The sequence below is a fragment of the Lampetra planeri genome, chromosome 49, assembly GCF_965212315.1.
Source record: "Lampetra planeri chromosome 49, kcLamPlan1.2.h2, whole genome shotgun sequence".
NCBI classification, from domain to species: Eukaryota; Metazoa; Chordata; class Hyperoartia; order Petromyzontiformes; family Petromyzontidae; genus Lampetra; species Lampetra planeri.
The window spans coordinates 5,746,018-5,868,541 of NC_136155.1; the positions used below are offsets into that span (position 1 = coordinate 5,746,018).

At 44.9% G+C, this 122,524-nt stretch overlaps 1 protein-coding gene across 1 annotated transcript; it reads right to left on the reverse strand.

Moving 5' to 3' along the window:
• Positions 1–4,155: 4,155 nt before the first annotated feature.
• On the reverse strand, positions 4,156–118,198 carry LOC144734081 (calcyclin-binding protein-like). Its single transcript, XM_078616143.1, has 6 exons — positions 118,091–118,198; positions 108,060–108,255; positions 105,318–105,414; positions 11,451–11,550; positions 9,762–9,856; positions 4,156–4,650 (listed from the first exon to the last, which is right to left on the reverse strand). The coding sequence occupies exons 1-6, from the start codon at positions 118,106–118,108 to the stop codon at positions 4,503–4,505; spliced, it is 654 nt and encodes a 217-aa protein (XP_078472269.1). The 5' UTR covers positions 118,109–118,198; the 3' UTR covers positions 4,156–4,502.
• Positions 118,199–122,524: the final 4,326 nt, after the last annotated feature.

The following is a 122,524-nucleotide window of genomic DNA, read 5'->3' on the forward strand; positions in this document are numbered from 1 at the left end:
GAATTGCAGCTGTAACCACGAATTAATAACGTAAGATTCACCTGTGAATTTGTTGCGCTCATTCTATCGGGGCTCTCCTAGAGCTCCATTTCGTGTAGGCCCTTCTGCCAGCAGTGGAGCGAGCGAGCAATTGCAGTGCTGCGCCTTTTAACTTGTATACATGGCGAGTTGATGCGATGCACAGAGGAGCCCATTCAATCGCCACGTCCAATATGCCTGCATTGCACTTGTAAATCCTGTTCCTGTGGAAACGCCAATATTGATTACACCACAATGCTCACATGGTTTAATTTGATTGTGTACAAAATTTAAGTTTAAAGCCATCCGTAAACAACTATCTAGCAAGATCTGAGAACCAGATTAACCTACAAGTGGGTCTCTTGTTATACATAAGCTTCATAACAGGAGGGGCTACATAGCTCTAGTTAGATGCATTCTAAAAGGCCTCATAAGTGCAAGGCTCGGAATGGACAAATTAAACTGGCCAATGTATCGTTCAAGCATGAGCGGTATGTGTACACCATCATGTTAACAGCTTCACGTGAACTGGCAGTCTAAAACTATGCTACAATTTGAAACCTATTACCGTACTAGATTATTAGATTAACCTGTGATTAACCTAGCTCTGAAGCATATACAATCGTTTGCAAAACAATTAGTTCACTTGCATTAAAAGTGTTAATTTCCCAACGTAAAATGATAATGGATGTTTCCATTGCAAAATTGTAATCGTGAAACAAATCGCTGCTCCCACAATGCAATTAGCGCACAATTTGAGGTCACAATTGAAAGCATGAATTAATTATATAATTTCCTGCCCTTTGTTCAAAAAGATTCCACCAGCAAACTCTCCGCTGGCAATTTGTCATAAATCATGGCCAGCCAGGATCACTCCGCTGCTGGATGAAGGCCTCCCCGAACAGTCACAAATCTTAGACCTGCAACGCAACACTCCTCACAGCACCTGCACCCGGAACAGTTTCATTGCTCCATCTCCGAGGTGGACGTCCTCACAGATGCGTTCCATTCCGTGGCTGCCACACTGTCACTATTCTCGACCATAGGCCACCATCCCCCCTCCTGGCTGCGATGTGTCCTGCTCAGACCCACGTACCACGTACCTCTCTTAACGGTTTGAATTCTGTTTTCGACACGGACAATGTTCTCCAAATCCATGTGTCAGAATTAATTTGTACAAATAAAACGTAGGCGATTCTCACTGGCGAAATTTGACAGTGCATCTTCAGCTGTACTCAATTTCAAACTAAACTATAACGCCGAGCCACATATCTCTTTTTTCAGAAGCGAGCGGGTCACAAAATTAAAGCTACACACCGTGTGGAAATTTATAGTAGCCAAATGCCAGAGGACCCGGAAAAAAATCCACGAGACCACAGGGGAAAACACACAAAGTCCAAATATACAGGCGTCAGGGCCGGGATCGAACCCACGACATCCTGTACACCAGGCGAGGGAGAAAACATCTCGCCATCACGGCGCCCCTTATTATCCGATGGATCGGTACGCGACTAATTGTGCTACTTGAGTCAAACATGTCCCTTTTGACAGCGTGATAAGAATTACCTTCACGCCCTCTCTTCCCTCTCCCAGCCCACTGGACCTGACTTTGTTATCTTTACTCAGCGCTCGTTAAATGTAGCCACGGCACACCGTCTTGTCCACAGTTGAACCCAATCAGGGAGCAGCGCCTTCAAAGTTATCTTCAGGCTGCCCGTAAAAAAAATGTCAAACATTAGACAATTATACACTACGTAACACGATTTTTGTTCCTGGGTAGTAAGTGTTATTTTCTAATTGCTTATGCCTCAAAAGTATAGAAAATGGCTACTATTCCCCACAAACTTTGCTTTTGTGACCAGGACTTTACGTGAAGGAATGCCACAAATGCACACCACGTTTTCCCATTGAAAATAGGTCAATTTCAAAATATCGCTGTCCTGGTCACAAAAGCAAAGTTTGTGGGGAATAATGACCATTTTCTGTACTTTTGAGGCATAAGCAATTAGGAAATAACACTTACTACCCAGGATCTTGTTCCATAGTTACACAGTAATTATCAAATAATTATAAATCAGGCAGGGGAGTTTGATGCCGGGTGGTTACAATCGCGGCAACACATTCCTTTACACGCTTTTACACTTTTTTTTAAAGTGGCGAACTTTGGATGACCTCCGGCGGGGTTGCGGGTGGGGGGGGCCATGACAAAAGCGTTCCAAAAACGATCTCAGCCGCGGTTGCTGGTGAAGACTGCGGGCATTCTGTCGACTTCTCGGTGGGACGCGTGCCGCCGCCGTCGGCATGGCTGCATGCGTGGAGCCACCGCTGGTTCAGAGTATTTGGCCGCTGCTACACATTTCTAAATGTGATAAGCCGCTTCATTGAGCCATCATTTGCAATGGCCAGGTCACTTCTGAAAAAAAGCTATATAGCTCAGTGGGACTTACCTGGTGTAAAAATAAAATCGTTTTTGGTGGAAGGGCCCCCACAGGGGGGCTCTATGGAGGGCCCCTCCTCTAAGAGGGTATTTGGGCCTACTCTTCCACTCTCAGACTTCTGGGTTCGATTTTATCTTCTGGTTATCTTCTGGCGTGGCTTTTGAAACTATGGCCAAGCATCTCGAGTTAGGGTTTTGTACCACCATTCAGTGGGTGACATCGACAGTCAATGAATTTGCATGCCCCTGGCCCACACTTTACCCCCACCACACGTGACCTGCTGATACACGAACTGTAGAGAACCCATTTATACTGCCGGAAGAACAGAGGCGTAGGTGATTTGAAATATTCCCATCCTTTCAGCTTCTGCATCGGAAGAACAAACCGGTGAACAGTGGATCGAAAGTCCAGTTGCGTTAACCACAGCAACCCCACTGTAGCACCCCAATCCAATTCTAGGCCTTTAATAACCGATGACACCTCTGCCAACACCCCTGCACGTGTTCTTTGATACTGGGCAAGCTCTTGAAGAAGATGCGCACATGAAACTTAGTGAAAACTTTATAGAGGGCTTGCAAGGGGGGACACGATGGAATCCCAACTCCAAACTGGCGGCGCTTATCTGCTGCGCGATCGTGGAACTTGCAGAGAGTCTGACCGAAAAAATAATTGCTAGAGCCTTCCACAAGCACCATGCAATGCCAAGCAAAGATAAATGACTCTCAATTGAAACCGAACGAAACAACAACAGCAACAATGAACCCTCAATGTTTACAAACCCGAAGAACGTGGGTAAAATTTCCAGGGGAAAAACCCCCCAGAATGCCAAATTGTTTAAAAAATACGAAACAAGAAAACGAAACCCGCTAAATCGATGCGGCAGTGTCCCGCAGACATCCAGTGGAGATGCTGGAGACGAATGCCCTGTCGGTGGAGATTGCGGATTGTTTAAACTAATTGCAGCACCTGGATGAAGGAGCATGTGGCCTGCAATTGGTTTTGTCTGAGCCGCAAGGGCATGAGGACCCGATGGAAACATTTTCTCTCTCTCCAACTCCACCACTAAAGCTGCCCGACGCTTGCCCGCAACGACAACACCGACTTCTATCAAGGTACTTTACCCTGGGCACGAGCTGTAGGTCGCATCTTCCGTACTCCGATACGAATGATGCCAACCGGGAAGCTTTCACAGTTTACAACTCGACCCCCAGCCACACCGCCACACCTTGCTTGCAGCACAATGTGGAAGAACACTTAGGTTGTGCCCGTCAGCCAGGAGCCGTCTGGAACGTTGTTCTGTCCGATATTAGGAAGTCACTAGAGCTACGCACTTTTAAATCATCATCTAGATTAAAAACTAATTAATTCAAAACGGCTTTTTGCGTTTAGTTTGCTGATCTACTCCCCCGCACCTCCGAATAGAACGGTTGACTACGTATGGTGCGAAAGAAGTTTAACATACATACGTACAGATTCCCACGTGTTCCCACTCACCCGGTGCCACCCTCCCCTTCCCCCAACTCAATACAGATACAGGGCAACTTAGATTTATACTGCGCCCGAAACTTAACAAACATTTGGGAACGCCGTGTGTTTCTTAGCCCAGGGGACCCACCCTCCTGATGACAGCAGTTGGCATTGGTCTGCCATTATGGGTAGGGGTGGGGGGGATATTGTTATTGCCTTACCAATTCAGCAATACGGAAGTAATATTTTTTTTATTTGGCACATTCGGACCGCGACACAGGCACACATGGCCTAGTATGGACATCTGTGAAAAAGAGCTCTGTAGCCCATTGGATTCCTCCAGCATGAATATTCTGATTCTGAATATTTGTCCAATAACGTAACTGCATCGTTAACGTCGACCGCGATGCCGAGGGCACACATCACGCGACTAATAGACCGCGCACATTAATGACACGAGCGGGATTGGGGGATGCTGGCAAGGCGGGTGCGATGGATTAAAACCCAGCGCTCCTCCACTGCGCGTGCTGCGAGCTCGCGTGTGGGGGGGGCGACCTGCCGTCGCAGCCGCCGCCGCCCCTACACGCCCTGGGTCTGCTTCTCGCGGGACTCAACCCACGCCTTGCTGATCGTTCTCTTCATGTCGTCGTCGCCGTCGTCGTACATCTGCTTGAGGATCTTCATGAGTCCCTCGCTGGGGTCAACGTCCTCCTCCATCTTCGGCTTCCTGTCAAGGGGAGGGGAACGCACGCGGAGGAGGAGAGAGCGGCGATCGCCGCGTGAACGAGTGCTAAATAATCGCAAGGGGCGCTGCGGTGGCGAGACGGTAACTACCTCGCCTGGTATGCAGGAGGTCGAGGGTTCGATCCCGACCCTGCCGCCAGCATGTTTGGAGTTTGTATGTTCTACTCGTGGTGGCGTGGATTTTTACGAGGGTCCTCCGGTTTTTCCCTCCACATCTAGAATCAACACGCGTTTAGGAGTATTAATTTCCAGGTGATAAGCCACTTCGTTGAGCGATCACTTGTGATGGGCAGGTCGCTTCTGTATAAGAGCTATTTAGCTCAGGGGGCCCTTACTGGGTAAAATAACCCAAAAAAATTGGTTTGTATTTGTTTGTGGAGAATGTTGGTGGCAACACGGTCCAGCGGAAGCCATCTCACAGCTGGCCGCGGTTGGTTCACGGTTCAAATCTGAGTGTGTTAACCGTACAGTGGACGCTAAAGATCTGAGTGTGTTAACTGTACAGTGGACGCTAAAGATCCCCCGACCCCACCACCACCACCACCCCCCGACGTCACTTGACATGCCTAGGCCATTGTGTGCCATCATCAATTTGAGAAAAAAGAAATCGGTGAACTTATAACCTAAAACGAGGACTTGGCGCAAGTCCCGTAGGGAGGAGACAGAGAGGGCCAGGTGTGTTAGAGGCCACAAAACGCACCGTGTCATGTGGTCTCAAAAAGTGAAAATGTTGTGGAATCACTCTTCAACACACCGGTGGGCTAAAGTAGTGAACTATTTGTCTTTTGTCAATGTGACCCATTTGTTGCTGATTGGCCGTGTCGGGTGGCGGAGGGTTGGCGACACATTTATAAATAACGCGATCTAATTCTAGATATTAAGTTTTCGTGACTGCAAGGATTCATACTTTTTGGGTTTTTTTCGGTAAAGTCACGTAGGTAAAATTTTTTAATAAATTTCTTTTAAATTAAAGTACATTTATTTAAAAAAAATTACCGAAAAAACCAAAGAGTATGAACGCGATCTAACCCCAAAACCGTTATTATTAATAATATTGGTCTCGAAAGCCGACGTGTTAAAACTGTCATGTGGGGGCGTGCAAAGCGTTGGAGAACGTTGGGATGTGGCCGAACGCATGCAGGAGCGCGTCTTAGTCGTGGAGGGGGTTGTGACGAAGGAAGTCCCTAACTGTAGCAGGCGTCGCTCCTCCCAGTGATTCCAGTGGCGCTGCCCACGGGGATTCGACTGCAGAAAGCACTCGCGTGAATGAAACGCCATGACCACGCCCTCCAGCGAGATCAACAACCCTACAGCACTAGTGCAATAAAGCAATTGATCTTACAGCCATTTAGAATGTACAATTTTTTTTTTTACCGTTGTAGGATATTAATGTTTGTCCTACACTCCCCTCCCACCAGCCCCTGCAATATTATTCCGATCCTGCTATTGGTGTCGACTCACGAGATGACAAATGCAAAGCAGATATCAAGGCGTCATCTCTGAGATGCCTTCAAGTCACCTGTAACAAACACATTTGGGGGCAGCACTCTCCCACCTGTTTCGCCACTGGGAGTATGTACGTTGCATGACTGTCAAACCGGTATTCTTCATATTCTTATTGCTAGAATTCGGCCAAATTACACGCAGAATCAAATTGAAAGTGGTCTTTTTTGCGTGCCGTCATTGGTGATCGGGCTGAGATCATGAACTCGCCACACGTGAGAATCCGTTTTAATCACCGGTCGGTTCAAACCTGGATTTCTAACCCAGAACCTCAGTGGTGCCGGTTCAGGGCCTACCTCAAAGCTACTCAGCCACCTCGCATTCAAAGTACTCTTTCGCGTACCGCATTGAAAATTAAAAATAAAGTGTGAAAATCAAGAGACTGTTGAATCATAACAACCACAAAAATCATGCACACGCGTGTGTAAAAATTATACTCGATAAACCACGGCGCGTGCACGTGCACGTGCATGCGCATGCACACGCACGGCAAAACACACGGCCCTCAACTCGCAATGTCGAATGCAAGTGCCTTTTATGTTTCTCCTGTGACCGGGGCCCTCTGTACCAAGACTTTTCGCGTTACATAATTTATGCCCTTCAGAATCACAAAAGGTATTGCCGTTGCAGAAAATACGAGAACTAGTTTGGCATGTTTCTTGCCCTATGGGCACCCTCGTAACGCGCGCGCAATTACTGTGCGCGCTCGCGCGGCCTCCCAACGCCAAAAAAAAAAAACTTTGGCAAACTTGCGCCGCCCGTGAACCCGAGACACCGAGGCGCCGGGCGACGCCGTGAGAGCCGCCCGTCAGCCGCGACCGTTTGAAGGCATTACCCGCGGCGCGAGAGCGTGAAATAGTTGGGTCGGGATCGCCTCCCATCGCCAGACGAAGATGATGATGAACGTTCAAAGCCGCCCAACTTGCCTACTTACGAGACGCCACCAACACCGTCATTTTAAAAGCTCGGCCCCTACAGGAGGGCAGCCGAGGCAACGTCGGCAAGAGCGATGATGCCCCTTCATCATTTTGCTGATCACGCCGCTGTGTTCCCTTAAAGGGCTCCCTGCTGCGCTGCAGCTGCAAGGGCCATGCTTCACTGGGTAACGGTGGTGTGAACGTCCCTGTTCTGTCACTAATGCGCTGCTGCTGCTGCTGCTGCTGTGACTACTACTGCTGCTGGCGAAGTGGCCTCGCGTGCTTGTTACGTCCTCTTAAGGGCATTCCCTTGCCATTGCAACGTCTTGGCGTTGGCTCACTTTGTCACGAAAGAAACGGGAGGTGGCTAGGTGGCTCAAAAGGTCAGAGTGCCGAGACGGAACCGCCGAGAAACCTGGGCTCGAATCCCGGCAGCCACCTCAAGTGTAGAGAGTTGACGGTTTCAGCCTGGCCATAAACGACGACACCAAAACAGAAACCCCATCACAATGAATTTGGATCTGCACTTACATTGGCTGAGTTCCAGCTCTGAGAATAAAAAAAATAATAACTTTGAGTGTCAAGCGACAAACATGACTGTCAGTGGAAGAGGGGTTGTGAAAGTTTCTGTCCTCTATTCTGCAGACCAGAGGTCACTTGAAGGGATTTCAGAGGTAGTTCTGTAGTATCTGCTTCTTTGGGTCATGCTCTAACATGAAGGGCTTTCACACTGCTTTGTGAGGGACCTGAACGGATAAATCCCACGAGATGAGGCCAATATGACGATCGGGATAACATTGTGGGCTGGAAGAAGACATTTAAACGGATAAGTAACGATTTCAGTGAGCAGGACAGCGGATCAATATAGCTTAACTAATTATTATTTATGAGACATGTAATGATTCCCCCTCAACCATCGTTGATTCGATGAATTGTCGCAATTTTGGGTCATGATTCAATAACAAAAAAATCATTATTTAACATTGTGGTGAATGCAGTGGATGCAGGGTTCATGGAAAGTAAGTACAGATAAATATCTGAATCTAAAATAATTGATTCTCACATGCACAACGCGATGCACGTATCACGAGCGCAGGAATCAATTTCAATCTCTGAACCGGTGCGCACCGCTTAATCGCCCACTGAACTGTTTGTCGGCTTAAGTTTACATCTCTTCGTTGCGATCCTCATTCACAGCTGTGCGCGCTCCATATTTCAAAGCGTCTCCTCGCTTTTCCAAGCCGTTTCGCAGGGGGTTCCTAAGGTCACCTGATTAGTAGGTGACCGGAGAAAGTGCAGAGGGGGACCTAAGTAAATGAGAAGGGCCTCTACGGAATTCCTTAATCACTCCATCGGCACCGCCGCGTCTCGCAAAAACCAGCAAGAGAGCAACACCCGCGCCTAACCCCAACGGCAACCTCCGAGCCACCCACCCACTCACCCGTGCGCTGCACACACCCCTCTGCTACTTTCATTGCTTGCAGTGATTTATAGCCTCGGTGCTCCTGAAGCGGCGGGAGACCTAGGAAATGGTTTTAGTTGTATTATTATTTTCAGTCGGCAATGCTAAATAGGGCTCGCGTTCTCGGTAATCCGCGCAATGACTTGTCTCCTCGCGAGTCTGTTTCACGCAAACAGGTGCGAGCGTTAATTAACCGCGCGCATTCCCCTTTTGCGCTGAGATACTGGCTGCGGAGCAGCAGGGGGTAATGAGTGGCGTGTGATCGGATGCACCAGGGATGGAAGTTGGAAGGAGTGTGGCTGAAAGCGGAGGTGAGCATGCTGGGGCAGCGGTGTCTCCCACACAACACGAGCTCGCGTGATCTCCGAAACTAAACAATGTAAATAGTCGACCGTACAAAAATCAGGGCCCCACTTCCACGAAGGCCCCGCGGTATGGCTTCCAGTTACGAAAATAAAGCGGAATGTGAATCGATATATCACGCTGAGCTCGGGGCTAGAGGCCCCAACAAAGCAGCCCGTGAACAATGGCATCAGCCACGGCGGAGATAACGTGACCCTTCTTCCACCCACGGGTCCTCCTCCATGGTTCAACACCCAAGTTCAACTCCAGCGCCGGGTGGCAGCCCCGACACCGCGAAGCACGCCGTGCCCCGCTATCTAAATCGGGAAAGTTACTTAACGAGCTCAAAATTAACCACCCACTGCAAAAACGACAGTGCCCCGCCGCTAAAAACGATGACGTGCACGCGTGACGCATGCGGAACGGTGAGGCGCCGCCGCACGACGCTGCCACACGAAGCTGCCAGGAGTTAATTATTCATACTTCACCCTCCGGGCGGTGCCGTCGTCGTAACGATGAGCGCACTGGACTTGCAATCCAGAGGTCGCCGGTTCGATTTGATCTCCCGGCACAGCGGCTGAAACAACGGCACGCGAGTTTTTCGATTCCCTCCCAGCCGCCTCTGTCCACCCAGCGATGCACACGGCGTTCAACTACGGTCAGTCGATCGGCAGGGCGCGTGCGGTGGGGCAGAGTGTGGGCACTCGCACCCCTCCCAAGGTGTCTGGCCAGCATGGGAAAGAGTAGGCCAAAGTTTCACCTCTGCAGGGGGATCTCTAGAGCTGCCTCGAGTGGAGGCTCTTCCGGCAGCAGTGGCGTGAGCAAGCGATTGCAGGGCTTCGCCTTTGCCCCTCTTGCCACGTTACTTACTCTTTGTCAAGAGTTTTCTTCTCCAAGGACGTGAGGAACTTCCATGTCTCCTCCTTGGTTTTTCGGCACATCACCAGCACGGAATCGGTCTTCACCTGCAACGATCAATGAAGCGATGTAGCGTGAGGTACGTTGTTTAATTAAGCGCTCGTTCCGCTACCGGCTCATCTTCACACACTCGCCGCACAGATTAATTCCACTAAACTGAGCAGCTCCATTCCCAGGAAAAAAAACATGTTCAATAAATAAACCTCATGCTGCCCTGCTGCGAAATGAATTATGTATGTGTGACTCATAGTACAACATTTTTAATTTCTCTAAAGTGCTTACGCTGGTTTCCTTGCAACGAAAACGTCGTGGAATTTCAACACCCGATGACAATTTTGATTATTTATTTCTTATTTACATCAGTTTTTTTTTTGTTTGCCTTGTTTTGCATCACGAATACGTTTACGTACAACTACTAACGCGTGGTCAGGATGATGGCGACCGGCTGCAATGGGCTGTGATGGAGGCAACGCTGTACAACGCTAGGAGAAGCGGAAGACCTCGACCCGACTGGAAGTCAAAGACCAAACGGTAGAGGCGATGGAAACTGTCTCGCTTGAAAGACGCAGCGACGGACAGAGAGAAGTGGAGAGGGACAACTGCAGGGAGATATCAGTGAAGGGACGGTGAAGAGACGGACGCTTGTGTTGCACCCGAAACGTCGTGATTTAATTTAGTTGTTTTCATTAAAAAAAAATTTTTACGTGACTTTACTGAAAAAAAAAGTAAAGACGGTTACGTCTCAACGGCCTCAACGGCACAGGCACGAAGAAGCAGAAGAGTATATTCTATACAGGCAAGCACTTGGGAGAGGGCCATCAACATTAAATGGTAGTGGGGTCACGATGCTGCTCCTAAACTGACTTCGGACCTATGGGGATAATTGTGGAGTGGAACGTTTTGAGAGTGGTCAAAATGGTTTGACAATTATCAAATGTGCCACCAAACTCAGAATCTTTATTTATCCAGGAGACATCCGATGAGCAATGAAGCTTTTTTTTTTACCGATGTTCAGCAGGGTCGAGTCAGAAAGTTACAACAACAAACAATATAAACGGAAGATAGGAGTGCAAATCACTAAACATAAATATACTCAAACTAAACTATTTACCGGTTAAAGCCCACTGAGCTATTAGTTATTTTTCAGCAGCGACCTGGCCACAAATGATAGCTCGATGAAGTGGCTTATCGAGAGGAAATTCAGAGCAGCATCTACCTCGTGTTCTGTGCCGGCCTTCATAGGCGCTTACTCGCCAACATGACTTGCCCCAACAGTTTGTTAAGGCTCTACGTGGGGGGAGGGAGGGTTGGATCTTTGCTTATTTTAATTATTAAAGGGGACACTAACCACACAAAGGCCCAACATTGCCTAAGGGCTGTCTGCCTGCTGCAGTGGGCAGTTGGGGCCACGGGCCCTGCAGAGTGCCCGCCTCTTGTTTACGTTGCTCTGGGACCGGTGTGCCGATAATCCGGGGATCCGCTGAGCTCTGCAGGAGATTTGCCTTTGGTAAAGATCAGTGCACTGCGGCGCTCCACACTACACTGCATTAACCAGGATAGCAGAAGCAGAGAGACGGAGGGGAGAGATTCTTGCGGCGAGAAGGGGGGGGGGGGGGTTGGAGGCGGCGGCAGCAGCGTTACCTTCCAGGAGCTTTTGGCGGGGTCGATGGGATGCAGGAGCTCGATAACGCTCATGCTGTAGCTCTTGCCTTCAAAATCCCTTACAAGCAGGCTGAACGACCTGCAGGCAGGAGACAAGGCGGAGCGCGAATGAAATAACCGGCGCAACATCAAACGTTCACAAGCAGGCAAGCAGCAGCAGCAGCACCGTCGTTGCTTGCAGCAAGAAAAAATATATTTCGTGGTTGTTAGAGGTGGCTCAAAAAGGTCAGAGCGATCAGCTGACACGGATGAGAGCCTGGGTTCGAATCCACGTTTGAGCCGACAGTGATTAAACCAGGTTGTCAAGTGTTGTAGGTTTATGGGCGAAGCCCGCTCACCAATGGCTGTGCAACAACAAATCCCAACGCATTAAATGCGGTTGTGGACTCAATTTCGGTTCGATGAAAAGCTATGAAATTTAAAATATTAGTTTGACTGCCATGTCGCTTTAAGGGAGGTCAACAGTGGATGCCCTACGAAAGCAGCCTCCTCCACTGTGAGAACGTGGAGTTTTCACCACCGTCTCAACAGTCGGGAACAGGAGACGCGCAAGAGCCGCAGGACGACTTGTGATCAGTGAACAGCTGTAATAATCGGGTTTTCCCCTTTTTTCTGGCAACAAAACTGAAACCTTTTCACGAGGATTCATGTCTGCATTAACCTCAATACCTGCAGTCAAATGCAAAAAAAAACACTATAATATATGCATTGTCTTTGAAACTGATTGGTCCACACCAAGGGACGGCTTTCTTATGAGCCTCGACCCAATTGGTTGGTGTACGGTGTTTTTTCTGCAACATTTTGCTGTCTTTTCTTGGATTTTCGGTTTGCACTTAGTCACATATTCACTTTAAGATGTTTTCTTCTTCATGTTTTTGTTTTTAGTTTGATGCAGTTGCACCCGATTCAAGAGCCAAATGGCTCACAGGGCTATACCTAATAAATGAACTTGAAACTTGGTGCTCGACCAGAGGACGCCAAAAGGCATACAGCTCAAAGACAATGCAATATCAAAGTAATGAGGGCTCGGGGTGAGGTCCAATGATGACATTGAACAGCTGCTTTCGAGCAAAATCCGTCCGAGTTCGGAGCGAGCCGAACGCTTGGAAACACGGCCAAGGGATTTGTTGATTTGCCGCGCGGTTCCCACTGCTGAAGCCAGGGGGAACCAGACCATATGACAGCGAGATGTTAACTACCTCGCCTGGTATACACAGGAGGTCGAGGGTTCGATCCCAACCCTGACGCCTGTATATTTCGAGTTTGCGTGTTTTCCCCGTGTCGCGTGGATTTTTCTCCAGGTCCTCCGTTTTTTTTCCACATTTAGAAACACGCGTTGAAGAGTATTTGACTGCTAGAAACTTCCACAGAATGATAACGCCACTTCGTTGAGCTATCATTTGTGGCCAGGACGCTTTGAAAAAGAGTTATACAGCTCAGTAGGGCGAAGACCCCGGGGCTGGCCCAGGACACGCTGGCGGGACGATGTCGCTCGGCTGGCCTGGGAACGCCTGGGAATTCCCCAGGAAGATTCTGTGTATAGTAGTGTATAGTAATGTATAGTGCAGTAGTGTATAGTGTAGTGTGTAGTAGTGTAGTAGTGTATAGTGTAGTAGTGTATAGTGTAGTGTATAGAGTGTATAGTGTAGTAGTGTATAGTGTAGTGTATAGGAGTGTGTAGTGTAGTGTATAGTGTATAGCGTAGTGTATAGCGTAGTGTATGGTGTATAGTAGTGTATAGTGTAGTGTATAGTAGTGTATAGTGTAGTGTATAGTCGTGTATAGTGTAGTATTGTATAGTAGTGTGTAGTGTAGTAGTGTATAGTGTAGTGTATAGTGTAGTATTGTATAATAGTGTGTAGTGTATAGTAGTGTATAGTGTAGTGTATGGTAGTGTATGGTAGTGTATAGTGTAGTGTATAGTGTAGTGTATAGTAGTGTATAATGTAGTGTATAGTAGTGTATAGTAGTGTATAGTAGTGTATAGTGTATAGTAGTGTATAGTGTATAGTAGTGTATAGTGTATAGTAGTGTATAGTGTAGTGTATAGTGTAGTGTATAGTAGTGTAGTGCTGGAGTCTGTCACCAGACAAAAGGAGGCCTGGACCGCCACTACTCAACACGCTGCCACCGTGACCCTCACCAGGACGAGCGGACTGAGAAACGAACGAACGAGCGAGCTCAGGAGTTTAGTACGTGCGACTCAAAACGCGCACCGTGGGCGAGGACCGGCTCCAGCGGTGCCGCAGAGATACGAGAGATGTGAAGGCCACCGCTCCGACGAGAGGCAGCCTTGCGTAACCGCGCAGCAGCGACGGGGGAGCAAACAAGCAATTGGAATGACGGTTTGGCCTCTGGCCAATAGAAAACTTATTTTCTCCACCACTTACTTACTCAAACGACGCAATATGAAGGTGTTCGAACAGCTCAGCTATAGTTTCGGAGGAAATGGGAATGTAAAACACAAAACATGAAGACGCGGCAGGACGTTTTATCGTGCTGTGAAAATTGTTGGAATTGCGTGTGGCTTTGAGCAAGCACATTTTTTTTGTCGTACCACATAAAATAAACATTGAGCGGACGAGCAAAATGGTCAGACAAATCTTTCCGATATGTGTTTTAGAGTTCTATGTAAGTTGAACTTCTTTCGCAACTGTACGTAGCCAACCGTGCTAATCGGAGGTGTGGGGGGGGGGGGAAACGACAAACTAAACACAAAACGCAGCTCGAAAGAAAATAGTTTTCAACTTAGATTTCAAAGTGGATAGCTCCGGTGGTTTCCTAATATCGGAAGGAAAAACATTCCAGACTGCCGGCAGAAAGCGCATCTTAAAATTTGACGAAGAAGGTCCCAGCACGTCGAGCGAAACGTCAGACATCGTGCCGAACGGCACGCGGCAAAACCCGAAAACGAGTCGGAGAGGTGTGTACAGCAAGCACGAGCCAGTGAACCTACAGCAGTTAACACATTCCTGCGGAGGGAGCTGGTAGGAACGTTGGGTTGCTCGGTCAATGGCCAGGGTGAACTACTGCGTAGTGTATTCCGCAAATATGCCCGACTGTGAGGGCGGGCACAAGCCGGCGTGAGTAGGTTAAACGTTAGGTTTTATAAGGGCACCACGGGGTGACCAGCCCCTCCCCACCAAACCCCACCCCTTCCACCCCCCACCCAGCCCCACCCTCCCCACCCAGCCCCACCCTCCCCACTCAGCCCCACCCAGCCCCTCCCCACCCAGCCCCTCCCCACCCTCCCCACCCAGCCCCTCCCTCCCCTCCCCACCCAGCCGCACCCACCCCACCCAGCCCCTCGCCACACTCCCCTCCCCACCCAACCCCTCCCTGCACGACGGACGGACACAGAAATCCCCTGTGGGCTGGTGTAACCAGGAGGTTCCTACCAGAATTATGTACGCTGAACTTCTTTCGCAACCGTACGTGTAGCCAACCATGCTAATCGGAGGTGCGATACAATCCTTTCGCAGAAAAACTTTTACAAAAATCTATGATTTGCGCTTGCTGAGGCTGTTTAATGGCACGTCAACTGATATTAGATACGGTGCATTACAAATATTTGATTCTGGGAGTAAAAAAGAAAACTCAAAACTAATTTTCGTAGCTCTTTTAATTAAAGTATTTAATTATGTATTAAGAAACTGGCAACACGTGCATTATAAGCGTTCAAGATTGTCAGGTTGATTATAAAATGACTTATGGCAGTCTTATGTTGAGGTAACCGCAGTTGAAGAAATTTAATTAAAACTTAACTCGAGCTAGAATTACAGAAAAGCACTCAAAACAATGCAGGAGGAATGTGAAATAAAACTACCAAGTTACGGGATTGTATTGTTACATTACATCGTGACAGCCCCTGCACAACAACACAACGACAAAGATCCCCCGTATAGCCTGTAACAGACTGTTGGGGCAAGTACTGTTAGCGAGCACCTATGAAGGCCGGCACGGCCAACCCTACGCCCGGCCGCCTGTCTCCCCAGTGATGATGTTTACACACCACATTAGGTACTCTTTTGAGGCTGAGTGAACCTAGAGGAGGCCCAGGACCGGTTCAGATAATCGTCACTGCTGTTGGCCGTGAGCGAGAATCGAACTCGGGTCGCCCGGATTCGAAGCGCAGCGTAGCGCTAATCGCTGCACCACCGCTCCCCACAGCCCCTGCACAACAACACGGCACCCCAACCCCCGCCGGCCTCCGTTGTCCACGGCGACTTTGAATTGGAACTCCGCCGGCACGCGAGCCTTGGGGACGAGGTGAGAGGATGAGAGGGGCGATGAATCAAGAACACGGCCATCTGTACCAATCGAGATTAGATGAAACCACCGCTCGCGGGCGTCGTATCGCGAGTCGCAAAGAGAAAAAAAAGTGCACTTTACGACTACACTTGTCACCAGAATGCATTACACACTCGCAGAGAACAAACAGAATTCGGTATTGGCCAAAAGCGGCCGAGCTATTTTGGACGCACGGCTGGTTTCGTCAAGTTATATGTGTAAAAAATAAAAAATCTGCCTTAGAATCTAACATGGGCTTCGCTGTAATCCACTAATTAATTTGTCATCGCGAATATAGTCTTCGTCGAATGGCGTCTTGAGTCATTCTCCAATTCAAACATTTTCAAAGAACAAATTTGCATTACTTCCCCGTGACAATGCAATTTATGACGAGGGCAAAAGTATAATAATTAAATAAGCCGACACAAATTCTCATTTTTTTTTATTCAGCTTGTTCTCTAAGTCTGTAGCACGACGCTCCATTTTAACCCTCGCTTGTCGAAACATTTCAGTAAAAAAATAAATTATGAATACATTTTCAAAATGCCATTAGTGACACACCGCTTGCCATGTGATCAGGATGCTAAGTGCGACTTGGCCTGGATAACGCTTGGATGGGCAACCAACATGTGTAACAAAGCTTATTGGCTGCGGGGCTACACAATGGGCAGCAGAGGCCAGTACGGCAACATTGTCGTACTGCACTTATATGCTCCCACATCTCCTCCTTCGCCATCCTGCGCTGACCAACGTGGCCAAGTATGGTGAAACAGCCCGCACGACACGCACGGTGGTGGTGTGTGGAGGCCTCACCTGGCAGGGGATTGGCCATGGCTGATGACGATGATGCGTTCAAACAAAAACGAATCCTGGTAATAATATATGATGTTGAGGATGCAAATGTCCGTATAGATAAGAGTTTCGATATTTAATAATTCACCCCTTAACGCCTCCATATGCCACCTCAACAGTAGCACGATTTGTCACGACTTCAGGCTGCAAGTCGATTCTAAAATCAACACAGTGATGATGCATTGGCAGTGGTGTACAAGCACAATTAACAAAAACACTCAACACAATCAATAACACCATGTGACCTTTAAAGAAAAAAATATAATCGGTGAAATTTCAAGCAACGGCCCTTCTGCATTGCACATGTGTAGTTATTGGCACATGTATATTAAGTTTCTACATATAGCTTTATGACAGCTACTACTTTTGCTTTTTTACGCGGACGATCCAATGCATGTATGGTGAGCATACGAATTGATTTAAATGCGAGACACCCTATGCATCGCTAGGTGCCAAATATAATGCATAGTGTATCTCATTCACCTCCAAATGGACACGTTCCATTAGCCACCAAGACCCCGTTTTGTCCACGAAAAAAAGACATTAAATCATTATTATTTTTATTCTCAAAAGTCTTATCTATTCTAAGAGGCGAGCGAGACTGCACGCCAAACCTCTACGTGCAGAATATGCTCGGCAAAATTTCCGGGCCAATTGCAGCAGGGCCAGTTTTATTTAACTTTTTTTTGGGCTTGTAAGTAAGACATGATACATTCTTCACCCAATTTCAACATCTGTGTGGCATTGCGAAAATGTCAGCCGATGCAGTGGGCTTCAGAAACATGATACACCGCACGCTGTGTGTAATAACGTGGCAAGCGGCTAATGTTAATGCACTGACAATGACAGATTGCCTCTGTGGTCACGGGCGTTACTGCAAATACGGCCGCTTTAGCGTAAACGGGGAAGACAAAGCAAAAAAAAAACCTTCATGCGGTATTTAAAAATCACAACAATTGCACAATACAGTAGTTTTCCCGTACAATTTTTGTCGTAAGATTATTTTTTTGCGTATTCTTCCCAACGATACCCTCCGGAATGCACTGTCGGCGTCGAGTAGCGAGACGAAATGACCATTTGGATGTCCCCGAGGAGCAGTGCGACCCTCCGTCGTCAAACAACGGATCCCGGAAGCGGATATCAAAGAGATACCTCGCGGATCCCTTCGGGTGACTTCTGGTTCACGCAAATTATTCGGGGAGTGGTGCTCATGCACCACTGCCAGAATATAAACGCTACATGATCGGCGACGTCACCTATCAATTCAGACCGCGACGCTGGCACAGATGGCCTTTTTGTCAAATCACATCGTGGCAACTCGAATGCCCACTGCGAAAACTGACGGGATGTAGCACGGTCCATCGTTGATACACTCGCACTATTCACCAGGGCGGTCGCTCGGCTCGAACCGCAAACCTCTGCGAAGAGCGGCGGAAACACGCCATCGCTCGACCGCGAGCGAACGAGTGCGTGCGAAACGATCGGCTGCCGTCATGACGGAGCACCCCAGGGTCCTGCGAGCTCTCCAACGGGGTGCACCTGGCCAGGTCACGCTGGTGGCGACCGTCAATTTCATCCGTGCGGTCACTTCCGAGGATAAAAGCAAAAACGACACGTCAACAAGTAAAAACGCCGCGCGCATTTGTCTTTCAAGACCCAACGTTTTTCCTGCCTGTGCATTTCAACGGGTCAAAGATCACCGGCGTTTTTGCCGATGGCGAGCTTGCTGTCCTGCGCGCTTCAACAGCATCTCAGGGTTGTTTTGTGGTTGCTATTTCAGTTGTGTGTGCGCGCGCGCCTGTATTTGTGTGTGTGTGAAGGAGGCTAGTGAAGGAGGAGGCTCATGAAGGACGCTACTGAGCAGTTGGAAGCAGTCGCCCTCCAACAACAACGGAAGGCAGAAGAGCGATGCTCACAACAACAAGCGGAGCCAAGGTTGGCTGAAATAAAGCAAGTTGGCACAGTAGGGGGCACAGCAGGTACATCTGCCAGTCATCTCCGTCAGTCAACCCATGGCACCTGGGTCTGTCCCGTGAGCTCTTATTAGTGAGCCTTTGACGCTACACGTGGCCTTAAATCGCACCTGGCCTGGCATAGGCGCCATGGTGACGCCACCGCCACTTAGTGGCGAATGTCGGCTGTTGTTGCTGTTCTTGTGTCTGGGCAGCCGTAGATGCTTACTAGCACTTGCCCCCAACACTATTAAAGGTTATACAGGGGATCTTTGTCTTTTGGAACGGACATGTAGCGGTGAGCGTGCTTGCGCTAGGAACCTGGGAACACGAGTTCGATTCCTGCTCACGGTCAACATCGGTGACGGATATCTCAACCGGTCCTGGGCGTCCCGGTGAGTGCCTAGTGCCGTGCGCAAATATTAGCATTGAGCAGACAAAGGCATTCGTTTGTGGTGCTGGACACACCACAATATCCACATGTCGTTCGGGCCTTCATAGGTGCATTGAGAAGTTTCTAAAACAAATGGAAATATAGCGACAGAGAAAAAACTAATATAGACATTTAAAAGAGAATAGTCGCCAAACCCCCACTCCCAGTGGCTCTCATCTCACAATGTGTCCAATAGATAGACGATTTGTGGGAAAATAAATTTTTTCGTGAATGAGTGGCATTGTGGGGAGCTAGGCAGAGAGTTCTTTCGGGCAGGAGGATTAAAGCCTTGGAACGTCAATGCAGCAGGTGCATTGCACTTCAAGAGAATCATGCGGAGAAATATCAGTTTGAACAAGGTCACTCGCAGCTACCTACTTTTGGCTAGAGAATTGTCTAAACACCCCCACCCCGTATGTAGACAGTATATATGTGTGTGTGTCTATGTGACACGTGGGGAGCGGTGGCGCAGCGGTTAGCGCACTGTGTGATCTGAACCGGTCCTGGGCCTCCCCGAGGTCGACTCAGCCTCAAATGAGTACCTGGTGCAATGTGTAAACATCGCCATAGGGGAGACAAAGGTAGCCATGCATGGTGTTGGGCAACCACCCCCGAATGCGCCGTGCAAAGCTTCCATAGGTGCTCACGAACAGCACTAGCCCCTACAGTTTGTTAAGATTATACAGGGGGCCTTTGTCTATGTGACAGAGGCTGAACATTAGTTTAGATCATGGGGCTCCTAGAATTACTTGGGGGATGTCGCAGGAATCACTGGCTGTGTATATTACGATGTGTTCACCCTTCTGTTGACGTGCATTCATGATAATTATTATTATCATTTAGTAAATTTGGTATTCACGTCATTCTTAAGAGTGCAAGGCTAACGTGAAGACATTACATTTCACAGACACGGCCTGTGATAATTTTGCAGTAGCGGAAGATCTTGCGATGTGTAATCCCCCAATTGAGTAATGAAACATTTGTTGTCGTTGTCAAATCTGCCACAGGACACAGTGGCCAAACTCTTTTGAACATCCACCGTGAAGCAGACGACACACATCATACTCTTTGGTTTTTCGGTAAAGTCACGTAGGTAAAAAATAAAATAAATTAAATCACGACGTTTCGGAGGCAACACAAGCTTCCGTCTTCAGGTGGAACCGTCACAGCAAAAATAATTAATTTTTATTTTATTTTTTACCTATGTGACTTTACCGAAAAACCCCAAAGAGTATGGACCCTTGCAGTCACGAAAACTTCAAATCTAGACACATATAATATTGTGGTTAATCTGCCCTGCAGCCTTCAATCAGATCCTTCCCACCACTGTGTTAACCTAACCGGACAGATCTTCGTCCCCTTTCCTTTCCGTCTTCTTCTGTCATCTCCCGATCGAGCTATTCCCGTGGGTGAATTCACCACCTACTTCACGGGGGACGTTCAGATAGTCCTGGCGTCGTTGGGAACGTGTCCGCCATTGTGTACAAGTTTCGTGGTCCAAAAAAAAAGAAAGATTACCTGCAAATTACTCATTCGGGAGCAATTACTGCAGACTGTGGTGTGTGAAATGTAGCACGATCGTGATTGCCTTGCGCTATGAGAATAGCACAAACACTAAATGGACTAAATAATGATAGTTACCCATCTCCCTCTGTATTTCTTAACCCCTACACTTTGATTTGCTTTCAGTTTCTGCAGACCAGTGACAGTGGACTTCAGTCCTGTAGTATTGTTTAAATTCAAATTAACAAAAATATAATTTACGATCCATATTTATTTTTGGGCTCAACCACGTGGCTATTTTATATTGTCAGGTTTCCACAAATATTATTTGCATCGTGCCAATGTAAATAATATTTGAACCGATAATGCTCCGCACGCGATGCCTTGAGACATTTTTACGACTGATGGCAACATCAACGCATGACATTTTGATGAAGCTGCCGTGAGCTTCTTCAGACAAGTGCATTGGGAAAACTGAGTGGGCTGCAACAGCTGACTGCGCTTTTTTTTTATATATATTTTTATTGTTTTAATTTAAGCCCCCCCCCCCCCCCTCGAATCAACAATCATGACAGAGGGCACATTAACGTACGAGAGTGAGGCTTGAATGTCCAGGGATCCCCCCACCCCCTCTTGGGTCGTCCTTTCTACCCAGACCGGGGCTAGTTACGGTCTTCTCAAATCAAGGCGGGAGGTGGGGACGGGGGGGGGAGGCGACTGCGCTTCAAGTCGACGCTGCGACATCACCGACGAATAATTGAAAACAATTTAAACGGGGCTCCAAAGCCGCACGCGTATCCTGTGCGCGTACACACCAAGCGTCCGCTGCCAGTCCCTGCTCCACCACTGCCGCGCGGAATGTTACGCAAAACATGACACCCCCCCCACCACCCTCAACCCTCTCCCCCCCTGCAGCCCTCAGAGTGATTGGCAGGAGAGAGATCAGGCCGTGGCTAATGGAATGGAACTCCCACACCTGCCGGCACATGCTCGCACGCTTTCGGTGAAAGCACTCCCCGCAGGTCATTAAGTGCTGTATTCTACCCAAGGTTGTCCGTTATTAGCGCTGCAGTCGAGTCCAAGGCTGCGGATGCGGCCAGATCACGTGGCTTGGATTACATTTGAAGGGGGTGCTGTGTGGTGGGTTCCGCTATGCTCGTGCAAAGCAAGTGATGGAACTCAATACGCACTTCACCACCACTGTCGCCGCCGTTGCTCTTCCTTGAACCACAATACCTCGCTGATCTCGTCAAGGAGCATAAACCATCACGCGACCTCCGGTCATCCTCGCAGCAGCGGCTTTTGGCTAGCCATCGAACAAAGACGGTCGCCGCATCGCGCGGCGCTTTCAGATGGGCTTCTGCGGCCGTCCGGAACGCCCATCCTTCCGATATTAGGAAGCCACTGGGGCTATGCACTTTCAAATCTAGATTTATAACACAATTTTTTTTAGAACTGCATCTTGCGTCGAGTTTATTTGTCCTCTCCCCCGCACCTCCGATGAGCACGGTTGGCTCGGTAAGGTGCGAAAGAAGTTCAACATACATACATGCGTGTATGGCAACTTGGGGGCAGGAATGGGGCTTGTGTGGCCCAAGAGAATTGCAATTATTACAACACAATTATGCAAAACACCATTAATGGATCTGCACTCATGTAAGAATGCTAAGTGCTTATGGGCTTTTGGCAAACAATGTATAAACCGTATGCATGTGTAGTTTCACGACACATGTGGACCAATCGGATCATGTGCATGTTCTCTGCGCATCATCATAATTATCAGCCATGGTTAATCCACCGATAGATGAATGCCTCCCCCAAGCTGTTGCCATCTGTCGCAATCCTACGACGCAATATTCCAGCCAGCACAGGCACATGTTGTTTTTGGACCGATTTCTATTCGCTTCATTACACCATTCTTATTTTCTTTTGCCTTTGCATTATGGCAGCCCCAGGTCACTGTTGAAAATTCTCGAGTTCACATCTGGTTAACCAAATAAAGCTAACGTGGCTTACATGAAGATGCATTGTGAAATCATTTAGAAAAGTTATTGCAGACCAAAAATGGTAATTAGCTTGCACGTATAAAAAAATATTTTCCAGGTTCAATGATTGGCTGACCTGAAAATATCAAAGGGAACAAAAATGAGCGTGCGACCCTGGCAACAAAATGTAACATTTTTTTAGTGCTTTAGTCAATGAGACCAATACTTGCCTAAAATTGCGAAGGTTGTCGTCTAGACTACGACCAATGTAAAATCAATTTAAACACGCCAAATGTATTGTCATTGGCGAGTGCCCAGAGAAAACCGCGACACTCAAAACTTCCACATCAAGTTCAAGTTAATTTATTTGGTATAGCCCTGTGAGCCATTCGGCTCTTGAATCGGGTTCAACCGCAACAAACAAAAAACAAAAACATGAACAAAAAACATCTTAAGTGAACATGCGCCGTCTCTGGGAATCCTACTTTCTGCACCGTCTCCGGGAGAAACCTCGTTGCCCTGTAGGCAGGTAGTACCTTCGCAACCACAACAGTCCCATCACCGTGTGCTTCACTGACCACGCGTAAGAGCCCTGCAGTGCCTTGATGTTACCGCGCGACTCCCGGGTAACAACACACCTGGTCACAATGCAGCCCATTAGGCCCAGGTGCGAGTGCATTTTGTAGAGGCCAAAGAAAAGACGGAATCTCCTTTATCTGGCAAAAAGTAATTACATTTTGGCATACTTTGCCGGCAGTTTCAAATCCGCACGCGCGCAGCAAAGGGCTCAGATATGTGTGCCGTGATATTAAATCCTTTGCTCGATTCAAATTCAAGTGGAAAGTCAATCTAATTTCAATTCCATTCATTTTTTTTGGCCACAAAAAAACCCTCGCCGCGATTTAGAAGGCTATGCTAATTCCTCTAAACTCAATGGCCATCATATCTTCATCACAATAATACGTGCCAATTTGCCATTTAAAAGGATGGGGGTAAAATAAAAAAAAGTAATGTTTGGTTGTTCATATAAAAATGCCCGTCATTGTGCAATGAAAAAATAATAACCAAGTAACCTTTGCCACAGTATTAATTATAAATAATTCAACACCACCATGAAACAGTGCAATTCCACAGGCCATTTTTGAGTGTTAAGAGATGAGTATTCTAAAGCATTTTTTTTACACTTTAACCATTATATTCATAAATGCTGGAGAAAAAGACGCTCTTGCAAATTCACTTAATCTTTTTTATCCTATCGCGTGTACCAAAGCTATAAAACCGTTGCTAAATTACAACACAATAACAAGTACAGATATATCGCAACCCGAAAATATTCATGCACATCTTTTGGTGTGCATCTATTTGGCGGTAAACCAGTTAATGGTAAGATAAGATCATACTTATAAATGTATCCTAAAGGGCCAAGCCAGGAATGCATATCCAGACCCATCCTCTGCGTTTCAACCAAGAGGCTCTTTAATAATTAATATACGTTCATGGAGTGGGCCTGCAGTGCACGGATATATACACACACACACCTTCTCACTTTGGCAAAGAACAATCCAAAGCTCTCAAGTCAAGTGCGCAGAGCAAACCCTCTACGATAGGAAAATGACATCACAAATACATAGTCAATTATTCATAACTTCGTAAAAACCAATCGCCATGAATCACCATTCGTTACTGACAACACGCCGTTATCCATCACTGTCACCCTGATACTACCATCCAACAGGAAGTGTTCAAGTCCACGGTTTCCGTTTGTTCATTCTAGAACTACAGGTATCAGCGACATATCTAGATGCGCACGTGTGAACGCTCGTGTGGTGGGTGGCCAGGAACAAAAAACACGTCTGTTTGTTCATTTTGAAAAGCACGGTCATCAATTTAGGCAAACACCATACACACATTCCTAATTTTCCATTTCTCTTCAAAACCTGAAAAACTGGGCCTAGATATGAAATTTCTGCCAAAGTGGTGACACATGGCATTAAGTGACATCGACTTTTGTTGTCACGAAGACACGTGACATCATATAAATGATCAGAAAAAGCATTTCCCCCAAATAATTGTCCTAAAAAAAATAAAAAATCATCCGTGGTCAATACATTTAAATGTGTGCATATATGTGAATACATCTAATTTAGTTTGATGTAGATATAATTCAATATATCAATGTCATGATATACGTGAATAATTATTTAAAGTAGAAGGGGCTTTAAATAAGTGCAGATCTGTCAGTGTGAAATCAGCAAAAAAAAAATGGGTTAAAAATGGGTCGTTATCCAAGTACTCACAAGCAAAAGTATATTATTTTTCAGAATTTACGTAATATATTACAACATTACATTCTTCTCACAATCAATGGAATACATTTGTACACAGTACAAACATATAATATATACATTTTATAAAAGGTAAAACTGATCAAATTGTACTACAATAATTCACATAGTAGTACTCTACCCACTATAGTGTACTATTACTATAGATATACCATATAAACGCTGCAAAAAACCTTCACTTCTGTCGGATCGACTGGAGTAATAAATTATATCAGCCGGAAAGTTTAGGGGCAAATTAAGCAATGGTTTTAAGCAACTGCCTTTGTCACAGATCGCACAGGGGCACGTTTGACGAACGCACTGATGAATAACGAATGCAGCGCCGCCCTAAATTTAAGCTATCCCCTTTCCTCGGGGACCCACATGGGTGAGAGAGAGTTAAATTCTCCCGCTGGGATAGCATATGCCAACATCCCAACGTATCGCGATTTGGGCCCTGTGGTGACGGCAGAGGTCACAAACGGGTTTTGATTCCTTACCCGTACCCGGCCGCACCAGGGTCGAAAACTGGTACATGTACCTGTACCCTACCCGATACCCAGCTACCCGTACCCGGCCGGGTATCGGGTAGGGTACGGGTACCCGATTGCGACCTCTGGGATGAAGCCATGTTGCAGGTGCGGGTGGGTTGATTCTAGGAACTTGAATTGTGAGAAGAGACAAGACGTTGGGAAATGAGTGACAAACGGTTACTCACCAGTGACTCACGGCCTACCCGTACCCGTACCCGGCCGCACCAGGGTCGCAAACGGGTACCCGTACCTGTGCCCGGCCGGGTACAGGTAGCCGGGTATCGGGTAGGGTACGGGTATCGGGTACCCGGTTGCGACCTCTGGGTGGACGGTGGGTGGCAAAGAGAGGGGGGGGGGGGGGGAGGTGGACGGTCCAAAGGAGGAGCAGGGGCCACTCTCCACTGGTTCTCAATCTTTTTTGTAGGGGCGGCCAACCCAGTTTATATAAAACCGGTCCCCCAAGTGGCACGGTGTCTGACGTACCGCTGCGCATGTCAAAAGAGGCCACCGGTGCTTGACAGCGTGATGTCAGGCATCGTGCTGACCAAGACGCAGAACCGCCCGAAAATGCTTCGGAGAGTTTTGGTCACTTACATCTGTTACAACCTGTCCCCACTTATCTCAAAGCAACAGAGAAAAATGCTGAGACCCATTTGCTTTCCATCGTTCATCCGTGAAGGCTTTTTTTTGCTTATCCGCGACAAAAAATAGATATTAGCTGGCATTTCACTTCTAGCAGCGTGAACACCCACACTTGCTCAAACAGTGGGGTAAATGTTCCGCGGTGAGTTCAGACTTAATTGCCATTATAAGTTGCGACGGCAAGTTGGTTTGTCACTTTATCGCGATCATTCGGGGAGCGAGAGATTTCACAAACTCACTTGAGCCTTCGACAAGTGCGGCAAGCATGAAAAGTGGCGAAAAATCAGTCTATCTGTCATACAGCCTCCTGCTGATGATAAGATGTTTGTTGGTGACCCCCTGGGGAAAACAGAGTCCTCTAACTGTTCCAATCCATCTGCCGCTATTGCCACGTAATGACTATGCGGATAATAACAAGGAAGCCAGCCCAAATGCCGTTTACTTGTATAATCTGACTTTCTAACAGCCAAGAGGGTGGGATTTTTGCAATATGGGTAGGCAGCACTACGTGGTTGCAATCTCAGCCTTGTCTCGCTTGTTATTGCATCTCCAATAAGCACGGTTAGCTAAATACTGTAGCCAGCACGGAGCCGTTTAATAAGCAATGAACAAGGCCATGCATGAGAATAAGTGGGACCGAGGCACGCATTCTGTTTTTATTTCTCTCTGTTAAAAGTTTCCATTTCTGTTTTCCATGAATTGGCTATGACTTTTGAAATATTGTTTGGTCACTTTTACAAATGTATCCCAATGGTGACATCAGCTGAACATCACGAGACAAAGAGTCCATTTAGAAACTTCACAAAGCTTCAAATCAAGATTTCACAAAGTAGTGCGCGGTGCGAGTAAGAGTAGCCCATGGGAAGGGATTTCACACAACTTCTGAAAGATCCTTCAAGTGGCCTTTATATCTAACTGGACATCTGTGAAAAAGAGTTTCATAGCTCATCGGATTCCTCCGGTCTAAATACATATTCTGATTCTGATAAGACATGGCCTTTTGCAATCACTATTATGATTAATAAATAATTTGTTTTATTTTTCTACCTACGTGACTTCACCGAAAGAACCAAAGAGTATGGATTCCTGCAGTTACGAAAGCTTCAAATCAAGATTTATTACAATCTATTTTAACTCATCATAATACATTGCAATGTATCACTACCTGTTACTTCCTGCTCACCTGTGGGGGCATGCTGATGACATCATACTACCTATTGCAAACACCAAATATTGAACCAATCGGAGCAATCGCCTAATGATACCGGTTGCAACTATCAGCTAAACATCGAACGCAATTTTTTAAATGCTGTGGATTGCTTTCCAACACGCCAGGTGTGCTGAAGCCAGAAACATTGGCGTGTTTGGTCATGTGACAAAAAAAACTAAAACTTTATTTATTTTACTCTCTAGCTCTTTTTCAGAAGTGACCTGGCCACAAATGATAGCTCAACGAAGTGGCTTATCATGTAGAAATGTACAGCGGCCAAATACTCTAAACGAATGTTGATTTTAAATATGGAGAAAAAAACCAGAGGCCCCAGAGAAAAATCCACGCGGCCATGAAAAGAACATGCAAACTCCAACTATTTAGGCGTCAGGGTCAAGATCAGGATCAAACCCACGACCCCTCCTGTATACCAGGTGAGGTAGTTAACATCTCTCCACCGTGACAACTGTACGACACACATTGGCATTATACTGTGTGCCCTGACCCAAACATTTATGAATATTTGTACTTTATTTCCTTTACTCAGAAAGGGTCGCACTTTCCCATAGAATGTGCCAAGAAATCGTTTAACACGTGGCAGTCAATTTGATACATTTAATTTCTCAGAGCTGATATGTGGCCAAAGAGAGCGCGAAACCACATTTTTATGATGGTTTGTGTGCAGACATTGGTGTCCGGAGCTGAGACCATCAACCCACTACACTTAAGAAACAAGGTTTAATAATGGGCCCTTCTCAGTGGTACCAGCTACCATGCCCTATGCCACTCGACAGCTTCCACATAAAATTTCGATTTAAAGCTTTCGTGACTGCATGGATTAATATTCTTGGTTCTTTCGGTAAAGTCACGTAGAAGGGAAATAATAAAATAATGAAAATAAACCATAAGCTAAAACTCTCACGACGTTTCGGCCACAACGCAAGCAGCCGTCCTCAGGTTTTGGCCGAAACGTCGTGAGAATGAAATCTTATTTCGTTTAATTTTTATTATTTTATTATTTCCCTTCTACGTGACTTTACCGAAAGGACCAAGAATAAGCTTCCACATTGAATATGACTTCTTGATAGTTGAATAAATAACATTATTCATTTCAATACATTGAATTCTACGACATTATAAAGGAATCGGTGGCATATAAAAAAAAATATCTGGTGGAAGGATGCATATTCTGACATACAGCCATAATGATCCTCATCAGCCACTGTCCAATGCTGGATGAAGGGCTCCCCATGCCATCACCATCCTTCATGGTGCTGCGATGCCACAATCCATCTCACTCCCACGCACCAACTGAGCTCATCGCTCACCTCAATGGTGGTCATACTCTTGGACACATTCTCTCCTTTGGGTACCATTCCATCGCCAGGCTGGTCCATCGGCCCTAATTCCTTCCCGCAATGTTGTTTAGACTACGAACATTCGACTTACACACTTTCAGAGATACGTACAAATCTGTCCGTATGTCCAGTTGCCTGTTCGGACCGAGAGTCGTACGTCCAACCACCACGCGGTAGATGGCGGCGATTGTTTGGTGTCAAGCACTGGCTTATTTAGAGTCTCAGGATCCAAACAATGAAAGGTTTACTAAGGTGTCGGCAGCTGTTCACGATGCTATTGCCTGTTACAAGTTGATTTATGAAGAGAAGAGAGCAACTTGCACAGACATCTCTTGCTAAGTTTTTTCAAGAGATGAATCACGAGCATCAAAGATAATTAGCATCTAAATCTGCAAAACATGAACAACCAGTGGCATCTACATCTGCAGAACATGATGTACCAGCGGCATCTACATCTACAATAGATTATGCAACTTTTAAGGGCATTCCCCGTGTTTAGTGTACATGCCGTACAACATGTTTGGAATCGACAGGAGTAAAGTTGCACTTCCGAACAAATCGATTTACGAAGGGACCTCTGGCAACTAGCTCGTTCATAAGCAGAGGAGTCCCTGTATTTAGATTATGTTGCTGCGAAAAATGTCCAAATGATAAGGCACTTTGTCGAAGTATGGTTCATGACCAGGTCGCTTCTGAAATATAAGTTAATACCTCAGTGGGCTTTGTCTGCAAGGATGGGGATGATTAAGTTTAATTTGTATGTCTTTGGGTGATTTGTTTACCTTTCTTGTACTTTGCACAATCTTGTTGTTGCATTATTTGTTGTTGTAACGTTCTTACCCGCCCCGACTGGACATCTGTGAAAAATATCTCGATAGCTCATTACATTCCTCCAGTATTTACTACTGTAATGAGCCAAGAATATCTGTGTGTCCCGCGCGTGACGTCACTCCGTGTCGGCCAGCCCCCCTCATTAATACTCATGAACAGGTGACGTCCTCCACATGGACCCCCCTCATTAATAATCATGAGCGGGTGACGTCACTCCACATGGACCCCCCTCATTATTAATCATGAGCGGGTGACGTCACTCTACATCGAACAGCCCCCCACATTAATAATCATGAAGAGGTGACTCTTCCAAATGGACACTCTCCCACCATTCATAATAATTAGCTGGTGACGTCACTCCACATGGGGGGCCGAGGCGCCTCCTCCCCTGTCCTAAGCGTCAACTTACAGCCCTCACTACAAAGGCAGAACCCTCACGTCACGCGATTTCCGCAACGCTGCTGAGACATAGAAGTAAAAAGGACGTCATGATGAACAAGGGATTATAACCTTTAAATGATATAGGTCTGTGTCACCGCGGCCTTACAAATTGCACACGAATTGATGCAGTGAATATCACGTCGCGGTTTGCTTTTCGCTTAAAAGTTTCAGATCTACTGAAATACACCCGTCCTTGGGGAAAAAGGCTCGTAAATAAATATTATGATTCCGGTTGTGCTCTAAGATTTTCTTTAAAGCCAATATGATGTCCCATTTGCATTTGTTATCCCATCTATGCAATCCTCATCCTGTCCCTCATTATAATTCTGAGAATGCATCTCTCCACAGTTCTCCAAACACTTTCCAGCTTAACAGTACTTAAAAGTAATGTTTTCAGTGCGTCGCTGAATAAAGCATATCCAAAGGCATATTCACACGTATTTGTGTACAATTCACCTAACTGTATTTAAAGCGCACGTGGAGTTAAACACAGACGTGTATTACAAAATCAAGTGTTTCACTGTATTAACATACAAGTTCTAAGAAGAACGATACCTTGTGCCGTCAAAGCCAAAAAACACGTGTGTCTGCGTATATAAACTTCGATTTACTTTGTAAGCCTCTTTTTTTATCTCTCACCTTTGCAACCGTGCCACTGAAAGGGATTATAATGAACCCCTTGCAGAGGGGCAGGTACCGTGCTTTTCAAAGCAAGGCTACCGGGGCTTAGCTTATCTCAAAATTTTGAAGTATGGTGTGTGAAAAAAAAAAGATTTCGAATCAAAAACCCGCGTTTGTCTGCGCCACTCTGTCGGTGCAGAGTATACTTTCACATGCCATTGATTTTACTACTTTTCTATCCCCTATTCGGTTCTCTGGCAGTGCAGTGAGTGCACTTAAAAGGCCATTAACATGCACACTGGCGAGTGCAGTTTGGTGTTTAAAGACGACTTCAATAAAGGGATCTCTTTCAATTAAATGCGGCTAATGAAAAGCAATTAATGTAACCGCCACTGGAAAAATCCAACGTTATAGATGCATTACAAGAGTGGAAAAAAAAGCTTAATTCAACAATATATTAATGACTTAAGTCACCGACAAGCCGTTTCTATCTTCCATTGTGCTTATTAATAATGCACCGTGCATCTCAGTAGATACCATTGCATAGCCTGCCTTTGCTTCATCAAGATAAATAGACCAATGGCCATGCTACAAATGATGCAAACGTCATAACTAAAGTGGCAAGATCGTCCTAATAATACATGCGGTGGGGGGGGGGTCATTTAGAAGGTAATTATCTATACGTTTATAATAGTTCTGCTCACCTGTAGATACGTCGATGGCTTGACACAGACAATAAACTGAGCGCACCAGCGTCGTCCCAACGTGGATGACAAAAGTCAAGCTTTGTCCACGTACGTCCGACAACGCGGTACTACTTTACGAGCATTATCTCCCTTCTCGGGGAAGATGGACGCGGCATTTCTACCCCAGTTACACTCCTCGTCGGCTGTCATCCCATGCCGAAGTACAACGCCACTTTGTCATTAGACTAATGACTAACCCCGCATCTCTGCAGCTTCTGAAACGTACCTCCAGAATTGTGGAACTGCCCCCCAATTAAGTACACGCTCACAGGCACACATAAACCCTCACACTCATGCTCTTGTCCACATACACAAACACACAGACCGATCTAAAATGTGCCAAATCTGTAACTGAGAGATGGGTTAATATCGTTATCACGGAATGTCATCATACTGTCCCATGTTATTACTTAGTGGTCAGTTATAACACGGGACAGACACTCGCAAACATCACCTCCCGATTTGGTGTCCTTACATTGCTACGAAAAGTGCTGTTGGCAAACATCTGTTAAGGCCAGCACAACGCGCCAGTGTGTCTGTGTGCCCACCGCATTTAGTTGCCCTCATATTGCCCTGCTGTACGAGGTGCTCCTTTTGAGGCTGAGCTGACCTAGGCGAGGCTCAGGCCACAATCAAGATACCAGCTGCCCGTTGGGGGGGGTTGTGCGCGTTGCCAGGAATTGGAACGTGTTGTCTCCGCGATCGAAGCACAGTGCGCTAACAACGACGCCGTCAATCCCTCACTCCCAATACACACGCGCACACAAAGATGCCCCCTTCGCTCCCAGCCATTTCAGGCTGTTGTTGTTCGCGAGTGGCCTATGAATGCCGGAAGATTGCCCAAGGTGGTGGTGTGGTGTGGCCAGAAACACACCTGGTCGACTTTGTCTCCACGGTGCTGATGTTTACACATGGCACCAGGTACTCATTTAATGCGGAAACAACTTAGGGGAGACCCAGGACCGGTTAATATTCTCACTGTTGATGTCAACCGAAGCACAGAGCACGAACCACCCACGCCCATTTCTGATGTTTTGCACACAGTGCCAGGTACTCGTTTAAAGCGGAGTGCGCCTAGTGGAGACGGACCACCGGTTCAGACATTTGTCATTGATATTAGCCGTGAGTGGGCATCGAACTCGGGTCACCGGGTTTGTAGTGCCGTGTGCTAAAAACTACTGCTCCCCACACATAGACAAATATGCACAAAAACAAAGATCCCCCGTATAGCCTTAACAGACTGTTGGCACAAATGTTGTTAGCGAGCACCTATGAAGGCCGGCAGTAGGTGGTCAGCACCCTGCCCGGTCACCTTTGTCTCCCTAGAAGCAATGTTTACACACTGCACCAGAAACTAATTTGAGGCCGAGTCAATCTAGGGGAGGCCCAGGACAGGTTAAAACATTCGTGGTCGTGAGCGTGAATCGGACTCGGGTCGCCGGGCTCGTCGCTCAGCGTGCCAATCGCTACACTACCGCTTCCCACATATCTCCACACATACACACACACAAGGCCCTTAAAGAGCGCAGGATTTTGTTCCGAAGCCACCGATTGTTAGACTGATGAGCCCAGCATTGGCTGGGGTCACGGTGGCACCTGTAGGCGGAGGGGGGGGGTAGCCGAGGACCACGCACAGCAAAGGTTCGCTGCAGCGTCAGTCCTTAGCGCCGGCAAAACGGTGCTCGTGTCAGGCCACGGGTGACCCGCACGACACCGTTATGGACTGTAATGACCAATTATAGGATAATTGTGCCAATTTAGGACACTTTTACATTGCCGCGGAGGAAAATAAATAAATGGCGTGTTTCTCAAATGCACATTACCGAGCAGAAGATATTTAAGATTTTTGTGACGGTTATTAAAACAAAAATATTAAATGTTGTTAGGTTATTGTTTCGCGAGAGTAAAAATTGACCAGGGGGGGGGATAATTAACATGGTGTACATGCAAAGTCGTTAAAACTCCTTTTGCCGTTGCTATTAGAACCGGCAGCCACCTCGACAAAAGAGGGTTGGACCACATCGTCACTCGCCTTTCTGTGGAGCTAATGATCCCACACAAAATGATCTTTGCAAATGCCCATTAAGTCTGAAATTGGTCTCTTGACAACAAACCCCAATTAAGAAATTATGAAAATCTTTTTTGCTAAAATGTGCACCATATGCACAGCTCCAGCATGTCGGGCTTTGATGCGACAGAGAGCTTCATCTTTTGTTGTTGCTGCGACAAAATCTACGTTTCTGTGCGTACTCGTATCATTTATTTCCAAGTGATAGGTTGTTCCCCGGGACCGTGTGCGTATGGATGGGCCGCGTGCACGTGCAGATGTGCCACTATCTACAATGCTCGGCAATAAACTTTTTGTGTGCGTGCATGCTCGTGCGTGCGTTCCGGAATAGCAATTGGGAAATTGAACAACCTTTGTGACATGTGTGCACACACAGAGCGAGCATTGGAGGAGGGGGGGGGGGAGTGTGACAAAAGCATGTCCTTCCCTATCCCTGTCGGCACTGAATTATCCATTAAGAGCAAGAGCAGTGGCATAAATCCACATGTTACCCATTAGGTGGTGTTCAGCTGACCATTGTGCCATAACTCAGAGAGAGAGAAGAAATCAACTCGCTCCGATGTGCCGGGGACAGACGTCACTTTGCCATGAAAGTCCCGTACGCGCGGGGCGCCCTTGATGCCATCGATTAACATCACGCCGCTCATTTCCATGAACGCCCCCCCCCCCTATTCCCCTTACTCCCTAATTCCCTCCCTCCCTCACCGCTCCCCCGCGTCGATATTTGCAAGCAAGATCAGAAGAGTCCAGTTTTGTTTGTTCGTGTAAACGCACATGGCCGCGCAAGCGGCGGCGGAACAAACCGGTGGTCGTTAATTTTGAAAAACGTGCGCCTCGTCTCCCGTGTGCAATGCATCGACGTTTCCCTCTCCCCCCACCCCACCCCACCTAATAAACGAGGCAACACACTCACCGTAAATCTAGCCAAATCTATTCCATGCAAAATCAAAGCTGGGACCCTGACGTGAGCGGCGAGTGTCGCTTCGCAAATTGTTCCGATTGTAGATTGCGTTCGCAAAGTCGTTGCCGAGCAAATCGGCGGGGCCACGTTGTAAGAGGTGTTAGTGGCACCCGTTGCGTTCGCAATCTTTGTTGTTGCGGTTGTTGTTTTTTCTTCTTCCCCACTCTCCCCTTCATTGCGCAGCCTTGACATAATTGCAACCGCTTATTACCAGAAGTTTCAAGAACGATAATAACTATCTTCTCTGCATTGCAAATTATATATGAGACACTTTCGACCGTGGATGTTTGACTTTGAATAATTCACTGGGTCTAAAAACAAGGGGTATATTGCTTCTCCAAATTAGCCGATGATATCACGTAGTCAGCAAGTCCACACGAGCTTATTTTTATATTAATGTTGTGGACGTTAGGAAGAAAACAAAACACGCTACGTTTCTTTTAGAGCCGGGCTATTCCATGAAACGGCTTAGAATCATCCTAGTGAAGTGAACGATGGAAAAACTCCAACAACGGCGAAGCGTGTGCAGGCTCTGGAACTCATTTGCTTACGGAAATTATAATCTGGGCCAGAAATGTGCTAAAGCAACACCTGCTGTAACGAACGTCAATCTGCAGGGGGGGGAAACTAGGGTTTCAATCTGGCTCAAGTCTTCCCGAGACCAGTTTCTCCGCTCCCCACACTCCTGAAGAATTAAGAGAGCTGTCACCACTTGTCATGTACTTCCCCTCTCCCGGGAATCCGACTGTTTGGTTACTTCCAGCGCTGCATCTATCCTCAGTTCATTCAATTGACACTTGAATTGCAAGGCAGTAACGCTGACCGCAATTATTATGTATTTTTAAACATCACCGTCGCTGAGCACATGCTCCAAGGGCCAAAATGCAAAGCAGCCAGCTAACAAACAACCCTCTGGAAGACATCACTGAAAAATTGTTGTAGCTGACCCGGTCATGGTGGGCATCTGTGCAAAAACAGCTTCATAAGCTCATCGGATTCCTCCTGCGGCGGTCTAAGTAAAGATTCTGATTAAATAAACGCCGACACGTTTCAGTTTGCGCATTTTGGCTGTGAATTGCATGGCAAGGAAAGAAAAACTCGGCGATGCCGATCGATCTCAACGCGGGAAAGTTTGCCAACGACCGAAATCGTCCGTAAGGATTCAACATCAAACGGGAATATGTGAACATTGCCTCCTCTGTACGCCCGAGCATTCTGATATTTTATTGGATTGCTGTCCCGCCGTGCCGTAACGTTGGCAACAAAGAAGAAAAACAACAACATCGGCGCAACTTGAAAATCCTCCCGCTCTGCCCCTGCCACCCCCCGCCCCCACCTTTCCACCATTGAAAGACGTTTCTCTGCTCATTAATCAAGTAAGACGTACAATTAAACGCACTATGTAATTAGGCATTCTCTTGGGATCTTTCAGAAATTACTGTAAGCGCGATTAAATTATTTTCAAAATAAGACAGGTCCTTACATTTCCGCCGGGACCGCATTCGCCATTCCTAGCGGGACCGCCCCACTCCGTCACGACGACGCGGGTTCCAAACAGGCCCAGGCACGACACGGGTTCCAGACAGGCTCAGGCACGAAGCGGGTTCCAGACAGGCCCAGGCACAACGCGGGTTCCAGACAAGCCCAGGCACAATGCGGATTCTAGACAGGCCCAGGCACGACACGGGTTCGAGGCAGGCCCAGGCACAACGCGGATTCTAGACAGGCTCAGGCACGAAGCAGGTTCCCGGCAGGCCCAGGCACAATGCGGGTTCCAGACTGGCACGACACGGGTTCGAGGCAAGGCCCAGGCACAACGCGGGTTCCAGACTGGCCCAGGCAAAACGCCGGTTCCAGGAAAGCCCATCCACGGTGGCCTGAGATGTGGGAGCGCGCTGCCCGTTATTTAGCTCGCGCATCGATTGTCAAACGCCAACGGGCATTGGTAGAACCTCTGTTAAGGGTCAATTTTGTGGATAATTATGATGGTGGCTATAGCTGTGCCAAGGCATCGAGGACTTCGACCAGCTAAAAATGTCTGCACGATCATCAGCCACTTCTCGTTGAGTTATCATTTGTGGCCAGTTGGCTTCTGAAAACGATTAGCCCAATTTGGGCTTTACCTTGTAAAATTAAATTGGCAAAGTTTTAGTTTATTTCCTCTCAGTGATTTGCATACCTTTCCCATACTTTGCACCGTCGTTGTTTCGTGTAGTTTGTTGTTGTAACTTTCTTCCAGGATAAATAAAGAATCCAATTGCGACTGAATTACTGTGAGGTGCATCTCAATTGGACACAGTCAAATTGTACACGTAAAGCATACGTACGGACGGGACTTGTATCAATCCACTGCTGCATGACGCCCACCCCACTTCTCGCGTGTAGTGTTGGTTATTGCGCCATACTGCACCGCACTGGTCAGTGTGGGTTGGTGAAGGCCGAGGCATAGACATGGCAGCATAGACGCAACACAAGTAACAGTACAACGAGTAATTTTGCCGGACTGCCTTTCGCTTCCCACCATGTTGCCAAAACATGGTGGTCGCTCATTCCAAGCACTGGAATCTGACCAGATTGAGCACATGCTGGGTGATTTGGTCAAAACATTATACGTATAAATATATCGGACGAATCCAAAACAAATGTACATATAAACGGGGGGGGGGGGGGGGGCATAGACATACAGTCCAACAATATGTTTCAGCACAGCCCACCGCTGCCCACAACCCCTATATTGATGGGAATCAGAGCAGTTCACAAACGTCTGCATCATTTTGAATGAAATTGCCGTTGCAGAGAATGGACGCCTAAGCGTGCTACAACGCTGCTGCTTCTTGCAAGGATGTTGTTCTGCATTGTGAGCAGGCCTCAGCTACCATCCACTTGGCAAATAAGCAGCCTCCTCCTTTAGATGTTCCCTACGTATGAAGGCATAAGAGGCATTGATGTTACTACGTGAGAAAAGATGAAAACAGCTCAGAATGGCCCTCCGCTTGCTCGCCCAATTTGGCGAGGTTTAGATTAAAGGCGGTACATACTGTACGACTTTATTCAATGATGAATGCCGATGCAATGTACGAGCACTTCCAAACCGCAAGCAGATGTATTACATCTTCTTAATGGATCGAGATTTAACATGTCCTATTCACGTCCTATGAAAGTAACCGTAATTAAAATAGGCAAGGGCTGCTTAATAACAATTCTAATGAGATCCGACGCTGTCATTACCTCTCTAATATTATTTGCGATTTCATAATTTAAAAGTGCTCATATCAAAATCAGCTGCTGAAGCAAATTGGCTTTACATAAGATCCCTCTTTTGGACCAAAAAAAAAAAAGTTAATTACGTAAATTAGAACTATTACTTCCAGCACCACAGTTTCGCTGCCTTTAATACATTAGGACATTATAAAGTGGCCATCCCTGCTGCTCATGCCTAAGTGTATCCCAGCACTCAACGGTTAGGGCTACCGTGACATGGTGACACTAAGGTAAAAGATGAATGTTTATCCTGATTTACCAGGTAAAACCTTAGGAGACCAGGATCATCTCGTTTTTCAGAGTGACCTGCCAGTTGGGGGCGATGATTGCGATGTGAATACTCCCATGAGTAATTTTCGGGGGGGCGGGGGGGGGAATGTCCAAGTTGGCAAATGTGAATCACATCTGGGTATCTTTTGACGCCCACTGTAATGCAGATGGTCGCTTGGTACCATCAGAGTTATTGCACCCGAAGTGTTAATCAGGACGACAGCTGCATTGGAACCACGAACCTCCACAACAAGCGGCTGACGTGCTACTGCGAGTCCGTGTCAGCGGTGCAGCCTTGCGAATTCTTGTTCATTTAGCTCCTGGCCTCAGGGCCGTCGCTGTTAGGAGCTCTGGAGAGCCCCTCTCCTTATCGGCGGTGGCGGTGGCAGTCCCTCGGGGTTCGAGGATGACGTCCATCAGGTTTGGTGGTGGCTGATGAGTCCAATTTTGGATCCGCAGATATTTGGGCATTTGGGGGCACCACGTGGTCCCAGGGTGGAAGTTGCGATCCGCAATGCCGGGCTGGCTTTGAATAGAGCCCTTCAATAGGACAATTGGCCTAATGTTCCAGGGAGGAGAGACGTTTTGAGAGCAGACGGAGCACCGACGTGTTACCCTCATCACACAGGAATAACTGTACTCTTAGTTTTTTCGGTAAAGTCACGTAGGTAAAAAATGAAATTAAAATCAATAAAAATAATAAAAAATCACGACGTTTCGGAGGCAACACAAGTCTCCTCCATCAGGTGGGACCGTCACAGCCAGATTTGCTGTATCAAGTGATACCGTCACAGCCAGATTTGCTGTATCAAGTGAGCAAATACAGCAAATCTGGCTGTGACGGTCCCACCTGATGACGGAGACTTGTGTTGCCTCCGAAACGTCGTGATTTTTTATTATTTTATTTGTATTAATTTCATTTTTTACCTACGTGACTTTACCGAAAAAACTAAGAGCATGAATCCTTGCAGTCACGAAAGCTTCAAATCTAGAAGGAATAACTGTGTCCATTTCTCCTGCTGGGTGGACAGAGGCAGGAGAATTTAAGAAACCTTCCCAATGTTTCAACTGCCACGCTGGGAGATTGAACCGGTGACCTCTGGATTGCAAGTCCAGTGTGTTAACCATCACACGGAGGCAGAAACGCTTTAATTTTTTATAGCTATTTACAGAAAATGTTCTGATGTAAGGTTCACGGTAATAACCACCATGCCGAGTAATTGACTGCATGGTGGTTATATGACCACACCTTTTTTTCACGTGAACTGACAGCTGTGCGTTATAAGCGCTATAGGTTATGAAGTCCCAGTGATTAGAATACTTATTGCATGTTTATCTTGAGTGAACTGCGGTTGGACAAAACTTTTCGGCAATCATCATTCATACTTCAATTACAACCAAGCATGAAAACAATACCATAACATTGCAATATACAATTACAAAGTTACAGATAATGATATCGCAATTATCGTCAGTCGTAAACTTTGATATCGCGTCATTAAAATTATATTGTAGCGATTCAAACTCACGATCAAGTTCAAAACGAATGTATTATTATTATTTGCGAGTCATTGGTAACTGGGCCTTGACCATCAACTCTCTAGACATGAGAACTTGGTTTAATAATGGGCAGCTGCCCGGATGCACACCCAGCAACTCAGCGGTGCCAGCTCAGTCGTCCGAGCCACTCGGCCACCTTCAGATGAAGGCGACCGAAATGCTTGAGAGTCAGAAACCGATATCGCGATCGTAGTCGGCGTGAAATTGGACATCGTACTGTGTCGCGAAAGAAAAAAAAACGACATCGCGGCAACTCCACTAGTGGGCACAGAGCAAAGAACGTGCTCAAGAGTTGAGCACAGAAGCTCCGCATTACCACGAGGGTTTATCTGCCCAAGAGCCGGGGCTTGTGTAGCGATCAAAGCTACTTGGGCCATTTCAAGAATGACAGGGCCAAGTGCTGGCCATGAATTTACACAGCTTGAGCGTCGTTTTGTTTGACAGCACCATGGCATAAAGTGGTGCCCCAGACGAGATTTGGTCTGGCACCCATGAAACAACATCACAAGAATGAAAACCTCACAGAGCACCGTCGAGATTTCGCTAAGTTAATGCAGTTGTCATACCAGGACACCGTCCACCATTATTCTTGGCACTGTATGCTTTATAGTATTAATATTTAACCACTGAAATATCGTATTAATAATAGTATTATTATCGTATTAATAATAACCACTGAAACAGGTGGCCCAACGGTAGAGGGAGCAGCTCGCATATCTGAAGGATCCGAGTTCAAATCCTGGCTGGGGGTTGACGAGGCCCAGCATCCGTCTGGGGTCATTTAAATAAGTATCACTTCGTGGGAAAAACAACAGAGGTTGTCTTATGATATACTCACACCTATCTATCATAGGAATGTGGAATTTCCACCACTGGCTCAAGGCTGTGAACAGCAGATGATCGCCACCGCAATGCTCATTGGAGCATTAAATCACTTGGACTGTTATTATTTCCTTGCAATGAACTGCATGCACTGCAAGACAGTTGTTACGCTATGCAAGTACGTATAATTTATTTCGCTCAGTACGTCGCCAACTGTGATAAACGGTCACGCTGCAAATGTTTACGGCCACACCATAAGTCGCTGTGGTTGATATTTGATTCAGAAAAAGTTACGTAATTTAGCATGCAGACAGAAAACTTTGCACATATTTAAGCGTCAAGAGCTGAAGTCTCCCATAAAGTGTTTAGTTAATTACGTTGCTCTGTGTTTTTAACTGATCTGTGGGATTGCTTTCGTACGCATTTTTTTTCTCACAGCAAGATAAACAACGCATAAGGCTGGCCCTTATTTAATGACAAGCATTGAGAACTTACATTTAAAGCGATAAATCATTCAGGCTCTCAGCCAAGCGGAAATTTCAAAAGCCAAAATGTTCAAAAATTAATGTCATGTATTAAATGTGAATTGCAAAACCAATGTGCCTCGAGAAATGCAATCAGCCTAACAAACACACGCAAGCACACCGGGCAAGGACACAAAAAAACTGTGCAGGATTGTAGAACACGGTAAGCATGATGAATTGGTTACGTATGAATGATTAATTGTTCAGATAAATCTGCTGGTATTTTTTTTGGTTGCGTGCGGTTGCAAATGCCACGGCTCCAAAATGAGGGCTGAACCAAAATTCAAGAAATATGAGACACGCTGGGCTAAATGTCGACATGCTCTTTTAATTAAGGTCTCCCTTTACACACAAGGGCCAATTTCCTCCCATTTATATTAATTCATAAACGTGTTTGTTTAGGTGTTGGAAACTAATTACCAACAACAACAACAAAAAACAACCGCTTCCTGTTGCAGAGCTGCTATCTGCGAAATTTACAAACGTTTAAGGAGGTGGGGACACAATTTGAACAGTTTTCTACAACGCATAAAAGGGGGGGGGGGGAATCAAGCGTCCAAATATGCAGCCCCTACAGTTGTACTTGTTTGTTCCGCTGCTGATGAAAATGTTTAAATTAGAGCACGCCATACGGAGAGCCCATGTCGGAGCTGTTTTATCCGACTATTCCAATTTGGACGGATGTCTCGGAAGACGTGGGAGTACTCACAATTTACTACATCGGAATATTTATACTGGTAGAAACCTCCTGGTTACACCAGCCCACAGGGGATTATTGTGTCCGTGCATCGTGCAGGGAGGGGCTGGGTGGGGTGGGGAGGGTGGGGAGGGGCTGGGTGGGAGGGGTGGGGCTGGGTGGGGAGGGGAGGGTGGGGAGGGGCTGGGTGGGGAGAGGTGGGAGAGGTGGGGCTGGGTGGGCGGGGTGGGGCTGGGTGGGGAGGGTCTAGCTACCCCGTGGTGCCCTTATAAAACTCAACGTTTAACCTACTCACGCCGGCTTGTGCCCGCCCTCACAGTCGGGCATATTTGCGGAATACACCATGCCGCCGTTGACCCTGGCCATTGACCGAGCAACCCAACGTTCCTACCAGCTCCCTCCGCAGGAATGTATTTTTATACCGCAGGAAACCCATGAGCTATAGAGTGGGGTGGGTAAGAACGTTACAACAACAAACAATACAAAAACACGATAGGAGTACAGAGTACAAGAAGGGAAAAACAAATCGCCCAAACACACAGATACAACTAAACCATCCTCATCCTAACAAGTGCAACCTGCCAATTAACTACATGTGGTGTACGCATTCATACCGTTGGTGAACAGAGGCGGAGAGGGGTGTAATTTAGGAAACTCGCCCCCCCCCCCCCCCCCGTTGTTTTAACTGTCGCCTTCTGAAATTGGAACCGGCCACCTCTGGATCGAAAGTCCAGTGTGCGAACCCAAATCCCACGGCAGCATCCACAAAAGGAAGGATGTAACAGTTATGTTAAAAACAGAACGCTAAATTCTGGAAAAGAATTAGGTACCGTAATGAAAACTCAACAGCCACATATGGACTGGCCTGCCATGAACAATTCGCATTCACAGTAACCCTGATGCATTAACACAATGGACTTTTAATTTTACTCAATTCCTCCGTGACCCCGATAATGGGCTGCTCTATGCTGGGAAGGCAAGGGGTAGCGTTCCCCAGCACTCATTGTGCAAGTTCAGCCAGGCTGTTTAGCAAGCCCTGCAATTATTATATTTTAATTCCGATAGCATCGTTGCCCTAGTCTTATACGAAACGTGCGTTGGCGACACAATGAAACAGGAATACGTGCGTATGTGCATGCGTGTGTGTGTGTGTTCTCAACCGGTGGGAAGCGGTAGTGCAATTGTTAGCGTGCTGCGCTCATGGCTAACACCAGTGACGATTATCTGAATAGATCTTGGGCTTGCCCTAGGTTGACTCGGCCTCAAATCAGTACCTGGTGCAATGGGAAAACATCGCCACTGTGGAGAAAAAAGGCGGCCGGGCATGGCGCTGGCCACCCACCCCCTCGTGTGCCGTGCTGACCTTCAAAGGTGCTCGCTAACAGCACTTGCCCCTACAGTCTGTCCAGGCTATACGAGGAATCTTTGTCTGTGTCTTCTCAACTGGTGGGGAGTGGGAGTGCAACAGTTAGCGCGTAGCGCTACGAACCCAACGACCCGAGTTTGATTATTCCGCTCATGGCCAACACTAGTGACAATTATCTGGATCGGTTGTGGGCCTCTCCTATGTCGACTCGGCCTCAAATGAGTACCTGGTGAGATGTGAAAACATCGTCACTGTGGAGAAAAAAGGCGGCCGGGTGTGGTGCTGGCCATCCACCCCCTCCGTGTGCCATGCCGGCTTTAATTGGGGCTAACAGCACTTGCACAAAAAACATTTATTAAGGCAATACGGGGGGGGGGGGGGGGATCTGTGTCTTTGTCCTCAGTGGCCTGAGTTTTATTTACAGCCAAGGATGACGTCACTGGCGAGTGGTAGCTGACCTGGTTCAGCTGACCCATGCAGAGCAGCGTGGTGACGTATAATCAAACAATCCCACGTGAGCCGTAGGGAACAGTGGATTAGCAATAGCAGAAAATGACGAACAGGTCAAGGTGTATTCTAGACTTGAAGTTTTCGTGACCGCAAAGATCCACACTCTTTGGTTCTTTCGGTAAAGTCACGTAGGTGATTTTTTTTTTAATCACGACAATTTTACTTGCGCTCGCCACTGCAGGGAGAAGGATCTCCACAAGACGGGGGGGGGGGGGGGGGCTATACAGCCCCTCTAGAGCGTATTTTGGCCATCTCTTCTACGATGGCCAGACATCTTGGGAGAGGTGGTAGCACCCACACTTTACCCCACCACACATGGCCTGTCCATTAATGCAGTGTAGTATACTCACTTATATTTCTGGGGAGACGGAGAGTCCAGCGTGCTAAACCATTACACCGTGGGGAAAGCGACCACCCACTAATACAATAATATAAAACGCATATTTCGCGCACGATTCAATAGATGCGTATGTCACGGGACACTGAAATCGATTTCAAATCGCAGAATCGTTCCGTCTTTACTGCAAATCGCAGAACACGGGCGGTGAACTTATCGAGCAAAATATGCAAAAGCTGATTTGCAAGTCTGTGCACATCAACATTTAGTATCCATTCTGAGAGATTATTTCGGTGCGTTCGCGGTCAGTAGCACGGCCATCGATGGGCACGCGACGGCATTATCGCACGAACGCACAATCGGTTTGACCTTGGTCCTAATGGCCATGCTCACGTCCGATTGTCTGCAGCGCTCCAGTGCCGTATGCGCATCGACACATGCGAGTGGAGCGAGTCAACGCATTTTGAAAAACAGCACTCCGATCCTCAGCACTACGAGGCGACAGATTTGTGTGTGTGTGCGTGTGTTTATATATCTACATATATATATAAAACCAGTTTGCATTTAGAATAAATCTCCTTTTTATTTTACTACAGCCTGCAAAAATTATATCAGTATTCATTTCCAGATTATTGTTGTAATGGAAGAAGTATGCGCAGCGCTATTACTGAAACTGCCAAATAGGTTCCCGCGGCTGCATTATACAGCGTCGCACTGATATGCTGCCAGCCAGATTAGACGAGTGGACGAGAGCACGAATGCGTACAAATGAAATGGCAATAACCTTCAGCTATTCTGTGGATGAGCTGAAAAGCCACACAATAACAGCAACGCTCCATCCACGGCGCCAGTATAATAAGCATGTATATTGAAGCCCGTGACTTCTGGGAATATGCCTTACAAAACCGAACACCCTTCGACACCCGGCAACCGAATCGACTTACACACACACATATATATATTTTTAAACACAATTAAAATATCTGAAACCAAATCAACCTATTTTTATTTATGTATCTTTTAAAATATTTCACCCGCAAAAATCCCTTGAGGTGGAACATCTCATTTGCAAGGATGTGCAGGGTGTCAAGTGACACGTGGATATCCGTGGCAAACGCATAATGACACGTGTATAAACATTTTATATTTAAAACTTATACATTATGCATTTATGCAATGAATATCACCCCTAGTCAAACACACAAATACATATATTACAATGCGCCCGTTCTCGTCGAGTCTCAGACGCTAAACAGGGACGACCCTGGTTAATAACCTGTGTTACTTGTGTTTACCAAGCTTGACTGCGGATGAGACCCCACAAGGCCAAAACCAGCCCCCAGTTTGCTTGCTTAAACAAATGCTGCTTGATAATATTGGTCTGGAAAGCCAATATGCTGATGGACTAATATATAGTGGGTTTTTTTTGTTATATAGTACCGGGATGTGCGACCAGCAGGGCTTGCCATATAAACTAAAACTATAAAAAAAAAAATATATATATCTGTTTAGGCCCACTGAGCTACATAGCTCTTTTTCAGAAGCAACCTGGCCACAAACACTAGCTCAATCGAGTGGCTTATTCACTTGCAAATGTATAGCAGCCAAATACTCTAAACGCACACGTTTCTAAATGTGTAGAGAAAAAGCGGAGGACCCGGAGAAATATCCACGCGACCACAGGGAGAACATTCAAACTCCAAACGTACAAGGCGTCAAGGTCGGCTTCGAACCCATGACCTCCTTCATACCATGCGAGGGAGTTAACATTTCACCACCACGGGAATGTCAGAGGTAATGGGAGTGTAGAATGTCATCCCATCACTTGTGTGGTGCGTGTCCTCTGGGTACTTGTGGCTTCCTACTCACAGGAAGCCAAACACTGAGGAATGATAGTTGGCCAACCATCGCAATGTAGAAGCACACTCGTGAAGAAGGGCCTTGAGACACGGGAAGACTTTTTTGGGTACATGTTGAGCATAATGCGGTGGAGGGGTGGCGCACTTGTTAGTCCACTGCACCATGAACCTGGCAAGATGTTAACTACCTCGTCTGGCGTACAGGAGGTCATGGGTTGAATCCCGACCCTGACGCCTGCTGGTCGCGTGGATTTTTCTCTGGGACCTCCGGATTTTCCCTCAACATTTAGAAACACACTTTTAAGAGTATTTGGATGCTATAAATGTGCACATAAGACACTTCGCTGAACTATCATTGATGGCCAGGTCGCTCCTGAAAAAGAGCTACATAGCTCAGTGGGCCTTACCTAGTAAAATAAAATATAGTTTATTTTAAATATTCTTGGTTCTTTCGGTAAAATCACGTAGAAGGGAAATAATAATAATAATAAAACAATTAAATTCTCACAACGTTTCGATTGCAACACAAGCAATCATCATCAGGTGTGAAAACCACAGCAAATTTTCTTGCTGTGGTTTTCACACCTGATGATGATTGCTTGTGTTGCAATCGAAACGTCGTGAGAATTTTATTGTTTTATTTTTATTATTTCCCTTCTACGTGACTTTACCGAAAGAACCAAAAATATGAATCCCTGCAGTCACGAAAGCTTTAAATCGAAATGTATTTTAAATTGCTTAGCCATGGCTATCATTAATGGCGAGTGCTATCTGAACCAGTACTGGGAACACCGCCCCTTCAACAGCCTGCATCAAACCAGCATAAAGTACGGCCATGGCAAACACCCCTCCCCCCCACATCCGCATGACTAACACAGTAATACGAAATCCTTCATCTAGTCATAGATTGACCAAGGCCTGTAAATGATTATAACCATCCGTGTTTTTGTTTTCCAGGGTATTTCTTGTCAAGGAATTGCTCAAAGTTTGAGGCAAGTAGCTTGCATCGGTTTGTCTTGTAATTGATACAAAAAAGTAAAAGCATGCCAATATAGCTAACATCACCATCCCCCCCGCCCCGATATCTCTGTAGCGGTACGTCAATTCTCACCCCCCCACCTCCTCACTTCCCAACAAAGCCTGTCAAGCCACGTTTAAGTGGGTCCCATTCGGCAGAGGACACCTCTCAAAAGCCCCAGCGTTTGGCCTCTGCGCTGCCAATCCAACGCGATAGAAGAGGGGGGGGGGTGGTGGCGGGGGCGAGAGGGGGGGTGGTGGCGGGGGCGGGAGGGAGGGAGGGAGTGAGGGAGGGAGGGGGGAGAGAACGACGGGTGCTCGTTGTAATTTAACGATCCCCGCAAGCGGCGGTGGGCTGCGAGGGAAAATGAAAAATTTAACGACCTCCCACACCCCCAAAAAAAAAAACGAAACTTCAAATCTTTCGCCCAGGAGCCTGGAGGTGGGTGGGGGATTGAGCAGCACAATGAGGGGCGAGAAGAAAACGAACACGGGTGCATGAAGGAGAGAAAATGTAATGCGAAAAAGGAGAAGTGAATGAATGGGGCAGGTAGAATGCCTCGCAGCCCTTCGCCGAGCGCGATGATAAGGCGACGGGATTTGAGCGTTAAATGGGAAGACGGCAAAACAAACAAAGACGGGTGACCACAAAATTCGCACGCGGCAAATGACACACGTCGCTATTCCTAGCAGCTACGTTGGAGATGTTTTAGTTGGACGAAGGTACAAGGAATGTATCCGACGGTTCTTCTTGGTTCTTTCGGTAAAGTCACGAAGAATGGAAATAATAAAATAATAAAAATAAAACATAATAAAATAATTCTCACGACGTTTCGGCCACAACGCAAGCAGCCGTCCTCAGATGAAAAACAGGTCTGTCAGAAAGACAGCGTCTGAATGAGCACCACCAGGCTTGGCAGCGTATATTTAAGCTGGGTTGGAGGGGGAAGAGCGCCTTGACAAAGGAATTTGCATATCAAGAGGAATTTAGCATATTTATGGGAAATGCAGGTATGTGATTAGTACTACTTGTGCCCGTGCATTATGCAGGACGGCTCTTCGAGTTGAGGCTTTTGGGATCCAATCGTACAAACCCAAAGAAAACACGCAGGGGGTCACGAAAAAATACTTCAGCAACAAGTGACTTTGAAGCACCGATGCATCTCAACTCTGTATTTCACTTTTCCTTTTTGTTTTCTGAATCCATGTAACCAGTTTAACTCAAGAAACAGCAGTGACAATCGAGGAAATGTTACCGTCAGCTGGCTTAAAGTCATCTGGTCCGATGCAGATAGCGGAACTGTGGCGGTCAACGACAGCTCAATCTCCAGACCATGACGAGAACTTAAGGTAAGAGCACTCGGCTCTTTAGGACCAAAGTCAAGCAAATGCAGCGGAAAATAAAACACAATTTCATCGCAATTTGTCACAATTTACCACCAAATTCGCAATCCGTGCATTGTTTTCCAGATGAATTGTTTCATTATATCAGTGAAAAAGTCAATACGCCTGCTAAATAATGTCCCATAATTCCTGTGAGAGTATGATGCATGTGGTTTGATGTAATTTATTCTCCAGCAAGGGCAATGCACCGGGGTATGGTCGACTTGTATTTGCTTTATGAATCCACGACATGGGCTCTTGTCCTGTAGGTATAAGGGGACTAATGAACCCTAAGCACACCGGGGAGCCAACATTATTAATTGTAGTGAAGTGTAAACACCTCGCATATCAGTGGAATGAACTAAAGCTGTGCCAGTTAAGTGAATCCACTGCAATGCAATTCAATCTATACCTTAACTGCATCGACAGTCGCCACACTAAACATAAATAATGTTGAAGATATAGAGGGTAAAAGTGCCTATTTACGGACAATGAGCAGGAATAGCGGTGGTGGTGTGGGCCCATTGAGGGCTCTGAGCAGAAATTATATTTGGGAGGGGGTGGGGTTCCTTTTCAACATATACAATTCGAGTGAGGTTACACAAAAGTTTTAGACAAATAGGTGTAGTGAGGTAAGATAAAATGTCGACAGAAAATCAGATGCAGTGAGAATGGAGGCGCAGACCATAGAGATTACAGTAATTGGCGTTTTATGTTAATTCACTCGTTATTTTTATTTTCATTATATTACTATTTGCATTTAAGCTGTTATTTGATGTTACACTGAGCTGACATTTAATGCACTCCCAAATATTTTCAAAACTCCACGGTCCATTGAGCTACTTGGGGCATGACGCTTTTTAAATCCTTTATATTAAGTTCACTTGCTTGCTTGCGCGCTTATGACCGTGCAAATCTTTCGGTCGTTTTTTAACCCACTTCCCGTGATCCAATCGAGCTGACATTTTGCACACAGACTCGTTGTGCGTGACAATTTATTTTCGTGAAAATTTTTTTCCAAAATTTTCCACTTTTCAGGAAAAAAAAAATGCATATTTAATTTAAAATACCAATGTGATAAAAATTAAACTTTTACTCAAGAAAAACAGAAATGAATAATAAAATAAAACCGATGCCACGCATATAAAGGATTTAAAGTGAAAAACTTTGTTTTACGGGTTAATTTTTTTTCCCTTGGATTCCTGAATGCCTGGTGCCGCAATCAACCGCAGAACACCAGCTTGAGGGGAGCAGCACAGCAGTTGTATCTTGCCCAGGCAAGCATCGGGTCTCACACGACCTTGCCGAGCTGTTCATTTTCAGAGAGGATTTCTTGTATACAACCCATGAGCCACGTGGCTTTTGACAGTGCACCTCATCAGCAGCATTGCTTCAGAAGAAGCAAACTTCTTGACCGGATTCATCATTCAGTGGCCCATCGGCAGAGGCAATGCTGGCGAAGTGCCCGAAGGCACGGACGCTAGTTCGACGTAACACCATATCGCACGCAACGCAAAGTATGAATTGGTCGTCCTTGCGGAGCGTGTGAATAAATTAAATAAATAATCCATCCCCCGAAGAAAAGCATCTTCACGTGACAAATAAAAGGTCGTTCGGCCGATGGGCTGTGTGGAAAAAAAACGAGTTTATTTTAAAATCTTAATGTGGCGAGACACATATGGGAAGGCGGCATTATTTATTATGTTATAAACACGCCCCACGACGACCGTCAACTATTACTTTGTGCTCACGCTCAAGCCACTCTGCCACTCAGCCCATGCTTTGTTTTACCCCGTTAATTCACAAACACGGAAATGATGGCGTGCATCTGTGTGTGTGTGGGCAGCACCCAAGAGGCATCGTTGCATTTCGCCTTCGACGCAGCGATCCTGAGGAGTTGCGCGCTCGCGCATCCGCGCATCGCGAGCATCTATCCACGCGTGAGCACTGCCACCTTCAGTCAATAAGTGACCGAGGCAGCTGCGAAGTGCTCAACGTGGCTTTACTCCCAGCGGGAGGGAGATATGACTGCCTCCCCCACTCTCCAACCCCCCCCACCACCACCACCTCCTTCGGTCCAATTACGGGATTTCTCTTTGTTCCTTTGCGAGCTGCATTCGAAGCTTGGCTGTAATTGCGGTTTACCATCCACTCCCCCCCCTTCCACGAGTAAAAAACACCAATCTGCAATCTCATTGGGAAGCGGCTCTGCCCTGGAAAATGAGCACGTGCAGAAATATAAGGCACAACACCAATGACGTTTAAGAGTCCTACCAGGGCACGTTAACAAGCACACACATCAAGGCGAGATGCAACTCGCAGGCAATGCCATCGTAGGTGTAATCATCACTCATGACACATGCGAATTGCAATTTGTGGCTTCTCTCCAATTCTTACCGTGAACCATTTCATGCGATGCTATTTTGAAGTTTCCTGTGGTCTTGTGGGATTTTATCTTTTGACTTTGATCTTTGCTGACCTACTCATATTATGAAACCTATTCCCTGCACTGCCATGGACTTAGTTCTGGGGTTATATCATATCAGCCGTTTTTCAAGGCATTATACAGGCATGCAAGGATCAATAGCGATGGCTTGCGCAAACTTGTTTCTCAGCGCATGAGGCTAAACTGGGCTTGTTGAATCAATGTGATGAAACTGTGCCTCTATAATTTGGGAGTAGTAAATTGCCAAAAATGGATTTGCTAAGTTTTCCTCTTACCCCTGAATGTTCTAACACTTTCCGACGAAGTTTTAAAATGTTAATGGATTAGCTTCGCCTCGTCCGCATGTGTGTTGCGTATGTCTGACCATCTGCCCACGTGTAACATGGGGCCACAATAACTCTCACATAGGCGATCGAATATATATAAATCTTAGTTTCAAGTTTGGTAACTATTATGGACTTAACCTATAACATAAAACAGGCAAATAGATTAAAGGCTTATCCCAAATAAAAACAAAATCGATCACGGGTAAGCCTGTTTGGCCAAGACAATGGCATGACACACCATGCACACGCCTCTGCGTGATGCCATTGTGCGTGACATCATCTCGCAGCATCAAACTCCATCGCACATCATCTTGTTTTGTGACTCAGAAGGAAACATTATTATCGCTAATTAATCCGTGTCCTTTCGAGGATAAATCCTCATCGGAATGCATTACAGAAACCAGGCATATACATGGTTTTTCATCTTAAAAAAAAAATAGAATCAGCCGACGGTGAAAGAAATGTCCTGTGTACTTGAATAATTCCGTTTCACAAGCTATATGAGCAGCGAAGAGGTCAAAGTTGATGTAAAAAAAAACATCTTCTACAAAAAAAATAGAGCGAGTACCATCCATTTCACGACTAGGCCAATCCAACACATCCTTGGAAAAGTAAGGCTCATTGTGAAGCCTGCACACGACCAATACATTCACTCTCACGACTACAAACGAAAACGATGATGAAGACGTGAAAAAGTCCAGACTTGTTTGCACACTCCGTGTTGCTCTGCAGATAAAACAACTGCCCTGCCTGCATGACAATTGCATTATCCACACAGCACGTTGAGATTCCCCTCTAAATGCGCAGGGCTAAAACTCATCGCCTTGCACGAAGGGGGCGACAAAAAGAAAAATCTCAATTATGTAGAGAGCAGAACATTCCAAATATTTCTCCCCGCTTTGTTCTTCATCCCTCAGTGCCACTCGATTGTAAGATTACCTGCACTGTCCAAATAGCTCGTTATCTTATGAAAAGGGAATAAAAATAACATAAACCAATGCTGAAATTATATTAACAAAAAAATTGGCCATTTCTCACCACTTCTCTTGTTTTTTCCCCGCTCCACCGCTAAGAGACTCAAACATTGACACCACCCCACCTCCTCTTTCCATGATATGTTTGTCAAGTTCAGTGTAAAGAAGGATATGTTTGTAAGGACCGGAGAAAAATGAGAGTGCTTGCTTTGAAAGGAGAATTAAAGCATTAACATTTCCGAGCATATACGGCAGGTTCTCCCAACGCCGGTACTTAAACTAATTCTAAATAATGTTGATATGATGAGGTGAGAACAACTGGGCTATATAGGCCTTTTTTCAGAAGCAACATGGCCACAAATGATGCTCAACGGAGTTGCTCATCGTGTGGAAATTTATAGCAGACCAATACTCTGAACGCGTGATGTCGATTCTTACATGTGGAGGAAAATCCTGGAGGCCCCGGAGAAAAATCCATATGACCACGGGGAGAGAGAGACATGCAAACTCACAATATACAGGAATCCTGGTCGGGATCTAACCTACGACCTCCTGTATACCTAACAAGGCAGTTAACATCTCGCTAGTGGCGCCTCGCTGCAACGGCACAACTTTCCATGTTTAACAACCAAGCGCTGCTGGTCCTGCATAATGCACGTGCAAAACATGACTTTAAACCCCCCGTCAAACCTCCTACGCATTTCACAAGTAGTACTAGTCGCATATCTGCATTTCCCATAAATATGCTAAATTCCTCTTGATATGCAAATTATTTTGTCAAGGCGCTCTTCCTCCTCCCTCCCAGCTTAAATAGACGCTCCAAGCCTAGGACGTGTCATTCAGACTCTGTCTTATCGACAGACCTGTTCTTCACCTGAGGACGGCTGCTTGCGTTGTGGCCGAAACGTCGTGAGAATTATTTTATTATGTTTTATTTTTATTATTTTATTATATCCATTCTACGTGACTTTACCGAAAGAACCAAGAAGAAGCGTGGACCTTTTTATCAATCCACTGCTGGATGAGCCCCCCCCCCCCAACACCTCGTTGTGTAGGTTGTAACGGTTATTTGACAATACTTCAGCAAGCTGGTCAGTGCGGGTGGGAGCATAGACGCATACAAGTACTGCATCTAGAGCACATTATAATTTATTTGGCTGCACTGCCCTCTGCTGTCCTCCACGTATTACCGTGATTGACCAATGGATTATGTTCCAATACAAACCAAGTCGTTACATGCAACACGCACCTGGTGATTGCCAAATGTAATGTGGCAGGTCTATCATATGTAGTAGGTTAATGACGAAATGCCAGCCACACTGTGCGATTATAATTATACGTATTTTTTATATATCATACGCCGTCATATGCCACATTTCTGCAGTCATGAACTTGCAGCTTGTTACACCACAGGCTGGTGGTGAGAGATGGCGACAGCTTTGGGAGACCTTCATCCAGCGGTTGATTGACCATGCCTGATGATGATTACGAATGCATCACTGCGACTTCAGTTTCAACAGATGTGCGATCGCGGCACTGAACATAAAAATACTGAGAACAGCGAAAGAAATGGTGACGGCATGGACAGCATCGTGGGTCGTAATTCTCCCCGTTCCGTTCGCATTATGCCAAACGCACACACACACACAGTGCTGACTCCGGCGGAAATACACATTACTTGGGAAACGCTGGCGTGAGACGTCACGTTCTCTTGAACTTTTCACAAGCCCAAGTAAAAATTTGTCAAGCACTAGATTTGCACTAAACATAACAAGAAGACGCGGGGTGGGGAGGGGGGGTCAAATGCTGAGCGTAAACTAACAATCCCCCGAGGATGACATGCGTCACTTCCCATTTCTGTGAATAATCTCCCGCAATCAAGCACAAAAACAGGCGTACGCCCGCGCTTAAGATGTTCAACTAGACGTGGTGGCGCGCGTGCGTGCGTGCGACCGGAGGACTGATGTCTTGAGTGGCTCTAAAGGGCGAGCTCAATGACAAACACGTCACATTCGTGCGCGCACGCACGCCTTGCTCGCAACCGCAACAGACACCGCAACCCCCTTGTTCATAATCGAAAGCCTACGTGTTAAACTAACCCCCTTGTTGTTCACACGCACCCACCGCGGTGATGGGAGTCGCAAACAAAAGGTTGGGCGGGATGCCTTTTTTAAAATTACATTTTCTACATCTCCAAATTGTGCTGCGATTGCGCTCCCGACGACGGAGCATCCATTCGGAACGCAAGCAGAGAAAGGTGCATTACCCCATGCGTTTGAGAATGACCCGTGGAAACGGTCATCACTCAACTCTTTTCAAGATCACGAGCGATATATTTTTTTATCCACATGCTAGAGAGCGCTGCACTTACTCGTGTACCCTGCCACAGAGACACGTTTGTCACACGGCCGTAAATCCATTTTCTTTTTTCTAATCTCAGAGCTGGCATTTTTCAAATGAAGTTAAAAACTCAATTTTATGCGATGGTGTTTTTATGCCACCATTGGTGACCGGGCTGATACCATCAACTCAATGCTCCGAAGATCTCAGTATTGTTACAGGTGGCTGAAACACGGATTTAAATCTAGGATCTCAGCAATGCCGGCTGAATACTTTGACCGCTGAGCCACACGCCCAGCACAACTTCATAATTTCTGAACAATTTCGAGCTTGCTCTATGCAAATAACTTATCCCACATCCACCGTGACTCAATAGTAATAACCCCATGCCCCTTCGTTAAGACCACATTATCTAGATGCCAATGCATAGTGGCACATTGCTAAAATGTATTTATAATAAATGAATATTTCTCCTGCATCTGTTTAACCAAATAGTGACCTTTACATTGGCATGCACAGAAGCATAAAAAGCACCTTAATTATCTGTCACGACGTGCGCTCATAAGAATCCACGGACAAGCGTGTTTATTTTTATAAATAATTTTACAAACCCTTTTTTTTTACGATTGGAGAATGTAAATGGCATGCTTTTATTTCGTGCAGTCACAGACGTGTGGCCGCACTTATCGAATTACACTAATAATACCAAGGCTAATAATAAAATACATCATTTCCGTGGGTAATTTGCGGGCCCCACAATCGCAGTCATCAATAAACCTCTGATAAAATGTACCGCAATTTAATCATAGGTAACACTGCAAATTAACCCTTCACGGGCCACACAGCACTGCGGTGAGAATATTTTCCATCCAGGATATCTTGGTGCAGCATTCTAAATAATGGGAAAGTTACTCGATCGGCAGGTCGTGCATGGTGGAGAAACGTCGGTGTACTCCCAACTTCTTCCAAGAGCTGGTCAAATATCCACTTCGAAGGGGACTCTCCTGAGCTTCGACGAGTGAACTCCCCTTCTGACAGAGGTGACATGAGCAAGCAATTGCAGGGCTGCCCCTTTGCCTTATTACTACATGCTGACAGCATGCTGAGGCCTGGGCTTTCTATCAAAGAATGTGTAAATCAGCGGACAATTCCACTTGTCTAATTGACTGTCTGGGTCCAAATTCATGACAGGTAATTACCAGCTAATAGAAACTGCTCAAGATGCGTTAAGCATAATTAATTTAAATTGATTCAATTAATTGCTTACACTCTAAGACTGCATTACCAGCATGGCGACAATGCTAGTACAATTACTACTACTCCTAACAATTTTACATATATCTACTTGCATTACTTTATCATTAGAATTAAACATTCATGGTACCAGCAGTGCTGACCTTAAAAGAATGTCAAATTTTAATTGACAAAAAAAAGTTTTAACATGGCAAGCCAATTCTAGCCGATGTATTTGATTTCATCATGTGACAGTCCATTGAGATTCACTGTCGCTTTCTCGCGGTAAACCAGAAAACTCTGGTTACATAAAAAAACAATTATTCATATGAATAGCTAAACACTGGATATTAATAATTAATATAATGATTGGGAGCTCTAGGTCATGAGCAGGGGTGATACAGATGTCTTGTGACCTCCAATTAACTCACCCCTACATTGTGTTGCCCTTTGCATATTAATTTCTGTTTTAAATAAACCTTGCTTAAAACTAATAATGACGTTTTAGAGAATTAAATGGGGGTTACGAGACATCTGGTCCACCCTGTAGAATGAGTGAAGCCCTGGGCACACAACAACATGCATAAGAGGTTGCGGCAGGCCAAGGGAGGCTAAGGGCTATCCAAACAGACCAGAAGACGAAACAACATTTTTAAGTTAAAATAAAAATTGCTGTGTAAAACTGCTGTCGTGCGAATCATTCGAAGGGACTAACAGTGTCCTGCAAACAATTAAAATCATAATCTTATGCCTGCTATATCTTGCAATTAAGTTTAATTAGAAAGCGGTGTTTAAGTAGATTCATAAGGGAAGGTGATCTTGTTTTTCCTCTCACAGCTCCTGACTAGACCACTAATGGCTCCCAGCCAATATTAAAACAATAATCTTTTTGCTGCCATCTTGTAATTTGATTTAATTAGTTAAGGGGGTGCTTTAAGTAGATTTATACTTTATTAAACTGGTAGCCAATGGGCCAGATAGCAAAATTAAATCAACCTTATCCGATAAATCTTGACTTAAAACTTTCGTGACTGCAGGAATTCATATTCTTTGGGTCTTCCGGTAAAGTCACGTGGATAGGTTCAAAGCAAATAACAAAAGATCTCAACACAAGCTGCCTTCATCAGGAAAAAAGGTTTTTTTTTTTCTGATGAGGACCGCTTGTGTTGGCATCGAAACGTCGTAGTTTTTTGTTATTTTCTTCGAACCTATCCACGTGACTTCTTTGAACCTATCTACATGACTTTACCGAAAGACCCAAATAATATAACCCTATCCGATGTAAATAACATCGGATCGGACATCTAGATCATTACGTCCCCCCCCTGGTATTTTAGCAACAGCCTGCAACCCACCAATCGGTGAGCGGCAGAGGTAATTGGATTAAAAGGCAGAAGAACCAGTGGGCAGCTGCAGTGAGTTGTGCCAAGGGTGTGGAGGAGGGGGGGTGGGGGGATGGAGGGGGTGGGGGGGATGGAGGGGGTGGGGGGGGATGGAGGGGGTGGGGGGGATGGAGGGGGTGGAGGGGGTTGGGGGGGTGGAGGGGTGGGGGGTGTGGAGGGGTGGGGGGTGTGGAGGGGGGGGTCATGCCCTCCTGCCAGTGGTGTGCGAGAGAGATTGGGGAAAACAAATGATACCCAATTTGTGGCGGGATGGCAGAGGCCGCATTTCTTTGGCTACATTGGCTGTTGACGGTCTCGCGCAAAACAATTACCATAAGGGCAAGGTGTCACGTGCGGCGAGAAACTACCAGTTCCCGGGGCCTTAAGCGGGCACCTCGCAGACAGAAGCAGCGAGGCTTTATCGCCCGCGTGCTAAGTTCGCACGATGATGCCAAGGTGCGGGAACGGCGAAGGGGGAGGAAGGGGGGGAATGGGAGCACACGCAAAAAACGAATCTTGCAATCAGTCGCACTCAAGTCGTGTCCTGACGTAAACGCGAGAAATCGCTGCTGAAGGATCCCCTTTGATAATGGTGCCGTGATAAAAAAAAAGTAAAATCGGCGAGCTGAACAATGAAATAGCGAGGTCTGTGGAGCCTGATGGTGGCCACTTGTGATAGTTAATGACATGCAAATTTAAAATCCGTACATCTTGCTCCGATTGCGGAACAAATGGCCACCCCGATAAGTATATTGGACTAAACTGAAGCAGTGAACTGAGATTACATCCATGCCTGCCTACATCTCAGCGAGATAATTTCTAAGTGGATTAAGCAAGCCCTTCCTCTCTCTTAGTCCCGCTAGAAGGAGGTCGACGTAGTTTGTTTTTGTTCATGCTTCACCTTTTGCAAAATATTACACCGCCGCCCCCAACTACTGCAACTTCATCGACGAACCACATGGGCATTCACGATGTAAGGAAACCAAATGTTAATAGACAAGTGAACGCAACTTTTAAATTAGGTCGCGCCCATTGGGCGTTGGGGGTGGTTAGAAGCTTGCAGTGAAACGTTAAAACGTTATCCCCTTCGTATACTGGACATCTGTAAACCAAGAAAAGAGCTTCACAACTCATCGGATTCCTTCAGTCGAAACTAAAATTCGGATTTTGATTCTGATACACATGGGGCTAACGTCCGGGGACTCTGGTTTCCTCCCGCGTGTACAAACACTCAATAATGGATGCTGCTGCTGCGTAGGTTTCGCGGATGTGAAGTGCGGCACGCCGACGCGATTTCGGGTTGTACCGCGTGTCCATCGGCATGCTGTCCGACGTTTCGCTCCACGTGCCACGAACAATTCAAGCGACTGATTGGAGAAAGCTCGCACATGAAAGAGGTGTGCAGCAGCACGACTGCGAAATATGTCGGTAAATTCGTATCAATTCTAGATTTGAAGCTTTCGTGACTGCAAGGATTCATACTCTTAGGCTTTTTCGGTAAAGTCACGTAGGTAAAAGTAAAAATAAATAATAAAAATAATAGACATAATAATAGAAATAAAATAATAAATCACGACGTTTCGGAGGCAACACACAGAGACTTGTGTCTAAAATGTTTATTATTTATTTTTTTCCCTACGTGACTTTACCGAAAAAACCTAAGAGTGTAAATTCATATCAAATCAGGAAATTGCGGATTAGGATATAATATCTCCAGGGGGAAAATGTAATAATTGTTCTTTTGTCAGCCTACAACTTTTCACTGCAGGGAAACGCATCTTACATTTTCTTCCATTCATTCCTTTCATTAGCTTTGTTTTATGTCCAGTAGCGGCCTCCGAATTCTTTGATTTCATCTCTAACACCACTGTGCTTCTACTGCCTTCTCTGGGTTTTGAATCGTTACATCGCTAATAATCCTCGCGCTCTGTGTAGGACCACAGTCATTTGCAGCCGACCTCTGCTTGTAAGAGATAAAGGGCTCAGAGAAAGCCTTTCCCGGTGGTATGCAATGAGTGCCTGCCATTGTCGACACCCTAATCAAGTTACTCCTAATTTTCTTCTGAGATGCTGCATCAGCTGACATTAATACTGTAATAGCCTTCAAGGCTGCTGCTGCTGCGGTGTAATGGGTCAACACGCGCTGGACCCGCAATGCAAAATTTCGTCAGCCTATTTCGATCTCCCGTTGAGACATTTGAAACACTGAGCAAGCTTCTTAAATTCTCCTGGCATCTGTACCCAGAGCAGTTATCATCATCATCGTCGTCGTCATCACGCTCCATGGGCAGATAGCCGGTAGCTGTCCACTGCAGATGTCGTCATTTTTCGATTTAAAGCTTTCGTGACTGCAGGGATTCATATTCTTGGTTCTTTCAGTAAAGTCACGTAGAAGGGAAATAATGAAATCATACAAATAGAACATAATAAAAGAACCAAGACTATGTCGTCATTTGTTTCCACTTTCCTCTGTGTTTGGTGCCAATATACTCAATCAGTGCCACGTCTTTCTGGCACCAATCTCGTCGTCGTGAAGCCATTCTCTGTTAGGTCTTCCTCTCTTTCCAGTTGCTTCCATATTTCCAAACAACACACGTTTAATGTTGCTGTTCTTGTCCATCCTACATGTGTCCAAATAGTCGCAGTTTTCTTCTCATCACTGCCTGCATCATCAGGTTGTCTTCTTCTATGTGCGACCTTATTTATTACCTATACATTGGTCACTCTCTGGGTCCAGCTTAGATGCAGAATCCTTCTGTAGCATTACAATTCGAGTGTCAATGTCTTATCTCTGTCGTGGTCTTTTTTAATGCTCAAGCCTCGCAGGCATACAAAGCTGTATGGGTAAATCGCAGCCAATTGGCAGGTAGTATGTGGTGGAGTCAAGTTTTGGATACTCCCACCTTTCCCAATGTCTGGCCAGCCTTGAAGAGTAGGTAAAAGTTACTGGTTAGGGGGTCCGTGGAGAGCCCCCTACAGTGGAGGCCCCTTCCACCAACAGTTGCATGAGCAAGCAATTGCAGGTCCTGCACCTTGACCTCATTTGGTCAATAAAATTAAAGGTGTACTGCAATGAAGCGGAGGAAACCATTGCCAATTGTACATTAGAGTACATTAATTGTAGTAACTCCTCGTTCAAAGTGGTAGATGCGTTCCGGAAAAGCACCGCTTTAAGAGAAAGCGCGTTAAAGCGACGAAAAGCGTCCCCCCCGAAGAACCGCGTGCGGCGGCGAAAGTGCGCCGTGAGAAAACGCATTCAGCGAGGACTTGCACCGAACTCATTTACCCACACCCAAGAGGTCGGAGGTCGGCACATTCGTGCGCTGGCCGATAAGACAACGCCGGAGTGTAACGAACAATTATTTTGCTGAAAATGTTTTTTTTTCTTACTAATTCATCACTGTGACCGTGCAGGGAATCCAGCCCTGTAGAAATGAAAAGAGTGGGTGACCTTTCCACCAACTATACACACACACACGCGAAGAAGCCTTGAAACAGCAGTCATCAATTTTCTGTTCAATTTTTGCAATGCCCTCACGCTCAACACCAATTTCACGGCTAGGTTTCGCCCCCCCCCACCCTTCCTTCCTCTCATGCAGCGATGTGCTGATTACAAAACAGCTCTGGCCACCCCTGCCCAAGATTCCCTTCTACTGTAAATTGGGAAACAACGATTTAAATTCAACAGCCCTTCTGCAATCTGTTATAACAAGTGATCGTACACATGCGTGAACGTGATTCAGCGCAAACAGAGAAGTTGATGTCGTAAAAAAAAAAAAATTTGGTCACTGAAAGCACGGGGAAATATCAATGATTCTTTTTCCAGGAAAGCATATTTCTCCGAGAGATGAGTTGCAGGTTATGGAAAAAAAAAACTCTGCAGAATCCATGCCTCCGCTCATCAATTAAAATCGATTTCACACATGAAAGATGTGTCAAATTCTTCGTGTGGGAGTCAATTATTTTCAATTCCTTCTCGTAACCCGGCGCATCCTTTGGACGTAACTGTCCGTCCGTTGCTCCCAGTCAGCCAGCAAAACTTTTCATGTTATAGAGAGCTTTGACTTTCACCTTCCCTGTACTGTATATCCCAATTTATCTCACTTTGTCTCGTGTTTCGATCTGTTTCTCTATTCCTCCATTTCCTCTCTTAACTCTCCTTCCTCCACTCACCCACTTTCCTCCCCGCGATCTCTCTCTCTGTTTCTCTTTCACCTATCACCCTCACTATCCGTTATTCCTATCTCTCCCTTTCCCATCTCAACCGCTCTTGCCTATCCCCAATCCTTCCTCCCCACTGCTTGCCGCTTTCCCTCGCTCTCCTCTTTCCATTTTTCTCTCTCGCTTTCCTCTCCTCTATCTCATTTGAGCATGATACACAGCTGCATAGATGTGCAGGGTGACGTCACCACCACGAACTTGCCCGACCGAGCGCCAAAAATCCAGCTAGGAATAACAGGCAGGAAGCCAGCCAGCAAAGGTTTTTTTCGAATATAGTATTACTAGCTTGACTACCCGGCTTCGCCCGGGACTTGGATTCACCACGCCTTTGTCCCCCCAGTGGCGATGTACACACACCACACCAGTTACTCGTTTGAGGCTGAGTAGACCTAGGGGAGGCCCAGGACCGGTTCAAATAATCGTCACCGGTGGTGGCCATGAGCGGGAATTGAACTCGTGTCGACGGGTTTGTAGCGCAGCGTGCTAACCACTACACTACAATGCGTTACCCTTCCACATGCGCGGGTCACATGACAGATTTGACGTCACAGCTCACTTGCCATGCAAAAAACATATGCATTATTGAGCTCCCCCCACCCTCACAAAATAAGTGTCTTTTTATTATTGTTGCATGGTGTACAGTCTGGAAAGTACCCACATGGAAAATTTCCAGTTTGTTGCATGTCGGGAAGTACGCTAAACATTTTGAACAGACACGCATAATCACAACTTTGCCTTTTATATATATGGAGATATACTTTGTATGGTAAACCTCACCCCTGCAGCCACCGGAGATGCAAAATTCACCGCAATGTTGCAGAATTCACTGGGGTACTGCCATATCTTGGCCACCTCACATCGCAGGTCTACTTCACTTGGTATTCCAGGCAAGTCTCCCATCCAAGTACGAACCAGGCTCCACACTGCTGAGCTTCCAGGATGACACATTTCAGCTGATATAATCGCAGGCTGTAAGACCAACATTAAAGCACAATACCTTCTGATAACCATCTGAATAACCGCGCTTAAATTAGAATATAATCATTTCTCCTTGGCTGTTTGCTCTCAACTTGATCCCTTTTTTCCCATCACTCGCACCGCGCCCGATGCTGGTACACCCACTCATTTCCAACGTTCTTCCCCTTCTCTGTCTATCGCTTCCATCCATCTCCCGCATCCCTCGCGTAGTTCTCCATTCCCCTGCATCGGCCCCGCGGCCATGGGACAGAGCAGAACGTCCGACGTGCGAGTTATCTCTCACATTTCTGTATTTTGCCTGTTCTCTGTTGTGTCGGTAAAAAAAAAAAAAAGCTTTTCGAGGAAAATCAAGGGTCTCCGTTGAAATTGTTTCCCAGCAGTGAATCGAGATTGAAAACTCATTTATGTGGAACCGTTTTTGGTGTGTTTAGTTTGTTGTCCTACCCCCGCAACTCCGATTAGCACGGCCGGCTACGTACAGTGCGAAATAAGTTCAACATACGCACGTACATACGGACGAACCCGTACAACGTGTACCCTCGGCAGAAGAGGAATTGATTGCGCTGACAGGAGCAGTCGGCTCCCGAGCGATGGCCAGAGCCCTCCCCACGCGACATGGCTCAGTCCGCGAAGCTGGTCAGACAGCTCCCCACCACTCAGCCCCCTCCCTTGCACCCCTCCACCCTCGTCGCACTCCCGTGCAGATATCGCACAACAGCTCCCGCTCGCTCGCCCGCCCGCAGCTAGTGAATGCGGTTTCATTTAACGACCGGCGCTTTATTTACGCGTACATTTAAATAGGTAATAAATAGAGAAGACGACAACCGCGAAAGATAAAACCTGCGGCCTATGTCGACAAAGATTATCCAACAACATATTCACATAGCCGTGCCGTGGTACGTGTTGGTCATGGGTGGGGGGGCTCGCGGGGGGGGGGGGGAGGTGACCATTCTTTACCATGACGGACATCTCAGGGCTGCCAATACACAAATATGGCCCACTGCTCTTCTGAACTGATTTGACCTTCATGATGAAATATAAATAATAAATAACTAATGCCAATCAATAGATGCCATTCAAACTGTTTGGAAAAGTGTGCTTTGCCAGGGCACGTTGCTAAAAGGGGCGACGATGGAAGACGACTGCTGCGACGAAGTGTGGTGGCCACGGAACGCATCGTCCGAGAGGACGTGAGGCGAGGAGATGGAGCGATGAAATCGGCTCGTGTGAAGGTGCCGGGTGGCCCGCCGTATCGCATCGCCGTGAGCAGTGGTGACGGTTTTGGGAGGCCTTCATCCAGCAGTGATGAATATTTATAATTGAAAAAAAAAACAAATTAGTATGTAAAACGACTCGCTGGGTATTAAGCAAGACATACTACTGTATGGCTGCATGGATAAGTAAATCGCTAAACAAGCTGTGTCCTATTTGATTTGGTGGTAAGGTACAGGTCATTTGGTTGGATATTTTTGCTTGCGAAGACCAGCCCCCGTTCACCACAACTAACTTGTGCATGGCACAGAATTCTGAACCTGGCACGGCTTTACGAACAAGGGGCACGCGGAAGGGATTACTGAAAAGGCTATTGCATTGTTGCAATGCTGCATAGGCCCTATTTACTCCCCCGCTTACATTAGAGTCGGTAAATTAAATACTAACTCGAAGGTTGAAATCGGCTGGGGTCGATTACTGTTCGCGAAATGTCAGGCGTCAAACGCTGAGCGTTTTTGTGTTATTTTTCATCTCCACTCCCACGCCGTTCGCACGATGGCTGTGATCGCGCCAAAGCGTCCGCGACGTGCCACAGCCGGTCATCCGCACGGCGGGCGGTCTGAAAGACGCACCGTCACGTGACCCCCGAGACTAGGCAAAGCCCAGCCGCTGGCTGCAGATGCTGCCCATTCGAGCCTCGTCCATGGGCTTTGTTGGAATCGGTTATTTTATTATTTACATGTATCCAAAATGTCTAAATCAATTCCCAAAGAGAGCATTCAAAAGCAGTGGGGATAACTCATCTCAGTTGGCAGCACCTGGCACGCCCAGCATGAAGTAGAGTCAAACTGCCCGCCGTGACTGACAACGCATCTAAAACCATGTCCACATTTATTTTTTAAGACGACTTGCAAATGTTGGCTGAGGATATTGCCAAACGCATTGTTGTAATTCACCTCGGTTATTTCAGTGTTGGTAATTTTTTTATGTCATATATATAATGTAAAGGTAAATCACAGATAAGATTAACAAAACAACACATATCTGGTAGTGATACACAAAGTACCATTAGGGTTTATCAAAATGCTCGGCCATTTTTTTTCAACCGGGCCAATCACGTGGTCCAATGGTAGCGTATTTTTTTGCTTGTTGCATAATACTCGCAGTTAGAGCCCCGTGGCCGTCCTGGTTAATAATGTGGCCATTAATCACAAACACACATCGTTAAAGATTCTGTGACGTTATTCTAAAAAAAAAGAGTAGACCATGTCAAACCGTAAAACTCTGCAACAAGCGTACTTCCGCAGGGCCAAATCATCACATATGCTTTATAACTTTGCACTGTATACGCATAGTAGCAATTTATTACAATAATCTGCAGCATCTTGTCAATTCACTTCGGAGTTAAAGGCCTCCCCACACCGTTCAGTTATGGCGGTGTTGTTTGACCATGCTTCCCCATGCTGATCAATGTGAATCTAACTATTAACTATTTTTATTGTACCAGGTAAATCCCACTGAGCTACATAGCTCTTTTTCAGAAGCGACCTGGCCACAAATGATAGCTCAATGAAGGATCCTATCATGTGTAAATGCATAGCAGCCAAATACTCTGAACGCATGTTTCTAAATGTGGAGAAAAACACCGAAACACCCGGAGAAAAGTCCACATGATCACGAGGAGAGAGACATGCAGACTCAAAATATACAGGCGTCAGGGTCGGGATCGAACCCACGAGCTCCCTGTATCAGTGAAGGCTGGAGCCCAAGACCGGTTCAGATATCACTTGCCAATGATATTTGTTGTCATTGGGAATTGTAGCAGTTCGCTAACTACCGTCCCCATAGCTACAACTTACGTTCACTTTTATACTGGAAGACTTAAACATGCTCGTACATTTTTACATTAATTATGCAGCATTTTCATCTTTTTTTAATCAACTCCCAAAACCGAAAGATAGGAAGATACTTTATTTTTTTTTAATCTATGTTTGTAAACACGGGTTAATTTTTTTATGTAGCAAAAGTGAATTGCAATGGTGGAAAATATTGACCTGTTCTTGCTAAAGGCATCACAAAGTCTTTAACAATCACCATAAAGCAGGTCCCATACACTTTGGTAATTGCCTGCAGATGAATTTTTTTTATTTAACCGAGTAAGGCTCACTGAGCTATACAGCTTTTTCAGAAGCGATCTGGGCACAAATGATAGCTCAACAAAGTGGCTTATCATGCGGACATTTATAGCAGCCAAATACTCTCAAAGCATATCTTATAAATGTTACCAGTCAGTTGTGAAAATTTAACTGTTGACCATGTGCAAAAAGAATCGGTGGCAAATGTTGTCAAACATTAGGCTGCCAAGTCACCTAATGTGCAGTGCAAACACACGGACACAATAAAGACTTTTGGTATCTGTTCACGACCACTGTGCTTTTGGTAAAGTATGAGCAAGGACGAAAGTTTAAAAACCTATGCGATTAAAGTATAATTTTATAAACATATATGTATATACTGCATATTGTATATGCTGCCAGTGTTATGGTTAGCACACTGGACTTGCAATCCAGAGATTGCCCGGTTTTATTTTCAATCTTCTGACGTCGTAGTTGAAACAATGGTGACGGCTTCTTAAATCCCACCCTGCCTCTGTCCACCCAGGAGCACGAATGAGTTCACCACAGTTTGTGGACTGGCAGTTCCTATGATCACTGTTTCATTGCTTTCATGGCTTTATTTTGGTGATTTCGAAAAGTGTATTGGTTTAGCCATGTTTGTTTGTTGTAGTACAGAGTTAGACTGATGGCCTTAATCTAAGTTGTCTTGTGGTTGTTGTTGTTTGACTTGCATCCCACTGGGATTTTTGCACACAGCGTTGGTGTACGGTGTTCTTCTGCAATATTTTGCTGTCTTTTCTTGGATTTTCTGTTTGCACTTAGTCACATATTCACTTTAAGATGTTTTTTGTTCATTTTTTTTTTGTTGCGGTTGCACCCGATTCAAGAGCCGAATGGCTCACAGGGCTATACCTAATAAATGAACTTGAACTTAAACTTGAAGGCATTGGGTGGTGGGGCAAATTGTGGGTACACCCACCTCTTTCAAGACGTCTGGCCACCATGTAAGAGTACCCAAGACAATCCGTGAGAGGGAGTCTCTTTGAGCTACCTCGAGTGGAGGCCCTTCTGCCAACAGCGGCATTCGCAATAAACTGCAGGTCTGCAACATTGACCGTTAACTTCTTGATCCTCGTAAAGGCACACTTTGTGAATCCCGTTGTTTTGGAGATTGGCAGCGATTTAAAGCGCGACCACTCAGCCCGAGTCTCACGAACGGTCGGTGGCCGATATAAGAACACGCTCGGGTAACCGGGCTGGGCAGGGAGTCGCACTCGTCATGCAGAACTCCGCTGCTCCGATATAGCATCGATGGCTAGCTCGTCTGATTACAGCCTGTGCACTCCGGCAAAGAGTAACAATTTAAGAAAACCGTGCGCAGGTGTGTTAAAAAGCACCGGGACACGGTGAGAGAAAAACATGCCAGGCGTGTGCAGCTTTTCAAAAGCTGAATGGTTCTGAGCCCTGCTGCATCGTGCCCATTCATTTCTGGATCAGCGGAAGCAGCAGCAGCAGCAACAGAAGAGAGTTTAAGAAAAATAACTCGCCGAGATAGTTTATTTTTCTTTATCTGAAAGCAACCATCTGCGGGCGACAATATAATACAAGGGCCACTTACGAGCGCTCGTCGGCGAGAAAACGTGCGACGAGTTGTTTGGCTGTAACGCCGAATGGACGCTCAACAATTGGCAATGTTGTTTAAAATGGCCCATGATTGCGCAGGGCTCTTCACAAGAGTGGCTCGTCACGTTGCTCACGATAAACAACCCCAACTCCGCCTTACCGTCCCCCATCCGCCCGATATTGCGACTAGTCCAATCATCGGTACTTGGTGGCTCCGACGGGCGTTGTTGTACCGTGTCTTCATCGCCATCACCGATGAAGTGTCACTCCGCTGAGCTGAATACAGATTGCTCGAAAGTGAGGCCACTGCGAGTTTCATATGCGCAATAACTACACAACAATATACGACGGTGGGGTGTTTCTTTTACACTGCACTTCAACGTATGAAGACTCTTTAAAAGAGGAAGATGGACGGTGTAATGGTTTACAAACTGGACGTACAATTTTGAGAGGTTGCCGTTTAAACTATGGAAAAGTTTTGTTTTTTAAATCCCACCTTGCTCTGTCCACCCGGTAGTATAAATGGGTACACACCGCTGCTTGACAATCAGGAGGTAATGTGTGGTGGGGTAAAGTGTGGCTACTCCCACCTCTTCCAAGACATCTGACCAAGATGGAAGAGTAGGCCAAATATCCTCTCGCCGGGTCCTATAGCACTCCGTCTAGTGGAAGCTCCTTCCGTCAGCAGTTGTTTGAGCAAGAAATTACAGGCCTGCACCTTTACCTCTTATAGATTGGAAAAGAAACGACCACAACAACCATAATAATGGTGACTGATTCAATAAACTGCTGCTTTTAGTGATGAGACTAAGAATAATACAACAAAAATCACTGATTACACACTAGTTTAAACTCAGAAGATGGCTTCCAAAGTGCTAAATTACAGACCTGTGCCCCCACTCGGCCAACTAATGGGTTCACACATCTGGCCAGCAACAACAAACGTCCATGACGTTAACATGACGCGCGTCATTTGCTCGCCGAGACCCAATTTGTGTAAAAATATAAGTTGGGGGGAAAAATACTCGTGAACAAACCCCCATTCTGTCACAACACCGTAAACACGTTTATTTAAAAGAGATGGATGAAGGGGGAGCTGTAAATGGACTGATGGGGAGAATGATAGAGATAGATTTCAAAGCAACAGAGGCATTTTTCTTCCAATACTCCATCAATGAGCAAATCACTGTGAATACATAAGCATGTTCTGAAGCATGCAAGGGAGGGGACAATGAAATGTGGCCCTCCAAAATGAACCGAGCGAAAATTGCTGGCGACACAGGGCAGTCTTCGGGTATATTTTGACAGATGTATTTCAAATCGCGTTGATGTTTATCTAAATAATTGACGATTTGATTCCATTAGAATGTAAGCGGCGAGCCTCTGGTATCGGTCGAGTGCTCCGTGTATTCTGAAAACGATGGTTTCTGTAGACCTCCTGTTGATAAATCATCATCAGCCATGATCTATCCATTGCTGGATCAAGGCCTCCCCATGCCGTCGCCTATGCTCACCACCTTGTGCGGCCACAATCCTCTGGACGAAATCCATCTCATTCCCGATCTCATCGCTCCATCTCCACACATTTTCTCTCATTTAACCGCCATTGCATCACCGGTCTTGCCCACTGCTCCAGCATCCCTTCGAGCATCGTGTCTTGCCGAAGCCCACTGAAGTTTCCCACAGTAAAAATGTGATGTCGATGAATTGCGCCTGTCCCACGATGCTACCTCCTTCCGTCTCTCGGTGCGTCTTCGTGCACTTTCGAGCTTTTGTTCCATTTTGTTGTCAGTGTCTGACCGATCGTTGCGTTCGTCATCACAGCCATGCTTCTGATCAATCGTCGTGTTGTCATCATAACCATGTACCTGGTCAATTGTTGTTATCATCATAGCCATGTTTGTGATCAATCGTTGTGTTGTCATCATAGCCATGTTTATGATCACTCGTCATCATAGCCATGTGCATGATCAATAATTGCGTTGTTTTCACAGCTATGCTTGCGATCAATAGTCGTGTTGTCATCATAGCCATGCTTGTGATAAATCGTTGTGCTGTCATCAAAGCAATGTTCATGGTCAATCGTCGTGTAGTCATCACAGCTAGCAATGTGCACCAACTGAAAATGTTCTTCTACAGGGCCCGTCGGAAAGCTGCTTTTCAAATTGTCACGACCAAGGTCACTTGTGCAGCGTGCACGTCTCAGTGTACACAATGCAGAAAGCAGCAGACACACACGCACAAGGACTGCAAACCAGTCTCATAAAACCTTTTACGTGCTAACATTAAGAACGTTTGAAGCAAGTGGTGATCTGGTTTCCACAGGTGTTTTTCTCTTTTCCTCTTTGGGGAGTAAGCATTTGCTAAATACTTTCATGTCCCTACATTACGATTCCACGCGCAGGATCTCCAACACACTCTAGCTCGGAGCTAATGGGTTGAATTAAAATAGTTTTTTGATGCAAATTAAAATGCTTGCTTTCGCATATGCAATGTTTAAATTATTAAGGAGATCTCACTTAGCACTGTGAAACCAGGAGAAAAGTGGTGGATTACGGGCAAATGAAAAGCTGTTGTAGCAAATTGGCATTCTTACATGAAAAAATGTTCTCGCTGGAAATAGTTTATTTTTTTATTTTTTTTACATTATTTTAACTGTGTTAAAATGTGTCTAATTACATACACCATACCAAATGTCAGGTTTGAAAACGCGATTAAAATCTGTTTTGTGGAAAATGAGCAAACAACTATTTAACAAATGAAAATCATGCAATTTAAACTGAAAAAATAAATGTCTGGGCATAAACACACTCGCTCTCCTACCTGTGGAAATTCACGTGTTCATATGACCCCATCTGCACCAACACTCAGCTGTAGTGTTATCGTATTTGCTGAGCTCAAGCCCACAAAGCTAAGCGACCAACAACAGCAGAACTATTTTAACAAGTTGTAAGAGACAAGCGTTCATTATAATTTTACATCATGGGACCTCCTTTGCCAGTACCAAAATATGAGAACAGGTTTTCCTATTTTTTATGGCAACAAAACAGGTGTTAAGATGTTCATACAGCAAACTGAAACCTTTTACAAGGAATCATGTGTGCATTAACAACAATACTTGTGGTCAGAATGCAAACAAAAAACACTCTGAGAGCATATGGATTGTCTTTGAAACTGATTGGTCCACACCAGAGACAGCTTTCTTTCGAGCCTCGCCTTTTTGTGTCCTCTGGTCTAACACCGTTTGAGACTGGGCTCGAAAGAAAGCTGTCTCTGGTGTGGACCAATCAGTTTCAAAGACAATGCATATGCTATCAGAGTATTTTTTTGTTTGCATTCTGACCACAAGAATTGTGGTTAATGCAGACATGATTCTTTCTAAAAGGTTTCAGTTTGGTGTTTTAACATCTTAACACCTGTTTTGTTGCCAGAAAAAAGGGGAAAACCTATTCTAATATTTTGGTACTGGCAAAGGAGGTCCCATGATGTATCTTAACACCTGTTTTGTTGCCAGAAAAAAAGGGGAAAACCTATTCTCATAATAATTTGATTGAGAGTAAAAAATTAGGAACAAGGTTATACGAAACATGGGAAAAGAGACAATGGGAGGGAATTCCAAAGCAAAGGAGCAGGGAGGGAAGTGTTTTCATCGGAAGTTTGGTGGTTGAACACAGTACGCACGGTGGGATGGAACAACCAGTCTGGTAGACAAAAAGTCTGAACAACGGTGGAGGAATCGAAAACTGAAATTCACGGGAACAAAAACCACGGCAGTACACGGCAACATAAGTCTTTATAAATCTACTTACTTAGGAGGAGGCGGCCGACCGCCGGTGCACAAGTGACTTGAGTGAATCGGTGAGTTCTGGATCATCAATCAACGTCCCAGCTTTACGGTGAATTATTTCAAGTGCAGCTTCACATCAACTGTGAGAACCTTAGGCGAGCGACGGGGGGGGGGGGGGGGGAACGCTGAGCTGACAGCCATGATAGCAAAGGTTGCTAGGATGACCCAAGGGCAGGGTCATAATGGCCATGTCCGAAGATTGAGCCAGAACCACTGAGATCCTGGGCTCCGAACCAGGCAGCCACTGATAGCAATATTATTTCTGAGGATTTGGATTCCTTCATGCCGGAGAAAACCAGAAAAAATCGACAGATGCGATGGGAAAACACAAAGCTTCACACGGATGGCTTCAAGGATGAGTTTGCTGGACTGCCACCATCTGACTGTGTCGCACATGTGACATCAATCCGATGTCATCACAAAACTTGTATATAGATAGAGAAAAAAATAACTACGTAACCGCCAGCAAAGGGGCATCTCTTGAGCTTCCACAAACCAAAAGATTAAAACTGCGACATTCACAAAGCATATGTAAACTGAAATTGCCGTAGCGCCCAAATGGTATGTTGTCTCTATGAGCTGAAGCGCTCTGCGAAAATGTGTTCCAACCACTGTGCGCTGAATTTAGGCGATGAAGTAACCACTGCTCATGACAATTTTCCTCTTTCTCTGCTGGTCGTTCAGCCTCTACCAAAAGTTTATATCCTGGTCGTTATTAGCATTTCAGGAGTGAAAATAGCAATGAAGTGCTGCGTGAAATTTAATCACCGTTAGAAAGCGTGTTTTATTGATTCATTCATTTACTTGGAATCAAAGATCAGCATTAAGACCTTTAGGCATTGCCACAAATGCGAATAAAGTTTGTTTTAGTTGCACATTTGCACGATTATTATCTTCCTAGGAATTACGACCACTTATTTTTCCAATATTAATAAGTTCCTTAAACTTTACAGAGATCAGACGAAGATGTGTCAGGCCCCCATGCATTTTTAAACGGCTGCGGGCGCAAAATTTGAGAGGGATTCGTCTGCGGAATGAATCAAACGTTACACGGAAACAATGGTGTAGCATCAACCCACCACACTGTAAACCTCATTAATAACAACCTATTTGAGAGCTCCGATGTGTTTTACAGGTTGCAGCACATGCTGATCTCGCAGCGGCTTTTGACTAGCCATCGAACAAAGACGGCCACTGCATCGCGTGCTTTGAAGTGCGCTTCTGCGGCCGTCTGGAACACTTTTCTTTCCGATATTAGGCTGATGCTCCTGCTGTTGTAGAGTGACTCATGCAGCCACCTATGGCTGCAGAGTTTGGTAGTACATGTTGTTTACGTCGTTTATTGTGAAAATTCGGTCACAGTTCCTATGACCACTGTTTCATTGCTTTTATGGCTTTATTTTGGTGATTTCCGAAAAGTTTTTTGGTTTGGCCATGTTTGTTTGTTGTAGTACAGAGTTAGACTGATGGCCTTAATCTAAGTTGTCTTGTGGTTGTTATTGTTTGACTTGCATCCCACTGGGATTTTTGCACACAGTGTTGGTGTACGGTGCTTTTTCTGCAATATTTTGCTGTCTTTTCTTGGATTTTCTATTTGCAGTCAATCTTAAGATGTTTTCTTGTTCATGTTTTTGTTTTTTGTTTGTTGCGGTTGCACCCAATTCAAGAGCCGAATGGCTCACAGGGCTATACCTAATAAATGAACTTGAACTTGAATTAGGAAGCCACTTTTAAATCTCGATTGAAAACTAATTTCTTTAGCACAGCATTTTGCGTTTCAGTTTGTTGTCCTTCCCCCACACCTCCGATTAGCACAGATGGCTACGTACGGTGCAAAAGAAGTTCAACATACATAAATAAACAATGGCCGATGTTTACACGTTCTGACAGCCTCTTTGGAAACAATGTTCTTTCTGCTTCTTCAGCAGTTTTACTTTTCAGTTCCGAAAAAAGCTCCCAACACGTGGAGCGGAACCATGGTCATCGTGCCGAAAAACATGTGTTCTCGAGTTGCGGATGGATTATGTCCGACCTTTCAAATCCACGAGATGGAAACGTCCGCAGGAAATGTAATATTATCAGAAGTGTATCCTCGGAACTCTATTTCAGTTCCTGAAGCTCCCCCAATTACGGGGGGGAGGGGGGGGACCGCCGGACAGCCATCCTAAGCAACACACGGTGTTGCAAACAAGCAACACATTTGGGCTTGATGCAGCACAATCGCGTAAACCTCCTCGGCGGTAATCATTGAAAACTATCGCTTAAGTTTATACGCATTGCATGAATTGCAGAAGCTTGCGTTATGATTTTACGGGGGTGTATTTTCAAATAATTCGTGTCACAATGAAGTTGGTAAAACAGCTCCGTTAACGGCAAGCCATTTATTTACTTGCGTATATTAAAAAACAAAAACGTGCTCAGTGACCCTAAATGGGTTTAAATAAAGAAGCAGTAAGTTATTAATTCAAAGCGGGGCGCACTACTAGCCAAAGGATTATTCAAAGCAAACTCTTATTGCAAACGTTAACTTATTTTTATATAGTGCTGCATTGTAGCCATTGGGGGAATGAATAACGCGGCGAGCATTTAATCAGAAACTTTAATTGCAAAATTATCCAAAATGACCTGGCACTTGTACAACCAATTGTTAATGAGCACGGTATAATAGAATGTGTTTCAATGATGTACAATGAACTATAAAGTGGAAGACCAATAACCTTCATCTGGTAAATAACTGGAAGGGACGCACTCCCTGTTACATGTGGAAAGGTTTGAACCAAAGTGTGACGATGTTCACGGGATTTTGAGCGCGAGTGCATCGATTAAACGCAACGTGTTGACTTTTTGTTACATTTTTGTTACACAGTCACCCCGACAGCGAACAGAAGTTGAGTCTATCGCTGCCAACAGTGGTTTGAAAGTTGTGAATAAACAACAGCTAAGAGGCTTAAAAATACACTTGATCACAAGTGGAAGGTGTGTAATCAAGTGCCTGATAATCTAAGCAATTGTACAAAGGTTCTGGAGCGACTGATTGAGAGGTACGCCATTGTACGCGCTGACAAAAGCCGCCTAATTTGACGTTCGTTAAATTTTTAAGGTTAACTTCCAAACAACTAACGTGCCCTTCATGAGGACTTGTTGCGGTGCGATGCCCTCAACCCGACACCGTCATCATCATTAGCCATGATTAATCCACTGCTGGATGAAGGCCCCCCCCACCAAATGTAACACAACACAAGCTGATTATCGTGACTCCTTCTCATCACACCTCCGATGAGCACGGTTGATTACATACGGAATGAAAGAAGTTCAACATACATACATGCCCTCTTGGACACATTCCATTCCTTGACAGCTACTCCGTCACTATTCTAGACCATCAGCCATCATCCTGCCCAGGCCTGCCTTACTTTTATGAACGCGTTGAATGATGCAATTAATTTTCGATTTAAAGCTTTCGTGACTGCAGGGATTCATCTTCTTGGTTCTTTCGGTAAAGTCACGTAGAAGGGAAATAACAAGATAATTAAAAATAATAAAATAATTCTCACGACGTTTCGGCCACAACCCAAGCAGCCGTCCTCAGGTGAAGAACAGGTCTGTCGGGAAGACAGACCTGAGGACGGCTGCTTGCGTTGTGGTCGAAACGTCGCGAAAATTATTATTATTTATTATTTTATTATTTCCCTTCTACGTGACTTTACCGAAAGAACCAAGAAGATGATGCAATTAACCTGAGGATGTTCACAAATCCACGTGTTCCTCTTGCTGCCTCTCAATGCAAATCCAAGCATGCCTCTCTCCATGGTTCTTTTCACGTTTTAAGTTTCTGTTAAGATCTTGACTTACCTCGCCTGGTGTACAGGAGGCCGTGGGTTCGATCCTGACCCTACAGGCCTGCTGTATATTTATAGTTTGCATGATGTCCCCGTGGTAGTGTAGCTTTTTCTCCGGGTCCTCCGGTTTTGTCCCTCCACATTTATAAACATGTGTTGAGAGTATTTTCCTGCTATAAATGACCACGTGATAAGCCACTTTGTTGAGTTATCATTTGTGGTCAGGTTGCTACTGAAAAAGAGCTATATAGTTCAGTGGGCCTTACCTAGTAAAATAAGTCTTTAATTTAAATGTTTAATAGATTGTTGATGACCATGAATCTGAACATCATCATATCAGATAGTAGACATTGGTTAAATCTATATTTTTGAGGCACATTACAATGTTACTTTTCGACATCAACTTCATCTTTCTAAAAGTCCTCAAACCTCTTCTCATCCATAACTTTATTTCAACCTGACATACATAAGCCAAACTGCCACAAGGCCATACTTTTACATTAAATGGTATAATTGTATATCGTGAAATTTCTCGACTGGGGTCCAAATATCCTATTATCGGTGACTCCAATCGATAGTCCAAATAAAATATATCTAAAAAAATTATACCAACCTCAGATAGATTTTTCACATTGTCCAAAATTTTCTGCAGATTCAGTGAAATGTGTTGAAGCCAGGCTAATTATGGGGCCAGCCTATCTGATTATATATGGGGGGTGCCTGACACATTGCACACAATTAATGAATTGAAATAAATACATTTCAAATACATTTGAATGTAATTACAACCCAAGACATTTAATTACTACGTAATAACAACGCATTGCATTTTTGTAATTTACGCCTTACAAATTAATAACACAAAAATTACTCCTTTACAGTTTGATCATCTGAGTCTGTTACCACGAAGAAAGATGTCGACGGGTGAAGTTCACTGGATGTAGAAATCAGCAGCAGAGATATTTAAAGCATTAATTTTGTCCGTCTGTAAGTCTGGCTTACTCGAGTCTGGCTTCGAGAGGCTTTTACTGCAAGAGAAAATAATTATCGGCAAACAACGATGTGTCCTTCTGACGTGCGCGGTTGTCTGGCCAACTGAAAAGCAATCCCAAGGACAGCGTGGAGAACCATCACTGCAGCAGGCCGACTGCAAGCACATTACCTCATGCACATTTAATCTGAAGCAGCAGGGGGACCTGGCAATCCTCCATCTCACATCATTCCCAGTGCCCTCACCCAGTGCAGGTGGGCCCGCATGAAAAACGCCTTGATGAATTCTGGCGGGTTTTTCACAGTTTCGTGACTCGGGAATACGTGGATTGTGCAACGTGCTGCAACCATCGATGGATGAGATAAATAGAGAGGGGGTGGGGGGGATGTGAAACCGAGAAGGAAAAGACTGGAAATAAAAGGCAGCGCGGTGTAAAAAAAGCAACAGCAAAATCGAATCGGACATTCCTTCGCGGGCGTAGCCTAAACATTCGGCTTGCAGAGAAATAAAAACAATGGAGTGGCAAAAGAGAAGAAATTATGCATTTAAAAAAAGCACCACACACATAACTCTTCTCATAAAGGGCAATGTATGGGGAAAAAAATGCGATGATTGTTATAAATGGACTAAGCCGCAGCTCCAAGCACCGTAACCGGCATAGCACGAGAGCCGCGCCGGAAAACCCTCTGCCGTGTGGACAGCTCGCTGGCGCTTCCCCACGGCTGCTGTTGCTGCTGCTGCTGCTGCTGCCGCCACGGCCAGGGACTCACGGCGTCAATAACATCGCACGAGATCGTGGTGGTATTCTTTTTGTCCGCGTGCCCCAGTTTACCCTTTCAGCAGAGATCCTGTGAACAACAACGGTGCCCAAATATTCCGTACGCCGGTGTTCGTCAAAAGGCAAAGGTGCAGCCCTGCAATTACTTGCTCACGCCAATGCTGGTGGAAGGGCCTCCACTAGGAGCTCCAGGGAACCCTTCAAGAGGGTGATTGGCCTACTCTTCCATGCCAGCCAGACGTCTTCAAATTACCCACAATGTATACCACCACACCCGACTTGCCATTTTGGCTAACTGTGGTCTAACCCTTTGGTTCTTTCGGTAAAGTCACGTAGGTATAAAATAAAATAAATCACGACGTTTCGGGCGCAACCACAAGCCTCCGTCATCAGGTGGGAAAGCATTTTTATTTTTTTTATACCTACGTGACTTTACCGAAAGAACCAAAGAGTATGGATTCCTGCAGTCACGAAAGCTTTAAATCAAGAGTGTGGTCTAACCATTTACATTGTTGGTTGGACAACGGCGTGGGGGGAGGGGAGATTTTAAGATTTGCCCTTTATTTCAACTGGTACGCTGGGAAATATTGCACTAAAAGCTCAAGGAAATAACTCTTAATAAAACACTTTTTGAGATTGTTTCTTTTGAAAATCCATTAGTCCCAAAGAGCCGGGGTCTAATCTGACTTATTCAGCGCACGTGACTGCACTTGAGCAGTAATGGACACGTTGAAACGCCACTGCGTAGGCTTCCGCGGTTGTGCTGTATAGCCCTCCGACGTGTGTTCAGGTTACATTTTCTTGGAACTGGAACTCCCTGCGTGTTTAGCGAAAATGTTGGACATCGTGCCGAGGAAGAGGCTGTACAACCCGCAAAAAAACACACACATTGGAAATAATATTTGAACACGTTGGGGACATGATCAATTGACGTGATTAACCAAATGACATTTACCATGGACGCAGAAAAATCCAAAGGCAAGCATTTCGGCAAGAGCTCGTTTTTGTCCTTATTGTACTGTGGCCCGCAAATAATGCACGGCCAGCGAATTTGTGTGGCAGAAACAAAAAAGGTGAGCCGATAAAGCATTAAGGAGACAAACGGGTTTTGACAGAGAAGCCACACTAATATAGGTCACGGTAACCCAAGTGACGGATTTATTTTTAAGACCATAACCTACATACGAGTAATAGTGCGGTAGGGATATATGTTTCTGGATACTAATGTGAATAAAGTTTGATTGCATGAATGCCTTTGATAGCCGCCTGCTTCCAGACGCTATTCAAATTGCCCTGGAGCTTAGCGCAACAAAACGGCGTCGAATTCGCCAAATTGCTTCGGTTGAGAAACTTCACGAAAATTTAAAATTATAATTCGTTAAGTAAAAAAACTCAGGAATCGTGCCAGTGGCAGACAGCGACAAGTTTAACGTGATGTGAACGTCCTGTCGTGCAACAGGAACGGCGCCTTATCGGCACCAACGTAGTCATCGGCGAGCTTTGTGGTTAGGAGAGCTTTGGATGCAAAATAAAATAATTTAATTCAGAATTTATAAAGGACACAGTTTTCATTCACTTTCGGAGTCCATGATGTGGAGTCAAGGGAAACCACAGACAAGAGGGGAGGCAGCCATGACTGGCATGAGCAATTGCCCAAACTCTTTAATTTTATATTTGGATGTTTCACCAAAAACGATGAATGAGAGGGAGGGGGGGGGGAGGCATAATACTCCATTTCTGCACGCTTGGAAATTAATCCAATTTCTGTCCAACCATACCCTGGAAAGCCAGGAGATTGGCAACCTCGACACCCATGCAGCGTAGCAACCAGACCCTGCTCATTCTTATTGAGCGACACGGTTTCCCACACACAAATTTACACTCGCAAACAACTAACGTGGCAACTCTGGCAAGTCAACTATTTTTGCATTAAATAATTATTTGGTGATACGTTGGCAGCTGTGTGCAAGCAAGAATACCATAAAAACGCAAAACATTTGTCATTAACAGACATAACAGGGGACACAGGCTCTGGGCATTGACCTTTCTTCAGAGCTCATACAAGTTCACAGCACATGCATGTGTCATGAAAAAGGGCGCTTGCCTGAAACACAGCCGTTCGTATGTAGTGTTCAACACGGAGGCACACACTCTGGACTGGGAGGCAACACTTTTATTCAACAACTTCCCCAGCGGGTAACACTGAACGTAACTCGGGTTCTATAGTAGGTGATGTGGCTAACTATGTGAGTAGCGTGTTAACTCGAGACCCGGACACGACGAGACGCAGGACCCAAGCTTCATTCCACAGACGAGCCAAGAACTTTAAATCCCTCGCCAAACCACCTACGCATTTCACAAGTAGTACTAATCGCATATCTGCATTTCCCATAAATATGCTAAATTTCTCTTGATATGCAAATTATTTTGTCAAGACGCTCTTCGCCCCTCCATCCCAGCATAAATAGTCGCTCCAAGCCTGGGGCGTGCCATTCAGACTCTGCCTTCTCGACAGACCTGTTCTCCACCTGAAGACGGCTGCTTGCGTTGTGGCCGAAACGTCGTGAGAATTATTTTAATTATGCTTTATTTTTATTATTTTATTATTTTCCTTCTACGTGACTTTATTGAAAGAACCAAGAAGATGAGCCAAGAACACTCTCGCGGCTGCCCCTTGATGCTCCTGGGCGTGGCCTCGCTCCGCCTTCGGCCACGCCCCCTTCGAGACCTTTCCCGAAGGATTTCGACCCAGCATCACGTGCCCCACACAGGCTACCATGTCCTCACTTGCCCTCTCACTCAGGCCATCACCAGGACCACGCCCCCTCGGGCTGGCTGACATGCCGTACTCACTCTGGTGCTAGAGAGGGGCTCCAGACGCACAATTGCACGACTGTAACAGTAGCTGGCGCTAACACCCTAGTGACACCATTTACGTCACTACATGTACTGTATTTAATCTTAATTTGAAGATTTCGTGACTGCAGGAATTACTCTATGGTTCTTTCGGTAAAGTCACGTATAAATATATTATTTAATTTATTATTTTATCTTTATACGTGACTTTACCGAAAGAACCATAGAGTAATGTATTGTATTTCCTTTTAAGGCCTCAATGTTACCAACTGCTGTGTTGAATTTTACATGTTGTATTGCAGCTGTTGACAAAGAACGCTTAACTTTTACATTGGCCATTTAAGGTTGGGTCAGCACTGCCCACTCCAAGTGTTTTCTAATGAGAAGCTGAACATGTGATTAAGATTCCAAGTTGCAAAACAAATTCTCAAAATCTGCCAACTAATAATCTCCAGTTTCTTAGGCACTTAAGCCTGTTTCTTTTTTGTTTGTCAATAAAAATCAAACAACTCAACACAGTACCCCAGTAAATAAAGGGACCTTTCATTAAAGCATTATGAAACTACTTAAAAAATCCAAGGCGTACCAAAAAAAATATGGCCCGAGACGTACCAGATCCCGTCACAACAAAGTCATCGCCAGGTTTCTGCACAGCCCCAAGGGAATGCAAGGGAGGATCGCATTTCAATATTCACGTCCTACTGCTGCCTATTTCTACTCTGTCGCCGAGGTTATTCGGAAAATCAGCATGCTGGCAGTGTGTGCAGGAGCCCCTGAGAGGTATAAAAGCACAAATACGAAAGGGCCACGGTTGGCAAAGTGACTCCATAACCAATTCGGAAATGAGGCACATGCCGCTCTTGTGTATTGTACGCTGCAAAGAAATGTCAAATTTATTAAGCAATGTGCTCAGACTTTGTGGCGGCTATCCCCAGAGATGGTGCAACTCTCCGCTGAGGTTACTCTCAAAAGTGCCTTGATGATGCTGTAGACACGTGAAGAAAGTAACAGGTAACCACAACACGAGGGAATGCTGCCACAGTGTTAACGGTCAGCCAGAGGTCGTAAACGGGTTTTGATTCCTTACCCGTACTCGTACCCGGCCGCACCAGGGTCGAAAACGGGTACCCGTACCCGGCCGTGCCCGTACCCTACCAGTACCCGGCCGGGTACGGGTATCGGGTACCAGATTGCGACCTCTGGGATGAAGCCATGTTGCAGGCGCGGGTGGGTTGATTCTAGGAACTTGAATTGTGAGAAGAGACAAGACGTTGGGAAATGAGTGACAAACAGTTACTCACCAGTGACTCACGGCCTACCCGTACCCGTACCCGGCCGCACCAGGGTCGCAAACGGGTACCCGTACCCGTACCCGGCCGGGTACGGGTAGCCAGGTATCGGGTAGGGTACGGGTATCGGGTACCCGGTTGCGACCTCTGCGGTCAGCACATAGGGCTTGCAATCCAGAGGCAGTCGATTCGATTCCACCTCCTCACACACCAATTGAATCAATGGGAAAGTCAATTACATACACCCCCCCGCCATCCCCACCTTTATCCACTGAGCAGCGTGAATGGGCATACCACAGATATTGCACACATTATCAGAGTTGTGTTTTTTGTTTGCATTCCGACCGCAGGTATTGTGGTCAATGCAAACATGACTCCTTGTAAAAAAAGGTGTCAGTTTTGTTGCCAGATAAAAGGGTAAAAGAACCAATTAGCATACCACAGCGAGTTGATCGGCAGGTCACACGTGGTGGGGTAAAATGTATGTTACTCCCAGACATACCAAGATGTTTGGCCAATGTTGTGGAACATTAGACCATCATTCTTTGAGGCTCCCTAGAGCTTACCGCTAGTGAAGGCCCTTCTGCAAGCAGTGGCGTGAGCAAGTAATTGCAGGGCTGCACCTTTTGCCCTTTCGGATTAATGGATTTAAAAAATAAACATTCTCAATAAGTGTTTAATAGTTATTTCCTTGAGCTTTTAGTGAAACCGCTCACAGCATAGCAGTTGAAACAAAGGGCACATTTTTTTAAAATCCCCCCCCCCCTCACCGCCGCCTGTCCACCTAACAACGTAAATTGTTAGACCACAGTTAGTCCAACAGCAAGTCGGGTGTGGTGCAATAAATTGTGGGAACTTCCAAGACATCTGGCTGGCGTGGAAGAGTAGGCCAATAACCCTCTTAAAGGGCTCTCTGGAGCTACTCCTAGTGAAGGTCCTTTCTGCCAGCAGTGACGTGAGCAAGCAATTGCAGGGCTGCCACCACTTGCCCTTTTGAACCAGATTGCATACCACTGAGACACCAATATTGGGCACAATTATTTCACAGAGTGCCATATAAAGAGCCATATATATATTAAACCATGTTCTGTGTTACATTAGACTATGAATGATTCTTAGGCAACTATATATAGTTAAATGTATTCTGTAATTATTTATAATCCGTTTTTTTACATTTTGCCATGCACTAAATTGAAACTATTACTCTGGTGACCTTTCAATTTTCTTAAAGCATTAATGCCTCCAGAAGTTATTGCCGGGAGTCAAACTGAACTAAATAAAAATGTTTAAATGTGCACACGCACGGAGGCTGAGGCGAGGGCACTGAGCTGGCACCACTGAGGACATGGGTTCGAATCCAGGCAACTGCTTGTATTTAAATCAGGTTCTCCAGTGTATAGAGATGTCTCAGCCCAAGCACCAGATGGCTACACAAAACAACCATCCACATCTCAATAGGTTTTGCACTCAATGTGCCTAAATCACACCTGCGAGAATTAAAATATCAGTTTGTCCACCATGCAACAAACATTTCTCTTCACATGCGGAGCGCGTGGGGAAAATGTCGCCCTCTACCGTGTGGACCAGAGGTTACTTCAAGATAGCTATGTGATTGCCACTTCAGTGGGCCACTCTGAACACTTAGAGGCTGCCGTGCTTCCCCGTGAGAGCTCCAAATGGATTCTATATCACGATGACCCTGACAGTGCCGGGGTATGGGGGGGGACAGAAATTACAAAGAAAATAGTTTGCATTTATTGCTTAGGCAGATGAAAAACCATTCCGCAGGCATTAGAGGCTGAAACGTGTCATGATTGACACTGTAAAGCTTGTCTACTGCAGCTACAAAAGTGGTAACAGCTTAATTGTACGAATTCAATTAAAACTTTGGCTTCACGTCTATTTATTTTTTTATATATAAAAATCAATCGGAAATACCGCTTAACATTTTTTATTGCATAAGTGTGAAGTTAACTTTTTGCAATGACGTGTGTTCCGTGCTTATTAGCATCATGTTTACTGTTGTTGTTGCAGTTTTCCTCAAGTAATTTCTTCTCCTCAAATCAGCCGGTAGCATTGCAAATATTCATACGGAGCTTTAGAAACAATTTCAAGCTCTAAAGGACACTCGAAGATGAATAAAAAAGCGAGCACTAAGCTCTCAAAAAAATAATTAGATGTGCCCAATTACGTACCCAAAGGCCCCGAGGGACATTAAAGTTTGAGAATTCACTGCAGCGTTTCAATCGGCGCACCCATTTCAGAAAAATATTACGGTATTTCAAAGTAAAGCAGCAATATATCAAATTCCGCCTCATAAAATTTGTCACGATTTCAATTCCTGCCTTTTAATTTTTATAAATGTACTTCTCTCGCTCAAAGACAGTGCTTGCGTGGGGCCACAAAAGTGATATTTTTCGGTTTCCCGGTCACTTCCGAGATTTAAAAAAAAGCCGTGTGTCTGAAAGGCAGAGGTACTTGGCACGATGAGAGATAAAATGTGTTCCCTTCACCAACCCGCACTGACCAGGGTGAAGTATGATCAATTCCCCCCCAACCCCCACTCCGCCATGATCGACACACCTAAACCAATCGATCACCGCACTATATCTGTTGAGTGTGGACGTACGCAATGGATGTCATTTTTATAAACACGGCTGTAAACGGCCCACTTTTGCGGCACTCTTCGGCGAGCACATAAACACCGCAGGTCACTGCACCGGCGCCAATTACCGGCAGCTATAGAAACCAAGCGAGACCTCTGTCACCGTCGAAGCCAAGTTTCCCACTGCTCTTGGGTTCCGCATTAACAGCGCTTGCATGGCTGCCCAAGGGAGAGGACCGCACTGGCACGGGTTCAACGCGATGCACGTTACGTGTTGGCGAAGCAATGGGCGGTTGTCCATGCCAACTGTTTAAGCAGAAATGTGAGGTCTGCATATTATGTGTGAATGTGCTATAATAAAGCACTCATGTGGCTCAATTCGAATAGTTAAGTTGAGCTGTCACAGATGGATTCATAGAAAGCTCCCAGCAAATGTTGGACATCATGCCGAACATCGGGCAATAGAACTCGAAAATAATTCAGAGGGCTACACGGCACAAATGTGACAACCTAAGCAGCAAAGTCTCAGTGAGTAGCAAGACTTTTTGGTTTCTCAGGCAAATCCTGCATTGGGATGTTATGGCAAATTGGAATGAATGTTTGGCTTTGTGTGGGCGAAAAAGTTTCGTACACACAGGGATAAAATAAAAGATAAAACATACACTAAAATATTCACACAGTTTGATTCAATAATTTCTGTACTGGCCAACTTGCATTCACCTCACGGCCCAGGCCTACAAGATCTTGTATTCTGACGGAGTCAAGCATTCAACGACGAACCAGGCTCCATTCTGCTTCGCTTCCGAGATATGACGATGCTGGATATATTGAGGGCGATTTGGTCGGAGGCAACACTCTCAGTAAAGGTCCCATCAGTGAAACACATTTGTACTGCGAGAGGATTTTTTCACCACTAGAATGCAATTTATTTATTTTAAACCCCATCAGCTAAAGGGGTTTCATTTTCTGAGAATGCGCATGATCAGGCGCACATTACATTACTGTTCATGGCTTTGAAATAAATAAATACAACCCACGCACAAACATCACTGTAAATCTGGTTAGACCGTCAGGGCAATTGGTGTTAACAGGCACCCATTACAGACGACCACGGCACACAGTGTGGGTGGGTGCGTCAAAGCATCTTGATCCGGCCGCATTCGTCAGGGCAGCAAAGCTTGCCGACACACTTGTACCCAATTTACACTGGCACATCCGAGCGGTCAGTGTGGTGGCCTAACGCACGGCACGTACGGTTTTCATCAGTGGCTTTTGCCATTCCGAGCTGGACACTAAACAGAGATATGCAGGTCTCACGAGAAATTTGAAACAGGCCGGGGCCAAGCAGGGCCAGGGGCGGGGCTAGTGACAGGTTAATTGCGCGAGACACCAGTCACTACGTGGACACAGTGCCAACACGTCATCCACACATCTCGACTTGTTCATTCATTGCGTGTGATATCAGCGATACGGATTGGCTTCTGCCATGTGTAATAAAAGATTCCGTCAGGCACTGCTGGTCTCTGCTTGGTTCTTCTCCGCACCCCACTGGTCTCCTCCACGGACCAGCGTCGTCTCGCGCGCGCCCGCGCACGCTCCCTCTCGCGTGCCCCGCACGCTCCTCCGTTAGCTCCTCTACTCCCACACTCCGCACACCGCTGGCCGACGGCGTGTTGAGGTCCTTCGGCCACGTGGCAGATGGCGCGGATATCTCTCTCTCGCCACCCAACGCGGCTCAAACTCTTAACTTCCCCGACTGCCCCGATCTCTTCCGGGCTCCCACCTTTATCCATTCCCCCCACGTGACCCTGACTCCTCCCCTTCCTGATCCTCAGATCCGGCCTTCCCATACTACCCCGCTGGCTCCACCCCCATTCACCTCGCCTCTTCCCATTGGAGCCGAGGTGAACGGTGGCCCCTCCCACACGCCCCGCAGACCAGGCTCCGCTCCCCAATACCCCGGGCCGTGTGATTGGACCAGAGCCCAGCAACAACCCCATATACGCTCGCATTACACATGCAAAGACAAAGTGGCACCTCCTGGGACCCGTCGGACTGACTTGGCATGGATCCAGCACGGTTTTCTGTTGTACGGTGGGAAAGAAGCAGTGAAGTAGACCGGGGTTATCGCAACACTTTGATAGGCACAGTTGTGTGTGGCGAGTAAAGTGTGGATACTCACACCTCTTCAAGGACGTATGACCAGTGTGGAAGAGTAGGCCCAAAAAAAACCCTCTCGAGGGGTTTTCCAGAGCTGCCTCGAGTGGAGGCCCATCCGCCAGTCGTGCCATTGAAAAAGCATTGCAGGGCTGCACCTTTACCGTTTATATCCCGCTTGTGCCATCAGCATAACATTGTGAAAACACGCATTTTTATATTGAGAATTATTACAACCTGCAGTGCATCGCTTTGTCTTAGACAATGCCTCCCCGCATCACCAATGATTACATCACATGACTAAAGCACTTTGTTAAAAGGCAAAAATAAGTAGACCTCAATTCTGTGCCTTCATACAAAAAAAATGTTAGTCCATCGACCTATTGGCTTTGAAAACCTATATTCTCCGGCAACATTTGTTTAAGCGAGCCAACAGTGGACCGGTATTAACCTGCTGGGTCTTATTAGCAGAGTTAGGCTTGTTAAACATCATGCTGGGTTAGCAGATCTTATTTGGCTCTACATTACAAATATCAGGGCCTTTGTTCAATTCAAAAAGCAATATAAGCAATAATGAGTTTGTATATAGGTACTTCATAAGTATTGCGTATCTCCCCATTGCCGATGCTTTACACAAGGCACCGGAAACTCATTTAATGCTGAACTGACCTAGGAGAGAACCAACACCTCCAATTTGCACAGTTGGCTAGGTATGGTGCAAAAGAAGTTCAACATACATATATGCCCTGCAAAGAGTTTGTCGCATGTGAGTAAACACTTAAATAAATTCTTCATTAACATAGCAGAAATAAGCTAAATTGAGTAACAAGCCAAACTCGATGCGATTTGTCGCGCGCTCATCGGCAACCATGCCAAGACATAGGTAAATCATGGGTGGCTTCCTGAATTCATACCCAGGATGTCAGCGGTAACGCAACAGCGATATGATATGCTCTTATCCTCAAGAGGCACTTAAAAAAAAATTAAGTTTAGAAAACTTCTCTGAATGAAACAGCTCTGACAAATTATATAAGTTTAAGGTCAGTCTCGACACACGGAGGGATTTTTTTTCGTGCAAAATTATTTCACTCGCAGCACAAGTTCGTCCGATATTGGTTGTCCCACTTCATCAAAAAACAAAGAAACTCATTAATCGTGAATATTCCTTCACTACAAATTTCCCACAGAGCCAGAGTGCAATGGAAAATACATAAATCTATTTCCCTTGGAAAGATGTTCAAAGAATGTGATATTGGTTTCATAAATATGTTTTTCTTGTTGGTTACTCACTGACTTTTGCCCCGTGCGGTATAACAGCCTAGCATGTTTTTTTCCTCCACCGCTGAACTTTCTTTTTGAGCTGCGCTGCCCTGCACGATGCATCGGTGTGATGTGCATTCAGCAGAATAATGTATTGCTCACTCACTACTGGAATGACCTCCCAAGCTGAACAACACGGCACGGGCAGAAAGTAACATCTTACTGAATAAATTCTACGATGTTTTCCAACAGAGACGAATGCATCACGCACCTCGCCGCAGGATGTCCTGCGCTGTCTCATCGCTTCAGGTGGTCTCTGGCAAGCCCATTAAAAAATTAATCATGCCGCAAAGCATGACTTTTTTTACATCAGGAACAATAAATATTTACGACGAGAGTGAAGTGCACTTAATGCGTACTGAAACACTCAAAAGATAAAAAGATCATCCGTATAGCCTACTCAGGCTGTTGGAACAAGTGGCAATCGCGAGCATGTATGAAGTCAGGCCGGCACAGTGCAACAGAGGGTGGTGTGGCCAGCACCATAGCCAGCCACCTTCGTTGTTTACACAAAGCAGCAGGTACACATTTAAAAGCCTGAGTCTCCCTATGGCCCAGCACCAGTTAAAATACTCACCACTTTGGTTGGCTGCGAGTGGGAATTGAACTCTGGTTAGCAGTGTGCTAACCACTACGCAACCGCTCCACACACGCACGCAATGCACTAAAATGGGTACACAAAACGGCAGTGCTTTCATTTATTGGAGCTCCCAATCACATGTACCATTGCATCCCCTAAGCAGACGGCTTTAGATCAAGACCCTGCAGACATCCTCCCACTAATTACTGTAACTTTTTCGCCAACTCTCCCGAGAGCGCCCTCAATGCACTGGCTCCAACACCACATTACACTCTGCCTATCTCACCCTTTCTGCAACCTCTAACTTGGACATGCCAATTGGTGCACGCACACAACAGGCACTCTCCTCCAACCGTTCATTACTACTGCTTTTCGTGGAGCTGATTTGTGTGTGTGTCTGTCTGATAGGGAGCGGTTGTGTACCCATTAGCGCGCTGCGATACGAACCCGGCGTCCCGTGTTTGATTCCCGCTCACGGCTAATACCAGTGACGATTATTTGAACCGGTCCTGGGCCTCCCCTAGGTCGACTCAGCCTCAAATGAGTACCTGGTACGATGTGTAAAACATTGCCACTAGGGACACAAAGGTGGCTGGGCGTGGTGCTGGCCACCAACCCCCTTGTGTGCTATGCCGGCCTTCATAGGTGCTCGCTAACAGCACATGCCCCAACAGCCTGTTGTCTTTGTGCCTGTTGGGTATGATGGGACTAAGCCAGTCACAATTCCACGCGCGAGACCCGAGGAGACAACGGTTAATTTTCCTCTCGTTGGGTCCTGGCACTCAATGAGAGCTGGAACAGAAATCCTGGCACGTGTAACAGCCCCGTGGGCCACCTTGCCACCTGCCGGACTGCAAAACTCTCAATATACACCCATGCATACCAGAGGCAGCAAAGAGTGCAATGCACAGTACATTAGAACCCTTATAAACCATTATCAACTTTTTATTTGACCAGGTAAGGCCCACTGAGCTATTTCGCATTTTTTTTAGAAGCAACCTGGCCACAAACGAGAGCTCAACGAAGTGGCTTATCACGTGGAAATGTATAGCAGCCAAATACGCTAAACGCATGTTGACTCTAAATGTGGAGGGAAAAACCGGAGGACCCGGAGAAAAATCCACGCGACCAAGGGGAGAACATGCAAACGTCAAATATACAGGTGTCAGGGTCGGGATAAAACCCACGACCTCCTGCATACCAGGCGAGGTAGTTAACAACGCGCCACCTGGGCGCCCCTTTCCCCCGTGGACAGTGCGCTCGAGATACGCCAGCTATGCATCCCACTAGGATTTTTTCACACAGCTTTGGTGTACGGTGATTTTTTTCTGCAATGTTTTGCTGTCTTTTCTTGGATTTCTGTTTGCACTTAGTCACATATTCACTTTAAGATGTTTTTTGTTCATGTTTTTGTTTGTTGCGGTTGCACCCGATGCAAGAGCCGAATGGCTCACAGGGCTATACCTAATAAATGAACTTGAACTTGATGTTGGCCATCGTAAACGGTGAGCCTCACTGCGCCTCAAGGCAATTTGCACGTTCAGAACCTCTTACCGATGGTAGGAGGGTGCAGCCCTGAAATAGTTTGTTCACTCCACTGCTGGAGAAATTACAATGATTAGAGGCAAGCTTTAGAGGGCCCGGATATCGCGGGTACTTGGTCGACTCGTTCATGCTGGCCAGAGGGTGTTAGAAAAGGCAGGCGTACCCGCACTTTACCCCACCACACACGACCTTACACAACTGTAGTGTACATATTTTTCTGCTGGGTGGACAGAGGTGGTGGGTGGGGGATTTTAAAAAAACCTGCCCATTCTTTCAACTGCCCAGCCAGGAGATTGCAGGTGCAGCGTGCTAATTATTACACCACGGTGGCATCCACCCTTACCGATAGATTATTCTTGATTATTGTGCTCGGCTAAGAATGTATATATGTATGTGTGCGTTTGACTAGACCAACAGTGTCGTTAAATGTATTACAAAGAAATGGTATATGCAGAGGATATGCACAAAGTAGATTCTATCACATGTACAGTATTAAATGGTGTCTTAAATCAACCTAATATTTAATCATGGTATATTTAAACTCAACCGCTGGAGGCTGAAGAGATAACGGGCCATGATTACGGTAATTACACTTGGTGAATGTGCAAAATTAGCCAACAAAATAGCATTGCAGTCTCGAAGTCAATCCCACGCTGTCAACGTAATCTAAATCATCACAAGAAAATGGATGGGCTGTGTTGAAAAAAAATTCAGCAAAATTTATAAGATCAATATTTGCGTTCATTATCATGAAGAGCATATTTGGGAAAGATTATAAACGTAAAAAAGCATCTCTGGAGGCTGTGGAGTGTCTACATTGAAATGGGTCCGGTGAATTGCTGTATGTCCCCTTACACTTAAAGGTTACAACAGACACAGCATCAGCAAGTCTGGGGATTCAGGGGTCAGTTAAATGTTCAGTATTATAATCAACCCTGCACGTACATGAGATTGTGGCCTTATGACCGGCATTGCAGTATCATATTCCTGGTTTGCACATTTTCATGATTTGCCTTTCAACAGACAAAATGCAAAATTCAACAACTGAAAGAAAAAAACCTGGCAAAATGTATAGATGTTTTTGATGCGATAACATTTTTTTATGAAATTCAGGTAATTCCTCACCTCTTTTAATATATTGGTGCTTTTTGCGTGAATGGGAAAATAAAAAAATATTGGTTTCAGGATTGAAAAGTCAGAAATTCTGAATAACTTTGGGCTCTTCGGAAACCAGGTTTTGGGTGAAAAAATGAGAACGTCTTCACCAAAATGTCACGGAGTTACAGGGGAAAAAAAGAACATTGAGGGCACAGAGAATAGACTTCAGAAAGCACCTCGGTCATGCCTACAAGAGAACAAGATAAGGCAGCATAACAAAGACTTGTATTGTATATGCATCCATCGTGACTTGTAAGGGGGCCCAAGATGAAACACAGGGGTGAGGCAACGAATACAAAAGTTGTTCCGCAACAGAGAAAAAAAAGGAAAAGTGTACGGCCAATACGAGTTCCGCAAAACTACATTAATTGTGGGAACCCGCTTTCAACCAGCAATCAGAAATAATTAACAAAAAAGTTCACACAAGCGCCCACCCCGCCTTGTAACACCCGATGCAATTTCCAGGAAACATTAATCGCGGTGCAAAGTTCGGGGGGGGGGGGGTGGGATTCAGTAGTTGAGGGTGGGGGTGGATGTTGCTTATTTTGGCATTGAATCGTCAACAGCAGCTGACGATGCTTTATATTAGAGGCACAAGCACAATGGCTGGCCGCATCATTTTGACAGATAGAAATTCTGTTGCCCCCGCAACCATGCCCATTTATTTAGACAAAATCAATGCCCCACCAGGATGTGTTGCTTTCTCTCTCAGCGAGTCTCATCCATCCCGCTCTGCGCTCACACAAAGCCCAATTCCCAAGCACGCGGAGTGCGTGCGTGCTGTGCGTGCATACGTGTGTGTGTGTGTACGGTAGTGGGGAGCGATAGTGTAGCGGTTAGCGCACTGCGCTATGAACCCGGCGACACGGGTTCGATTCCCGCTCACGGCCAACACCTGTGACGATTAGCTGAACCGATCCTGGGCCTCCCCTAGGTCGACTCAGCCTCAAATGAGTACGATGCGCGGTGTGTAAACAACGCCACTAGGGAGACAAAGGTGGTCGGACGTGGTGCTGGCCACCCCTCCCCCCCCCCCTCGTGTACCGTTCTGGCCTTCATAAGTGCTCGCAAACAGCACTTGCCCGCACAGTCTGTTAAGGTTATATGGGGGATCTTTGTCTTTGTACGGTAATGTGGCGGTTAGCGCGCTGCGCTACGAACCCGAGTTCCATTCCCACTCACGGCCAAAATCAGTGACGAATATCTGAACTGGTCCTGGGCCTTTACCAGGTCAACTCAGCCTCAAATTAGTGCCTAGTGCGGTGTGTAAACATCGCCACTTTGGAGACAAAGGTGGCCTGGGCGTGGTGCTGGCCACCCACCAACTCGAGCACTGTGCTGGCGGCGTTCATAGGTGCTCGCTAACAGCATTTGCCCCAAAAATCTGTTAAGGCTACACAGGGGACCTTTGTTTTTTGTACGTGTGTGTACACGCATGCGTTCCTGACTGGACACTATTCTTTGCCCAGTGGCAGCTCGCCCCGTCTCTACTGAGTTAGGAGGAATCACTCTTGATGACGTTACCTGGTGTGGCCCCGCTGCAACCTTCACATTAGGGTAAAATTTAAAGTAATTTCCTACTCAAATTATCTGGAACAGCAGTGGACATCCCACATTCCTATGGCGGGGGGGGGGAATTATCTCCCTTGGACAACCACTGTTGACTTCCCCAAAAAAAGTGGTACAAGGTATAGCGACCTTGGATGGACGACGGGTTAAATCAACCTCCTCCAACCAGGTTTTGAGCTCGGAACCTTACGATCGCGAGCCATCTGGCCAGCAAAAAAGTGGTTAACACATCAACTTGTGTAGTAGAGTCTCGAGCCCACGCGACACGCCCCCCCCCCCCATAAATGTTTAAGGTAGTCCTGCAATTGCTCGTTCATGCCACTGCTGGCAGAAGGGCCTCCTCTACTATAGGTGGCTCTACAGAGCCCGCTGTGGGGGCTTTTCTAGTCTTCTGGAGAGGGCATTTTGGCCTCACTCTTCCAAACTGGTCAGACGTATTTGAAGAAGTAGGAGTTACCCATATTTTACCGCCCCCCCCACCCAACCTTTCGATCGACCATGGTGTACCCATTCATGCTGCTGGGTGAACAGAGGCAGAGGGGATAAAGAAAATTATCCATTGCTTGAACCGTTACACCAGGGCAGCATTCCAACTTCTACATATACATATTAAATCCTCAGCAGACCTGAGTACCGTATTCGGTTTAACGTAAGTCACAAAGTGGAGGCTTCTGGCATGATAGATGTCAACATTAAGGCATGGCTATTTGCATATGCATGTATACAATTTAAGTCTTTTAAAAGAGCTTCTCTTGCCAGATAACGATACATCCTAGTGCGGAGGGCTTTGGTGACTGGCCGTCACATTCACGGCATGCTCCTTAATTAAAGAAGGGCAAACGTACACTCCAAATAAGCCACGGTTAATATACAGCAGATGCTCGTTGAAATGATGTGCTTTTTAAAGACGCGGTATAAACATATACGTGCGTCAGCATGCGGTGAAGCTGCGTTTGGCATTCGTAATCTTTAGCTATGGACGTACGTTGAACTTCTTTGTCGACGCACGTAGTCAACCGTGCCCATCGGAGGAGAGGGTTCCCAACATTTATGGACCTGTGAACCATCCTGTGAAATCTCTCTTTCTTTTTTTTTGTAACCACAATGCAATAAAATAGAAATGGTATTTTGTGAGAACAAAAAATGTAGGTGCAACATTTCCACAGACCACTTTTGCATGGCCCTTGGAGACCAGCAGTGGTCTGTGGACCTCGAAGCTGGCAACCGCCGCTGATCAATGAGTTTCAATCCGGGCAGTCACTCACGATGAATACGGCTTCTCAAATACAGTCAGTTGATGGTCTCAGCCTGTTCAGCAATTATTATACGTAAATACATAGCACGTAGAATTTGGTTTTGAATGTATGTAATGAGAGAAAGTGTGGGGGGGGGACATACTGTGGCTCTAGTGTGTGGATTTGAATCAGAGGTCAATTCCAAAGAATCTCAGCAGCAGTTCTGTGATATCTCCTTCCATGGACCGTCCTCCAACATGGAGTAAATTGCACTGCTCCGCAAAGGGGTTCAAACGGATAATATTTCTCACGACATGACGCTTGATAGCACAATTGGGATAAAGGTGTGGAAAACATACAGTCGTGGAATGCACTTAACCCCAGCAAGGGAGATGGGAGTGAAAAATGTGTGCCATATGGAAGATCACAGTTTGACTTATGAGTGTCAAAACTCGATGCAAAGCATCCTCATTGTGCCCATGCAGCTCAGTGTCTCAAATGTCATTTTCAAGTCACTGGGGAGCACTGAGTCTTGTATTTTGAGTGCAAATGCTTTCGTACTGTGCTGCCAACATCTGCCTCGCTGCCTGCCTGGGTTTTTTTTTTTCCCCGACACTGCTTCACACTCCGCAATACTAAATTTTTTACCCACTTCTTACACCGGCTGATCGTGCAAAATATATAATACATCAAGCTCCCGAAAATGATTATACATATGATTGCCAATTTAACATCATTATCATTATATACACGTATAATTTGTATAAACGTTATGACTTGTACGTTTTTTTCTGATGTACATCCCGTCAGAAGGGCCATCTGTGGCTTATTACGAGCACGTAACAATATCAATGGCAGCAATTAAGAAGTTTGTCATGTCACGTTGAATACATTTCTTAATTTTAGAACTTTCGTGACTGCAGGAATTATTATTTGTTTCTTTCGGTTAAGTCACGTCTAAAGATAAAATAATAAATTAAATTAAATAATCGAATACGACGTTTCGATTGCAACACAAGCAATCATCATCAGGTATAATGAAATAGCGACATAAAATCTAACCAGAAAACTATAGACAGACATATTAGCAGACAGATATCACCAAGATACATAGCGAGAGCAACACACAGAGACGATCACCCCTCTCTGTTACCTGTGTTGCTCTCGCTATGTATCTTGGTGATATCTGTCTGCTAATATGTCTGTCTATAGTTTTCTGGTTAGATTTTATGTCGCTATTTCATTATACCTGATGATGATTGCTTGTGTTGCAATCGAAACGTCGTATTCGATTATTTAATTTAATTTATTATTTTATCTTTAGACGTGACTTAACCGAAAGAAACAAATAATAATACATTTCTTATTTTGCAGTCTCATACAGAGATAATTGGCAATTTCTCAGCTTCACTATGGACCAATGGCTTTACTCTGATTGTCTATTATTGCAAATATACAAATCTTCTAATTAAATTGGACCCTGCCCAAATGTAAATCGAGTACTCGTGTGGGATGCATGTACTGTGTGTAATTTGGTATTTTATTCTATTTAATAATAACAATAATAATGAAATATCACGTGAACAATATCGCCATTCTAAATAGACTTGGAAAACTGTTACAAACATTCAACTCCAACTTTTATTCTTTGCATAATTATATAACCAATTCACGCAGTGTGCCAATTCCACTTACTGTTCTCCAGACAGCTTCTCCTCTTTAAAATCAGTGGGTGACGTTAAACGTCTAGAAGTTAAAATGTTAAACGCAGGCCGATTAATTGGACCGTACTACACACATGGTGCACAGCCACTGCAACTTAGAACACCTCAACCATGCCGCTATGAAAACGTATCCCCAGCCAAGTTTAAATCACGGCAGCGTATTATACACAGCGTTCTCAAGTGGGTGATCTGCGAACTAGAGTGGACCGGCAGAATTTAGAGCCGAGATTAATTTACGAAATAAGTTAAATCGACAAAAAGAAAACTACATTTTTTTCGTGGTCGATTCATTCGGCCCTATTTTTAAAAGTGGCAGCCGACCCCCACATCCTTCCTCCCGAAGGTGGGAAACCCCCCCCCCACCCCCCGTCAGCCATGCCCAGCATGATATCAGGATACCAATGATGTCACAGAGCCATCACCTCCAGCCCTGCATCACATGCGGGAGCAAAGGTGACCTTTTTGTTTACAAACTATTTTCGTGTTATCCGATTCGTCGAGGAATGATTGGTTAATCATCGGAAGTGTAGTCGATTAATTAAATAATCCGATAGCTAAGCTCTAGGAGACTTACCAATGAGCAGTGGTAAAATTGTGTCATTTGAGCTGGATGTAGTTAATAGTGCATACCTGTAATCCAGCACTTTGAAGACAAGAGTTGGTGGATCGTGTAAACTGGTAAAATACTCAAATTAACGAGCTAGGCTGCATGGTGACCAGCAAATGGAAGTACAGCCAACAGATGCATTTGCCCATGCGTGCAGAGCATTTGGTGGTATAGTATTTGGTGGTATAGTATTTGGTGGTATAGTATTTGGTGGTATAGTATTTGGTGGTATCCCCTTATATGTGTGGGTTTAGTACTCTGGTGTCCTGTCACATGCCAAATGGACTTGAATGAAACTGGCCAAATATCCCAAATGCAGGACCCTCCTGAAAAAAAAATAGTCCTGAGACTCAGCAATGCTTTCCTGGAGACAGGACATATCTATTTGAGGGATACGGTCGAAGGGCTGGCCTGATTTTTCAAATTCGGGAACAAAAGCCTTAAGCCTAATGGACAATGCGGTCATCATTTAAGCACAATTTGGCACCATGTAACATGGCAAAGATCTCACCTATGATCACACCAAATTCTCAGCTATAACACACACACACACACTGAAAGCTAGCCATGGTACAGAAAAAATACATCTTGGTAGCTCCCCCTCTAGTCATGGACTGCAAGGCTGCCAATTACCCCTTCAGTGAGACTCAAACAATGTCTTAAGTAAGAGCTTTGGCAAATAAAACGCTCCACAAAACAAAGTGTTCAAAAGCCAGGAGTGTACAAAGGATTTAGCTTGAAACGACCGGGAAGTTTTTTCTATCCATTCACCCTCTTTATTGTGAAATGTTTGCTCATCGCTTAGCGGGAGAACAGCAGCCGTATTAATACACATAGCCACATGCATACCAAATACAACCAAGGGACCCCCAAGACGACAAATCCAGCTTCTGAATAAGGCCATATTTTGCTGTGCTAAAACCGGCTTCAGGACACTGGTGGCTTCTACAATTTGAATCGGCTGCTTGTCCAGACAGCTTGCAATAACGTCCAGCAGAGTATTTTAGTGGCAAAAAAGGGGATCTCACATTAGCAGGTCACTGTGTTGAATTTATAATGACAGTGGCTAGCCAAGGAATGGAACACATCCAGAGAGTACGTCTACCGGAGAGATGGAGCGATGGAATCAGCTTGTGTGGAGCAGCTACGTGGTTAGATTGCGGAAGAGGCAATATATAGCTGCACCTTGGGGAGGCCTGCATACAGCAGCGGAATGATGATGGCTGATGATATTGAATGAGGGTTCTCATGAAATATCCTATTAGAGAGATGTGAGGGACCTTTACAAGAGGTGTGGGGGATATCTGCTTGTGCTGGGATGTGTGGGTCCATACAACAGTTCAGTGTGAGAACAGAGTGAAAACTGTAGTGGATGGAGACCTCTGCTGGGCTGATGCACCATCACAGCTAAAGCACGCAAAGCTGGGCGTTATATCGCTTAAAATTTGTTTACCAACTAGCCAAACCAAATGCACAGGTTGGTCATGCGATGGGACATCGAAACAGCACCGCAGTAGGAACGCGTCGACAAAGACACCCGTCAAACACTGAGGTTAACACGAACAAGCCTGTTGTCAGGTTATACCCCGATTCCACATTTGCATGTCAACCAATCATCCTCGATTGTACCCGACTCAAGATGCGAATTGCGCTATTAATTTGGTATATGTGAACAGCTGGACTAGGATGAGAGGGAGCTCAAGACGCAAAGCTCGTGTGCGGTTAAACTTTTCTTTAATACCAACAAGGAGGTGGGGGGGGGGTCATGTAATCCCCGAGTGCAACTCATACAGATCTGACTCTAATTAACACAATCTGCTTGAACCTACTACAATAGCAGCACAATCCCCAGGAACGGATAATTGATGTGCAGGCAATGCACAGACTCTGCGGGTCTCAATTTGCCTGGATCCACGGCTTGAATCCCTACCGACTCTCTGCCCCGGCCCGGAGAAGAAAAACCAGCTGACAGGGCAGACAAAGCCACTCGCACGAGGACACTATCGCCACACTGCAGAGGCGTATCCTTCACAAAAAGCCCCCTCCCCTCCCAAAAAAAAAGAGATGCTGTGATGCCTATGACCCTCGGATGTAGATATGCGCAAAACAAAATGCTAATTTGTTTTAATGTCACAAATCTCATTTCGGAAGCTGTGACCAATTATTATTTTCAAGTCACTGCGATGGCTATGGAATATTGAAATATAGATTTTTTTTTTTTCCCCCTTTAAAATGTGCAAAAAAGTACATCAGGCTTGCAGTTGATCGAGCATGCTGCGAATGGCAATGGGTTTTGGATGTGAAAATATTGGCCATATGCACGATAGTCGACACGGGTTGGCAAGCTGGTGTCTAACAATGCACGAGTTAAAATCAATTTGCGTGCGATGCATACGACTACTTACAATTAATGCAAATGATGTTCTTGCGTTACGTTGAGGCTAATGGAGCGAATAAAACTATACAAACAGAAAAAGAAAATGGGAAATTGTACAATTGAGATTGTAAAAAAGAAAAAAATCTGAAATGTTTTTAATCGCATCGAGATGAAATCGCTGGGTGGGTGGGGGTCTGTCTTGCCTGCCAGAAAAGGGCCTCAAAGAGGTTTGGCGATGTGCTGGGTGTGTTATAAATGCGAGTCATTGTTGGTGTGCAGAAGGGGACAGTTCAAAGCTAATGCGGTGCAGATAAATAGGTCTACGTTACATTGCAAAGTCAAGGTGAGCAGGTTTGCTGAGAAATTAACGCACAAATGCCTCACTACGGACAATCTGCAGAGGCACACTGTTGCATTCCTGTGTTGAAATGCAAGTTGAGCAATGGTTACTTTTCAAAATGAAAGCTGCAAATCAACGTTATACGCAAGAACATGTGCAGTTTCAGTAAGTAAATGAAATCTTAATAATTTTGTTACCCATGTCTGTATAATGTGAGTATGAAAAAAGTGTGCTTTGAATGGGGCATGATCATGGTACTGACGTGCAGTATTTTACTTCCCTATTCTTTTTGCTACATGCTGAACACGTCGCGTGCTAAAATATGGAAGCACCCTTGCACAACTGCACATTAGAAGAACATCCAGCTTCAACTCGTTTTGTTCTCAAGGTGTAAATCAAAAGTAGAATAAGGCTGCAAAATACGGTGACAATTGCGTCGTGCCGATACTTACGGCATCCGAGGGTAGAAACACTCGCGTGATCTGAGGGTACAGTCTGAGGATGACGTCACGAGGAAAGAGAGAGGTGACGTTATCGGGACAGGCGGGGAGATCGGGGCACTTCTTGGAAGAAATCCGAGGTAGGTGGACGCGTGCGGTGGTGAGCTCGCGCGCAATAAAGAAAAGGTCGACCCCTCAACCTTCGTCTGGTGAACTCTCGACAATTGTATGCATTTTATTTTTACAATTTGGTACGTGCAATGGCTGCGCTCACGACTTGAGCATGGTTGTATTGATGATGGAGATGATATAAGTTCAAGGCCAGTTGATGCTTCAACTCCAGCCATCGCCATTCAGGTTGAGGGGTAGATTATGGATGAAATCTGTCAGAGATTGGTTAGAAAAGCCTTGGATGTTGAAGCATGCAGTGGCGTTTCAATATGACAGCGCAAGCCTGCGTGCTTGAACGTGCAGCAATGAAATAGTTGGGAAAGCTTAGATGGTATGTTCTGGAGCATTTGGCATTCAGCACCAAATCCAGCCCCTTTCAGACACTGAGCCTGTCAAGCATTGAAAAGAAGCCCTGACACACACTCATTAATGTTTCCTTTCTGTGAGAAACTGATAAAGACCAAGTATTGTTTACTGCATTTGATTATTTGAGCTGCACCTCATGCCGATCTTCAAAACTTCCTCACTCATCATCACCACTCATAATAGAGGTTTTGTTTGGGTTAGATCGCATAAATATATGTGTCGTTAAACCCACCACCACTCGACAAGCAAACTAGTAAGTCACGTAAACAGAACGTGCCAATTCGTTACTCGTAGAGCACACCGGTGTGTGTTGGAGAGCCAAGTCACAACATTAACAATCTGAGTACGACGTTTCGACAGTAATTACAACTAGCTTCATCAGGCGACAGCCAGATTTGTGAAGTCCACCGGTTTCATTCCTTAAACAGAGGCATAGATGTAATGCCAACACTTGTGCACTCTTCTTGCGCGAAGTGGGGGGGGGGGGGGATTCATGAATCAACGTACATTATATGCATGCACATTTTCATCACCACTACTTTCCAAAGGCCATACCTAATTTGAATATATATTCTACATCAATATGTCCTTGTTTATAATGCTATACAGTACTTACCATGGAACCTTTTTGCTAGTTTTAAAATATGAAAAATAAGAAGAGGTTTTCTTGCCAGAAATGGTAAAACCTCTTCTTATTTTTCAGACTTTTATACTGCCAAAAAGGTCCCATGATATAGCTGCTCACCCTTAGATAAAAATGCTCTGATAAGTGCATTGTCTTTGTATTAGACACCTTTTGGTGTTCTCTGGTCTGACACCGGTGAGACGAGGCCAGAAAGAAAGCCGTCTCTGGTGTAGGCCAATCAGTTTAAAAGACAATACATCATATATTATCAGAGCATGTTTCTTTGCATGTTCACCACAAGTACGTGTGGTTAATGCAGACTTGATTCCTTGCAAAAGGTTTCTATTTGGTGTTTGAACATCTTAACGCCTGTTTAATTTCCAGAAAGGGTAAAAAACCTATTCTTATTTTAATGCTATACTTACCGTCGATTAACTGATGTTATGTGTGTAATTACGTATTACGATCCTCACATGCACGGACATGTAATTGGAAGAGTAGGCAGATGAAGCCAAAAGGCAAGACGGTGCTGCATTCTACAAAAATGCTTTCCAAAAACGTGGTAGGAAACCCGAGAACAACAACGGACCTGTCACACCACAGCGGGCTCTCGGAAAAGTTAAACGCAACCTCACGACAACTTGTTCTGAGAACAAGGAACCCTTGCGCATAGGGTTCTGCAAACAATTCTGCTATTCTTTTAAGCTACGGACGTAAGGAATATACTGGTAGGAACCACCTGGTTCCACCAGCCCACAGGGGATTATTGTGCCCGTCCGTCCGTCGTGCATCCAAAAATGGGAGGGGTCGGGCTGGGTGGAGAGGGGAGGGTGGGGAATGGGCTGGGTGGGGAGGGTGGGGAGGGGTTGGGTGGGGAGGGGAGGGTGGGGAGGGGCTGGGTGGGGAGGGTGGGGCTGGGTGGGGGGTGAGAGGGGTGGGGCTGGGTGAGTAGGGACTGGTCACCCCGTGGTGCCCTTATAAAACTCAACGTTTAACCTACTCACGCCGGCTTGTGCCCGCCCTCACAGTCGGCCATATTTGCGGAATACACCACGCCGCCGTTGACCCTGGCCATTGACCGAGCAACCCAACGTTCCTACCAGCTCCCTCCGCAGAAATGCGTTATTGTGATGCGAAATGCGATTTCTCAGTGCAAATTGCTATGGCAAGAGGCCACTCGGAGCAATGTAAGTTACCTAATAATTTAGCGCCGCTTTTTCCGTGTTAAAAGTGCTGAAGTTGTATTGACTGATAACTCCAAATAATCTCTATAAATAAATCCTACCCAGTAAAATTTAATTGTTTTGTACACAAAACACGCTGCTGCCGCAACCCTCACCAGCACAAGCGGACTGAGAAACGAACGAACATTGTATTGTTGAAGAAACTACTCAAATGAGATTCATAATATCCTCCTAGAATGAGACCTGAACTTAAAAGTAACGAAATTAGCAATGAATTGACATGCATCATCTTTAAAAATGTGTGTTTCAGTGTTCTTATTTACTGTTATATTTGTATTATTATTCAGGTTAAAGAGTACAAAGCATGCAATTGCATTTTGTTCAGAACCACTAAGTGCATTCTGAAGGTACCTTTCACGTACATTGAATATCATCAAAATACGGACAACTTTGTACAGATATTAGAATTGGTTCACATTATTTGTCATATTGCCCTGTGGCAGGTATGGAACAAAAACATCTGCCGATTAAAAATAATTATATTGCTTTTAAGCCATAATTGCACGATACAATTCAGTTTTTAGGCCTGTGATGTTGGTTGCATAGAGATAATTGTATAGAGTGTATATTTTTATTTTGTTTGTTTAAAAATTAAGTAGCCAGAAGAAAAAAAACATCTCACAAAAAATTCACGTAATTTGTAAACATGCTGAAGATGCCAGAGGGAAAAGTGGCAGAGCACGTCTGTTATCTTCATTGAAAATAGAAATACATTTTCAAGTATGTGAACTCGGCACAATATACAATTCCCTTTCATCTGGCCGAATTTAAACAGAAATTGCAATCCTGTCGTACAAATTTGTCAATGTTCTTTCACAGCTCTCGGTAGTTTTGAGAACTGATAAAAGGATCACTGTTTAAAACTTCAGCTGTTAACTTTTCTGTCTTAAGTTAGCCTTTGTGAGTGGACCAGTGCAGAGGAGGTTCAGTCGTTCAATGCACAGTGCTATGAACCTGGCGACCCTAGTTCGATACCTGGCCATGGCTAACGTCATTGGTGAGTGATACCGGAACCGGTCCTGGACAAGCAATGACCTTGTCCCAACAACCCCCACTGACCAGTGCGGTGAAGTATCGTCAACAACCCCCATGAGCAACATGGCATGGGTAGCGGCATATGCATACATAATGATGTCAAAACGTAGTAGGATTATTTTGTATTGCTCTGCGATGTGTCTCCACGTTGCACCGTGTGTTGCTCTGCACAATGTCCGACATTTCAATTCCTCCCAGACAAAGTAAATACACAATATCAGCTGGCCTATATCGGACGCCAGTAGAAGCCAGCAACGCTCTACAATCGAGGGAGAACGCGTGCTGCTCAGTTCCATTCCTGCAGCTCCTTAGAATGTGGATCGAGAACGTTGGACATCATGCCGAACAACACACAGCAGAGCCCAAAAGCACATTAGTGGGCTGCACAGCACAGCCGCCAAAACCTACAAACTAGTAATATTATTTTACTTTTAAAAGTATCACACTATTTTTTTGGTTCAACACGTAGGCTTTCGCGACCAATATCATCCATGATACAGGGTTTTTTTTGGTTAGATCGCGTAAATATATAAAAGTGAGAAACGGGAGGATTTTTTCACAAATCTGGCTGTTGCCTGATGAAGCTAGTTGTAATTACTGGCGAAATGTCGTACTCAGATTGTAAATGTTATGACTTTGCTCTCCAACACACCGGTGTGCAGTACTAGTGATGAATTGGCACGTTCTGTTTACGTGACAAACTTTACTAGTTGGCTGTGTCGGGTGGTGGCGGGTTTTAACGACACATTTATATATTTACGTGATCTAACAAAAAAAAAACCTGCATTATGGATGTACATTTTTTTGTTGAGCTACCAAAGATAACGGTGCAGGGCGTCCCAAAAAATAACGAGTTAATACCTCTGTGTATGACACTCATTGAAAAAGGCCAACCACTTAGATCACCATTTGCAGACTTTCTTAAAATTCACAACCCTCACTCCCCGGCGTGTTCACCACATCCGGTTGCTCTAGGAGACTAATTAAATAGATGTCCTGGTCTACTGCCAGAGGAAAAGGCCAAGTAAACGTAGCCTCTAGAAACACTTTTGCCCCACTGGCATTCACACTTGGTTTGCCAATCGGCATTCCAGAGGCAATTGGAGGCATTCAGTTGATCGAGATTTTTATTTAATTAAAAGTCCTACTGTGAAGCATGACCACCGATTCACTATTTAGATAAAGTGTTTCGGCCAGTGCAACCCAACGAATAGGATCCACATGAAATGTGTGCACTGTGGAAAATAAGTCCCTATTTCATTTAACAAAGTGCATCTACTTCCAGAATCTAATTAGAAATTACCATTAAAAAATGCGATCATTTTGTCAAAAAAACAAACTGCTTCGCCATAATTTATACGCACAGCACTGCATAATTGCTCACACTACCATTTGTCCAATTGGACATTTTTTATTCTTAAAACACTAAAAAAGTTAAATGTTATTCATATTGAAATTATGGTACTTTTATACTATTTTCAATTATATTTTAAAAGGGCAACATTTCTCCATAACAACCTCGCTCCCCCGTGACATTCTAGTGAATCGTCATAATGCAGGGTTTCATTTGGATTCAAGAATCAATTCATTTTGTCTAACTTTGATTGCCATGTTTGAATTGTACGTGTTTTTGTCATTTTTCAGAATAGCGTTCAACTTGTCAACCTAAAAATACCACTGGCATATAATTTGCATTCATCATAGATGATATTATCAAATGTTGCACACAAGATTCCATGCGTGCATTGTCAAAGGTGCAGCCCTGCATTCCCTTGCTCATGCTACTGCTGGGGGTATTGCCTCCACTAGAGAGAGCTCTAGATTCCCTCTCAAGGATATTTGGCCTACTCTCACACAATCACTTGATGTAGAAATTCAATAAAACAGATACAAGTTTAGAAGTCTTTCCACAAAATTCTCCCTCGTCAGAAAACGTACAGCCTCCCCGAGGCAATACGCACAACCAAATCCGTCACTGTATTCAAGTCACAACTCGAAACACATCTCTATACGCTTGCATACAAACAACTAACTCACAGCCACATGTTTTTCTTTCCAACTTTCTTTTTTAAACTGTATAGAATTATATTCTTGATTCTTTCGGTAAAGTCACGTAGAAGGGAAATAATAAAATAAATAAAATAAAACAATACAATTATCACGACGTTTCGATTGCAACACAAGCAATCGTCATCAGGTGTGAAAACCACACCAAGAAAATTTGAAAAAAAGTGGCGGTTTTTTTTCTTAACGTCAGCACCACGGACAGCAACTGGCGGTTGTGCTCGGAACGGAAAAGGGGGGAGAGAAAGAGAATGGAATGCGGTCTGAAAGTCACCGTAAGCGTGAACACAATCAATTAAGACCCGAAATGGTTTGTCAAATCCTTCCAATGATTGCTAAGCCAGAATCCATCTTCTCGGTTGAAATTGTCTCTGTGTTTGTATATGTGCTGTGGTTTTCACACCTGACGATGATTGCTTGTGTTGCAATCGAGACGTCGTGAGACTTTTATTGTTTTATTTTATCATTTCCCTTCTACGTGACTTTACCGAAAGAACCAAGAATATGAATCCCTGCAGTTACGAAAGCTTTAAATCGAAATGTAAATCTGTATAGAATTGTTTATCCTAGCGTGTGCAACGGATGTGATGGCGCTTTGGGTGACAGATGTGTGCCAGAAAGACGCCAAAGTGTTAAACCAAAAATAAATTCATCTTCTTGGTACTTTCGGTAAAGTCACGTAGAATGGAAATAATAAAATAAAAAAATAAAAACATAATAAAATAATTCTCACCACTTTACCGAAAGAACCAAGAAGATGAATCCCTGCAGTCACGAAAGCTTTAAATCGAAAAAAAACTAAAATAAATTGACTTCATTTTGACAACGTATTGAATCAATACTTTTAAGGAAGCCTTGGATACATTTGAAGTGGAAATGAGCTCCGCGTGAAAGATTCCATGCAAACGCAGGCAGTTATAATGGGTCAACTACCTTAAAAACAGCACAATGCTCACAATACACGGTGTGCGTGTAGTGGCTGTTCAAGAACAAAATCTAAAAACGATAACTCGCTTACCTTAATTGAATAAAACAGGGCGATCTTAGTTGGAACAAATTGAGGAAACTCAGTGTATCACGGTGCGAGCACAACACAGGATAGCAACGTGAGTTTTAATGAGAGTATGCTTCTAAAAGCCTTCACTTGAATGAGCAAGCAGCAGTGAAATAGCGCCATGCTCTTAATCACAGCTCTGCGGGTCATCGTACATCTGGGTCGCGCGGCAAAATGAAGCAACGCAAACGGGACAGGCATCTGAAACACGATGTTCCATCATCATTGATATATTAAATGTATTTGCCAAGGAAAAAAGAGTTTTAGACATTTGGAGATTTTTTGTTTTACTTTATAACACAAAGCAAAGCACTCAGCACACCACACATCGCTTGGCCGTAAAGATGCATTTTGGAAATATGAAAAGACAGGCACTAGTTCGTACAGTTATTTAGAATAATTGGTGGTGAGAGGGAATAGAAAATCGATGTGAATAAAGAGCTACCATAAATGAAGTGAGGGATAATATAAATATTGTATTTGTCCAGAAACTATTTTCCAGCGAGCTTCACTGAAACAATATGCTCAAATATTTACAATAAATGTATGCACAATACCAGAGACAGCTATGCCAGCATTACCAAAGGATGAAGTGAAAAATATTATAATAGATATGGTTGCCCTTTTTCGAACCTAAAAAACAGGATGTCTGCTGCACCGTAGATGTTGGAAACTGTCACGTTATTAAAAAAACGAGTCGGCTAAACGACCCGGCGGTCACGGTCAACATTTTACAAACTAATAAAAAAAATCACAATGCAACATTGCCTCCTGCTGGCAGAATATAAGAATACTAAATATACAAGCTAATACAAAGCTCACCTCTCTTTGAACTCCACAGACACATTTTCAGAGGGAGCCTTCTGGACACCCTCCAGGGATACGTACACCTTCAGGAACTTCTCTGACTGGTCCCATCCTATACGCGAAGCATTGCAAGCACCAGAGAGAACAAATTAGGACACTCCAAGCTGTTACCGTTCTCCCCTAACACTGAATTTCCAGCCCGACAATCGCCGCTAACACAGTCACTTGAACGTTGATGATTCGCCATCTAGGCGACCGTCTACCTGACATCCTCAACGAGTGGACAGCTAGATGCATAATACAGGTTTTTTTGGGTTAGAGCGCGTAAATATGTGTCGTTAAACCCGCCAGCACCCCACACAGCCAATTAGTAAGGGTTGTTACGTAAACAGAGCATGTCAATTCGTGACTAGTACAGCATACCGGTGTGTTGGAGAGCCAAGCTACAACATTTACAATCTGAGTACGACGTTTCGCCAGTAATTACAACCAGCTTCATCAGGCGACAGCCAGATTTGTGGAGAAGTCCACCTGTTTCATTCCTTAAATAGAGGCGTAGATGTGATGACAACACTTGCGCGCTCTTCTTGTGTGAAGTGGGAGTTAATGAATCAACGTACATTATGCATGCGCATTATGCGGGCCCATTGATCTTGAACTTCTGTGTCTATTTCGTGTACTAAAATAGCCATACCAACAGTAATCCATATTGAAGTATGGTGGCCTGTATAGGCATGCATTATAACATTTAATATTTGATTATTTGCTTTCAAGCAGCACTAAGTCTGTAGCTATCCGAACGGTTACAATTATTTATCTCAATTTCGATAGATTCTCTAATAAGTCTTGGCCAGTAGTAACTAGTTTTGCACAGAATTTCAACATTATCAAAATGTATTGAGTATTCTTGTTGGCATGCGTGTTCTGCTACTGGTGACAGTTGTATTTGGTAGTATTTAATATTTCTTTGGTGTGCTTTCAGTCTCATGCTGATCATTCGTCTGTTTGCCCAACATAGCATTTGCCACAAGTGCAATTAATCCGGTACACACCTTCTGTTGATAGCTTCGGTAATACATCTTTTGTACGAGAAAATGTATTTATGTATTTTATGTACCATGCTAATGTGACTTGGATGTTTTGTTTTTCCAAACATCTGGCAATGTATGGTATTTTAATAGTGAATTGGTTTTGGCATTCAATGCCCTGTTGATTTGTACATCATTGTAACCGTTCAATTGCAGCGATTTTTTAACATGTTTAATTTCACTTATCAGACTATCACCATCTGACACTTTCTTAGCCCAATGAATGAGCATCGTGATGAGAGCGGATTTATGTGCGGGGTGATAGTGTGGGTTTTCTTTCGGTAAACGCTGTGTTATTTTACCATTTCGACCCCGTCTGAGCAGAATATCCAGAAATGGTCGAGATCTGTCAGCTTCCACTTCCATGGCGAACTGGATGGATGGGTTTTGCGAGTTTACATTATTTATAAATTCATTAAGTGTATATTTGCCGTGTGGCCAAACCACCAATGTGTCATCCACATATCTAAACCAAGCAGAGGGTTTTAGTGTGCTTGAAGCAATTGCTTTTGTTTAAAATCTTCCATGTACAAATTCGCTATCACGGGAGACAAAGGAGATCCCATTGCTGCTCCTTCCTTTTGTTTATACAAGTCACCTTTCCACAAGAAATAGGTGTTCTTTAGACAGTGTTCAGCTAGTCATGGGATATGTTTGGCTAAACTTATATTCGTTACCAAAGTGTCGAGTAATTATAATTGACTCGTTAACTGGAGCCCTCGTGAACAGATAAGTCACAAAAACGTATGAGAATAGCATTAGGGTTAAGCTTAACACTTTTTAATTATATTTACGAGATGTTCAGAGTTTTTAATGAACGAAGGGGTCCTACCGATGTAGGGCTGTATTTGTTTCATTATGTTTTGTGCTCATTTGTATGTGGCAGGTGGCAGAGCCTACTGTACTAACTAGATGCATGCTGCAACATTTGTGTAATGCGTGTCGAGTGTGTTGCATTATCGCACAAAAAACACATACGCAAAAACACACATGGTAAATAAATCGTTCTCAGTCGATTCAATCACACCTTCCAATGGATGCGGCACTCTCATGGCACTACTTTTCAATGCAGAGATGAAAATCTTAGCAGCGTCAAACCGCGTACAGCCGAAATATTACCCCCGTGTTCCGGAAAACAGACCTAATTTAGTAAACCGTGTTTAGCAGAAACACGCATTCGATAAAGTCGCATTGGGCCAAGTTGTCCTGTATTACTATTATTGTGAACTGCACTGCTCGTATTTATTAATGTTGAACTTCTTTCACACCGTACATAGCCAACGATGCTAATCCGATGTGTGGGGGAGAAGGATCAACTAAACACAAAAAGTTAATCTAAAGAAATGAGTTTCCAATCTAGATGATTTAAAAGTGCATTGCTCCAGTGGCTTCCTAACATCGGAAGGAAGATGGCCGCAGAAGTGCATCCGAAGCGTGAGATGCAGTAACCATCTTTGTTCGATGGCTAGCCAAAAGCTACTTGCGAGGATGACCATGTGATGGTTTATGCTCCTTGACGCGATCAGCAAGGTATTGTGTTATTGTGTTATCATCTCACCTGCTCTCATGGAAAAATGTCTGGCTCAACGTCGTTGTGACAATCGGCTATTACTCAAGGTACTGACCACCCTGCTCATGTATGTGTACTGCATGCATCTCTATAGGTCACCATAGTTGCTGAGCTTGGTGGTGGAGGGTGGCCCAGCAGTAGCTGCCTTGGGGGACGCATCGGCCGCCTTGCTCTGCTGCGCCCGACTGCTGGCCTCACGATCCACCCTGCGCAGCTCCTTCTTGAGCAGCTCCTGAACGGCGGGCCGGGTGGCGCTCTCCAGCAGCTTCTTCAGCTCCTCCTGGTCCAACAGGAGCTGTAGAACGAAAACAAACTAAGAGAACAGAAATGCATGTGCCAGCCATGCCCGTGTGCGCCGATGGGAAGCATTGGCAGAGCGGTTAGTGCGCTGCGCTAACCAATCCGGCGATCCGGGTGCGATTCCCGCTCACGGTCAACGCCGGTGACAATTATCTGAACCGGTTCTGGGCCTCCCCTAGGTCGACTTAGCCTCCGATGAGTACCTGGTGCGGTGTGTAAACATTAACACTGGGGAGACAAAGGCGGTCGGGTGTGGTGCTGGCTACCCACCCCCTCGTGTACCCTGCCGGCCTTCATAGGTGTTCGTTAACAGCATTTGCCTCAACAGTCTGTTAATGCTATACAAGGGATCTTTATCTTTGTTGTGTGTGACGACGCATCGATTCTCGGATGCGTTTTTGCGGTGTGCCGCTTATTGTTTGGCAAGATGCCCAACGTGTCGCTTCATGTGCTGGGAGCTTGCTTGTGACACCTGTTAAGGGAATTATGATATCACGATGGTGACAACTGCAGCATGATGATGAACAACATCAGCTTCCACATCCTCATTATCATTAATCCTCATCACATGCACAAGTGGCAAATCACAAGACTCTTTTGTAGGACTGCAACTTCAAACTCCAAGCCATGGTCCATGTGATTTCGCAATGTCCAAAATATTACTTTGTTAGTTGCTTTTCATACGCCATACGAAAGAAAAAGATCTTCTTGGTTCTTTCGGTAAAGTCACGTAGAATGTAAGTAATAAAATAATAAAAATAAAACATAATAAAATAATTCTCACGACGTTTCGGCCACAACGCAAGCAGCCGTCCTCAGGTGAAGAACAGGTCTGTCGAGAAGACAGAGTCTATCTTGTGGCCGAAACGTCGTGAGAATTATTTTATTATGTTTTATTTTTATTATTTTATTATTTCCATTTTACGTGACTTTACCGAAAGAACCAAGAAGATGAATCCCTGCAGTCACGAAAGCTTTAAATCGAAAAAAAAGAAAAAGATAATAACAAATGTTGGATGCATTTTGATTTTCACTGTTTCAAACGGAAGGAAAGGGAAAATATGATGAATGTGTCACTCACTTTTTCTTATTTGTTTTCTGTGTGGATAATAAAAATGAATGTGCTGCCACTTGGGGTGGCCTCCCCTTATCAGGGCTTCCGCACAATTCATAGGAACAATCTATCGAACGATAATGAGAAGCACTTTGCTGCAAGTTAACTGCGGTTGTCCTATACAGAGACTAGCCCCTACCAAAGGAATGTGGGTCAAGGTTGCAGACAATATACAGGGACTCCTCTACTTACGAACATTCGACTCAGGAACTTTCAGAGATACAAACAAACCTGTCCGTATGCTCAGTTGCAGCTGTTCGGACCGAGAGTCGTAAGTTCAACTGCCGCGCAATAGATGGAGGTGGTGGCATCTACATCTGCAGAACATGAAAAACTAGTGGCATCTACAGAAGATTATACAACTTTTAAAGCCATTCCGCGTGTTTAGTGTACATGCCGTACAGCACGTTTGGAATCAGCAGAAGTAAAGTTGGACAAATAGACTTACGAACAGACCTCTGGAACCTAACTCGTCCGAAAGTAAAAAAAAAGTCCCTTATATGCAATGCCCTATGCACTTTGGAGCAGAAAACAACTTTGGCTTTTCCAATTTCAAAAAGCTGACGGGATAGAATGATTGCCAGCAAGACAGACACTGGGAGAATAGAAACTCGCATTTTGTCACAGACTCGGGGATTCCATGAAATATTTCACAATAGTCGAGATCCATGCCTTTACCGCTCACAAAAAATTCAAAGCTGCCCTATATAAAGATTTCCCACAAGTGTTGTGTTTGCAAGCCCATTTGTCATGGTCATTGGGAATAGCTTATAATTATAACTCCAGGAGCAATGCAGTCCAAGGGGAAAAAATACTCCAAAGGGGTCATAGAACAATTTACATATATTTTATAAATGGAGCAAAACGTAGAGCTGCAGCCCTACAATTATTTGGTTATGCCACTGCTTGCAGAAAGGACCTCAACTCTTCCACGCTAGTCAAACGGCCTACTCTTCCACGCTAGTCAAACGTCTTTGAAAAGGTGGGAGATATCTACACTTTACCCCACCTCACGCAACCTGCCAATCGGTTGTGGTGTACCCATGTTTACTGCTGGGTGGAGAGAGATGAAAAATATTAAGAAACCTGCAGATTGCTTCAAATACCACACATAGGCATCCAATTGGACAGGCTACCTATACCACAGTTAATGGTTAGTGTGTTAACAATCATACCATGGCAGAATCCCCAAAAATAGAAGTACTACACTGTAACTGAGAAACAATCAATAATTTTAGGTGAAATAATTGGGTCCTTGAAATGCACATTATTAACCGTGCCAACTTAAGGTTAATTGCTATCAGCCTCATTTAAAAAAATTACATTTTTTTGTGATAGTCTTGATTAATTTAAATTGTGCTAACTCGAGCGTGGATGCCAAAATGTACATTAAAAATGAATGACAGTTTGAAACATGTTCAAATGGTTTGGAATATTATAACATTTAAAGTTTTACCACTGAAACATTAAAATCTCATACATCTTAAATTAATTATGTAGTAAAACTCGACTACTGCTTAACCGGTAAAAAAAAATTGTCATGATTCCTTTGCAAGTATTATCAGAAAATGATAAGGCAATATAATCAAGTACAATTTGCATACATTTTCCGTTGCGTTATTTTCAAAATATACTTTACTTTGCAATATTGTATATTTTTTACTTTAATTCCCTATCAATTCGTCTTCACGTGCAATGTTTTGTTAATGGAAAACCAGATGCCAAAATATCAGCTAATTGCTAACGTAATCTGTTTCCCTCTGTGCAATAAAGCTACACTGGGTAGCCCTTTAGAACCAGCCCAGCTCACCAAGCACCATATTGCTTTTCCACTGCAGAAGGCGAGCCGTGCCAATGACGTCGCACCCAATGAACACGTCGCTGGACGGTCCGGAGCCAGATTCAGATGTTTAATGAGGCCATGGTATCACCATTTAGTTTGGGGTTCAGCTTGGCAAATAACCAGTGGAAAACCATACTATGAGGGCCATGAACTGACTTGGCTAGGATGTGCCAGTGGAAAAGGGGTATTCACTTTGAATGCATTCAGATCACATGGACAAAGGCACACTGCTAATAATATTACAGGTAGTCCCCGAGTTACGATGGTCCGATTTACGATATTTCGACCTTACGATGGTGATAGCGATACGACAAAATTGCCATCAACAACCTAATATCGTTCAAGTATGCAGACGACGGACAGAATCTTGGTGAGTACAGTACAATATGTTACAATACGTTCAATGCATGTATGATACGTAGCGTTAGCGATTTGATTTTAAGGTTACCACGATACGATACGTTCAATGCATGTTAAAAGTTTTCATAGCTGATAGAATTGTTTCCTGAATAAACTTTCTATTAAATTGCAGTTCATGTAGGTAGGCTAAGAATTTACCTTGTTTTTTTTTACTTTACATTTTACTGTGCAATACAGTATTGTAATAAAGACATATCATACAATATATATTTTATACAGTACGGTACTGTAAATTGCTGTTTTGCTAAATTATCACCATTCTTTAAGACTCCTGGGTAGGCTAGGCCATCTTCGACTTACGATATTTTCGACTTACGATGGGGTCGTCGTAACGCATCTCCATCGTAAGTCGAGGACTACCTGTATAAGGCTCAGTGGTTCTTGACTTGGGCTGTGAGATGATGGCCTTTCTGGGTGTGCGAGCCATGCCAGATTTATTTTTAGCACGGGCACGTGAGTACAACTGCTTTAAATTTCGATTTAAAGCTTTCGTGACTGCAGGGATTCATCTTCTTGGTTCTTTCGGTAAAGTCACGTAGAAGGGAAGTAATAAAATAATAAAAATAAAACATAATAAAATGAAATAATTCTCACGACGTTTCGGCTACAACGCAAGCAGCCGTCTTCAGGTGAAGAATGAGACACTACCAAGCTAGGAGCTTATATATAAACTGGGTTGGAGGTGGAAGAGCGCCTTAACAAAAAGAATGTGCATATGAAGAGGAATTTAGCATATTCATGGAAAATGCGTAGGAGGTGGGCGGGGGGGGGTTTCAAAGTCATATTATGCCCATGCATTATGCAGGATCAGCAGCACCAAGGGGGGGTGCAGGGAGTAGCATTAACAAAGGAAAGGAATGTTATTGATATGTAGCTGCAGTTACTAAACAACCACGTAGAAAACTGAAGTATAAACTACATAAAAAAAACTAAAGTATAAACTGCATAGCACCATCAGTATACTTACTATACTCTACAATAAGCTGAGTTACTAACAGCAAGTAAAACATTACAATTCTACGTCGTAAAAATTATATAATATGCTTCCATCTAAACTTTATTCTCTTACATCACACGAGCATATACCGTACTATATACTGCCATAGATAAACCCAACATTAAATTATATACTGTATTACTATAAACCACCCTATACCTTATACATTTCAACATAACACTATGTATTATTCTACCCACCCTAATGTGTATCGAAATGGTTTATTACGTCCTTCCAATGATTGCTAAGCCAGAATCCATCTTCTCGGTTAAAATTGTCTCTGTGTTTGTATATGTGGATCGCCTCATGAACGAATCTCTCATGATAGCCAGATGGCTTGCAGAGAACCTCTGTCTTGGAGAAGTCAATGTCATGTGAGCCCACTGAGTTGTAACAGTGATCTGCCACGGCTGAGGTGTTTGTCCTACCGTGTTTCAGGTCAGCTTTATGTTCACGGATGCGGTCCGAGACATGTCGTTTGGTTTCCCCAATGTAACTGCTACCACAGAGGCAACTTAGTTTGTAGACACCAGGGTACTGTATGTCTGGAACCACATCTTTTACAGACGGTACCAGATCACGGATTTTATGTACTGTGTTGAATCGAACCTGGATCTTGTGTTTAATCAGGATTTTGGAGATCTTTTTTGTGACCCCAGCAATGTAGGGTAAGGTGATGGTCTTGAAAGGCTCCTCAACAGGATCCTTCTTGATGGTTGGAGTGATGGCTTTGCGGATTGTGTGGTCGGAGTAACCATTAGCATTAAGAGCTTGGCGTACGTGTTTGAGTTCACTGGAAATGTGTTCATGGTCGGAGATGCATTGGGCTCTATGATATAGAGTCTTGATGAGAGAATTCTTCTGGGATGGATGGTGGTGGGAATCCGGTTTTAGATAAGCATCCGTATGGGTGCCTTTCCTGTAGACAGAGTGGCTCATTGAACCATCAGGTCTCCTTTTGATTAGGACATCCAAAAAGGGTAGCTTGCCATCATTTTCGACTTCCATGGTGAATCTGATGGCTGGGTGTATGGAATTGATGTGGTCGAGAAATTGGTCTAGAGCAGGCCGGCCATGTGGCCAGATGACAAAAGTGTCGTCTACGTACCTCTTCCATAAGGTCGGGCGTAGAGTGGCAGTCTGGATGGCGTCCGTCTCAAATTTCTCCATGAAGAGGTTGGCTACAACCGGAGATAGGGGGGAGCCCATTGGGGTGCCCTCAATTTGCTTGTAGAAAGTTTCATTCCAAGTGAAGTATGTATTGGTTAAGCAGTGTCTCACCAGGGGGGGTACCCCAGCATTCAGTCCTTGATGAACCAAGTCTTCAATGATTGCGATGGTGTCAGGTACAGGAACTTTGGTGAATAAGGAAACCACATCAAAACTGACAAGCAGGTCGTCTGGGAACAGTGCAATCCCCTTGATTGTCGATACCAGGTCAGTAGAGTTTAGTACTGCAGGTGGTTTTTCCAGTGAAAGGCCGTAGGATTTCAGGTTTGAAATCCGTTTTAGCTAAAGGACTAAACTTTGCAGTCACACCTAGACACATACCAGTTAATGATATAATTGCTCGAGTAGATGTAGCTCTCAAGGGCTTGAGTCACATCGCTGCAGACGTAGCAAGATCCGAAATCTCTGCAACCCTCAAAAACGCTAAGATGACAGCTAGCAACATCAGCAAAGATGAGCGTTTTGAATTAGCTCAATTAAAAAAGAGGGATGACATTGTCATCCTCTCAGCCGACAAAGGCAATGCCACTGTCATCATGGACAAAATAGAATACAACAACAAAATTCAAGAACTACTCAACGATGGCAGCTATACAAAAATAAAAAGAGACCCCACCAACAGCCTCGTCACTAAAACCAACAAAATCATTTCTGATTCAACTGCATTATTTGATCAGACCAAACAGTTCTCGTTGAACCAAGATTATACGGCTTGCCAAAGATACATAAAGAAGATACACCTCTTCGTCCTATTGTCTCTACTATCAACTCCCCCACCTATAAATTGGCTCGTTTTTTGTCTGAAATCCTACGGCCTTTCACTGGAAAAACCACCTCTGCAGTACTAAACTCTACTGACCTGGTATCGACAATCAAGGGGATTGCCCTGTCCCCAGACGACCGGCTTGTCAGTTTTGATGTGGTTTCCTTATTCACCAAGGTTCCTGTACCTGACACCATCGCAATCATTGAAGACTTGGTTCATCAAGAACTGAATGCTGGGGTACCCCCCCTGGTGAGACACTGCTTAACCAATACATACTTCACTTGGAATGAAACTTTCTACAAGCAAATTGAGGGCACCCCAATGGGCTCCCCCCTATCTCCGGTTGTAGCCAACATCTTCATGGAGAAATTTGAGACGGACGCCATCCAGACTGCCACTCTACGCCCGACCTTATGGAAGAGGTACGTAGACGACACTTTTGTCATCTGGCCACATGGCCGGCCTGCTCTAGACCAATTTCTCGACCACATCAATTCCATACACCCAGCCATCAGATTCACCATGGAAGTCGAAAATGATGGCAAGCTACCCTTTTTGGATGTCCTAATCAAAAGGAGACCTGATGGTTCAATGAGCCACTCTGTCTACAGGAAAGGCACCCATACGGATGCTTATCTAAAACCGGATTCCCACCACCATCCATCCCAGAAGAATTCTCTCATCAAGACTCTATATCATAGAGCCCAATGCATCTCCGACCATGAACACATTTCCAGTGAACTCAAACACGTACGCCAAGCTCTTAAGGCTAATGGTTACTCCGACCACACAATCCGCAAAGCCATCACTCCAACCATCAAGAAGGATCCTGTTGAGGAGCCTTTCAAGACCATCACCTTACCCTACATTGCTGGGGTCAAAAAAAAGATCTCCAAAATCCTGATTAAACACAAGATCCAGGTCCGATTCAACACAGTACATAAAATCCGTGATCTGGTACCGTCTGTAAAAGATGTGGTTCCAGACATACAGTACCCTGGTGTCTACAAACTAAGTTGCCTCTGTGGTAGCAGTTACATTGGGGAAACCAAACGACATGTCTCGGACCGCATCCGTGAACATAAAGCTGACCTGAAACACGGTAGGACAAACACCTCAGCCGTGGCAGATCACTGTTACAACTCAGTGGGCTCACATGACATTGACTTCTCCAAGACAGAGGTTCTCTGCAAGCCATCTGGCTATCATGAGAGATTCGTTCATGAGGCGATCCACATATACAAACACAGAGACAATTTAACCGAGAAGATGGATTCTGGCTTAGCAATCATTGGAAGGACGTAATAAACCATTTCGATACACATTAGGGTGGGTAGAATAATACATAGTGTTATGTTGAAATGTATAAGGTATAGGGTGGTTTATAGTAATACAGTATATAATTTAATGTTGGGTTTATCTATGGCAGTATATAGTACGGTATATGCTCGTGTGATGTAAGAGAATAAAGTTTAGATGGAAGCATATTATATAATTTTTACGACGTAGAATTGTAATGTTTTACTTGCTGTTAGTAACTCAGCTTATTGTAGAGTATAGTAAGTATACTGATGGTGCTATGCAGTTTATACTTTAGTTTTTTTATGTAGTTTATACTTCAGTTGGTTGTTTAGTAACTGCAGCTACATATCAATAACATTCCTTTCCTTTGTTAATGCTACTCCCTGCACCCCCCCTTGGTGCTGCTGATCCTGCATAATGCATGGGCATAATATGACTTTGAAACCCCCCCCCCGCCCACCTCCTACGCATTTTCCATGAATATGCTAAATTCCTCTTCATATGCACATTCTTTTTGTTAAGGCGCTCTTCCACATCCAACCCAGTTTATATATAAGCTCCTAGCTTGGTAGTGTCTCATTCTTCACCTGAAGACGGCTGCTTGCGTTGTAGCCGAAACGTCGTGAGAATTATTTTATTTTATTATGTTTTATTTTTATTATTTTATTACTTCCCTTCTACGTGACTTTACCGAAAGAACCAAGAAGATACAACTGCTTTGTTTCATCAAACACATGTATTTATGACCTTTTTACGACTGAGAACCAAAAGGGGGTGTAAAGCTGCAGTAAAGGTTAAGAACCAATGGCACATCTCATCGGATTCCTCCAGCAAGAATAAATATTCTGATTCTGGATGGGTGGCCCAATATATGTACTGTAAAGTCAAATAGCCACCACGACCCGCTCGGCGTGGAGAGGCAATCATCCAGCAGTGGATTGACAAAGAGCATGTAGAGCAGAGTCGGGTACAGGTAAGAAAGAGGAAGTATTCACTCGGTTGATTCAAGGTGCTTTCCAAGAGGGGGAAATGAAACACGCGAATAGTTTAACACGTCAATAACCAACAGCAAAGTATGTACCGGTTGGTGAAGAACACAACCATCGCACGCGCTTAGCTCTCTCTGCTGCTCATTATCTCTTCGAGGAAACATGTAGTGATGAGTGAAAATAGTTCATGACCTTAAAACGTACGAACCAAAAAAAACATGTTTTTAATGACAATTTATCGTCAGCGGCAGCAGCCGTCGCCATGATAAATCCACTGCTGGATGGATACCTCCGCCAAGGCGAGACGTTGTCTAACAAACACAGATGAGGCACTCACGCACACCGGCCAAATTCATCGCTCCATCTCCCCGTTTTGAGTTCTCTCGGACGAAGTTAATTTCTGTTCCGCAATATGGTCCAGATGTCTTGTGACCCGCCATCCAATCACCCATTAGATTCTCTCATACTTATTTTTTCTTCTGAAAGTGAGGTTTATTTATGAACATAAATGAAGATGCCGAGGAAATAAATGATAGGGGTCAATTAATTTTGAGTCACGAGACATCTGGACTAATCTGTTGAACACCGTACTGTAGTAGTACAACCACGTGTTATGTGTTATATCGACCATCACAATATCGTACTGTATACGCATAAAAATCCACAATATTTCTAGATATCGGAGCAACGTATAGCATTCAGGTGATTTGTGAACGTTTGGGAATTATTTGTCGCCGTTAATGATGAAGTGACGATTTAAACTATTGGTTTGTTTGAACACAATACCGTCTCGTGTCTGCGCTACATGCACACACACGCACGTGTGCGCGCTAGTCACGGACAACGCATCATTAACGCGTCGATTGAATGGCAACTACACAACAACCAAACGTTGGGATAACAACGCGATAATTAGGTTAAGTCTCGTCAAACGGGGGCACAAAAACGCCACATCTTTCACAAAGGCCGCGACCGCCGCGTTGCATCCTTACGCCTTTCCTGAACGTTCTGCCCGGTTTCGAGACGCGTTACGCCGGGTGACATTCAAAAAAACACACCCCCTCACACGTCCGACACGACGCAATACTTTGGCGGCTTTATCATCAACGCACGTCACTCTTGGTTGGTTTCTACGAGCAGGGCAAACGACGTTGACGAGGCAGACTTACATCCTCGACGCTTGCCATTTGTCCTGGGTTGGTAAGCGAACACCGTCCGTGGAACGAGCGAGTGGTGTTGATAGTGGGCGGCCTTGCCAGATGGAAGGTTTTTTTACCTCTAGAAGTATCCGTGTTTCCAAAATAAATAATTTATTGCCGCAGACTTTTCTAGACCCCCTGCGGACGATTACTGGAATAGCATCGTGTAGTTTAAAATCGATTATCCATTCGGTTACTCGACTTAATAGAACACCAAAACATTTGGAGGTGTAGGCAAAACAAAAAAAACAAATGTCTCACTCGTCTGTGCCGCTGGACGGGAGGTGATGGCCAGGACTTGGTGACGTCATCGACATGAACGCACGCTGGGCGTGGCTTGTTGGGGGGTTCCAGCCTTCCACATGTTGGTGTGCCAGAAATGTTTAAAGGGGCTCCAAATACTGGAATCGACCACGAAAAAACGCGTCTACAAAATAGTAAATTTAAATGTTTATCAGTTAATCAACTAAACCGATTAATTGCCCCAGCACGATAGTACGTATTCGCCAATGTATGTCATTGCTGTTAATATATATATTTTCATTTATGTGCTTTATTTTTGTACAATATGTTTTATAAATGTATTTCGTATATGTTCGGTTATTGCCAACACAATAAATAACATGTTTAATGTGCCCTTAGTTATGGACAACAAATACAATAATTATAATCAAGAGGTATTAAACATGCTCAATTACAAAACATACTATTTCAATTTTCCTGAATTTCAATATGTTGCCAATTTACCACTGCTAGAAACGTTATTTAATGTTGCCGATCATGGAGAAATACTACATACCTCATAAAATTATCGTCTAAAACCAAACACATATAAAAATATATCGTACCATACCAATGACCAAGTTACCCGCACTGCACCCAATCTCATCAGATCTCTGAAGATCAGCAAAATTGAGCCCGGATAGTTCATGGATTAGTGACCACAATGCATGAAACAGCTTGTCATAGGGCTTGTGGGCTTACGTGGTAGGTATCAGGGGGCAGTACAGCAGCATCCATGATTTGACGGCGCTTCTACGCTTCCGCGTCTGTGCTCCCCACCTTCGCCAACCCACACTGATGAGCGTGGTGAAGTATGGTCTAATAACTTCTAGATTTGAAGCTTTCGTGACTGCAAGGATTCATATTCTTAGGTTTTTTCGGTAAAGTCACGTAGGTAAAAAATTTAAATTAATAAAAGTAAAATTAAAATAAAATAAAAATCACGACGTTTCGGTAGCAACACAAGCTTCCGTCTTCAGGTGGAACAGTCATAGCACGATAGCTGTATCAAGTGAGGGAATTTACAGGAAAACCGTGTTTTTATATATACTGGTTAAGGGTGAGAGGAGCCAATGTAGGCCCTGAATATTATTTATGTGAGGTTCGGTGTGGCTGAAGCACGCTGTGTGGATGATGTGAAGGTGCATGTAAAAGGTCCCTTTTACACGCACCTTTACATCATCCGCACCTAGTTTACACAACAAAGGCTCATTCCTAACAGCGTGCTTCAGCCACACCGAACCTCACATAAATAATATTCAGGGCCTACCTTGGCTCCTCTCACCCTTAACCAGTATATATAAAAACACGGTTTTCCTGTAAATTCCCTCACTTGATACAGCTATCGTGCTGTGACTGTTCCACCTGAAGACGGAAGCTTGTGTTGCTTCCGAAACGTCGTTATTTTTATTTTATTTTAATTTTATTATTATTTTTACCTACGTGACTTTACCGAAAAAACCTAAGAATAATGGTCTAATAACCCCCACGACTCCCACACAATGATGGGATGCTACGTTTGTCCATCCCAACGAGAATGCAAATGACGGCATCTCTTTGGCTGATGAAAAACACCCACTTGAAACCAAATCCCAAACACTCCCAATAATAAGCTGGTCAACAACAAGCTGGAATTACAAGTGCGTGTGCTTACGTCTGACCCCACTGACCCTCGGTATGATTGTGACCCTATGAACCTCTCGTGACATATTGCTGGGCCTCTTTAGGATGGTGCATTAGAAAGCAAACGTGTTGTTTTCCTTGCAGTTTGAATCTCAATATCGTATTACTGCAATGTGATGTGTTCCTGCATACATATGGCTGTAAGTGTCTGCATTGTATGCATTGTGGTGTGTAAAAATGAATCCATTAACCCTAAAAAAAATCACGATCCTAACATTTTTATTACATTACTTATCACCCCTGATTATCATTATTTCTAATATAATTAGCATATACGCAAACTTGACGTTGTGAACGCTTCATCATGTGTAAATTGTAAGTGGACCGTGTCGTGGCTGAAGACGTGAATATGTAATTATACGCATTTTTGTTATTCATAAACATATGATCAGTAGCGTTAAGAGCATCTGTTGGCAAGCTACTATTTAAACACTCCACTTTGAACATAAATTGTTCTGACGCGTTAATGATTCACCAATTAACGTGCCTTAAAATGTGTTCCACTTTGCAAAACAAGTCATAATGAATAAACATTCGGGGCGATGCTAAATTGTAAAACATGTCACCATGGACATCCGTTTCGTTATGCACAATTCACGGAATTATGTCTTTGAGAAAAGTTAAAAACGTTGAACAAACATCACCTGAAAATGACATTGGTATTAACGTGTTTTGTTCATTCGCTGTTGAGTCGCAATCAAGTCCTGCTGTGGACGTGTAGCGTCGGAAATACATAACACACGCAGCCCTATGTACACTTACCTGTAGTTGCGAGCACCGGTCTGTAGGGGGTGCCACCCTGAGCTAGAGAGAGAGAGCCGGACCGTTGAGATGCCGAGTTCCCCCGACCCCAGGTGAGGGGTTGGGGGTTATTCCAGAGCCCCCTGGAAGGTTCCAGAGAGGGGGCGGTACCGGGGGCGGAGAGTCCCCAAGATGGGTATAAAAGACGGACCCCAGGACGGCTCGAGGCGGTGCTCTGAAGACAAAGACTGAAGACCAGCTCGGCGAGGACCCTGAGACCCCCGGTACCCGACGTCCTTTTAAGGGCCAGGGCCGAGCGTGGGCCAGTGGTTGAGACCCGCACCCTGGCTGGGTCGGGTCAGCGTAGCCTCCCCTAGGTCACCCTTAGCCGGAGGACTGAGAGCCCGTGGTCCCAGTAATAGGGCAGCGGGTAAAGGGGCCGTCACCCCTTTGTTAGGGACCGATAACGTTATTGTAACGTTTATTGCCATAAACGTGTTGCCTCTAAAAGCTACATCTCCGGTCTCCGTGGGAACCCACTACATACGTATCAGCGTGCAGCACTGATGTTCATAATAATCATGTAAAATCTTGACTTTAAGCTTTGGTGACTGCAGGAATTCATATTCTTAAAATGTGTTCCACTTTGCAAAACAAGTCATAATGAATAAACATTCGGGGAGATGCTAAATTGTAAAACATGTCACCATGGACATCCGTTTCGTTATACACAATTCACGGAATTATGTCTTTGAGAAAAGTTTAAAACGTTGAACAAACATCACCTGAAATTGACATTGGTATTAACGTGTTTTGTTCACTCGCTGTTGGGTCTTTCGGTAAAGCCACGTAGATAGAACAATATTTATTAAAACTAAATACAATTATTTTTCTATCTACGTGGCTTTACCGAAAGACCCAAAGAATAACAATCATATATGTATGTTGAACTTCTTTCGCACTGTATGTAACCAACCGTGCTAATCATCAGCGGCAGCCATGGTCAGTCCACTGCTGGATGCCTTCCTCCTCTCGCTGAGTCTGCGATGCACGGACACACGTAGCATCTTCACGCGAGGTGATTTCATCGCTCCATCTCCTCGGTGGAATTCCTCTGGGATGCGTTCCATTCCTTTGGTTGCCACTCCGTTGTTATGCTTGGCCATCGGCCATCATCCCTAACACTCTTTAATGTCAGTGTTAGGGAGGATGAAACCAGTTAAAAATGGCCCGCTTAAACACATTTTGCTGTAGAACATTGGCCCGAAGGCCCATAGTCTGATGGAACACCACAAAAAACTAAATATATATATACACATTCCATGCTGTGGTGGTTAAAACAGACAATTGTACAAGGTGATCCATTTTTAGATATCCCATTGATTTCCAATGGCCCCTTTGCTCCATAATAGCTGACTGAAAACTGCAACTGTGTCTGTTCAAAATGTTTAGCATACTTCCCGACATGCAACAAACTTGCGTTTTCTCCTACAACATCAGAGTGCAGCGCCACATTAACTACGCACTACAATGACAATAGTTTAAAGCGATTTGAAGCATGTTTTACTTTTTGAGAGGGGGGACAGAACTTTGTGACGTCATATTTGAGGGGGGGTCTGACTTCTTGTCACGCCGTGTGACGAAGGGGGGGGGTCAAAACCGTCCAAAATCGCGTGACGTAATTTATGGACGGCCCCT

Excerpts from the sequence above, each read along its gene's own strand:
- LOC144734081 (XM_078616143.1), bottom strand. Across the intron at positions 11,551-105,317 it reads TCTGTGGAGTTCAAAGAGAG|GTCGTTCAGCCTGCTTGTAA; the intron begins GTGAGCTTTGTA and ends TCCTGCCTGCAG. Across the intron at positions 4,651-9,761 it reads AAGAAAACTCTTGACAAAGA|GAAGCCGAAGATGGAGGAGG; the intron begins GTAAGTAACGTG and ends TCCCCTTGACAG.